Here is a 140703-nt window from a genome sequence, read left to right as displayed (position 1 = left end):
CTGAGATGGGGAGCCAGAGGGGGCTCAGGACAGGGGCCCAAGAAGGAAAAAGAGGAAGAGGAGGAGGAGTCAGGAGGGTGAGATCAGGGAGGAAAACAGTCCTGGAGAGTCGAGCAGTGGAACCCCCTTGACCCCATTTCACGGAGGAGGAAACCAAGGCCCAGAGACAGGAAGTGGCGTGATTGGTGAATGCCTGTGAAGGGTGCTCTATCTGCAGCCTCTCACCCAGTCCTCGTGAGAATCCTGCAAGGCCGGCTGTCCGTGTTTCAGAGGGGAAACTGAGGCTCAGAGCAACCAGCCTGCCTCTCTAGTGTATCAGCCCCAAGTATCTGAGAGCTCTCCTGTGCCCCAGAACCTGAGTCTTCAGCAGGGTCCTTCCTCTCCAGGGCCTGGCATCCCCGTCAGTGAAGTGGATGCCACCATCTGGTGTTCTCCAAACTTTCTTTAGTGGCAGAACCTCGTCTCCAAGCCAACGCTGCTACAGGACCCTCTCGACAAGAAATGGATGAGCGCAGGATCGCTCTGGCCAAGAAGTCAGATAACCCCCTCTTCTACCCCTAGCCAAGAGCCGAGGCCTGGTTCAAAGACTCAAAATCTCTCCTGGACTGTCTAGTAGGATTGAAACGCACTCCAAACCCCATGACCCCAGCTCAAACCTATTTCCTCCCTTCGCTTATCTCCACGGCCACCCCCTAAGCTGCCACCATTAGCTCTCTCCCAGATAACTGTGCCTGCCTCCCCCAGGTCTCCTGGCCCTCTACCCTCACGTGACCCCCAGTAAGCCCCACTCCACAAAGGAGCTGGAGGGTACTTTGGAACACAAGCCTCTCTGGCCCACACAGCACATCCCCACCCTGGGCACCAGCCCCAGCTCTTTGGCCTGGCCTCGCCCTAGGGCCTTTGCACTTGCTGTGCCCTCAGCCATCAGCTCTTCCTCCAGGTCTCTGCACACCTGACACACCTCCTCACAGTTCACTACCGCCCACTTTCCCATTTTGCTTTTCTCAGAGCATAGCTCCAGATCCTTCCATTGGCTTGCTGAGTAACTCACTTGCCTCCTAGCTAGGATGTGGGCTTCTTCAGGGCCAGGGCCTGGCTTCCCAACCACTACACCCCAAGACCCAGCCCAGCACATGTCTGAACAAGTGAACGATTCCCACTGGGGGAGTGGTAGCCCCCAGAGCCCAGAAGCCAGGGTACAAGGATGGCTGGAGATGTGCCAAGATCCCCAGGATTGCTTCCAACCTGGGCAGGAGCCAGGTGCCAGTTTCAAAAAGTCTTCCTGCTTAATGGTGCTTGGAAATGGACCCCAACCTCATAACTGTGCAGACAAGAGAGGTCTGGAAGGGCAATCATCTGTGCAGCATCTCCTGGCCAGAAGAATCTCTTCTCCAAAATGACCCCGAGGCTGGGTAGAGAATGGACACTCATCCTTGGGTTGGGGGGAGAGGTGGTGTCCCTATGTCAGTCCAGGAAGAAAAGACAGGAGACAGCCCATATTCAGGGCTCCTTTTCACTGCCCAGATGTTTAAGTCCTCACTCCCGCTCTGGCCCTCAAAGAGAGTCATCATGGGACCTCTCCCCAATAACTCAGCCTCCTAACTGCTCCAGCAGCTGGTTTCCCGCCCTAGGTGGCTTGACTTCTAGGATCCTGCAAATCAGCCATTGGCCATCAGACATCAGAAGCCTTCTCTTTTCCCTGGCACTTTAACAATATCACAAACTGTTGGGTGCCCTTGCTGTGAGACAGTCACACGTCCTAGCACCTTTCAAACACTCCCCAAACCTAAGAGACAGCACTGTTATTATGTCTGCACTTCTCAGGATAGGAAAATAAGCCTAAGAGGGAGTGCTCCCTCACCCAAAGCCACAGGGCAGGTAAGTGGCAGGGCCAGGAGACAAGCACAACAGCTCAGCTTCTTCCCCACCCCAAGAAGCTCTGAGCGCCCTCCGCCCCTCACTGCAGAGTCTGGGAGTTAGGAACCTGCCCCTCTACCAGCCTGAGACCATCTGCTACCCACGGCCCAGCGCCATGCCCAGAACAAGTGGGGGCCCCAGGACTGTGATCCTGCGGCTTCCCCAAGGGCCCCACCCAGCTGCCCCAGGCCCGGCTGGACAGGTGGCCTTTCAGGGGTGGGGCCGGCGCCCCTCAAGCCCTTCTCACGTCTCTCAAGCTTTCGGTAAGCAGCGGGGGAGGGGGGAGGCGCCCAGAGCGGCCAGTCTCGCCTGTCCGGGAAACTTCCCCAGAGGATGGGGGAAGCGGCACGAATGGCGACTCCGCGCGCACACGCGTTCGCAACCGCCCACACCCAAGGCTTAACCGTCGGGAAGGTCTCGCGACCCTCTAGTCCCGCTCGAATCTCGCGCGCCCCCGCAATCTCGCCCCCCTCGGGTCTCCGGGGTCCCTTCTACTCTCACGACCTCTCGAATCTCGCGCGTCCCCTCAAATCTCGCGACCCCTTAAGCCCCTCACGCCCCTTGGGTCTAGCGAGCTCCCCAGTACCTCGCGACCCTCCAGCCCCTCCGGTCTAGCGCGCCCCTTAAATCTCGCTCCTGCCCCGCACCCACGTGCCCCACGCGGTGCCCGCCGGCGTTAGGGCCACGGAAGCAGCGCGGCCACCGAGCCCCGCCCCCGTAACCACGGTCCCGGACCACCGACTCACTTCTCTCGTGCCTGGCTGTCGGAGGGCACGGCCGAGCCCTTGCCCCCCTTGGCGTACATGCTGCTCCGTGCCGCCGCCGGGGCCCCACACCTGTCAGGCGGCGCCGCGGGCCGCGCTCCCGGTCGCCATAGCTACCCCGCGCCCCGGGCCTCACCGCCCCGAGCCCCGCGCGGGCATCGCGGGCATCGTCCGCGCGGGGGAGCTCCAGACGGCTGAGACGGCGGCGGCGGCAGCTCCAGCTTTGGCTCCGGCCGCGGGTTTTATTTTCTTCCTCTCTTCCCTCAGCGCGGGCTGTTCCGGGAAGCGCGCGCCCCCTCCTCCCGCCGCGCGCGCCCCCGCCCGCCGCCTCCCCGTCGCCCGCGGGCGCCGCTCTTAAAGGGGCGATGGCGTGAGCGCGGGTGGGTCCCGCCGCCGAGACCGTGGGCCGGGCGCGCACGCGCAGTGCCCGCCGCGGGGGAGGGGGCGCGGGGATACACATACTCGGTGCGACTGGGGACAGCCGCACGGGGACACACAGCGGGACACAGCTGATCACGGCTACACACACACTTTCCAGATACACCCAAATTGTACACCCAAGAACACAGCCACACACTTAGTTGCGGCTACATTCTCCGACACAGGACTGCACACGTAAGTCTCTATAGCTACTGGAACAACTACTGATAGCCCCGTAAAGCTACAGGCAGTTATACTGGGTGTATCGCCCCGCAGAGCTACCCACGCCCAGCACGGGTGGGAACCGCCACACACACAGTCTGCCCAGGGATACACTGTCATACACGTAGGTATACACAGCTCAAATAGTGGCTGTTACAGAACATTGAAACACACTCGACGCTCACATACGCACACAGCCGCACAGAGACAAGCATCGGCACCGCTATGCCATAGCTTCCAACAGCTGTGGAAAGAGCCCACGCAGCTACTTGCTGTCACCCTGGGGCACACCGTCGCAGCCTCCCGAGGGCTCCACACAGGGACCTGGGGTCTCACCGAACCACAGATGGCTCAGTCACACGCAACACACAGTCACACAACACAGATACATGCAGCACAAAGACACCACACAGACAAGAAGCTCCTGGGATACCCAGGCCACACCCTGGGAGCTACCCTGCACTGCCCCACAGTCACACTTCCGTGTCAATTGTAGGTGCTGGGTGACTTGACTGACTGGGTCATTCCCGCTGGCTCCGCCTCTCAGCCTGTGCTGCCAGCTGTAAATATTCCAACTTTAATAGCACCTTTGCAGCAGTCAGGGGTGCAGGCAGTGGGCACCCCATTCTCCCTCCTAGGGCCCTTCTTCTCCCCCCAGGAGGTGTGCAGAGGTGGAGGCCGACACCGAGGCAAGGACACCCGCAGGGCAGGGGTGTCTGGGGTGGGGGCGGAGGCCTGTGTGCCAAGGTACCTGTGGGCAGTGTGCGCCGGACGTGCGTGGGCTAGGTGGCGGGAGGCGGTCCAGTTGTGACTCTAGGTCTAGATGCTTCTGTGAACGTTTGCCATAGGTTTTTTTGTTTTTCTTTCTTTTTACGACCACAAGTGTGTGTGTAAACACGCGGTTCCTGTGTGAGTGCACGTGTGCGTCGTTGTGCGTGGGGGGTTGGCAGGCACCCAGTCGCTGTCTGGGCAACTGTCCCTGGCTCTGCGACAGTGGTTGTGTGTCCGCGGCGGCCGTGCGGGGCCGAGTGACGCGGCGTCAGGTTTTGTGCACTAGTGTGTGTGCCTCCCCGAATGGGTGGATTGCTGGCTCCCTGGGACGTGTGTGGTGTGGTTGTGCGCTCACATTTCCTGTGTCGTGTGTTATGTGATGATCGGAGCGCCCCTCCCGCTGCCGGCCGACCCCCCATTATGCCTCCAACGGCCTCCTCCCCACCCAGGTCTTCTGCCGGGCGGTAAGTCTTGAACCGCAGCGGTTCCAGACAGGCGAAGAGGAAGGGAAGGGCCAGGCCGGCCCCAGCCCCGCCTCCATCCCGAGGGGCCACGGCCAGGGGGGGAGGGGGGGACACGCCAACCCTTCCCACTTCCTGTCCAGCAGGTCGTCCCCTCCCCCAACTTCCTCTCCCGCGGACCTCCCGGGCCCCGGGCCGGCGCAGAGGAGGGGCCCGCGCTGCTCACTAATGGGGGCGCGGCAGGCCAGCTTCAGTCGGACGTCGAGATGGGGACTGCCCGATGCCCTGGGGGCCACCGGTGAACGTGGGCGTCAAGGACACCCTCGTCGTAATACCTGTTCCCATTACCGCTCTCCAACAACTACTCCCGGCCAGGCACAGAGAGGGTGTGACTCACCCAAGCCACACAGTGTATTGGTGACAGCTGTGAGTCCCACGGACGCTCCCACCACCACCCCAGGCGCCCCCATCTATCTCCTAATGCTCTGTTGCTCCCCAGAATTCTGTGTGCCCTGGGCGGGTCCATGGCCCTCTCTGAGCTCCGGTTCCTTAAGTCGATGTGAGTCTCCATCCTCCCCACAAATATTTATTGAGTGCCTCCTGTGTGCCGGGCTCTGTGGACCCAGTCGGGACACGTTGCTACTGCTTGTGGAGCAGAGGGTCTGATGGGAAAGGCGGACAGTCAAAAGCTGGCGAACAGTAGGATAATTTCAGGGAGTTCCACGTGATGGGCAGAGGGAGGGGACCCCGGTGAAGAGGACGGGGCGACCGCAGGGGCGGAAGGCGGAGGGAGGGAGGCTGGGAGGCGGAGGCACCCGTGGCGGGGCTAGCTGCGGAGGGGGAAGCGCGGCCGGCGGGAGAGACTAGCGCGGTTCTCATGGCAACAGGGACGGATCTCCAAAACACTGCCTCGGCGCCGGCGGAAAAGTCGGAGAAGAGCAAGCTCTAGCCCCCATGCGGCGTCCGGGGAGCTGAGCCGCGTGTACAACCAACCAGAACGCACGCCTTGCAAAAACATATATATATATATATATATATATATATATATTTATATTTATTTATTTATTTAATAAGGGGAGGGGGTGGATCCGAAAGATCTGGAAGAAGAATGTTCAGATTGTAGTCACGGCAAGTGCAAAGGTCCTGAGGTGGGCACACGGTTAAAGTGTTGGAGGCAGAGCGAGGAGGGCGGGGGGAATGGAGGAAACGGGTCGGGCCATTCCTGGTGGGGACGGGTTGGGCTTTGTTTTAAAAAAGGAATAAGGAGCCACAGGAAGGTGTGTAGCCGCGAGGGGCGGGATCTACGTCAGGATTTTAAGAAGCTCCTTGGGGCTGCCAGGTAGATCGGGATGGCGTGGAGGAGGCAGGGAGGTTGACCCGGTAAGAGGCCCTGGAGGACCTGACAGGCCCGGGAATTGATTTAGGAGCCGGTGTGGGGGCGGGGGACGGTAAGCAAGGGTCGCTAAGGGTTAAGGCTGGGCCAGAGACCTGCGGCTCCTTTGCCGGCTCCCGGTCGCCCCCGTGTGGCTGCCGGGGACTGCAGCCCTGAGCTGGGTCTCTGACTCTTGGGACCACCGACGCCCCCAAACCCCAGGCCCTTAACGTCGGGGTCGGTGCCTGAGAGAGTCCGAAGTCGGCTCTGCTTGTAGGTTAGGGGGATTGCCTGCAGAAGGAGCCATCCCTCCCCTCACTCCCTTCCAACGCTTCCATTCTTCAGACCCACCTCTCGGCCTTTGCACTGGCCGTTCCTGCCTCCTGGAGCGCTCTTTTCTCTGGCTCTTGGCCTGGCCTGTTCTGGCCTCCTTCGACTTTTGGCCGCATTGTTCCTTCTTCTCCCCCACTCGCCCTTCTCTTTCTCCTCCTCTCCCTCTTTTCCCTTCTCCTCCTCCTCCATCTCTCCCTCCCCCAACTCCTTGCCTTCCGTGGCCATCTCCTCCAGATTACTGGTTCTGCACTAGCCTTGGTTGGACTTGTCACTGTTATGATAAAATAATGCCTAAGTCATCTGTTGGCAGCCTCCGCCTCCCTCTGGATCTGCTCTCCCTGCAGACACAGCGGTAGAGGTCCATGAATATGTTGCTTGAGTCGTTGGGAAGGCTAGTTTGGGTTTTCCCGATGATGGTTTTTCCTCTCCACAGCAGGTGGAAGCAGCCCGTTAATGGGGAGGGGGGGACGGGGGAAGGGAGGGATTCGGGGAGGGGCCAGGATCCAGGCTGGAGACCCCTGCAGCCCCTCCTCAGCCGTGCGTGGGAGGCGGCCACAGCTGGGAGCAGGGTCTGCGCCGTGAGACGTTTCCTTTCAGAAGCTGTAATTATGGGTAATTTTCTAACTGCAACACAAAAATTAAAACCCAAACAACACCGGGAGGGAAGAAGCCACAGCAGCTGGTGAGCACCGGCGCAGGCTGGGCTGCGGGTTCCAGCCTAGACCTGGTGGGAGGAGCAAGTAGTGGGGGAGGAGGTTGTGAAGGGACACAGGGCGGAGGGTCATTAAGACAGGCTGGACTCTTTGGACAGCCAGCAAACCCTTGTAGTCTCGGGTTTGCAAAATGGGGGTTATACCCCAAGGCTGATCACTTGGAGGCAGAACTCCCCGCTTGGAAGATCTGGACCTGAGTTTGAACCCTGGCGCTGTCGGTCTGGCTGTGTGGCCTTGAACCTCAGCCCCCAGGCTCTCAGGGTCTTGAGGAACTCAGGCGAGAGAAGGGACGCAGGAGGACTGAGTGGAGGAGCCTCAGTCGAACCTACAGCTCACTCCCCCGTTCATCCTCCGTGAAGCTCAGCCTGAGCCAGTACACTGCCAGGCTTCCAGCACCTTCCATGGCTCCACAGCTCACAAATCAAGACTCCGCCCCTCCGGCCTGCACTTTCCAGAGTCAAACTAATCAGTAGAAATTGGTACGCCCAGCTCTGATCAACCCTTAAAATCCTCCCAGCAGCCTCCTGAGAGAGGCAGCACTTTTTTCTCCCCATGTTACAGAATGGGGAAACTGAGGCCCAGAGAAGCATGAAGGGAGATACATGGGCGACCCAGAGGCAGCACCCCACTCACTGGAGTGCCCCCAGCTCCCTGTCTGGGTCTGGGATACACTGGGAGATTGGAGGCATTTCGTGGAAACCTCAAGAGCAGGGAAGGGAGAAATGGGGGAGGGAGAAAACTATCGCAGCTACAGAGAAGGTTCTGCAGATAAATCTGAGGCTCAAAGCCGGGGAGCCACTCGCCCGGGGACGCACATTCGAGAGTGGAGGCACCGGGTCCCACTTTGGGGTGCTCTGGCAACGCCCCTCCCTCACCACCTCTCTCTGGAGCTCCGCCTCTCTTCCTGTGGTGTATTTTCCATGGCAACCTGAAGTCCTAAGATCCCGGGGCGGTACAGGGGGAGGGGTCTTTTCTTCCCTTTGGGTGGGGGGCTTCCTCTGCTGAATAACAGCACTGGGGAATGGATGCTCACTAAGGACCAGAAACTGGTCAGTTTTGTCCATGATCCTGTTGTCTGCACCCAGCTCATTCCCACCCCAAAGCCTCTGCACAGGCTGTCCTCCCGGCCTTGGACACCCTTCCCCAGCCCTTCCCCATAGCCCGCCTCTCTTTGTCCTTCAGGCCTCAGAGAGGCCCTCCAACCATCTGGATCACATTGCCCTGTTGGGTTTTCCCGCAAATCTTATTTTTGCACGTTGATTGCCAATGTCCCCAGTAACCCATGAGTTCTGTGAGGGCAGGGAATTCTATCATTTTGTTCAGTGCTGTGTCCCTAGCACTTACAAGTCTTGGCACACAGGCGCTTAATAAATACCTGTTGCCGACCGAATGAGTTAAAAATTACCAACGTCCCCTCTGTTCTGGGGTCTGAGGCCTCCAGTACCCTCCTTCAGGGGTCTCAGCCTGAGAGCGACACAGACCATCTTGAACTCCCCCCATCCTCGCCGTGTTGGTCGGGATGGAGTTTGGGAGTCAGAGAAGTGGGAGGGACCAATTCTCTGCCTCTGCCAAAGCCACCAGAACCTGCAATCCCGAGTCTGGCCACACGAGGGCAGCAGAGATTCGCAAGTACAACTCCGGAGGGTCCCATTGGGCCTCGCCTTAGCGCGCCTTTGGAGTGGCTCTTGAGACCCCAAGTTTCAGGCTTGGAATCTGGTACACCTCTGTTGACCTTGCCCATGCCCCCAAGTAGGCTTCCAAATATATATTTACATAGTTATCTACTGAATTATTTCATGGCAAAAAAGAAGAAAAATACAGAAAAAATCACCCAGTTCTCCCATCCCCCCCAAAGTGTTCTCATTTTGAGCTCTTACCTGCACATGTTTTTTTCCTTTTTTGTCTGTTTTCTTTTTTTTTCCCCTCAAGAGGTTTTCTTTGACAAACCCTCTTCAAAACTGCAAACCGCCCTGTCTTTCTCTCCAAATCCCCCAAATTCTTTTTAACTTTTCCTCTCCCCAGCCCTATTATTTCCTAACCTCCTTTAAATTTGCTAATTTACGGTTCATCGTATCTCCCCCAACCTCCCACCCCTCCCCCAATTCACCTTTCTAAGGTGAGAGTTTTGCTGCATCTGGTAGGTGCTCAGTAAATATTTCTGGAAGGAAGGAAATCTTACCAAAAGTAAAAAATAAATTAAATAAAACCTAGCAAATAAGCTAAATAACCTTCTTAGCCCTGCCACCCCCAGGCAGCCACTACCATGAAGTCAAGTCTAAACCTGCGCATCCAGGAGCGGCAGATTGTCATCGTGTGCGTGCAATGGCTCTGCACACGCTTCTACGTAGATGCAGACAAATGAATCTTGTCTGAGCACAGTGTAGCCTAATGGTTAACCACACGGTTTGAGGGCTCACCCTTGGTTGCTGTAGAGCCTTGGGCAAGCTACTCAAACACACTGTGGCTCAGTTTCCCCGTCTGTGAAATGGGGGGATAATGACAGTTCCTACCTCAAGAAGCTATGGTGAAGATGACATCGCTTAATAGCCAGTGCTTGGCTGCTGCTATTTATAATTACTTAAAATGTTTTAAAAATCTGACGGCTTATAATGTTTCTTTATATTCCTCCACCTATCTTAATTTGGGGCCCCCTGGTCCGGGTGAGAAGAGAGACGGGGACCTGCAGGGGGCGCCAACGAGCAGGCTCCACAAGACTGGGTTCCCAGTGGGCCCTCAAGAAGCCCGCCAAGAGCAAGTGCCTCTGACACGTCCTACCCGAGGGAGGAGGGAGGAGGAAGCCGAGGCGTTTCTAATCAACTCTCCTTCCGTCTGTGGTCAGGGTAGCTCCCAGGAGAGCCGTGTGGGCCAACAATGTGGCATCCTGTGACCAGAGCAGCCTCAACAAAGAAATGCCTGTCTGGCAGGTGGAGGGTGCTTGCTGACCGCAGCTGCCCTGGTGCCACATTTTGTTTGCCCACCCCTCTCCTAAAGGCATTCTTTGGCTTCTAAAATGTTACTGTAACCAACGAAGCTATGTGACCTCAAATAAGGTCTTTCCATTACGTTCAAAATCAAGCTTTACCTTCTGAATTCGATTTTTGTGCGTGATGGACCATTTACACCTCCCCCACCCTTAGGACACTCAGCTGTGTATTAGTCACACACGGCCCGGTACCAGGCACATGCTAACGTTCACATCCGTCTCCCAGCCCTTCACGGCCATCTTGCACGGTGGTTTTCACTGCCCTCATTTTACAAAGGAGGAAGCAGAGGGACGTCCCTGGTGGTCCAGTGGTTAAGACTTCGCCTTCCAATGCAGGGGGTGAGGGTTCGATCCCTGGTGGGAGAGCTAAGATCCCACATGCCTCCCAGCCAAAAAACCGAAACATAAAACAGAAGCAATATTGTAGCACATTCAATAAAGACTTTAAAAATTGTCCACATCACAAATAAAATTGGGCCTTCCCTGGTGGCACAGTGGTTACGAATCCATCTGCCAATGCAGGGGACACAGGTTTGAGCCCTGGTCCAGGAAGATCCCACATGCCGCGGAGCAACTAAGCCCGTGCGCCACAACTACTGAGCCTGCGCTCTAGAGTCCGCGAGCCACAACTATGGAGCCTGCGGACCACGATTACTGAAGCCCAGGCACCTAGAGCCCATGCTCGGCCACAAGAGAAGCCACCACAATGAGAAGCACACGCACCACAAGGAAGAGTAGCCCCCGCTCGCCGCAACTAGAGAAAACCCATGTGCAGCAACAAAGAGCAATCGCAGCCAAAAATAAATACATAAATAAATAAATTTATTTAAAAAATTACAAAGGAAGAAGTGGAGGAACAGAGAGTTTGAGGTACTGGCCCCAGGTCACACAGCAATGAAGTGGCTCAGTGCACTGTTTGCTGAATTAACGCATGGAGGTCTGCAGTTGCTGGAGTCTGCTCACATTCCAGGTTTGCCCCTAGGTTGCTTGGCCACCTTAGCCCAGCCCCTGGGCATCATAACTGCCTGTGGTCCTGACCAGCCAGCTCCAGAGCTCCTCAGAGGCCTCAAGATCCCCAGGCCCTGTAAAGGGCTTCTACTGTGGCTTGGGCTGCCTAGCAACCTGCCCTAGACCCTCCCTGGGGTGAGACTGGATTCTAAGAGTAGCTAGACCAGAGCCAGGGGATGGGGGTGTCGGTAGTTCAAAGGCTGTCACAGGGAGAATGGAGACGGCAGGAAGGGGCTGAGGCCGGAGATTTAGAGGCCTCACCCTGGGGAAGCTCGGAGGTGGAGAGGGGTTGATTCCAGATAAGTGTGAGAGCCTCGGGACAGAACTGGAGGTGGATGTGGGGAGGGGAAGCCCTAGGCCCCTCTCCAGCTCCCCAGACTAGGGGCTCCTGGGGACACACCGAGGCCTCACTCAGCACAGGGTGCATACTGGGGATCAGAGGGTGTTGGGCAAATGTGGCAAAACTGTGGGACCACAAGTTGGTGGCCCTGAGGCTGGGTTACCCCAGGGTACTCCCCGCATCTCTGTCTTTGTCTTTGGGAGTGGTCTCTGAATTTCTTCTAGGTATCTCTGGGGTCTTGGGGATGTCTGAGTTTTTCTGGGTTTCTCTGGGGTTTCTGAAGGTCTCTAGGTGTCTCTGAGGCTCTACAGAGGTCTCTGTGCTGACAGGTTGACCCTGCCTGGGATTCATATGGGCAGGAGGGGGAGTATGAAGGTGAGCCCTCTGGAAGTTTCTGGTTCCTCTCAGCCAGGTTGAGGGCCAGGTTAGCCCCTCTTCCCACAGCCTAGCCATGGCCTGCCAGGGCTGCAGCAGGAAGGCCCAGGCCCCAGGCTCCCCCAGACCCACCTTCAGAACCCACTGTCTCAGGCCCCAAGCCGGCCTGTCCCACGCCCACATAGTCCACCCCAAGCCTGAGTGTCTGGCCCTTTAGTTCCTCATTTCCTTCACTTCATTTCCTCATTTCCTCCTATTCTAAGAGGCCTCAGTGTTGGAATCCACCCACACCCAGGCCCGCCAGCTGGCGCCCCTCTGTCCCTCTCATCCTAAAAGCCTGAGTTCTTGTGTGTGCTTGTTGGCTGATTTCAATGTTTGGATTGAACGTGTTGACTGTGATTTGTATTCACATGACATGATAGGATTCTAAAGGAAAAAAAGATAAAAACATGCATGGGGAGCTTCTCCCTCCCATCCATCTGCCACTAAGAGGTAACCCCAGGGTATTTGTTTTTCCTGTTTCATCAAAAGTTTCTATAGGGGGGCTTCCCTGGTGGCGCAGTGGTTAAGAATCCACCTGCCAATGCAGGGGACATGGGTTCGAACCCTGGTCCGGGAAGATCTCACATACCACGGAGTAAGTAAGTCCGTGTGCCACAACTACTGAAGCCCGCGCACCTAGAGCCAGTGCTCTGCAACAAGAGAAGTCTGCACACCGCAATGAGAAGTAGCCCCCGCTCACTGCAAATTGAGAAAGCCAGTACGCAGCAACGAAGACCCAACGCAGTCAAAAATAAATAGATTTAAAAAAAAAGTTTCTGTAGGAAGCTGCTTCCCCCACCCCCCCCACCCCCCACCCCCCCACCCCCCCACCCCCCCCACCCCCACCCCCGCCACCAGTTAACATATTCATTTGAAGACATCTACTCTCACCCACTCTCGCCCCAGGGCCTTTACACAGGCCGTTCTACTCCCTGCATGCCCTTCCCCCACCTCCTTACTCAATAAGCCCCCTTATCCTTTGCGACAAACCCTCCCTTGATCATCCCATTAAAAAGTTGCCACCCTCCCTGCTTGCTTCCCAACTTTACTTTCTCTGCCACCTGTTACATATTTTTTAATTAATTAATTAATTTTTGGCTGCGTTGGGTCTTTGTTGCTGCATGCGGGCTTTCTCTAGTTGCGGCGAGAGGGGGCTACTCTTCATTGCGGTGCATGGGCTTCTCACTGCGGTGGCTTCTCGTTGCAGAGCAGGGGCTCTAGGTGCACAGGCTTCAGTAGCTGTGGCATGCGGGCTCAGTAGTTGCGGCTCGCGGGCTCTTGAGCGCAGGCTCAGTAGTTGTGGTGCATGGGCTTAGTTGCTCCGTGGCATGTGGGATCTTCCCGGACCAGGGATTGAACCTGTGTCCCCTGCATTGGCAGGCGGGTTCTTAACCACTGCATCACCAGGGAAGTCCCATATTTTCTTGATAGATTCCGCATATTTCCAGCCTCCCCGACTACTACAAGAACTCCACGGGGATTGGGAGTTTGTCTGTTTTGTTCATGGCTGTATCTGCAGCTCCTAGACCAGTGCCTGGCACACAGTAGGAGCTTAATAATTGTTTGTGGAGGAAATGAATGAGTCTTTCCTTATTGTTTCATGGAGATCTATAATTTCATTTTCATGACTCTGTAGCACCTCCCAGGATAGATGAGCTGTTATTGATCTAACCAATCCCTTAGGTGGTTTCCAATTTTTGTTTTCATAAAACAAACAATGCTGCAATGAATCATCCTGTAGTTCTGTCATCTTTTTGCCTTAAAAATTTTTCTTTTCATTGAAGTATAGTTGATTTACAATATCTTATAAGTTTCAGGTGACTTTTTAAAAAAATTGTGCAAAGTACACTTAACAAAAAATTTACCACTTTAGCCACTTTAAAGTGAACAATTCAGTGATTTTTAGTACATTCACAGTGTGTGCAACCATCATCCCTATTTAGTTCCAGAACATTTTTATTACCTCAAAAGGAAACCCCATCCCCATTAGCAGTCACTCTCCATATCCCTCTCCCCAGCCCCTGATAATCACTAATCTACTATCTGTCTCTGTGGATTTGCCTGTTCTGGACACTTTATATTAATGAAATCATACACTATGTAGCCTTCTGTGTCTGGCTTTCTTCACTCAGCATAATGTTTTTGAGGTTCATCCACATGTAGTGTGTATCAGAGCTTCATTCCTTTTTATGGCCAAATAATATTCACTGTATGGATGGACCACATTCAGTTTATCCACTCATCAGTTCCTGCCCCTGTCATTTTGTAAACATGAAAATATTCAGGAGTCCCAGGAGTGGGATGCTGGATCAGTGGGCATGTGCATTCATAATTCCTGTGACAGGATGCCTTACATCGGGCTGCACTACAGATGCTCCCCCAGCAATGTGTGGGGTTGCTTGTTTCCCCACAGCCTGGCCAGCACGGGGTGTCAACACACTTTTGAATTTTTGCCCATCTGATAGATGGAATCAAAGAGTATCTCAGAGAGATGGAATCAAACAGTATCTCAGAGTTGCTGTGATCTGCTGTTTTTTACTAGGAGTGAGTATCTTTGGGTTGTTGAAGAACAAATTGTAGCCCTTCCCCAAAGTCTCAGTTCAAGACCTTTGACCATTCGTCTGAGTTTGGAGATGGAAAGGGGGCAGAGTCTGAGGAGAGGGGAAAGCGTGGGGGAGTAGACTCCAGCCTCCCAGAGTCCAGGAAAGACTCTTGACATTTATCCCATTTTACAGATGTGGAAACTGAGGTACCATTTTACAGATGTGGAAACTGAGGTACAGAACAGTTAAGGTCAAGCAGTGAGCCAGGGGCTGGAAAGGATTTGAACCTGGTCTGCCTGAAGCCCGGACCCCAGTGAGGTTGAGACTCTCTGCCAGCCTACCTGTACCCATTCCCTCCTCAATCTCTCTTGTGTCACTATCCCTCAGGTCTGACTCAGCTCCCCCTCTCCCTCTGGGACTCCAGGCTCCTCAAAAGGTTTGCCACCTCCAGACCCCGGACTCACTCCAGAAGAATCTTTTGACACAGTGCCCCTCCCCTGCTCACATACCTGCTTGGCCCTGGGAATAAAGCCCCACTCCTCCGCCTGGCTTTGGAGGCCTGTGCTGCCTCCCCAACCTGCCCATGTCACCAGTTCCTCCATTTAGTCTGTCCCTTCCAGCCACTCCTAACCACGCTGTCCCAGCCGGCCATGCTTTCTCAAGCTGCAGGACCTTTACTCCTGCTGTGCCTTCTGCCTGGAATCTGCAATGCATTCATTTCTGCCTTCCACTGCAACTCATCCTCCAAGCCCCAGACTCAACATCCCCCCCACCCAGGGAGCCCTCCTCACATCCCTCCTGCAGCATGGAGGCACGATTTGTACATGAGGAGAGCTCTGATCTTGTGGGAGAGGCTAGGAGCTTGGAAAGTCAAAGGCCGTTTGCCAAGGAATCCTTGGCAAACTCCTACTCATGTGTTGAAACCCCAATTCTAATGTCTCCTCTCCAGGAAAGCTTCCAGTACCCTGTCCCTCACTCTGGCCTTGACCTGACTCCATCAGACTTGGGGTGCCTGTGTCTGGTTCTGTCTTTCTCTGAGACTGGTTGCTCCTGAAGAAACTGGACAGGACTGAAGTCTCTTGGGGGCTCAGCATGGATGATGTTTGTTGAACGAATAAATGAATGCATGGGTTGGGAGTCAACTGAGCTGAGACCAGGAAGTGAGCTGATGAGGTAGCAGTTAGTTGGGGTGTTACTGGGGGACATGTAGTCATTGGGTTCCAGCAAGAAGGAAGCAGGCTGCCCCTGCCCTTCCCGTAAGAATCCTGGTCCTTGAGGCCTTTCAGCAGGGAGGGGGTGGGGGCGGGTCTCTGTATCTTCTTCATTCTTCCCCTCTGCACTTCAGCCGACACCAGTTCCTCTTCTCCTGAGTCGATGGGTACAGAGCCTGAGAAGCGCCAGGCACCGCAGTGGATCCGGATCCGCGGAGAGTCAGACCCTCTGACCCCCGCGTCCAGGTGAGCCACGACGCAGACCCTCGGCACCGGAGACTTCTAGCACGACCGAGGCCAAGGCTTGGCAGGGGGACCAGAAAGGTAGGACGGAGGCACTAGAACTTGGGTCTGTGCAAACCACAGCTGGTGGGACCCCGTCAGCAGCACCCCCCACCCCCACCTCCAGCCCAAGACTCCCAACAGCCTGCAGTTCTGAAAAGAAAGGCAGAGGGGCGGGGTCGTTTCCGGGGCAACGGCTCATTTGCATGTAGTCCCGACTTGGCCAGAGAGGGCTCCTGAAATGTTGGGGGAAATTGGGCAACTTAGCCCGAAGGGGCTGATCTCAGAGAAGGGGAAGGGGCTGTCTGGGTCAGGTCTCCTCCTCGCCTTCCAAGCCCCTGAGGCATCCCGGTTAGGTACCCATTCCCCGGAAGGGGAGACTGAGGCAGGGGGCCAGAGCCAATCAAAGAGGAGCCACCAGCGGAAGGGCTAAGTTTTAACACTTCAGAAGTGGCCTGAGCTGCTCTTGGCTATTAAATATATATATAACAAACATAGGTGGCAAGGGGGAGGGTAACCCCAGACTGAGATTGGGGCTTGGATTCCGGTGTCTCCACCTAGGTTGCTTGCATGGGGGGCGCCCCGGTATGGGTGCTGTTGGTGCCGCTGCTGTTACTGCTCCATCCAGGCAGCCAGGAATTGTCGTGCCATGTGTCCTCGGGGGGCGTGAACTGGACCAGGGAGTTCACGGACACATGCCTGAACTTCAGCGGTCAAAACCTGAGCCTGCTGCCTCAGAACCAGTCTCTGCAGGCCAGCAGTATGCTTCATCTCGACCTGTCTGGGAATGGCCTTCGACAGCTCCCACTGCTTTTCTTTGCTCACCTGGGAAAGCTGCAGGTCCTGGATGTGACCAACAACCCCCTGGACCTCGTGGACAGGGCACTGGCCGAACACTGTGACCTGGACCTGAGGGCTGACTGCAGCTGTGTCCTGTTACCCTGGCACGAGGTCCGGCGGGACAACTGCTCTGGCCCACAGCCTCTGCTATGCCTGGATGTGTCCACCGGCGCCTGGCACAACGTCTCTGCCTTCTTGGAAGTGAGCTGTGCCCGTCCCCTGACCATGATAACCATAGGAGCGCTGGTGGCCAGTGGAAGCCTGTTCCTCATGCTTGCCATTGCTGGCCCAGTGCTGGCGTGGAGACTCCGTAGACATCGGGTAGGCAGTAGCCGGGGCATGAGAAAAATGTGGGCTGTTCAGAATGGTCCCAGGTGTGGCTCGGGCCAGCAGCCACGGTATAGTAGCCGGGGCCTCAGCCCTAAGCTCCCAGCAGCCACCCTGCCCAGATCTTCCACTTCTGACTATGAGAACATGTTTGTGGGCCAACCAGCTGCCAGGCACAGGTGAGTGACCCACACACATCTGCTTGCAAGACTCTGGAGCCAGATGGCCAGGGTTCAATTCCCAGCTCTGCCTCTTACAGGCTGTGTGATCTTGGGCAAGTCATTTCCACCTCTCTGGGTCACCGTTTCTTCACCGATAAAATGGGGACAATAACAGCCCTCCGCCTCATGGAGTTGGGATAAGAATTGAGTTCTTGTGTAGGAGACAAGTGTCCCTCTCATGACCTGCAAACCCGGCTTCTGGCTGCCAAGGATTGGGAGAGAGGAGGCAGGTGTTCAAGGCAGAGTCGGAGTTCTGCGGTAGCGGTCAGCGGCCTGGGCTCAGATGTCGTGTGACCCAGGGCCGTCTCTGAACTTCTGTTTCGGTCTCTGTAAAATGGGACAGCACTCCGGTCTCCTTCTGACACATAGGAGATGCTAAGAGAGCCATCTGTGTCTCTCTCTACCCCACAAAGCCCTGCCTCCAAAGTTGTCTGGGCTTAGATAGATGGGTTCAACTTTTCCAGGTTGGATGAGGGAGTGGAGGGGATTTCAGGGGGGCAGGCACAAGGAAGGGCAAAAGCCTGGCAGTGGGAGAGAACAGAGAATCTGCTGTGGATGTGTTTTGAGAAGGCAAGACATCAGGGCTGAAGTTGGAGGGGGCTGGGAGGATCCAAGCAGGAAGGGAAGAGGGTCATGGCTGGGTTTTGCAGCAGCAGAATCCAAAAGGTGGGGAGGCCTGTGAGAGACTATTGGTTAGAAATAAGAGAATATACAAAGCAGATGCAAATATGGCTCAAATGCAGAAGTGGGCTGAGGTAAGGAGTTGAAGGCACCACACTCCCTAAGGCAGCTTGTGTTCTGATGCTTGCCTCTGCCTCGCTGTCACCAAGACCTCAGGACCAGTCTCCTCTAAAAACACTGTTAAGAATTGGATGTGTCAATCCCAACCTACATTTTAAAGTTGCAGAGATGGAGGTTCTGGAAATTCCCTGGTGGTCCAGTGGTTAGGACGCTGTGCTTTCACTGGTGAGGGTGCGGGTTCAATCCCTGGTCGGGGAACTAAGGTCCTACGAGTCGTGCGGTGTGGCTGAAAAAAGAAAAAAAGAAAGAAAGAAATGGAGGCTCTGGAAGGCAGGGGAATGACATGCCCAAGGTCAGAAGCAGAAGCAAGAAACAAACCCTGAGTTCCATCCCCATACAACCATTTATGTATTTGGAGTAAATTATACTAAAGTACAGATGACTGATAGACACCATTTACCCAAAGTGGCCTTTTTTACAAGAGGATCGGGGGTGGAGGTGTTAGGATGTTCTGGAAGCAGGAAAGTTCTTCTCTGGGTGTCTTGCCCACCATAGCAAGACATTCCTAAGAAGCTACCTCCTCCCTGATCCATTTTGTGGATGGGGAAACTGAGGCTCAGAGATTTATTTTTGTATCAAGACCACAAATTCAGCTGCTTCTGGGGACCTGGTGAAAACATTTCCCATCTGAAGGGGCACTGGTTCAGCTCCAGCTACTTGTGTTCCTGTGGCTGGTGTGACTAGAGCTTCCAGTTTTTCAAGAGGAAAACAAAATCTAGAATTTCATGTAAAAAATGGGCAACAATTTCAACTTTAAGGAAGAAAAAAAACTCTACTATGACTCAGGGTCCTTGGACCACAGCGTTACAATGCTGAATCCACAGAATCTTCCCTGAATCAGTGCCCCTTACTTGCTTTCCTCACAGAAAGTTGGGCCAGGCTGGGAGAACACTGCCCCATGACTCACTTTTCTCATATGTAAATATTAGGAGTGGACTCAATCGCCCTGAACTACTTTGCCTCTCAAAGCTGATGTGCCTGCTCCCTGAATCCTACCTGCCCTCCCATCTGTCTGTCCCCACAGGCCTCACCCTTCAGAGGACAACGACTTCTACATGAACTATGAGAGCCGCCACCATGATTCCCAGCCTGTCTACTGCAACTTGCAGTCGCTGGGCCAGGCCCCATCGGATGAAGAAGAGTATGTGATCCCTGGGCGCTGAGCCTTCAACATCTCAAACTCCAGCCTACCCCCTTCCAGGTGACTTGGGGCACCCTGGATCTTCCCTGGCCTCAGTCTTCCCATCTGAGGAATGGGGCCAGGGAAGGATCATCCTTGAGGCCCCAGGGAGGCTCTGCAGCCCCCTCCCTAGACCACTCTGCTCCTCAGGCCACTCGGCTGCTAGAAGTGGAGAAGGAGAGACCCCAACACAGGGATGGGAGGGTCAACGTGTGAACTCTGTCGTCACCCTCCCGTTGGTGTGCAAGTATTGCCCAATAAATTCTGCGGGACAGATGAGGCTGCTGGGCTTCCAAGACGAGAGCTCTGGGACTCCCAAATTGCTCCCAACCCCCAGTCTCTCCCCTCTGTCACTCTCAGGCCCCCTTCTCAGGTGCCTGGTATCGTATCCAGACTTGCAGGGCAGCCCACACTAGCCTCAAAGGGATCCTTATAACTCATGAATGGGACTGCGCCCCTCCCCTGCTCACGCACACTCTATGGCTCCCCACTGCCCCCAGATTCTCAGCCTGGTGGTTGAGACCTGCGTGACCGAGCCCTGCCCAACCCACTGCCCTCTCCCATTCCTCTGCCCTTCTGGTCTGAGCCTCCTCTCCCTCAAGCTCACCTCCCTCCTGAAGCTTTCATTTTCTCATGTCATTTACCCATGCCTTTCCTTTTGCCCAGATTGCTACCCCCTTCCACGTTTTCTCACTCTTAAGCATCTAAATACAGATGCAGAACTCTGGTCTGGGCATCAGGAGGCATGGGTCCACTTCCTGACTCTGCCATTAACCCTCTGGGCTTCAGTTCCCCCATCTGTAAAACAAGGTGATTAAAATTGGCCTCTAAGGCTGGTTTAGCTCTAATACGCTGAGATACCTTAACTCATCCTTCAAGGCCCAGGTGCGATGCCAATGCCACTCTGAGAACCCTTCCCTGGTTCCTCCTCAGGCAGAGTTCATCACTCCCAGAGCTCAGTGTATTTCAAGAGTTTGTTCAAGCTCATGCCTCAGCTGGGTTTCCTGTCAGCTGCTCCCAGCCCGACTCCTGCCAAGCCCCCAAACTAGGGGAGACAGAGATGGACACAGACACCCCCAGTCCTGGGAGGTCAAGCCTGGGCCAGAAGGAGAGATGGAACGACGGTCCCCAGAGGGAGATGAATGAAGGAGCTTAAAAAGGGCTGTACGTAAGAGGGGAATCTGAAGTGTGTTTTGAAGGATGCATAGGTGTTCAAGAAGTAGAAAGGACAAGGCACACTGGGCAGGGGGACCAGCCTGGAGGTGTGAAAAGGCACACGGGCAGCAGTGTCCGGCAAAGGCAACATTTGATGTTTGGGGAGAAACTCAGTATGGCAGCTGCTACCTTTGGGTGATCTTGACATTGAGTTTAATTTTGAGGTTCCCTTGGCTTCCCCAACACCTGGGAGTGACCCAGGGTGGGAGAGGCAACCTATGAGCGTCTTCAGCTTCCTTGCACCCCTTGCATCCCTGCCCTAGACACTACTCGAGCCCCCACTCCTGCTGCCAAAAATCTGTCTTCCTCTGCTCACTAATGCATTGCCTGGGTTGACCTCTTTGCACGATTCTTAGTACAGTCAGCCACTTATGATTTATACTCAATTTGTACTCATTTGTCCCTGCACTCAGCTGAGCTTGAATGGAGTGGTAAAATTTTGCCTACGTTGTTCCTTCGTGTCCTCAGTGCCCAGCCATGGCCTGGCACAAAGTGGGTACTCACTGAATACATTCAGGGGCACCTGCAGTCATTCAGATCTGCCTCTGGATGGTGGGGTTCACAGGGGACACATCTCACTCACTGCTGAAGCTGGGTGCTCTGTCCTCCAGACGCCCATGACAGTTCCTCAGGGTGAACAGGCAAGTGGGTGTGGGGAAGGGGCTGGGCTTGGTACATCTCAGCAATTCTAACATCCTAAGGAGGAAAAGATATAACCTGGGAGATGTGGTGTGCATGAAAACGTTCTTCACAACTTACTTCTCCCTGCTCTTTTTTTTTTTAGTTAGTTAATTAATTTATTTTTGGCTGCGTTGGATCTTCGTTGCTGTGCACGGGCTTTTCTCTAGTTGTGGCGAGCGGGGGCTACTCTTCATTGCGGTGCTCAGGCTTCTCATTGCAGTGGATTCCTTTGTTGCAGAGCGTGGGCTCTAGGCCTGCGGGCTTCAGTAGTTGTGGCACACGTGCTTAGTTGCTCCATGGCACGTGGGATCTTCCTGGACCAGGGCTCGAACCCATGTCCCCTGCTTTAGCAGGTGGATTCTTAACCACTGTGCCACCAGGGAAGTCCCTCTCCCCGCTCTTTTTATATGAAAGGATAAAGGCATGATTAACATGAAGGGAGGTGCCACAAACAGGAGAGGTAATGGGACTCTTCCAGGTCGGGGGCAGATTCACACACAATGCACGTGACTCTGGGCTGCCTGTGTTTGGAAAGGTGACCCCCATGGAGGGAGAGAGAGCAGGATGGCGATAGAGACAGGGCCAGATAATTACGGAAACAGGAGTACTGAGAGATCAGAAGAGATGGAGGGAGGCTGAGACCCAAAAGGGTCTCAGAAACAAAAGCAGAGGAATAGGGAGGTAGAGAAGCACAGAAACAGAGAGAGGGATGTCCCCGGCTGTGCTTGAGGAGCATTGGCATCGTGACCACCGTCCAATCTCTTGGCATCCCCAAGAACATCCTGCCACCCATTCCCCAGACTGTTCCAATCATCTCATATCAGCTCCCCTGAGGGAACTGAGGCCAGCGGGGGTGGGCTCTTCCCAAGGTCACCAGCTCCATCCTGGACACCACAGGGGTCAGGTCAGACAGCTTCATTTTTATTACCAGAGTTTTCCATAAACGCACACCCTGTCAGACCACGCCTCCCCAGACCTCCAGTCCCCAGGCAGATCACCCCAATAAATTAATAATAAATACAAACATAAATACATAGGTTTGGGCCAGGAGGGAGCAGACAGCAATGGTTAGGAATCGGGTATTTCAGGTTCCACGAGCCCATCAGACAGACAAGGACAACTGAAGTCATTTCCATTGCATTTGTGCCATAAGTGAAGGACCAGGGCTGCTCACACGCAGTGGCAGTCCTTGGCCACGAGGTCGTCGAAGGGCGTGAGTGACACGCGGCCGTCGCTGTCTTGGTGCATGAGCACCACCGGATCGTAGCTGGCTGGCACGCAGCATGGGGCAGGCGCAGCATCAGGGTTCAGACCATGCAGACGCGCTTGCATCTGCGCGTGCGTGTTAGCCGATCGGAAGTGGCTCGGGCACGCGCCGGTGCACATGCGCACGTCCAGCTCGCGCGGCGCCAACACCCAGTCAGCCCAGCCCAGGTCCTCGAGCGACGCGCGCAGGCTCTGCAGGCGACAGCAGCGCCCCTCCCCTAGCGGGCAACCGTCCCGGGTGCGAGCATGCGCGTGGCGTCGCCCCCTGGTGGCGCTTGTCCGCCAATGCAGCTCAAGCTGGGGCTGTGCAGAAGACAATGCCTCCAGCAACTGGTCCGGTCGCGGCAACGCTCGCAGGCGTATTGCGGGAGCCCGGGAGCTTCCGAGGCTGAGCTGACGCTGTAGTGGCCGCGTCACGTCCCACGAGCTCCGCGCCTTCGGGGACAGCCGGAGAAGGGCCCTTTGCAGGCGGGAGGCTGCAGGGAGCCCCTCAGTTAAGTCGACCCGGGGGATGCGCAGGTGCAGGTGGCCGCCTGGTCCAAGTCGCACTATGGGAGAGAGGGAAACCAGTCATTCACGGGCCTACTGTGTGCCGGGCGCGGGGTGGTGGTGGTGTGTGTGTGCCCATTTCCTCCGACACCCCAAGCTAGATCTTACCTCAGGGCCTTTGCACAAGCTACTTCCTCTACCGGCCACACTCCTCCCTGAATCTCAGCATGGCTGGTTACATACCACTCCAGCCTGCCTAAAATTGGCACCGACCTATTTTATTTGGTTGTCTATTATTTGCCTCCCCCACCAGAATCTCAGCGGGGATTTCTGTCTGCTTGGTCACCACTGTGCCTGACACATAGCAGGTGCTTAGTTAACGAGCTACTGTGTTTTCAACTCTCTGGTTTCCTCCATATCTGAGAAACGAAGGGTGTCTGGCTCCCCAGGATTCTCATACCTCCAGGCTGGTACAGATGTTGGGGATACTGGGGAGACTGAGGTTTGAGGGCTCGCAGCCCAGTCACTAGGCTCAGAGAGAGGGAAGTTTTCCTGGAGTCCCACAGCACAAGTGGGATTAGGGCGGGATAAGAGCTCTTCCTTCTGGCCTGACATCCTCCCCTCAACTCCCAGTTCCTAGCGCAGCCCACATCTCCTTGCACCCCCTCCATCCGCTGGAGGCTCGGTGGAGGGCGTGAAAATACTCCACTCCCTCCCTAAGGTACCAGTCACGTGCAACTTTAGCAGTGCCTTGGCGCGCGATTGCATCAGATTCGGAACCAGCCCAAGCAGGTTCTGCGCATCTCTGTGCACCACTCTGTCCCTTCCCCCGTCCCGCCCTTCTGCCGGACCCCTGGATCCTTCCCACTGGAAATCCCCCTCCAACCCTTTCCTCACATCCAAGAGCAGGGACCACGTCCCCTCGCCCAAACTTGTCTCTGGGTTCTCCGGACTCTTTGAGTCTTCAGTAGAGCCTCTGGATTCTCTGGCCTTAGTTTCCCCATCTGCCACCCGGGGAGGTGTTGTAACATCTCAGGTTGGCTAAGCCTCGCCTGGTCCTGATGCAAACCCAGCCTTTAGTTCCCCCATCAGCCTCGAGGGGTGACTTTCTTGCCGGGTTCACGGATGGGAAAACTGAGGCTCGGCGGCAGGTCTAGGGCTCTATGTCTGAGAACCACTGGTTAAATGATGGGAGCTGCCCAGGGTGGGGTCTCCGAGATTTTACTCACGCTTTGGAGTGACTACCAGGACTTGAGGAAGGGGAATGAGGTCCGGGTTCAAGTCTTCCCGGGTCTGGTTCGCTCGAAGCCGGGTCAGCAAATCTTCGTAGCGTTTCCGCAACTCCCGGAATCTGGAGACATCAGGACTGGAGTGCACGTTTGAGGGTCCCGGGAAAGTGGGGAGGTGCTCCTGGGCCAGAGATAGGGCGCCTTGCGACGGCAGCCAGGAGAACATGAACAGCATCAGCAGCATCGGAGAGCAGTGTGGTGGTGTCGGTCTCTGCCCTGGCATGGCTGTGTTAGTTAAGCTCTAAGCTGGGACTGACCGGACGCTGCTGGACTAGCCTTTATAGTCCCGGGACTTTGTCCGCCCCCGCCTGCCTGGTCCCGCCCACCGTGGGTGCAGAGTAAACACTCCAGGGACCACAACTGGGCGGGGTCTTCGGCTGCTTTTCAGGGGGCAGTGCTTTCTGATGGGTAGGAGCTCCTAGGTATGCTGGGAAATCCCCCTCAGGAGCCTCTCTGAGCCTCAGTATCCTCTTCTGTGAAATGGAGACATCATCCCAGCTTGGTGGACTGGAGGGAAGAATAATTTTCTCAAAAAAGATTTATTACTATGTGCTAAACTCCACAACAGGAGCTTAAGGGATGAAGTGGCTTTCTTCCCTGATGAGATTCCTGCTCTCCCCTCTTTGCTTAGGGTCAAAGGCTGAAGATAGTGAAAAACAAAGGGAGCAGAGGGAAAAAACGGCCAGAAAGTGCAACCTGGGGCAAACCATTCCTCTCCATCACACCTCTATTTCTTCATCTGGAAAATAAGGAAGGATTGAGACTTTCACTGGAGAGAAGGTCAAATGAGGTGTAAAGGACAGGACCAGGCACATAGCAGGTGCTTGATAAACTGGGTGTTTTTGCAGTTACTCATCTTCAGCTGGGGAACTCCTATCCATTCCTCAAAACCCTACTCAGAAAGCCCCTCCTCCAGGAAGACTTCTCTGATGTTTCCTTTCCAGGCTCAGCAGGGTGCTTCCAACCCCATGCCTTCCTCCAGCCCAGCCCTGACCCCACAGCGCTGGGAGTGTGTGTGCTTGCTTGTCTCTGTCTGCCCCAGACTGGGGGTTTCTTGAAGGCTTGGGCAGGGATGAAGCTACTCTGGGCCCCCATCCTTTGGCTGGGCCTGAAGAAGAGGTGGCAGAGAATTGGGGTGCTGGGGCCTGGGGCAGTGAAGGCTGGTATCAAGTCCAGCCACCAGAGGATAGAGGGGTAGAGGGTGCCCCAGGAACATCCTTTCTCCTGGGGTACCCAGCCCTTGCTCTACTGCTCAGGACTCCTGGCCCCAGGCATCCATCCCTGTGCCTACTCCCAGCTTCCTGGCCTCAGGATGGGCCACTGTGCAAAGCAGATCGTGGGGGTGTGTAAAGTGTGACGGGGTGTGTGCAGGCAACAGATACAAGGAGGGGTGTCACACAGCAAGGCTCCTACTGGAGAAATGGAGTCCAGGCCCTCCCCACCTCCAGCTGTGTGAGTCCCACCAAGCCTCTGGCTCCACTGGGTCTCAGCCTCACCTTCTGTCAGTGGGATTATCTCCCAGCTATGGGGGTGGAGGGCTGAGGCTCTCGATGTGATGCCCCGGGCATTCAGCAGATGCTTAGTAGAGACGTCTCTCTGCTCACGTCACCATCATGTCCAACTGACTGCAGCTGGTTGGGAGGCTGGACCAGTCCTCTTCTTTCCATGGGACTCATTTCCTTTCTAGGGATAAGGAAACAAAGACTCTGAGGGGCAAGTAAGGTGGGTAGAGTTGTAGGGGACGATCTCACCATAGGATCTTGCACGTGTCCACACAGGCCACGCAGACCTCATCTGAGTCTTGTCAGAATGCCTGGGTGCCCTGGGAACCCAGAGTTTGGAGGCCTGGGGGGAGTTTCTCGGAAGCCGTTACCACTCACCTCCTTACCTCTCTTGGAAAGCTGTCATGGGACAGCTTCTCATGCCTCCCAGGTATGAGCCTCCCCAGGAAATTAACAGAAAATTCAACTTTTAAAGTGAACAGGACTTCCCTGGTGGCGCAGTGGTTAAGAATCCGCCTGCCAATGCAGGGAACATGGGTTCGAGCCCTGGTCCAGGAAGATCCCACATGCCGCGGAACAACTAAGCCCATGCGCCACAACTACTGAAGCCCGCGCGCCTAGAGCCCATGCTCCGCAACAAGAGAAGCCACCGCAATGAGAAGCCCGCACACCGCAACGAAGAGTAGCCCCTGCTCGCCGCAACTACAGAAAGCCCGCGCGCAGCAACGAAGACCCAATGCGGCCTAAATAAATAAATAAATAAATTTTAAAAATAAATAAATAAAGTGAGCAATTGAGTGGCATTTAGTACATTCACAGTGTTGTGAAACCACCACCTGTGTCTAGTTCCAGAATATTTTCATCACCGCAAAAGGAGACCCCGTCCCCATTAGCAGTCACTCCCCATCCCCCCTCCCCCAGCCCCTGGCAGCCACTAATCTGCCTTCTATCTCTATGGATTTGCCTGTTCTGGACATTTCATATTAAACATTCTTTCCCCACATGAACAATTCTCTGACACCAGCTGGGTGTCCTATAATTCAACTCAGTTATGGCACTGTCTACCCAGAGATAGCATCAGACCCCATGGCTTAAGGGCTCAGTATACCACAAGACTGCCCTCCACCACCCCTCTTTAGATGCCAGTCACAAGTCCAGGTGGTCACCTGTACTTTTGACCAATGGCTATAAATCAGAGGTTTCCATAATCCCTTCCTTGGGTTTGATTAATTTGCTAGAGCCAGTGAGAGAACTCAGGAAACCCATTCACTCACTAGATTACAGGTTTATTACAAAGGATATTAAAGGAAAGGGAGGGACTTCCCTGGTGGCGCGGCGGTTGAGAATCCGCCGGCCAAGGCAGGGGACACGGTTCGACCCCTGGTCCGGGAGGATCCCACATGCCGTGGAGCAACTAAGCCCTGCGCTGCAACTACTGAGCCTGCACTCTAGAGCCCGCGAGCCACAACTGCTGAGCCCGCGTGCCACAACTACTGAAGCCCACGCACCTAGAGTCCATGCTCCACAACAAGAGAAGCCACCGCAATGCAAAGTCCGTGAACCGCAACAAAGAGCAGCCCCCGCTCGCCGCAACTAGAGAAAGCCCGTGTGCAGCAATGAAGACCCAACGCAACCAAAAATAAATAAATTTATATTAAAAAAAAATAAAGGAAACGGATCAACAGCCAGATGGAAGAGATGCATAGGGCAAGGTATGTGAAAAGGGCATGGATTTTCCATGTCCTCTTCCAGCGCACCACCCTCCCAGCACCTCTGCATGTTCATCAACCCAAAAGCTCTCCAAAGCCCATCCTTTGGTGTTTTATGGAAGCTTCATTACATAGGCACAGTTGACTAAGTCATTGGCCATTGGTGATTGAACTCTAGCTCCAACCCCTCTTCCATCCCCGGCATTGGGGGGTATGGGGAGGTTGGGGCTGAATGTTCCAACCCTCTAATTGCATGGTTTGTGCTCCTAGCAACCAGCCTCTATCCTTGAGTTGTTTTTCAAAAGTCACCTCTATAACATAACGAAAGACACCTTTATCTCTCTCTTCACAGGAAATCCCAAGGGTTTTAGGAGCTCTATGCCAGAAATGGGGTGGAAGACCACATGTATATTTCTTATTATAAGTGACAATATCACATATATAAACGGAATCGATCTAAACGGCAGCATGTGGCCTTTTAGATCTGGCTTCTTTCACTCAGCGTGTTTTCAGGGCTCACCTATGTTGGAGTGTGTATCAGTGCTTTTCTCTTTTTTATGACTGAATAGTATTCCAGCATATGAAGGCACCACACTTCATTCATCCATTCATCCGTTGATGGTCATTGGGTTGTTTCCACCTTTTCAACTATTGTGAGTAGTGTTTTCTCGAACACATACATGAAGATTTGAGGACCTGTTTTCAATTCTTGTGAGGTTGTACCCAGAAAGGGAATTGCTGGATCATATGATCATTCTATGTGTAACTTTTTGAGGCATCACAAAAATGTTTTCTACAGCCCTCTGCCTTTTTATTTATTATTTTATTTTATTTTATTATTATTATTTTTTTGCAGTACGTGGGCCTCTCACTGCTGCGGCCTCTCCCGTTGCGGAGCACAGGCTCTGGATGCGCAGGCCCAGCGGCCATGGCTCACGGGCCCAGCTGCTCCACGGCATGTGGGATCTTCCCGGACCGGGGCACGAACCCGTGTCCCCTGCATCGGCAGGCGGACTCTCAACCACTGCACCACCAGGGAAGCCCTGCCTTTTTATTTTTAAATTTTTATCAAGATATGACTTACAGAAAGCAAAAAGGCCTAATCTTAGGTGTTGAGTTCGATGACATTTCACATAACCACCTCCCGAAATGAGGTTCCAGAACACTCTCAGCTCCATCACTCTCCCTACCTTCAGATAACAGCTGTGTCCACCTCTGTTACCATGGATGAGTTTGCCTGTTTCCTAACTTGATGTAGACAGAACCAGCCAGTACATCCTCTTTTCTGTCTGGTGACTTTCACTCAACACCATGGCTGTGAATGGCTGTGTTCTTCCCCTATTGTGTGCCTTGTTCTTTTTCCTTGCTGTATAGTATTCCACTGTGCATGTCCAGTAGTGGAGCTGCTGACTCATGAGTGGGTGTCTGTCACTTTACGAGCAGGACCAGTAATTAGTTCCCTTTATTCCTGGAACTTCACAAGGGGACACAGCCCGTGGGTGGTCCCTAGGGACAGGAAAGGATGACATTAGCTCCATGGTGGTTTCCACTTCACCAAATTCTGGAATGCTGGCAGCCAGGCCGATCTGGCTCCCCTTCACAGCATTGTTAGCCGATGACCTCATGGCCAGTCCCATGGCCAAGCTGGGAGGAACAGTGGGGCAGGCCGCAGGCAGCCAGCCAGTGATGAGCTCAGTCGGCCGGGACCCTGCATTCCTCACTGGCAGCTTCCACGAGTCCCAGAGGCCACGCCACGGCAGAGGTAAACAGAGCACAGAGGCCGGGGGTCAGGCTGTTCCCTCCACTTGGCTTAGCTCCCAACCTCCTAGAATTTTTCCTCACTTCCTTCTGTTGGCCGTAGGCACCCTCATCAGACACACGCAACACGCAAGAAACAACCCAAACCCAGTTGTTGGTTTCTCATTATGTGAGGCAAACACAGTCATGACACAAGATCCAGAAGAGGTGAAAAAGCAGGTTATTAAAAAATCTCTGAGTTCGACGGACAAGGAGAACTGCTGTCCTGTAGCTGTGAACGTCCCTCCAGGCCAAAATGTTGCCTGTGTCATCGATGGGGGTCCACAGGCAGCCTGGGTTCAAATCATGGCTTAGTCCTTGAGATGCCAAGCAGATTTGGGAAGCATTACTAATCTCTCCAAACCTGTTTCTCAGTGCAGCCTGTTTCTCAGTATTACCCTCTTATAGGGCAGCACTGAGTAGATGAAGTTGGATTGGAGCTACACTCCCCAGAACTAATAACTATTGGTATTATGGGTAATTGGCCAATAATGTCTCAGCTTCAGCTGGAGTTGAGCTCAGATAGGTCTGGGCAAGCTTACTTAGAAAGAATGGCCCCCACTGGCAAACTCCTATTTACCTCTTAAACCCCAGTTTGATGCCCCATCTTCCAATAAGACTTCCTTGTTCTCTGCCTGGGTTCCCTCAGGCTGAGGGGCCTCCCTCTGGCCTCATCCTGACCACACAAGGCTGGAGGGTCTGAGTCTGGCTCTGTGCCCTGTCAGACCAGAGCTTTCTGGGACCAAGTCCCAGTATCATTATGTTAGTTTCCTGTGGCTGCCATAGTAAATTGCCACAAACTGGGTAGTTTAAAACAACAGAAATTTATTCTTTCACAGTTCTGGAAGCCAGAACTTTGAAATCATAGGTTGGCAGGGCCTTGCTCCCTCCAAAGGCTCTAGGGGAGGAGGCTTCCTTGCCTCTTCCAGCTTCTGGTGGCCCCAGGTGTTCCTTGGCTTGTGGCTGCATCACTTCAATCTCTGCCTCTGACTTCCCATGGCCTTCTCCTCTTCTCTGTCCATCCCTCCTCTTCTCTAAGGACACCTGTCAGTATGCAGTAAGTCTCCTACGTGCAAACGAGTTCCATTCTGAGAGCACATTCATAAGTCCAATTTGTAAGTCCAACAAAGTTAGCCAACGTACCCAACTAACACAATCGGCTATATAGTACTCTACTGTAATAGGTTTATAATACTTTTCACACAAATAATACATACAAAACAAACAAACACACAAAAATAAAGAAAACATTTAAAATCTTACAGTACAGTCCCTTGAAAAGTACAGCAGTCCAGTACCACAGCTGGTATACAGGGGCTGGCATCAAGTGAACAGGCAAGAAGAGTGACTGACTGGAGGAGGGAGAGGAGGTGGGAGATGGTAGAGCTGAGGGATCATCAGCAATAGGAGACGGAGGGCAAGCTGCAGTTTCACTCACGCCCCACGTTGATGGAATGTATGTTCGCATCTTCGAAAGTTCGCAACTTGAAGGTTCATATGTAGGGGACTTACTGTATTTAGGACCCAGTGTAAATCCAGAACAGTCTCATTTCAAGATCTTTAACTTAATTACTTCTGCAAAGACCCTTTGTCCAAATGAGGTCACATTCACAGGGACTGAGGGACCTGTATCAGCTCATCAAGGGAGGTGTGGTCCAGAGAAGGGCCATGAAAGTCCCTGAGAAGCATCACAGCAGTGAGTGATGGCGATGGTGTGGAGAGACACCTACACCTGCAGCAAAGGGTGGAGCAAAGAATAAATACCAGGGGAAAAATTTTGAGCACCTACTGTTACCAAACTGATCTCGGGTCAGCTCACCCTACACGCAACAAAGCCAATCTACGGACACCAGCTTGTGTTGAAGGAAAGCACAACGTTTATTGCAGGGCACCAAGCAAGGGAGCGGGAGACCAGCCTCCAATCCACTCCACCTTGGCCCCTGAGTTAGGAGGTTTTTTAAAAGGGGAAGAACAAAGAGGCTGAAATTAATCATCTTGTGACATTTCTGTTTTTTGATTTTTTTTTGCGGCACGTGGGCCTCTCACTGTGGCGGCCTCTCCCGTTGCGGAGCACAGGCTCCGGACGTGCAGGCTCAGTGGCCATGGCTCACGGGCCCAGCCGCTCTGCGGCATGTGGGATCTTCCCAGACCGGGGCACGAACCCGTGTCCCCTGCAATGGCAGGCGGACTCTCAACCACTGTGCCAGCCAGGGAAGCCCCTCTGTTTTTTTTTTTAAATCAGAATTGTACCCATTCTTTTCTTCTTCTTTTTTTAAATATTTATTTATTTGGTTGCACTGGGTGTTAGTTGCAGTGCTTGGGCTCCTTAGTTGTGGCATGTGAACTCTTAGTGGCAGCATGCATGTGGGATCTAGTTCCCTAACCAGGGATTGAACCCATGTCCCCTGCATTAGCAGGTAGATTCTTAACCACTGCACCACCAGAGAAGTCCTGGAGTACAAAGAGTCTTAACTACTGTGCCACCAGGGAAGCCCCTGCTGTGATATTTCTTTTTTTTTTTTTTTTTTTTGTGGTACGCGGGCCTCTCACTGTTGTGGCCTCTCCCGTCGCGGAGTACAGGCTCTGGACGCGCAGGCCCAGCAGCCATGGCTCACAGATCCAAACGCTCTGCGGCATGCAGGATCCTCCCGGACCGGGGCACGAACCTGTGTCCCCTGCATCGGCAGGCGGACTCCCAACCACTGCGCCACCAGGGAAGCCCTGTGACATTTCTTAATCGTAGTTTCAGGCATCAGGATATGTCCGGTTTACGATTCTCTGGCCAGGTGGTCCATGGCCCTGGGGTCTGTGAGCCCATCTCGCCCTGGAGAAACAAGCTGAGTTTGTATGTTAGCGATGTTATCTGCAATAGCCATTTTGGTACATTAACGATGTTATCAACATCAGCAATTTTAATCATCTGACTCTGGTTGATTAGTGTTCAGTTAGCACAGGATTGAGGTCAGACGGGACAAGAAAGGGAATGAAGTTTGGGATCGAGGGATTAATCCTAAACTTGGTAAGGGAACTCGGTTTTAGGGGGTCTCAGTTTCACTGCTATGTGTCTGGCACATAAGACATAATCCTTATAAGACCTGATGGGGGTGGATGACGATCTTCACAGGTGACAACCTGAAGCTGGAGAGGCATTGTGCCAAGGCCAGAAACCAGTGAAGCTGGGCTTGAAGCCCAGGCCAGCCCCCTAGCCTGCTCTGTCTCCCCCAGACCCTCTAAAAAGAGGGGATCTGGCCACCCTCAGGGGCCAGCATGAGATGTGGGGCAGCGAGGAGGAAGACGAATTCTCCCTCTACCCTTCTGAGTTCTTGGCTGAGACCCCGTGGAATAAAAGACAGACTAGCAAGAGAAAAACACACAGAAATTTAACATGTATATCTCGTGTATATATGGGAGATACAGAGGGAAACTGAGTAAAACTCCCCAAGGGGGCCCCAGCCACTCCCTTAAATACCATCTTCCGCTAAAGACAAAAGAAGGGTGCTGGGCCTGGGGTGGGTGTTGAGGCCAATTCTAGGAGGTGACCAGGAAAAGCACAGTGAACAAGGGTAAGATTCGTTCTGCAGGTTTTAATTTGTGCTCTCTCCACTGATAAGATTCTCCAGGGATTTAAAGCCAGGCTCTTCCTCCTCGTACAGAGAGGGAGACACACTTAACAAATGGAGACTTCTTTTATAAATGTAAATGCCCCTTACAAAAGCATAACTTCTGCTCTGTTTTCAGAGTTTCTCCTGTACCTGCAGTTTCTCAAAAGAATCTTTATGCCAAAGAGGCAGGCTCTGGAGTGGCACCTTCTGCTACCCTTCAGATGGGACTGATGAAATTGCAATGTGGGGCATATGATGGGCTTGCAATACCTGGGCATTGTGGGAAGAACCCAGGCTCAGGGAAGGGAGATCCAGGTTCGAATCCTGATCATGCCAGTTCCTGGCTGTGTGACCTTGGGCAGGTGGCTTGGCCTCTCTGTGCCACTCTTCCTTCAATGTCCTGAGTCCTGGCAGGCCACAGCTGTGAGGATCCACAGGTCTTTCTCCTTGTGCTCACGTGAGAAGTGCTTTAAAGGAACTCATCTATTCATTTATCCATTCACTCCTTCATCCATTCGCTCCACAGATATTTCTTTAACATCTATTATGTGCCAGACCTCCTTTCAAGTAGCAAAAGAAAAGTCTCTAGGCATGGGAGGAGTAGAGGAAAGGGTGATTCTGGCAGGGGAACACAGCATGTTCAAAGACCCTGAGGTCAGACAGGCAATTCCAGGCACCAGGCTGGCAAAGGAACTTGAAAGCTGACGCAGGCCCATGAGGCCATTCACAGCAGACAAGACTGGTTCAAATCCGAGTTTGGCTTCTCCTTGGCTCTGTGGCCCGGGCAAGCAAGCACTTCACATCCTAGAATCTTTTCCTTGTCAAAGGTAGTTTTCCTCACCTGGAGAGGTTTTTTTGCAGCTCTTCACAGTCAAGGTAAGTTTTAAAAAAAATCTGTGAGCATATGTGAATGCACCCCCAAAGGTGCCCAACTGATGGCCAGGGTTACTTGAGCAAAGTCACTTTTAGTTTATTTTATTATTAAAACAATTAAAAAATTATTTTCCATTATGGTTTACTACAGGATACTGAACGTAGTTCCCCTATGCTATGCAATAGGACCTTGTTTTTAAATAAATTTTTTAATTGTGGTAAAATACATATTACATGAAATGTATCATTTTAACCATTTAAACATGTGCAACTTCGTGGCATTTAGCACATTCTCAGCGTGGTGTAACCATCACCATTATCTATTTCCAGAACTTTCCCATCACCCCAAAAGGAAACCATGTCCCCATCAGCAGTCACTCCCCACGGCCCCTCCTCCAGCCCTTGGCAGCCACGGAAACTGGCCCCAGAGAGTTGACAGAAGCAGAAGCCTAACAGGAATTCTTGAGCTCGTCTTGTAGAGCAACAGATAGGGGAACAGCTTGTTGAAACCCCTCTGCTTGTAAACTGTCTTCACTGATTAAGCTTGAGTTAGTTATTTTTTCTTTCATTCTTTTCTTCCTCTTTTTAATTGCATACCTTCCCAGAGTCACGTAGCCCAGTTGTTTTACAGGAACTTGGAGTCAGCTCTTGTTCAACTAAGGCTGATGGGGACCACTGACCCCAAAACTGGGCCCGTGCAAGCATTGAATGAATGGCCTTTTTTTTTTTTTTTTTTTTTTTTTTTGTGGTATGCGGGCTTCTCACTGTTGTGGCCTCTCCCGTTGCGGAGCACAGGCTCCGGACGTGCAGGCTCAGCGGCCATGGCTTATGGGCCCAGCCGCTCTGCGGCATGTGGGATCCTCCCGGACCGGGGCATGAACCCGTGTCCCCTGCATCGGCAGACGAACTCTCAACCACTGCGCCACCAGGGAAGCCCTGAATGGCCTTTTGACGTCAGAAAACTCCACCCTCAGATCATGCTAAGTGCCTCCATTTTTTTTTTTTTTTTTTTTTTTTTTTTTGCGGTACGCGGGCCTCTCACTGTTGTGTCCTCTCCCGTTGCAGAGCACAGGCTCCGGACGCGCAGGCTCAGCGGCCATGGCTCACGGGCCCAGCCGCTCCGCGGCATGTGGGATCCTCCCAGACCGGGGCACGAACCCGCGTCCCCTGCATCGGCAGGCGGACTCCCAACCACTGCGCCACCAGGGAAGCCCCAGTGCCTCCATTTTTGAAGATGCAGAAACATGTAACCCAGATACGCCTGTGCAGAACACTGATTACCTCACATTTTCCCCTACCTCCAATCACCTTTTCCTATGCCCAAGACCACCCTGCTTCTCCCATAAATATCCCCACCCCCTCGTCTTCGGGGAGGCAGATCTGAGACTTGTTCTCCCATCGCCTCGCTTGGCTGCCTTATGAATAAATTCTTTCTCTGCTGCAAACCTCAGAGTCTCAGTGTTTGGCTTGCTGTGTGTCAGGCAAATGGACCCAGTTCGGTAACACTGGTATCAACATGTGTGTACAAGTTTTTGTTTGAACACCTGCTTTCGGTTCTCTTGGGTATATATCAAGGAGTGGAATTGCTGGGTCATGTGTTAATTTTGTGTTTAACTTGTTGAGAAATCACCAAGCCTTCTCCTGTCAGTTTTATTTTTCATTATGAAATATTCCAGGCATATACACAAAAGTATCAATAATAAAGTAACAAACACCCAAGTACCCAGCACCCTGCTGAAGAAACATTCCCAAGAGAGCTGAAGCAACATTCCCAAGGGAGCTGAAGCCCGTGTACACCTCCACCACCCACCACTCATCAAGCCTTTGTCTAAAATTGGGATTTGATTTGATCATCCCCATGCATGCCATACACACACACACACACACACACACACACACACACACACACATATATAGTAAGTATATTTAAAATTTTATCAACAAAATGGTGCAGTATGCAGCTCCAACCTCTCCTTCCCCTACAGGACCATCAAACAAAAACTATCAGAATTGACTTTGTTAGAACTCTGGAAAACAGAAATTTGTAACAACTAAGTGCATGTTGAAGCAAGAAAAAGGCAACTTGAAAATGGTAGGAAAACTTTGTGGCATTTCCACTTGCCCTTGCCCCACCCACTCTGCAGCTCGGCTGTGGTTTTTTTTTTTAATTTTTATTTATTTTTTATTTTTGGCTGCATTGGGTCTTCATTGTTGCACGCAAGCTTTCTCTAGTTGCAGCGAGTGGGGGCTACTCTTCGCAGTGGTGTGCAGGCTTCTCATTGTGGTGGCTTCTCTTGTGGAGCATGGGCTCTAGGTGTGTGGGCTTCAGTAGTTGTGGCATGCGGTCTCAGTAGTTGTGGCTCATGGGCCCTAGAGCGCAGGCTTAAGTAGTTATGGAGCTTGGACTTAGTTGCTCCGCGGCATGTGAGATCTTCCCAGACCATGGATTGAAGCCACGTCCCCTGCATTGGCAGGCAGAATCTTAACCACTGTGCCACCAGGGAAGTCCCACAGCTGTGGTCTTGTAGCAGAAATAACCCACGTTCCCAGTGCAGGACCCTGGTCCTTGGATCTGGTGGGAGCAGTGCAGATCTTATTCACAAATTATTGTGTAGGTCTATTCTAACCTGTCTGGGGCTTCTTGAAGGACTGACGTGGGTGCTTACCTCTGAACTGCCTAACTTGGAGCTCGGGCTGGAAAAGTGGTGGGTGTTGCTCAAAAGCACTGCAAGCTGAACCAAACACATACAGACACTTAGGGCAAAAGGTTACGGTCAAAACATATTATCAACCACTTAAACCCTGAGAGGAAAATCTGGGGGATGTTATTTGGGAAATGAGGACATTCAAAAGCACCTGTGTATATGGAGGGAATTTAGAAATCCATGTACACACCCAGGGGCAAGACTTATGCTCAGAAAAGAACTGAGAAGACTCTGAGCTTCACCTCAGGCTGATCTGTAGTCTCAGTACAAACCTGGCTAAAAGTTAAAGGAGCATTCCAGCCCAGAACCCATCTACAAACACTGGGAGACGTGGATTTTGTTTGTTTGTTTGGGTTTTTCATTTTTAGCTCCTGGCATTCAAGGAAATCTCTGTCAAGACATTAGCCGAACATGAGCTAAATGGACAGAGACATCAGTGACCACACATGAAAAGGAATACAGTCTTTCCAAAAGTAGTTTGGAAAAGTACCTAAACAAAAGGAATACTACAGCCTTCAACAATTCAAAAACAAAATCAAAACAGCAAAACCCTCAGGAAGGCGTAGAACCTGATTTCCAGAGTTTGCCACATTATAATATTCAAATGCCTATTTTTCAACAAAAAAATCACAAGACATGAAAACATGAAAGAATGGCCCATTCAAAGGAACAAAAGTAATTGACAGAAATCATCCCTAAGGAAGCCCAGACATCAGACCTACTAAACAAAAACTTTAAAACAACTATTTTAAACATGCTCAAAAGCTAAAGGAAAAAAGAAAGAAAAAAAAAGCTAAAGGAAAACATGAAAAAAGAACTGAAGGAAATCAGGAAAATGGTTTATGAACAAAATGAGATTATCAATAAAGAGACACAAATTATAAAAAGAAACCAAACAGAAATTCTGAATCTGAAAAGTACAATAACTGAAATGAAAAATTCACTAGAGGTGTTCGACAGAAGATTTGAGCAGGTAGAAGAAATAATCAGCAAACCTGAAGACAGGACAATTGAAATTATCAAGTCTGAAGAGCAGAAATAAGAATGAAGAAAGGTGAACTGAGTCTAAAGGACCTGTAGGACACCATCAAGAGGACCAACATATATATTATGAGAGTCCCAGAAGGAGGAGAGAGAGAGAGAGGAAGGGCAGAAAGAATATTTGAAGAAATAATGGCCAAAAACTTCCCAAATTTGATGAAAGATACAAACCTACACATCTCAGAGACTCAGTGAACTCCAAGTAGAATATACTCAGACCCACACTGAGACACATTGTAATCAAACTGTTGAAAGCCAGAGACGAAAAAGCGAAACTTGAAAGTATTAGGAGAAAGCTATTTATCAAGTACAAGGGATCCTCTATAAGATCAACAGCCAGTTTTTCATCAGAAACCCTAGACTCCAGAAGGCAATGAAATGACATATTTAAACTGCTGAAAGAGAAACTGTTGACCAAGAATTCTATATCCAGCAAAACCGTTCTTCAAAAATAAGGGAGAGGGAATTCCCTGGTGGTCCGGTGGTTAGGACTTGGTGCTTTCACTGCCAGGGCCCGGGTTCAGTTCCTGGCTGGGGAACTAAGATCCCACAAGCTGTGCTACATGGCCAAAAAAAAAAAAAAAAGAAAAAGAAAAAAAGAAAGAAGGAAAGAAAAAGGGAGAAATCAAGACATTCTCAGGTAAGCAAAAGTTGAGGGAGTTTGTTACCATTATACTTGCCATGCAAGAAATGCTAAAGGGAGTCCTGCTGGTTAAAATGAAAGGACCCTAAACAGTAACTCAAAGCTGTATCTAAGACTTGAAGGGAGAAGTAAATAGTTCTACAATAACAGTTGGAGACTTCAATACCCCGCTTTTAATAATGGATAGAACATCTAGACAGAAGATTAAAGATATGGAGGATTGAGCAGCTCTCTAAACCAACTAGACCAAACAGACATCCATAGAACACTCCAACAGCACAATACACATCTCTATCAAATGCACATGGAACATGCTCCAGTATAGATCAGCTATTAGGCAAAAAAGCAACTCTCAGTACATTTTTTGGTATCATTTATTTAATTTTATTTTTTATTGAAGTATAGTTGACGTACAATATTATATAAGTTACAGGTGTAGTCTCAATACATTTTAAAAGGCTGAAATCATCTCCAGCTACAATGGAATAAAGCTAGAAATCAATAACAGAAGGAAAGCTGTTATGTTCACAAATATGTGGGTATTAAACAACACTCTTTTTTTTCCGCTGCAGAAAGTTTTATTGTTTCCATTTGGTCCAAGGCTTGGGAGAGAGCTCCAGGGTGGTTAAAAAGCTGCCTACTGGCTGCAGAGACGGGCTTCAGGCGAAGCTCTGATGCCAGAGGGGCTCCTCAGAGGCCGCTGGACTTCAGAGACTCCTAATCATGCTCGAGGGTGAGTACTTCCTAGAGATACTCACCCAGCCCAGTCTGGGGACAAGCCAGCCTGTGGAGATTGGTTAGGTGGCACCCATCTTCTTGATAAGTTTCACCCCCTCATCTAGGAAGTGGCTCTCCAGGAAGTCACAGAGGTGGGGGTCTGCATGGGCAGAACCCAGGGCATGCAGGTCCAAAAGGGCCTGGTTCAGGTTCTTCTCAATGAGAATGGCGTCTTCCATAGCGTCCTGGGTTTTACCCCACTCATCCTGAGATGGCTTCTGCACATCCTGGAAGAGGGCACGGCCGCCGCCCTGGTTTTGCATTTTCAAGAGACACTCGGCGCCCTCGCACTTCTCTTCGGCCAATTCGAGGAAAAAGTGGCCCACGTCCTCCAGAGCCACATCGTCGGGATCAAACTAGAAGCCCAGAGAGAGGTAGGTGTAGGAGACCCACAGATGCATGTTGACCAGGCGGTTGGTGGCGGCCTCCACCTCAGTGGAATAATTCTGATGAATCTGGGAGCTCATGGTTGATCGGTAATAAGGAGTTAATCTCGAAAACTGGTGTTGGCTGGTCCCGGTGACCGAGAATAACCGAGTGGCTGATTCTGAAGGTTGTGACTGGAAAAAATGTTGGATGGTGGTCAGAGGCTGGAGCAAAGGGTGTCCCTGGGTCTGTTCCATCCAAACACTGTTGAAGCAAGAGACAGATGCACGGGACCGCTGAGCACACTGCTAACACACTCTTAAAGAAACGATGGATCGAAGAAGAAATCACGAAAGCAATTGGAAAATACTTGGGGATGAATGAAAACAAAAATACAACACGTTAACGAACGAAACTTGGGTCCGCTCGCCCACGTGCAGTAAGGCCAATCTATTGACTCCAGGTTGTAGTGAAGGAAAGTGCAGCATTTATTGCAGGTACCAAGCAAAGTGTCCAGGTAGCTAGTGTTCAGAACACCTGAACTCCCTGGTGGCTTTCAGGGAAAGGTCTTTAAGGACAAGGTGAGGGAGCGGGGTTGTGGGTGTGTGATCAGCCCATGGACATTCTTCTGATTGGCCAGTGGTGAGGTAATCGGGAGTCAACATCATCAACCTTCTGGTTCCAACTGGCCTGAGGTCTATGTGCTTGTGGGCAGCATATGGTTACCCTTTTCCGCCTGGTGGAGGTTTCAAGTATCTGAAAAACAACTCAAAGGATGTGGCTCAGAATATTATCTATAGCCCTTGAGATGGAACTAAAGGTTCTTGACTTTGTTTAATGGCTAAACTAGTATTATTTTGTCTTGATTGACTGTTTTCCCTCCTTTCTGCATTTTCTCACTTCTCTGATTAAATTTATGCTTTGGAACTTGAAGAAGGCCTAGGAGCCTAATGTTCTTCTACAGACAAGAGGCAGGCAGAGGACATGGTGGGGTCATGGTGGGGGGGGTCTGTCCCAGGAAGGCCCCATAGGGTCCTGGTCAATTATAAACATACTAAAAGTTATCAAGAACCTAACTTTATACTTTGAGGGAGTAGGAAAAGAGAAGTAAACTAAAATCAAAGGTAGTAGAAGTTAGGAAATCATAAAGATTAGAGCAGACATAAATTAAATAGAGAATAAAGAAATAATAGAGAGACTTCCCTGGTGGCGCAGTGCTTAAGAATCCGCCTGCCAACGCAGTGGACGCAGGTTCGAGCTCTGGTCTGGGAAGATCCCACAGGCCGTGGAGCAACTAAGCCCGTGCACCACAACTACTGAGCCTGCACTCTAAAGCCCGCAAGCCACAACTACTGAGCCTGTGTGCCACAACTACTGAAGCCCATGCGCCTAGAGCCCGTGCTCTGCAGCAAAAGGAGCCACCGCCATGAGAAGCCTGCACGCTGCAGCAAAGAGTAGCCCTCCCACTCGCCGCAACCAGAGAAAAGCCCGTGAGCAGCCGTGAAGACCCAACTCAGCCCCAAATAAAAATTAATTAATTAATTAAAAACCAAAAAGAACCCAAAAACTTCGGGATTTCCCTGGTGGCCCAGTGGTTAAGACTCTGCGCTTCCAATGCAGCGGACATGAGTTTGATCCTTGGTCAGGGAGCTAGGATCCCATATGCCACGCCGTGTGACCAATAATAATAATAATAATAAACCTTCCAAGAGAGAAGTCCAAGACCAGATGGCTTCACTGGTGAATTCTGAATCATTTATGGAATAATACCAATTCTTATCTAATTCTTCGAAATAATAGAAGGGGAAGTGACAGTTCTAACGAGGCCAGAATTACTCTGATAATAATGACTGGTAAACATGTTGCAAGAAAAGAAAATTACACACTGTGAGATAATAGGAAAAAAAATATATTTATATATATTGGTCTCTGCCCCCGGTTCCTGGCACAGAGCTCCTGAAAACCTTGTAACTTCCTATGTGATAAGAATACTCGGAGCATCTTTTGTTCTAATATTTGGTCTTTGACCCTAGTTCCTGACACAGAGTTCCTAGAGCCTCTGGAATTTCCTGGGTGATAGGAGTGTCTTTTGTTGTAATGATGGGACTGGGTGGGCTCGTGGATGGCTCCTGGATGGGGGCTGGTCACCAGAAGGGCCAAGCCATGATTAGGAGTTTGGAATTTTCAGCCACACTCCCTCCCCCACCATTCTCCAGAGAGGGGGGATGGCCTGAAAATGGAGTTAATGATTGATCATGCCTACGTGATGACGCCTCCATAAAGATCCCAAAAGAACCGGGTTCAGAGAGCTTCCGGGCTGGTGAACACGTGCAGGTGCTGCAAGAGGGCATGGAAGCCTTGCGCCCCTTCCCGGATGCCTTGCCTTCCACATCTCCGTATCTTTTTCATGTTCTTCTTCTCTTTTTTTTGCCGTGGGCGGGGGTGGGCTTAAAACAGTAGCAATTTATTTTCTCACAGCTCTGGAGGAGACAAGTCTGAAATCAAGGTATTGATAGAGCCACGCTCTTTCTGAGACCTATAGGGAAGAATCCTTCCCTGCCTCTTCTAACCTCACATGTTTGCCGGCAATCCTTGGTGTGCCTTGGCTGGTAGATGCATCACTCCAATTTCTTTTTTAATTTAATTGAATTGAATTTATTTATTTTTGGCTGCGTTGGGTCTTCATTGTTGCATGCGGGCTTTCTCTAGTTGCGGCAAATCAAAACTATGGTGAGATACCACTTTATTTATTTTTAAAATTTATTTATCTATTTGTTTGTTTGTTTATGGCTGCATTGGGTCTTCGTTGCTGCACGTGGGGTTTCTTTAGTTCCGGTGAGCGGGGGCTACTCTTCGTAGAGGTGCGCAGGCTTCTCATTGCCGTGGCCCTCGTTGCGGAGCACGGGCTCTAGGCGCCCGGGCTTCAGTAGTTGCAGCGCACGTGCTTAGCTGCTCCGCAGCATGTGGGATCTTCCTGGACCAGGGCTCGAACCCCTGTCCCTGCATTGGCAGGGGGATTCTTCACCACTGCACCATCAAAAGAAGTCCCGAGATACCATTTTATACCCATTAGCATGGCTATTAGCAAAATAAGTGTTGGTGTGGAGAAATCGGAACCCTCTGGGACCTCTGGGGGAAATGTGAAATGGTGCAGCTGCCATGGAAAACAGTTTGGCAGCTCCTCACAGAGCTAAGCACAGAACGACCATATGATCCAGCAACTCCACTTCTGGATATATATTCAAAAGAATTGAAAGCAGGGACTCAAACTGAGCTTGTACACCAATGTACACGGCAGCACTATTCACAATAGCCAAAAGGTGGAAACAATGCAAACGTCCACCAATAACTGAATGGATAAACAAAATTTGGCATATCCACACAATGGACTATTACACAGTCATAAAAATAAATGAGTGATGTTCTAATCCATGCTGCAACGTGGATGAACCTTGAAACATTAGGCTGAGTGAAATAAGCCAGTCACAAAAGGACAAACATTATATGATTCCACTGGTATGAAATGTCTAGAATATGCAAATTCATAGAGACAGGAAGTCAATTTTAGGTTCAGGGCTGGAGGAAGAGGGGGTAGAAATGAGGAATTATTCCTTAACAGTTACAGAGTTTCTGTTTGCGGGTGATGGGAAAGTTTTGGAAGTAGATAGTGGTGTTGTACTATATGTATGCTCAACATTTCAGATGTACTTAATGTCACTAACAGTCCACTTAAAAATGGTTACAATGGCAAATTCTATGTATGTTATATATATTTTACCACAATACAAAAATGCAAATTAAAAAACTCTATAAAAAATGGTATCACACTGTTACAATTATTTTCACTCAAGGGTCTGGATTGGAGATTTTTGCCTGCAAGTCTGGCCCATCCTTTTTCGCTGCTGTATAGTACTCCATCGTAAGAACACACCCGAATATTTCCCAAGTTTCCAGTTCCTTCTTATTGTGAACCGTGCTGCTGGGAAGGCATGCACATGTAGGTTTCTCTAGGGTTCACACTAGGACCAGGAGGGAGGGTCCAGCCATCCTCAGCTGTGTTAGCATGGCCAAATTGTTCTTCTGAGTGGTCAACCCAATTTTGGAAGTAGATAGTGGTGTTGTACTATATGTATGCTCAACATTTCAGATGTACTTAATGTCACTAACAGTCCACTTAAAAATGGTTACAATGGCAAATTCTATGTATGTTATATATATTTTACCACAATACAAAAATGCAAATTAAAAAACTCTATAAAAAATGGTATCACACTGTTACAATTATTTTCACTCAAGGGTCTGGATTGGAGATTTTTGCCTGCAAGTCTGGCCCATCCTTTTTCGCTGCTGTATAGTACTCCATCGTAAGAACACACCCGAATATTTCCCAAGTTTCCAGTTCCTTCTTATTATGAACCGTGCTGCTGGGAAGGCATGCACATGTAGGTTTCTCTAGGGTTCACACTAGGACCAGGAGGGAGGGTCCAGCCATCCTCAGCTGTGTTAGCATGGCCAAATTGTTCTTCTGAGTGGTCAACCCAATTTTGGAAGTAGATAGTGGTGTTGTACTATATGTATGCTCAACATTTCAGATGTACTTAATGTCACTAACAGTCCACTTAAAAATGGTTACAATGGCAAATTCTATGTATGTTATATATATTTTACCACAATACAAAAATGCAAATTAAAAAACTCTATAAAAATGGTATCACACTGTTACAATTATTTTCACTCAAGGGTCTGGATTGGAGATTTTTGCCTGCAAGTCTGGCCCATCCTTTTTCGCTGCTGTATAGTACTCCATCGTAAGAACACACCCGAATATTTCCCAAGTTTCCAGTTCCTTCTTATTATGAACCGTGCTGCTGGGAAGGCATGCACATGTAGGTTTCTCTAGGGTTCACACTAGGACCAGGAGGGAGGGTCCAGCCATCCTCAGCTGTGTTAGCATGGCCAAATTGTTCTTCTGAGTGGTCAACCCAATTCCCACGCCCATCACCAGTGACTCTGTCCCCTGCCTAATAGTGAAATGGGATCTCAGTGAATTTTTTTCCCTGATGACTAGATTGAGCTTCTACTTATTGGTTGTCCTGGGTTCATCTTCCCAGAATTGCCTTTTCATGCCTGTACTGCATTGAATAGTGTGTCCCCAAATTCATGTCCACCAGAACCTCAGATTGTGACCTTGAGGGTCTTTGTAGATGTAATTATTTACATTAAGATGAGGTCATACTGGAGTAGGGTGGGCCCTAAATCCAACGACTGATTATTTTGTAAGAGGCCACATGAAGATGCAAGCAGAGATTGGAGTGATGCAGCCACAAGCCAAGGGACGCCGACCAGTGCCAGAAGCCACCAGAAGCCAGGAGAGCGGCCTGGGACCAATTCTCCCTCACAGCCTCCAGCCCTGCTGACACTTTGATTTGGGACTTCTGGCCACCAGATCTGTGAGAGAATAAATTTCTGCTGTTGTAAGCCAGAAATGTAAGACCCAGTTCGTGGTCATTGTTATGGCAAAAACAATGCCATCTGCCCATTTTTCTGTGTGGTGTTTTTTCTTTCCGTCTAGTGTGTCTGGTGGAGTGGGGGCACTTCATATGTCCTGGAAGCTATTCCTTGGTCAGTTAAGTGCATCGCAGGTATTTCCTCTCTGTCCCTGGCTTATCTTTTCAATTTCTTGATGGATTTTTTTTTTTGGTGGCCAAAAGTTTGAAATTGTGACTGATTCCAAAGGACTGTCCCAAAAGTATTCTTTTTTTTTCCTTGTCAAGAGCAGGTTTTCGTTTTTCAGGCGGTTAAGCCTGGGGTATAATTTTCTCTCTTCCGTGATGCTTTCAGCCGGCCATGACTTCCCTGCCTTCGGGGTTTGGGCCTCTGCCAGCGCCCCTACCTCTAAGAATCAGAGCTCAGTGAAGGAAGAATGGGGACAGCTGAGTGTGAGTCAGCAGGGCCTGGGCTGCAGGGGGAGCGGGGGACGGAAGTGGTCAGCTCAGGCCCTGGGACCAGCTGTGCGGATTCCTGGCTGCGGGTGGTCACCAGCACAGCCCAGGCCGGGCAGGAAGTGGGCCAGCTGAGGCATCAGGCTTGGGGCCCCACATGCTCACTGCCCGGAACCCCTAAACCCCCACCTCCCACCCACACACACCCCCCTCCAGCGCCCTGGTTTGCATGCCTGCTCCTGCAATGGTTTCACTGACCACAGTGTGCATTTATGGAGCACCTGCTGTGCGCTAGGCCCTGGCTGAGTGTGGACCCCCAGCCCTGCCGAGTGGCTGGGGGAATCAGTTCCCTGACACTGGGGGAAACTGAGGCCCAGAACAGGGCAGCCCTGTGCATGACTCACACAACGTGGTGCCCCAGTCACCCGGCATCCCAAATCCTCCTCCTTGGCTGGCTGGGGACCTCTCCACCTCTAGGTGTCCTCACCCTAAACACGGCAACTTAGAAGAAAAAACAGCTAGGAAGTTTCCACATTTTCTCTCTTTGCCTCCCTCAGTCCCTCTCTCTCTCTCCTTTGTTCTCTCTGCATTTCTGTTTTTCTGTTTCTCACCACCACCCCCATCAGTGTGTGTGTGTGTGTGTGTGTGTGTGTGTGTGTGTGTGTGTGTGTGTATGTGTGTGTGTTGGGGGTGGGGGCAGCCTGAACGCACCCCTCCTCTCTTCCAGGGGACCAGGACACGTCCGGGCAGGTCTGGACACTCCTTGTAGAAACTGCTGAATGCCTAGTGGCAAGATGCCAGGGCAGGAAGGAGCCAGTAGGAAGGTTGAAGAGGGTGTGCAGGAAGGCCTAGTTTGGGATTTCTGGTGTGGTGCTTTGCCCTTCTTACCCCCACCCAGGCCTGTCACACTCAGAGTGTCCCAAGATGACCTCAGCATCTTCCCCCAAAACTTTGGGATTTGAGGGATGTATAGGAGTTATCTAGGTGTAGATGGAGGAGGGGGGACTTCCAGGCAGAAAAGACAAGCTGGGGTCAGCAGAGACAAGGGAAAAGGGGTTCAGATGTCCAGCAGAGGAGTCTGGCTTGCTCCTGTGGGCCAAGGGGAGCCACCGAGGGTGTGAGAGGTGGAGAGGGGCCCAGGCAGATCCCTGGAATGGGATGGACTCTTGTCTGAGACCCTCACCTTTAAGACCGAGAACATCCAAGCGAGAGCTGAGGGAAACTCTGTTGAATGGGGCCAAGGTTTACCCTTGAATGAGCCTCCCTGAATATACCTTAGACCCTTCAGCTGCCTGTCTGTCCGCCATCACAGCTGGGACCCCTGCACTGCACTCCCAGCCTGGAAGCTGCTGGTTTCCTGGTGTGTCCCCAGTCCAAAGCCCAGTGCACAGTAGGTAATTTATAAGTTCCTGGAGCAGCCAAGAGGAGATGGGGCTCTAGAGGCAGGGAACAGGCAGGGTGGGGGCCTCGGCTGGAGGAGGCGCCTGGCCTTCAGGGGCGTGTCATCCACCTTCCCCTCCCCGGAGGCTCCTGCGCCTCCCTGCGCCCCCTGTTGGCCTCAGAATGGAACACCCAGCCCCGACCCCTCTCCTCTCTCCCATAGCTTATTGCACACCTATTATGTGCCCAGTGCTGTTCTGGGTGCAACAGACACAGGGGACCCCAGACAGACCTGCCTGTCCTCCGGCACTCCCATAGAACTAGTCAGTTACTACCCAGAGTATGTTGGCACGGGGGTGGGGGGGAACCAGGCAGCTATGGGAGGCAGAGGAGGTACCTGGACAGCCAGGAGGGCTTCCTAGAGGAGGAAGTAATAGTAGTTGTACTTATTAAGTGAGTACTATGTGCCAGAGCTGTAAAAGCAGAATCTCACTGAATTCTCACACAAGGCCCATGAGTGTGGGGAACTGAGGCTCAGGGAAGTGGGCCTCAGATCGTCCCCCACCTCTTAGCTTCTCATAGCCTTTGGAATAACACCCAGACCACTCGCCAGGCCTTGAGACCCTGCGCCATCAGCCCTGCTACCCCTCCCACAACCCCTCCACCTGAATCACCCAATCTCCTCCACACACAGCCATCCCTCTTGGCCTGCAACTTGTAGGGTACAGTTGAGGTCAGGGGGTTTCTCTCTGGGCAGCATGGCCAAGGGTAGGCGGCGGTTCCCGTTGAACCAGGGAGGTGAGGGGAGGTTTCCAGGATTTGGGAAAAGGATCCCCCATGTGAAAAGGACACAGCCCCTTCCAGTGACCACAGGAGCATCTGTATGGTACACCTGGGACCCTGCTCAAAACCCGGGGCCGTGGAAAGAGCCAGCCTTAGAAGCGAAACCACTGTGCTATAGACACCTCATCTTGGGGTGCAAAGACCTTGGGGGCTCAGGGACTTGGAGGGGGTACCCCGTCCCCTGGGACCCATGTTCCCCAAAACAAGCCATTTCCTTACTGCTGAAGCCCCTTCTTCTTTGAAGGCCACTGACTCTGGAGTGTCCCCATTCCTGCTGAGGACAGACACAGGGGGATGATCGAATCCTGTTTCCGGTGTTCAAGCTGCTCAGTCCAGAGTAGCCGGCTTGGGTTCACATTCCCGCCCCTCCTCTCCTTGGGACAAGGGGCTTCAACTGACAGAGCCTCAGTTTCCCCAGCTGTAAAAGGTGGTAATAGCACCTCCCCCACAGGGGAATTCTGCACACACTGGGGGTCAACATGATCACGATTCAAATCCCACCCCCCACCCCCCTTGCTGTGTGACCATAGGCAAGTTACTCAACCTCTCTGTGCATCAGAACCAAGGCAGTGGGTTGTAGGAGGTAGAACACTCAGTACAGAAATCCTCTCATCATTATCCATTCAGCACACTCATTGCAGTGGCCACACACCAAGTACCAGGTCACACACCAAGCACCAAGGACAGAAATACTGGTGATTTGAGGCCCCCTCTGCCAGTTGATGACCCCAGGTTGAGGATGACCCTGGCGGATGACAGCTTCTCACAAAGACACACAAGAAATTGCATATTTCAACTGTTTTATTTGCTTTCTGGGGTGTCAAGTTTGGGGTCTCCCGGGGTCCAGCCCCCAGCAAAGTCTGGCAGACCCTTGCCTGACCTGGGGTCCCAGACATGGCGCTTTCAGACAAGGCACTCATAGGAGTCTCCCTGGGTTCAGGGAAAAGCCACCCCGAAGCTGCAGGGGCTGGACCCTTCTTTGGGGACAGAACACGGGGTCACCTTCAGCGGGAAAGGTTTTTCCTAGAGAGAGATTTACGACAAGATAGAAACCTGAGATGTTAAGGGAGCCCCGGAAACATGCCTGGGTAGGAGGAAGGCCAACTCTGTTTCCCACGATCCAGATGGGTCTCCCGTGGCATCCAGCCAGGCCTTGGGTGCAGAGAGCCCAATTCCAAACCGGCTTTCTCTGGGATTTCCTCAAAGTGTGAAGGACACAAAAGCCACTGGCCCCAGGTCCCACCCCTGCAAATGGCTTGGGTGAGGCCGGTCTGGGCAGCGGGGAACCAGGGCCTGGGGGTGCTTCTCTCTTTCCCATCCTGTCCCCTTTCTCTGTGCCCCATGTGTACTGCAGAGGCAGGCACTTCTGTGGGTCTCTGGGCAGCTGAAGGGAAGCCTTGGGTGAGGAGAGGGAGGAGGAGAAACAGATCTTAAGTGGGGGGAGCAGCTCGGGCTGGACTGGAGCCCTTGGGGGTCTAGGAACCCCTGAAACTCAAGCTGTGACAACTGCCCCTAAACTGGAGGACAGGATCTCGTAGCAGGTATGCCCAGTGTCCGTCCAAGAACTAACTTTCAAGATGTGGATTTTTGGCAAATGTCCTTTCCCCTCAACAGCCATTCTGCCCTGGGTCTGAGGGGGATCCTGGCCTTTAACACACTTCTTCACTGCAAAAATGGGAGATGTTTTTTCTCCCAGTGGCAGCCCTGGTCCCTTTACAAGGCACTTGTTCCATGAGAAGGGAAATTTAATTGGGGTTATAAAAACAAAGCCCTTTTTAGCTCCCCACAAGTCTGTGGAGGCCATGAGACTCTTGGCCACGAGGGATGACCTGACAATAAGGCAGCAGCCTCTGCCTGTATGACCACCATCAGCACCTCACGCTGGCTGCAGGCTTGAGAAGGCTTCCAGTGGCCTCAGGGCAGAGGCTGGGCCCCCAGAGGAGAATGGGGCTTTGTCCCACCATCCCAGAAGGGGACTGCTGGGTTCAGACACTCCAAGAGGTGAAGAGGTCAAAGGTCAACAGTCTAGACAGTGGCAGCAAAAAACAGGCCAGTGTGGTGGGTGGATTTCCACGAGCAGCTCCCTTCCCCCTCCCGGTCACCCCTCGGGGGAACAGGCTTGTGGGTGTACATGCACACCCACTGGCCTGGCTTCCTGGCAGAAACTTCTAAGATAACAAAAAGGCATCAACAACAGTATACTTTTCCAGTCGTCCCCTTGAGCAGGCCCTTTCTGTTCTAGAAGTTTCCACGCCAGCAAAGAGCAGGGTAGCTGAAAACTATTTTTCTTGCTGAAACTATCACAATCTGACCTTTCCCCAAAGACCTGGCACCGACTGGGAAGCCATGACCTCTGCCCACCACCCCCTGCTGCCCCACGGCCCTGTCTCTCTCAGTGGCCAGGAGACCTTGGCTGTTCCTTGATTGGACCAGGTGAGCCAGGTGGCACCAAGCCCAGTCCACCAACTGGAATTGCTGCTTCTTCCCACCTTTCTTTCTATCCACTCCGTCTTATTTCTTTTTCGAGCTATGTACTCACATGCAGACCGCCGACCTCCTTTTTGGTGGGAAGCGGGGCGTCAAAGGGGCTTAGAGAAGAATAAAGTTATAAGGTGCGGAGGCTCTGGCACCTTAAAGGAGACGCCATCACCCGACGCCCAGATCACTGTCTCTGCCCCCATCCCCCACCTCAGTACCCTCCACAGGACTCACCAGAGAGAGGTCCCCTCCACTTTCCTATGAGTCCACCCCCAGCATCACTTCTCATTTTCCCCCCACCAGCCTTCCCGCCACATCCCTCAGCCCATCTTTCCACCATTAACACTCACTGCACCCACCCCTTCTGGCATTGCTCACCTCCGTACATGCCAAGCTGCACCCATTTCACAGGCTCATCCCTTTCCCTATTCTGTGCCCTCGACAACCCAGACTCTGAAATGACAAGGCAGAAGGAATGAGACTTGGCCCCCCCCTCTTCTCACACAAGGACATTTTTTTCCGGGACCCAACAAATGCAGACAGATATACCATGGATTGAATGGCTGAGTTTGCCCCAAAGAAAATGATAAAAAGTAATTAAAACAGGAAAATTTAAAAGCTGGCAGGGAGCGAGTAAAATGTTTAATGGCTATCTGATTAAACAAAAATGAGCTATGCGCTCTGCGTCATGAACAAGGACAGGGTTCTGGTTTAACTTGAGGAAATCTAAAACCATGGCAGGAACACAAAAATGACACACACACACTCGACAATGATCAGACAATAAATTATATCTCTAAGTTGCTAAACCACATGGTGCTTTAAACAGAGAAGAGAAGGGAGGACAAAAGAAAGATGAAAATGCAGAGTTTGGGGATGGTGTGTCTGGGTTCCGTGGGCACCCAGCTAAGCTCAAACCTGGCTCACTTCCAGTCTTCCCTCCCTACTCCAGCTTGCCTAGGTCCATTTCCTCCTCAGAGCCCCACAGATCAGACCTTTAGAGAACAGAGCTAGTTAGAGCCAGATGCCATTCTTAATAAGACCTCTGGGGGACCCCCTGGCCTTGAGCACCCCCCCCCCCGCCTCCTTCAAAAGAGCCACAACCTCTGCTCACAGAAGCCAGCTGAGTGAGCAGATGCCATGACATCCTATGCTCCAGATTTCTCAGGAGACTGCAAACTCGGACCAGGGATGTGGAGGGGGCATTTCTGGCAGAGGGAGGGCTGGCATGGAGAGGGGAGCTAGGTCCTGATCATTTTACCCTGCGGGCCACGGTACACACCCACCATACGCTGACCCCACGTCACCATATGCCATATGCTGACCCCATGTCACCCACCTGTGCCCACTTTTCCCCTCCAGAAAAAGCCCAGGACTCAGAAAATGCATTTCACTCAGAAACCTATCAACCTGGTCTCCAAGCGACACAGTAGCTTAACGGAGGCGGCAACCACCCTGGGCATCGGAACAGGAGGGAAAGAGGGCGAATGTTTAAGAAAACAAAACAAAACAAAACTCTCAGCTGTTTTCAAAAGAGCTGCATGCTGGGAAACACCAACATGATCCAACACAGCATCAGACTACAGCACGCTTCACACTTAGTGAAGCGATAAAACTGCGCGTTCTCCAAAAAAAATTGAAGAATACTTCGAAAACGTGTGTTTTCCTCACGGTTGCTTCTGCCACCCCCTCTCTCTGATGGGTGTCAGGGTCCAGCTGAATTTAGTTGCCTCCTGGGAGATGTCACTCTCAACCCTGCTGGTAAGTTCAAAGTCACCAGGGAGTGAGATAAAAATTTACCAGGGACTGAGATAAAAATTTACCGAGTCCTAGGCACTACACGAAGCCTGCTGGCTGCCCCACCGCTCTCCTGCTCAAATACACCAGCACACATGGAGCTCAGCCCCCAGACTCCATTTTGGCCCTCTCCCCTTAAGGAAAACAAGCACCAAGACTGAAAATCCAGGTCAGATGTGGGGTAGGTTTGCAGCTCCTACGCATTTTTACATTAAAAAAAAAAAAAAAAAAGTCATGTGCGTGTTGAAATGAGAGTCCGCTTTCCCACCGGCAGCCCGGCCCCAGTGGCCCCATGGGTACAGCTCACAGCTCGGTCGTTGAAAGGGTCAGCCAACCCTTTCAGTCTCCTGGGGCACCAGCCACCCCCCACTCCCCGTGGTCTGGCCATGGGCCCAGTGCCACAAGCCCCGAGCAAGGGGACCTCAATGTCACCCCCAAAACAAAGATGTAGGTCCAGTGTTCAGGGCAGGAGGCTGAAGGGGCTGCACCCCAGGAAAAAGAAAAGACACTTCTGTGTTTGGCTAAAGCCCGCGTTTTAACCAAAGGGAATATAAATTACTCTGTGCCCAAACTAGCACTATTGTTTTTAAAAAGAGAATAAGAAAGAAGAAAAAAAGCCATGCCACGTCCCAAGGTGGCCCTTGCTGGGGCTGTCCAGGCTGCTGGGACATGGATCGGGGTAGAGAGTCTCCATGAGCCATTTACATTTGGGAAGAAACAGTCACGGACGGAGGGAACTCTGGAATCCCTCCACCACAGACTTAGAATGGCAGGTAGCCCCAGCCATGGGATCACGGAATAGAGACACCTGATCGGGGTTCTCTGCAGAAATCAGGACCTCCCGGCTTCCTGGCTGTCACAGCTGTATCCCCAGATGCAAAGAGAAATAGAGAAAAAAATCTTCACTGAGGCCTTCAAATCAACCAGTGCTTTTGCAGAGAAAAAGGGAGAGGAGGTGTGTAAGTTGGCATATTTGATCCAAAACAGATCCCCAGCTGATGGGCTCGTCCTTCCCGGTCAGGCCCCGGAGGGCGGACGTCTCTCTCAGGGTCCCTGGCAGAATGAGGTCTTGGGAGGCCTGAGCAGCAATCAGTGTTTGTGGCAACGGTTGAGTTTGCCTTCTGACTGCTCTAGGACGTCCAGCATCTCCTCGATGATGGCCTGAAGTGCCCGGCCCAGCTGGTCTGCATTGTAGGGCTTGCCCAGAGGGGGCACGTGAACAAAGGCTGAGCGGCCGTGACTCTGGTACAGAGAGGTATAGTAGGCGAAGTCGCAGAGGTACCTAAGCCACAGGGCGTGGGGGATGGGAAGGAGACCAAATGGGGTCAGAGAGTGAATGTTCCATTGAAATCCATCATAAGGCACCCCCCCGCCCCAACCTCACCAGTCATCCACAAGACGGAATACTGCTTCTCCCTCCCCAGGCCAGCAAATAAATAAATAAATAACTCCAAGTGCTGGGGTATACGTGGGGAAGGAAGCAGTGTGAGATGCTGCTGGCTGGGATACAAATTGCCCCAGGGGAGGGCAATCTGGCAGGCTAGAAAAATTACAAATGTGCAATATTCAATATTTTGTGATAAGCCTTAATGGAAAAGAACATGAAACAGAATATATATATATCTCTTTCAATCACTTTGCTGTACAGCAGAAATTAACACAACATTGTGAATGAACTATACTTCAGTAAAATTTTTTAAAAATAATTTTTGGGCCTCCCTGGTGGCGCAGTGGTTGAGAGTCCGCCTGCCGATGCAGGGGACGCGGGTTCGTGCCCCGGTCCAGGAAGATCCCATATGCCGCGGAGCGGCTGGGCCCGTGAGCCATGGCCGCTGAGCCTGCGCGTCCGGAGCCTGTGCTCCGCAACGGGAGAGGCCACAACGGTGAGAGGCCCGCGTAACGCAAAAAAAATAAATAATAATAATTTTTTAAAAATTACAAATGCATAGACTTTATGACCTGATGTTTTGAGTGTTTAGACTACGTCAGGAGCCATCTGCACACGAGCACGAGAAAGATGGACAAGGTATCCGCTGCAGCATGGTGTGTAAAAACAGAAAAACAGGAAGCAACCGGCTAGGATCTGAATGTCCCCCAAATCCCCTCCCACCCTGTGAGGACACGGCCAGAGGTCGGCAGTCTGCAACCTATAGGAAGGCCTTTATCAGAACACCACCACGAGGGTGGCTGGATCCTGAACTTCCTTGCCTCCAGAGCCGTGAGCAGTAACTTTCTGTTGTTTATACACTGCCCAGTCTGGGGTTTTTTTTTTGGTTATAGCAGACTAAAACACCACCTAAGTGTCCACTGACAGAGGAGTGGCTTAATAAACTCTGGTTCATCTGCATGGTGGAGTCACATGCCCACAAGTGCAACCAAGGAAGGGAACTCTCATGAAAAGGCACACCACGTAACCCCATCCACGTGAAAGCAAAGGGAAACAGGACAAAATTCGAAAGTAGTACACCAGATGCCCTACACATGTATGGAAACATATGTGTGGGTGAGTAGGAAGGGTCATAATTTAAGTCTCTCATTTAACCGAGGGATCCCTGGGGCGGGGAGGGGCGGGGCGGGGAGGAGAAAGGGCAAGAGAATCTTTCACAACAGGAAAGTATGAGAGTATACTCTAGAATTATCTGAGTAACTTAAAAATTAATTTTAGGGGAGTTCCGTAGTGGCCTAGTGGTTAGGGTTCCGGGCTTTCGCCGACAGGGCCCGGGTTCAATCCCTGGTCAGGGAGCTGAGATCCTGCAAGCTGTGTGGCGCAGCCAAAAACCAAAAAAAATATTAGTTGAAAAAAAAGACAGCCTGCGTGCCACAAATACTGAAGCCCGTGCGCCTGCAGCCCGTGCTCCGCAACAAGAGAAGCCACCACAATGAGAAGCCTGTGCACCGCAGCGAAGAGTAGCCCTCGATCGCTGCAACTGGAGAAAGCCCGCGTGCAGAAACAAAGACACAATGCAGCCAAAAATAAATAAATTAAAAAAAAATGACTGGTGGGAGGGGGAAGGGGCAATATAGGAGGAGGGGATTAAGAGGTACAAACTATTCGGTATAAAATAAGCTACAAGGATATATTGTACAATACAGGGAACATAGCCAATATTTTATAATAACTATAAATGGAGTATAACTTTTTAAAAATAAATTTATTTATTTCTTTTTGGCTGCTTGGGTCTTCGTTGCTGTGTGCAGGCTTTCTCTAGCTGCGGCAAGTGGGGGCTACTCTTCCTCGAGCGGGCTTCTCATTGTGGTGGCTTCTCTTGTTGCAGAGCATGGGCTCTAGGCATGCGGGCTTCAGTAGTTGTGGCACATGGGCTCAGTAGTTGTGGCTCACAGGCTCTAGAGCACAGGCTAGGTAGTTGTGGTACGCGGGCTTAGTTGCTCCACGGCATGTGGGATCTTCCCGGACCAGGGCTCGAACTTGTGTCCCCTGCATTGGCAGGTGGATTCTTAACCACTGCGCCACCAGGGAAGCCCAGGAGTGTAACTTTTAAAAACTGTGAATCAGTGTATTGTACATCTGTAACGTATACTATTGTACATCAACTATACTTTAATTAAAAAAAAATTAAGGGACTTCCCTGGTGGTCCAGTGGTAATGAGTCTGCCTTACAATGAGGGGGACACAGGTTCAATCCCTGGTCAGGGAACTGGGATCCCACATGCCATGGGGCAACTGGGCCTGCACGCCACAACCACTGAGCTCAGAAGCCTCAACTAAAGAGCCCAAGTGCCACAAACTACAGAGCCCACGTGCCCTGGAGCCACGACTAGAAAAGAGAAAAGACCCGCACGCCACAGCTAGAGAGAAGTCCATGCATCACAATGAGAAGAGCCCGCGTGTGGCAACGAAAGATCCCACATGCCACAGGGAAGATCTCGCATGCTGCAATTAAGACCTGACGCAGCCAAAAATAAATTAAATAAAGAAATAATAAATAAATCTTTAAATAATAATTAAAAAAAAAAGACTGATGGTAAATTTAGCCACTTCATTCTGTCAACTGAATTTGCCACCTGCCGCCTTTGGACTGGAGAGGTGTACAAAGTGTTGAGAAATCAAGGTATCTGGTGTTGAGAGGGCACAGAACAGAGAGGTCTGGGAGGCTGGGGAGTCCTTCCCAAGGGGGCAACATTTTGGAGTTAAGACCTGAAAGAGGTATTATCAGAGGGAGGTGAGCTCTGGGCAGAGGTCTTAGCATGTGCAAAGGCCCTGATGCTAGAGTGAGCTTGGTGTGTTTGAGGAACAGGAGGAGGCTGGTTTGTGGGTGTGGAAGGCAGTGGTGAGGCGAGAGTGAAGGCAGAGGAGGGTGGAGAGGTGGGCAGGGGCCAGACCACACAGAACCTGTGCATGGTGGAGAGTTGGGATATCATTCGAGGTGCAGTGGAAGCTGTAGGAAGAATTAAGCAAGTTAGGGACATCATCGGACTTAAATTAATAGACCCTCTAATAGGCTGAATAGTTAGTTTCTGTCCCAAATCTGTGTTCATCTAGAACCTCAAAATGTGACCTGATTTGGAGATAGGGTTTTTGCAGATGTAATTAGTTAAGATGAGATCACAGTGGTTTAGGGTATGTCCTAAATCCAATGATTGGTGTCCTTGTAAGAAGGCCACATGGGGACTTCCCTGGCTGTACCGTGGTTAAGACTTCGTCTTCCAATGCCGGGGGTGTGGGTTCGATCCCAGGTCGAGTAGCTAAGATCCCATGTACCTCGCAGCCAAAAAACTGAAACATAAAACAGAAGCAGGGACTTCCCTGGTGGCGCAGTGGTTAAGAATCCGCCTGCCAATGCAGGGAAAAACGGGTTTGATCCCTGGCCCAGGAAGATCCCACATGCCGCAGAGCAACTAAGCCCATGCACCACAACTACTAAGCCTGCGCTCTAGAGCCTGCGAGCCACAGCTACTGAGCTCACATGCCACAACTACTGATGCCCGCGCTCCTAGAGCCCAAGCTCCGCAGCAAGAGAAGCCACTGCAATGAGAAGCCCGCGCACCGCAACGAAGAGTAGCCCTCACTCGCTGCAACTAGAGAAAGCCTGTGCGCAGCAACGAAGACCCAACGCAGCCAAAAATAAATAAATAAATTTATATATTAAAAAAAACTAGAAGCAGGGCTTCCCTGGTGGCGCAGTGGTTGAGAGTCCGCCTGCCGATGCAGGGGACGCGGGTTCGTGCCCCGGTCTGGGAGGATCCCGCATGCCGCGGAGCGGCTGGGCCCGTGGGCCATGGCCGCTGAGCCTGCGCGTCCGGAGCCTGTCCTCCGCAACGGGAGAGGCCACAGCGGTGAGAGGCCCGCGTAACGCATAAAAAAAAAAAAAAAAAAAAAAAAAAAAAAAAACTAGAAGCAGTATTGTAACAAATTCAATAAAGACTTTAAAAATGGTCCACATCAAAAAAATCTTTAAAAAAATAAAATAAAAGAAGGCCATGTGAAGACACACACAGGGAGGAAGGCCGTGTGGAGGTGAAGGTGGAGATTGGGGTAAAGCATCTCAAGGCGCGGAACACTCAGCGTTGTCAGCAGCCCCCATAAGCCAGAGAGGCATGGAACAGATTCCCCCTCAGCACCTCCAGAAGGAGCCAACCCTGCTGACACCTTGATTTTGGAGTTTTAGTCTCCAGACCTGGGAGAGAATAAATGTTTGTTGTCCTAAGCCACCAACATGGTAATTTGTTATATATAGCAGCCACAGGAAACTAATATAGAAACTGACTGCTTAGGAGAGAAGGACTGTCAGGGTTGGGGTAGAGGTGGCCGAAGGAACAGCAGGGAGACGGCCAGAGCAACGTGCAGGTGGAAGATGCCGGGGTCCACAATCCACACACAATGAGTTCCAGAAGCAGAATCCGTGGAACCTGTTATATATATATATATATATACACACACATACACATATATACTTAACTCTGTGCCTCATGGATGGTGAGGTTTATATACTGTGAAATTCTATGTAAAAATATCATGTATAATACTGTTAAAATATCCCATGCGTAAAAAAAATTATCCCATGCTTTAATCAGGTGGTAAATCAATTATGTTTTCAGAAGTGAAAAAGAGGGTTTCCCTGGTGGCGCAGTGGTTGAGAGTCTGCCTGCCGATGCAGAGGACACAGGTTCGTGCCCCAATCTGGGAAGATCCCACATGCCGCGGAACGGCTAGGCCCGTGAGCCATGGCCACTGAGCCTGCGCATCCGGAGCCTGTGCTCCGCAACGGGAGAGGCCACAACAGTGAGAGGCCCGCTTACCGAAAAAAAAAAAAAAAAAAAAGTGAAAAAGAAAAAGTGAGCACTTGGCCCAAAGAGGCTAAAGTCAAACACACTTGGCTTGTTCAACACCCAGCCTGGGCTGATGTAGGAGGGAAACCCCTACTCACACCTACACCATAGGGCCCCATGGTGCCTTACCTGCCGGCATCTTGTGAGATGGTCACTGACACATCCAGGCCCAGTGTAGTAACCCTCTTACATACAGCGTCCATGTCAATGATGGAGTCAATGCTTTCAGGCCCATCCTCCACACAGCACTGGGAGCCAGGGCAGAATCGGCAGTTGTCCAGCCCCTTGTAGCCCTTGTTGTGCCCGCACTTCTCCAGCGTGACTGTGGTCGCCATGCCTGACACCCCCACATGCACCACCAGCTGCAGACAGATGGGCAAGGCTTAATAGGGTCTGGTCATGGGACTGGGAGTCCCCCCAGGCCAAGGAGAGGGCAGCATCCTCACAGAGCTCTGCTGGGGGTTACGTGCTTTCTGACATCTTGCTGCTGGAATAGACCCTACAGTCACTCTTACAGAAAGGTGTGCCAAGTGAAACATGCAAGAATGTGAAATATGCAAAGATGTTCATTGCAGCTTTGTCATTACAATCAAATATTGGAAACAATCTAATTAGCCATCCATGGTGGGGGGGGGGGTGTTGGATAAGTAAAGTATGAGCTACTTTGTAGCTGTTGACATGCCCAAGGCAATTCTGTGTGAAATAATCTTCAAGACATATTGCCAAACACAAAAGGCAAGGTATAATTTCCAGGAATCTAACCTAAAAACAATCAAAGAGATAATAATTTGCCCATGGTCACTTCGGTGTTATTTATAAAAGTGAGGGAAAAAACCCCAAAACATAGAAATGACCAGCATGCCCAATAATAGGAGAATGGTTGATTAATTACTAAATATTACCCAGCTGTTAAAATAATGTTAAGGGAGAATTTTTCATGACCTGCGTGATTAAATGCTCATGATAACATATTTATAAGAGGCAGGATACCAAATTGAATACAGCTTAACTTCAAATATTAATTATTTGTGTGTATGTTTATATACAGAAAGGGCACTGTAAGAAAATATGTGAACATTTAAAATAAAGACTGATGAGCACACTGTGCCATATGGCAGTCACAGGACACATGTGGCTGTTGAGCATTTGAAATGTGGCTGATACAAACTTTTTTTCTATGCATTTTCTTTATTTGATTATTGGTTATTTCCCTACGGTGATATATGTCACAGTGACTTTTTTTTTTTTTTTGACTTTTTTTTTAAACATCTTTATTGGAGTATAATTGCTTTACAATGTTGTATTAGTTTCTGCTGTATAACAAAGTGAATCAGCGGTATGTATACACACGTCCCCATACCCCCTCCCTCTTGCGCCTCCTTCCCACCCTCCCTAGCCCACCCCTCTAGCTCATCACAAAGCATCGAGCTGACCTCCCTGTGCTATACGGCTGTTTCCCACTAGTATATATATGTCAATGCTACTCTCTCACTTCATCCCAGCTTATCCTTCCTCCTTCCCATGTCCTCAAGTCCATTCTCTATGTCTGCGTCTTTATTCCTGTCCTGCCCCTAGGTTCATCAGAACCATTTTTTGTTTTTTAGATTTCATATATATGTGTTAGCATACGGTATTTGTTTTGCTCTTTCTGACATACTTCACGCTGTATGACAGACTTTAAGTTCATCCACCTCACTACAAATAACTCAATTTCATTTCTTTTTATGGCTGAGTAATATTCCATTGTACATATGTGCCACATCTTCCTTATCCATTCATCTGTCAATGGACACTTAGGTTGCTTCCATGTCCAAAAATAAACACAAAACGGGCTTCCCTGGTGGCGCAGAGGTTGAGGATCTGCCTGCCAATGGAGGGGACACGGGTTCGAGCCCTGGTCTGGGAAGATCCCACATGCCGCGGAGCAACTAGGCCCGTGAGCCACAACTACTGAGCCTGTGCGTCTGGAGCTTGTGCTCAGCAACAAGAGAGGCCGCGATAGTGAGAGGCCCGCGCACCGCGATGAAGAGTGGCCCCAGCTTGCCGCAACTAGAGAAAGCCCTCGCACAGAAACGAAGTCCCAACACAGCCAAAAATAAATATAAATTAATTAATTTTTAAAAAACACACATACAAAATGGATTAAAGACCTAAATGTAAGGCCAGACACTATAAAACTCTTAGAGGAACATATAGGCAGAACACTCTATGACATAAGTCACAGCAAGATCCTTCTTGACCCACCTCCTAGAGAAATGGAAATAAAAACAAAAATAAACAAATGGGACCTATTGAAAATTAAAAGCTTTTGCACAGCAAAGGAAACCATAACCAAGACGAAAATATAACCCTCAGAATAGGAGAAAATATTTGCAAGTGAAGCAACTGACAAAGGATCAATCTCCAAAATACACAAGCAGCTCAATATCAAAAAATCAAACTACCCAATCCAAAAATGGGTGGAAGACCTAAATAGACATTTCCCCAAAGAAGACGTACAGACTGCCGACACATGGCTGATACAGATTGAGATACCAGTGCAGCACACACACCGGTTTCGGAGACTGGGCATGAAAAAAGAATGTAGGGACTTCCCTGGTGGTCCAGCGGTTAAGACCCTGCGTGTTAAGACTCGACTGCAGAGCACGGAGATCTCACATGCCGCGCGGTGCGGCTAAAAAGTAAAAAAAAAAAAAAAAGTAAAATGTCTCATTAATAACTTTTAAAATGTTGATTACACATTGACATAATATTTTAGAAATAAGGGGTGACATTTAAGATATTATTAAAATTAATTTCACTATTTCTTTGTATGCTTTTTTTTTTTCTGGCCATGCAGCTTTTGGGATCTTAGTTCCCAGACCAGGGATTGAACCCGAGCGACGGCAGTGAAAGTGCCGAGTCCCAACCACTGGACCAGGGAATTCCTTCTTTGTATGCTTTTCAATTGTGGCTTCTAGAAAGTTTAAACTGTCCCGTGTAGCTGGCATGGTAACGTCTAGCGGGCCGTGATTCTGAAGAACATAACTAGCCAGGAGCGGGGGCTATGCTACTGGATGCCTTAGCACCCACACTGTGTTATCTGGTGCTCCATAAACCAGCGGAGCATCAGGTAACACTGTAATTCCTGTGAATGCAAAAACAAAATAGCAGCTAGCTGTAGTATAGAGGGTTGAATGGTGACTCCACCAACACCACCAAAAAAAAAAAAAAAAGAAAGAAAAGGAAAGGTATGTCCCTGTCCTAATACCTGGAAACTGTGACTGGGACCTTATTTGGGAAAGGGTCTTTGCAAATGTAATTAAGTAAAGGATCTTGAGATGAGGTCCTCCTGGATTATCTGGATGGGCTCAAAATCCATTGACGAATGCCCTTAAAAGAGACACACAGAGCAGGGACAGAGAGAGAGGAAAGGAGAAGGTCATGTGGAGACAGTGGCAGAGGATAGAGTGATGAGGCCACAAGCCAAGGAATGCCTGGGCCACCAGAAGCTGGAAGAGACAAGGAAGAATCCTCCCCTAGAGCCTTTGGAGGGAGCCACAGTCCTGCTCATGCCTTGATTTTGGACTTCTGGCCTCCAGAACTGTGTGCTTATAAATTTCTGTAGTTTTAAGACACCTAGTTGGCAGTCAATTGTTACGTCAGCCACAGGATGCTAATCCATGCAGTACGATGCTTAAACAGTACTTGCGGGTGAGCACAAATGTACATGAAGATGCATGTGTGTGAAGAAGATGTGAGTGATGACAATAGCCATGGTACCAGTTAACCACTATTAAGAGCTTACTATAGGGACTTTCCTGGTGGTCCAGCGGGTAAGACTCCACGCTCCCAATGCAAGGGGCTTGGGGTTCTATCCCTGGTTGGGGAACTATATCCTGCATGCATGCCGCAACTAAGAAATCTGTGGGCCACAACTAAGAAGTCCGCATGCCACAACTAAGAGTCCACATGCCGCAACGAAGATCCCGTGTGCCAAACTAAGACCTGGCGCAGCCTAAATAAATAAATATTTTTTTTTAAAAAAAGAGCTTACTATAGACCAGGAGTTCTCCACCAGGGGTGAGCCTGCCTCCAGAGGATGTTTGGCAACATCTGGAAACGTTATGGGGTATCAAACTGGAGACACAGTGCTCCTGGCATCTCATGGGTGGTGGTCAGGGATGCCGCTCAGCACCCTACAGTGCACAGCACAGCCCATCACAGAGAAGGCTCTGGCCCCAGTGTAGCTGAGAAACCCTGGAGTGGGCTGAGAATTGTTTATTGCCCTACTGGCCTCATCTCTCTCATCCCCACCACAAACTCATGATGTTAGTGCTTGTGATAGCGAGATCTATAGTAAGAGATATACATTTGTTGGAACTTCCCTGGTGGTGCAGGGGGTGAGACCCCATGCTCCCAATGCAGGGGCCTGGGGTTCGATCCCTGGTTGGGGAACTAGATCCCACACGCATGCTGCAACTAAAAGTTCTCATGCCATAGCTAAAAGCCCGCATGCCGCAACTAAGACCCGGTGCAGCCAAAATAAATAAATAAATATTAAAAAATAAAAAAGAAAGAAATATTTGTTCTTAGTTCACTCTTCCTGGCACAGAGCTCCTAAAACCCTTAGAGTTCCCTAAGTGATGAGAGCAATAAAGGTGTCCTGTTTGGTTAATTTTTTTTTTTTTTCTGCTGCATGGCATGTGGGATCTTAGTTCCCTGACCAGGAATCAAACCCATGCCCTCTGCAATGGAAGCGTGAAGTCCTAACCACTGGACTTCCAGGGAATTCCCCTGTTTTGTTAATGAGGTAACTTTTGGAAAGCACCTTAGAATGGGGGCTGGTTGCCAGGGGAACCAACCACATGATTAGAGGGTTGGAACTTTCAGCCCCACCCCCCTACCTCAGAGGAAGGGAGAGGGCCTGGAGATGGAGTTCAGCTGGGGAGAGTAGGGTGCTCGGGAGGGCGAAGCAGCATATGCTCGGGAGGGCATAGGACAAAGCATACATTGTCCTATGCATCTCTTTCATCTGGCTGGCTGTTCCTGAGTTATATGCTTTTATAATAAACTGGTAATCCAGTGAGTAAATGGGGTTCCTGAGTTCTGTGAGCTGCTCTAGCAAATTAATGGAACCCAAGGAAGGGGTCATGGGAACCCCTGATTTATAGCCAGTTGGACAGAAGCACAGGTAACAACCTAGACTTAAGATTGACATCTGCAAACTATTTTATATAGAATGGATAAACAATAAGGTCCTACTGTAGAGCACAGGGAACTATATTCAATATCCTGTGATAACCATAATGGAAAAGAATAGTAAAAAAAAGAATGTATATATATATGTATAACTGAATCACTTTGCTGTACACAACATTGTAAATCAACTATACTTCAAAAAAAAAAAAAAAAAAGATTGGCATCTGAAGTGGAGGGCAGTCCGGTAGGATGGAGCCCTTACCGTGTGGAATGTGATTCTATCTCTGGGTAGGTAGTGTCAGAATTGAGTTGAATTGTAGGACCCACAGCCGCTCTCCAAGAATTGCTTGGTGTGTGGGGATAACCCCACCCACGCGCTGGAATTGGGTGGTAGAACCTTAGTACTTCAGTCACCCCTCGCTTCGGTATCCACAGGAGATTGGTTCCAGGTTCCCCCCCCCCCCCCCGCTTCAGATAGCAACATCTGGGGACGCTCAAGTCTCTTACCTAAAATGGCACAGTATTTTCATATAACCTACTGCACATCTTCCTGTATACCTCAGATCATCTCTAGATTACTTACGATACCTACTAGAATGCAAATGTTATATAAATAAATAGCTGTCAGCTCAAGGCAAACTCAAGTTTTGCTTTTTGGAACTTTCTGAATTTATTTCTTTATTTTTTTTCTGCACTGCACGGCTTACTGGATGTTAGTTCCCCAACCAGGGATTAAACCCGGGCCCCCAGCAGTGGAAGCATGGGGTTCTAACCACGGGACCACCAGGGAATTCTCTGGAATTCTTTTTCAAATATTTTTGATCTGTGCTTGGTTGATTCCTGACTATTATTATTTCCACCTGTCACAGGAGGAAACTGAGGCACGGGAAGCCCAAGGAGCTTCCCTGAGACCTCACAGCTCATCAGTAGCAGCCTGGACCCAAAATCCTTCTTCTTTATTCCTTTCTATATAGTGAGACATTTTTAAGACATGTTCATGCCTTAGGTTTTCTTTTTAGCTAGAATAAGGCAGCACTATATAGACAGTAGAGGAAAAAGCTCATTCACAGAACCTTCAGTCACATCTCACTGAGCCTCCAGGTCCCCCTCTGTAAAAAGGGACAAATTCTAATTTTTATAAAAAATAAATTTATTTATTTATTTTTGGCTGTGTTGGGTCTTCGTTTCTGTGCGAAGGCTTTCTCTAGTTGCGGCGAGCGGGGTCCACTCTTCATCGCGGTGCGCGGGCTTCTCACTGTCGCGGCCTCTCCCGTTGCGGAGCACAGGCTCCAGACGCGCAGGCTCAGTAGTTGTGGCTCACGGGTCCAGTTGCTCCGCGGCACGTGGGATCTTCCCAGACCAGGGCTCGAACCTGTGTCGCCTGCATTGGCAGGCAGATTCTCAACCACTGCGCCACCAGGGAAGCCCCCAAATTCTAATTTTTAAAAAAAAGTTTTGAGGGAGCTTCAAGGATGGCGGCATCCACGGCACTGACTCTGCAGGAGAGCCCCAGCATGAGAAAAGCAGTGTCGCTGATAAATGAAATAGATATAGGAAGACTTCCACGATTGCTCACCCCAGTTCTTTAAAAACTTCACCTGACGGCTGAGAATAGTTTCAGTGAAGAAGAGGAAGAGAGACTTCAGGCTGCATTTTCTCTCGAGAGACAAGACCTTCACCTAGTTCTTGCAACAGTATCATTCATTTTAGAACAGGCCGTATATCACAACGTGGAGCCAGCTGCTTTGCAGCAGCAGTTAGAGAACATTCATCGTAGACAAGACAAAGCAGAAGCATTTGTCGATGCTTGCTCGTCTACGGGTCAAGAAACAACTGAAAAATTCAGGCACCCCACGAGCTGGAGACGGTCGGATGGCAGCTTAACCTTCAGATAGATGGCTCACTCTGCCCAGGCAAAACTAAAATCTCCTCAAGCTGTGTTACAGCTAGGAGTGAGTAATGAAGAGTGGAAGAGCCTGAAGGAAGTTCTTGTGGAATTCAGTCACAAGGAACTGTTTGATTTCTATAACAAGCTTGCGACCATACAAGCACAGCTGGATTCCCTTACAGGACGTTCTCCAAGACTTGTTTCTCTATACACTCCTGCCACCTTATTATTTTGCACTGAAGATAAACGGCCAGGTTGTGTTTTCTGAAGGATTCATTCGCTTTCTTCTTGTAAATTATATGGCTTATTGCTTCTTATCACAGTAACAGCCAAGGAAGATCGTGGTTCTGAGTACAGATGTTCTAATATACATTCTCTAGTTCTGTGAGCCAACAGCAAGCAATTGTTAAGAACGCTTCTGTTTTAAAGGAAACAAAAGTGAGTATCACATTGTTTTTACTGTCCTATTTTTGCTTTATTGCCTGACCTTTTTGATTTTTACATACTTGATGATACTTTTATGTATCAAGAAGGGTCCATGGATACAAAGTGTAATGTGTACCTTAGGACACAGAACTTCATTAATTACAATAATAAAAATAAGAAAGTAGCCACATTCAAAAAAATTTTTTTTATTGGAGTATAGTTGATTTACAATGTTGTGTTTCAGGTGTACAGCAAAGTGAATCAGTTATACATATATCCACTCATTTTTAGATTACTTTCCCATATAGGCCATTACAGAGTATTGAGTAGAGTTCCCTATGCTATACAGTAGGTCCTTATTAGTTATCTATTTTATATATAGTAGTGTGTGTATGTTAATCCCAACCTCCCACTTTATCCCCCCCACCCACCCACCCCTTACGGGACAAATTCTATTTGAGGTGCAATGAGAGGGCTTCTTAGAAAGGAAGATGCCTCCAGCCAGCCCCGGAGAATCTGAAACAGCAAGCTAGGGTAGGAAGTTGAGTGAGGCCCCCCCCAAAGGGGACTGGGACTGCACTTGTCAGAGATACCAGCCCAGGTAAGTTCCCAGATGGCTCCTGCCCAAGGTCTTGGCTGGGCCAAAACTACCTCTGTGGGAGGGTGTGGTTCCTGCCTGTCTGGCCTCCATTCCATCACATCGGGTTAAAACCACTGCTCCCTCCCACAGCTATTTTCCCTTTGTGGACCACCTCCACTTCTTCTCATTCTAGGAGGTTTGGAGAGAGGCGACACCACCCTCTGGCCACCGGAGTGGGCATGTGCGACTCAGGCTTCACAAATCAGAGCATTCCTTCTTCCCCAACCATAGTGATTGGCTCAGGGACTGGCCTGTGACCCAAGCCAGCCAATGAGAATCAGCCATAGACCTTGGGGAATTATTTGGAGGAGAGGCGTTCTCTTTCTGCTGAGCGGCTGAGTTGGGAGGATATCAGCCAGCAACCACCTATCTTTGCCACAGCAAAAGCAAAGTGGAAAGCAAAGCAAAGCTACGTGGTCAAGAGAGGAGGCTGATGACATTGGGCGACCACCTGAATCAAGCTATACCTAAAGCATCCAACATTTGGGCTCAAGCTGGGTTGAGGTGTGATTCGACTGTGACTTATAACCAAACAGGTCATGACGGATACAGAACTCAAGTGGGACAGAACCAGGCTCTGTGAAGTTCCAGATGTTTGCTTTCCTCCCTCACCTCTAAGGGTAACCCAGGAAAGTGTGGCACTTTAGGAAATAAGGCTGTGGCATCAGCCATGTGATCACAGCAGGAACAAAGTCACACGAGCCATCCATGTGTGGGGCACCCACCAGCAGGTCCTGATGGGGAAGCACCTACCTTTACCCCACTCATCTTTGCCCCATTTACCTGTGGACTGTGCTTCTCCCACAGAGCGGGGATGAGCCTCTGGACTGTCTTGTACTCCACTGGAATCTCATACACGTGCAGGTCCACGCTGTCACCGAGCCCCAGCTTCTCCAGCTCCTGGGAGCAAGAGCAGAGGAAATGTGGCATTAGGTCAGAGCTGCAGGGATAACTAGATCCCTGGGGACAGAGTGACCTATCCTCAGAAGACAGGCGGGGTTCCTGACTCACTGTGCAGAGCGGGAAGGCACATGCGCTGGCCTATCCCAAAGCTCCTCCCTCAGCCCCTTCCCCACCCACTCTCTTAGCATCTCCGTGGGCAGCAGCATGATACCATGGCCTCTGAGGCTGGTCTCCTGGATTTGAACCCTGCCTGTGGGAGGAAGGGCAGTGACTTGGGCAAGTCACTTAACCTCTCTGTGCCTCAGTTTCCTCATCTGTAAAATGGGGATAATAAAGTACTTACTTCACAAGGTAGTTATAACAAAGGAAGGAACTAATTCACGCTAAAGAGTTCCAAGCAATGTTTGGCATACTGTAGGGACTCGAATAATGTTGATTACCATTACTACTATTATTTTTGTTGTCTGTTATTATGCTCTCCCTTTGTTACACCTGTTAAGAATTATTTCTAGACTTGGTGCGTGGTAGATAGCAGGGTCTCAATATACATTTACAGATGGACCCCACTCCTTAGGGAGCCTCTAACCATCTCAGGAATGAAGGGGTTTAAGAACATCATGAATTATAAACAAAAATGGGCTATGATGACCCCAATGTTCATAGCAGCACTGTTTACGATAGCCAAGACATGGAAGCAACCTAAATGTCCATCAACAGATGAATGGATAAAGAAGATGTGGTATATATATAAATGGAATATTACTCAGCCACAAAAGAGAGTGAAATAGGGACTTCCCTGGTGGCACAGTGGTTAAGAATCCGCCAATGCAGGGGACATGGGTTCGAGCCCTGGTCCGGGAAGATCCCACATGCCGCGGAGCAACTAAGTCTGTGCACCACAACTACTGAGCCTGCGCTCTAGAGCCTGCAAGCCACAACTACTGAGCCCACGTGCCACAACTACTGAAGCCCACGTGCCTATAGCCTGTGCCCCGCAACAAGAGAAGACACTGCAGTGAGAAGCCCACACACTGCAACGAAGAGTAGCCCCCGCTCGCTGCAACTAGAGAAAGCCTGCACGCAACAGACCCAATGCAGCCAAAAATAATTTTTTTAAAAAAAGTGAAATAATGCCATTTGCAGCAACATGGATAGACCCAGAAATTATCATACTAAGTGAAGTCAGTCAAGCAGAGAAAGACAAATACCATATGATATCACTTATATGTGGAATCTAAAAAAAAATGATACAAATGAACTTATTTACAAAACAGAGACAGACTCACAGACACAGAAAACAAACTGACGGTTATCAAAGGGGAAAGGGCAGGGAGGGATAAATTAGAAGTTTGGGATTAACAGATACACACTACTATATACAACACAGATAACCAACAAGGACCTACTGTACAGCACAGGGAACTATATTCACTATCTTGTAATAACCTATAATGGAAAAAATCTGAAAAAGAATATGTATACATAAGTACATACATATATATGTATATATAACTATATATCTGGGAAAAAGGGCTATGATGGATCACCACATGCGTACTTTTCTGGGGAAACACGGATGCTTTCCTCAGATTCTCAATGTGGCAGAGCCCATGACTGGACCTCCTTCCCCCAGATGGGCCACAACCCAGAGCACAGCAGACCCAGAACCAGCTTTCCCGGAGGAATGATGATCCTGGCAGCTCTGGAGTCCAGGGGTGAGCAGAGACGCTCAGGGATGAAGGTTTCAGCTCAATATCAAAAACTAAGCATTCTTCATGGTAAAATTAATACCCCAAATAATGATTATCGGTCAGGCTGTTTCATATTATTCTCAGATCTCATGCAGTAATTTGGACATGCTACCACTGGCGGATGTTACAGAGTTCTATGGGCAGGTCCCAGGCGAAGCAGTTTTCGCATCTGGCCTTGCCGAATTCACTAGAGGTGAGCTCTTATCTTTTTTTTTTTTTTTTTTTTGTCACGCTGCGCGGCTTGTGGGATCTTAGTTCCCCGACCAGGAACTGAACCCAGGCCCACGGCAGTGAAAGTGTGGAGTCCTAACCACTGGACCACCAGGGAAGTCCCTAGAGGTGAGTTCTTGCATCTCCTGCAGCGGCTGCAGGATTTCTTTCTCTGGTTGCCTTGACCTTGCTGTACCCACGCTATCCCAGATCTGTGCCCCACTGACTGCAGTTGCTCTGGAGAGTATCTGATGCCTGGAACAGCAGGTCTTTCCTCACTGATAGATAATTCCAAATTGCTCCCCAGAGAGGTCACCTGGAGACAAGGACATCTGGAGGGTAGGTGGGGCGAGGCAGGTGTGTGTGCGGGCGAGAGTCTCAAATGTCAACACCAGGATCTGGGACCCCAGCCCTCTTGCTAAGCCCAGTTACGTGTGAGATCAGGAAGCCCTCCCCGCCGGACAGAAGAGGGCAGAGCGCAAACCTGCTCCCCAAACGTGGTGCACGGTGAGCTGCAGACACTGATGGGTAGAGGGCTGGGGGGGAGGGTGGTTATATTTTGTGTGAAATCTATTTTAAAAGACACTAAAGAGAAAACTTTGTAAAATATTTAATTTCTCCCACAATCATTTTTCTTAGTCACTAATATTTTTATTCTTCATGCTCCTTTGTCTTCTCAACTCCCTGGACTGTGGTGATAGGAATCAGAGGGGACTTTCTTCAAGAGTTTATGGATTCAGAGACGAGGCAGGCCTGGTGCTCGCTGGCACATAACCATGATTCCTACCTGACCGTATTGTTTTTTACACCATTGAACCCCTGAGAAGTGCTGGAGGTTTTAGATCTGTGCTCCCTGTTTCCATTCCCGTGATTTTATCAATATTCACCCTGTTTGTGCACGCTGCACGCCCGGAGTGATTATTTTGAATGGCCACACATTAAAAATAATAGGATGTTATAGACCACTGTTTGCTTGACGCTTGTTGGATACACCCAAGTTTTGTTTTGGCAAATTGATTTGGAGATCAAGCCCCATCTCCTCCCCAGCACTGCCCCGGCCTCCTGTCCCCCAAGGCAGCATATAAAATCACAACGCAGGCTTTCCCTGCTTCCACTCTGCTGTGGCTCCTGCCACGCTCAGAATAAAAATCTTAACTCCCCACCACAGCCCACGATGCCCTGAGGGGTCGGGATGCTGCCCTCCTCTCCCTTTGTCCCCCTTCTGCTCACTTCTCCCAACACAGCCTCCCACATACCAGACTCACTCCTGCCTCAGGGCCTTTGCACTGGCTATTCCCTCCACTTAGAATGCTCTTCCCATCACTTTCCAGTCAGTTGACTCCTTAGCCTTCATGTCTCAGCCTCCCAAGAAGACATTCTGGATGCCCAGCCTGCTCTACATGCTCTCTCGGTCCCACAGGTCAGTGTCCTGGCCACAGCGCAAGATGTGCACACATTAGGTGCTGGTGAATGTCGGCTGAACAAGGGAGCAGTTCAAGCTTGGACTGAGAACAAATACAGACCCAGGTGAGCCTGGGCAAGTACCCGACCCTCCTGAGGGTGCCTTGTTTTTCTTAACTGTAAGTGGGGGTTTGGACTCACTGCTGGCTGTGACCCCTTTCCTTTTCATCCTTTCCTACATTTAAAAGTAGCTCCTCACTATTTGCAACAGCCGAAGTATCCATCACTGGATGAAAGAATATAATTAAATGTGGTCCATCCATACAGTGGAATATTACTCAGCCATGAAAAGGAATGAAGCACTGACACATGCTACAATGTGGGTGAACCTTGAAAACATCATGCATGATGATGAAAAAAGCCAGACACAAAAGGTCACCTATTATATGACTCTGTTTATGTGAAATGTCCAGAACAGGCAAATCCACAGAGACAGACAGCAGATCAATGGTTGCCAGGGGCTTGGGGACTGGGGATGGGGAGTGACTGCTAACGGGGACAGGATTTCCTTTTGGATGATAAAAATGTTCTGGAATTAAGTAGAGGTGGTGGTTGGACAACACTGTGAATGTAATAAATGCCACTGATTCGTACACTTTAAAATAGTTTTATACTATGCAAGTTCATCTCAATTTTTTTAAAAAGGAAAAAAGCAGCTCTTAATTGCATGGATGGTGGAGGGTAGGAATCAGGGGTGGAGCCTCTAGAGCCAGGTGACCAGGTTTGTTCTCCCTCCCCTCCCCTCACTCCCTGGCTGGGTGACCCTGGGTAAGTCACTCAACCTCTCTGTGCTTTAGCTCCCTCATCTGTAAATGGGTGAACAGTAGTACCCATGGCATAGGGAGAAAAAATAAAACAATAGAAGAAACTAGAAAAAATAAAACAATGTTAAATTATATTTTAAAACATTAATGTGTTTCCTTTAAAAAAAATCCAAAAAAATCCCAAAAAAATCTAAAAAAATCCAAAATTTCTGCCTAATATGGCATAAGTGAAAAAAAAATAGACAAAATGTGTAAAATAACAGTTTTCAGACGTGGAGTTGAGGAGTCAAACCTGAGGTTCTAGAAAGTGTAAGAAGGCTACAGTTTGCAGAGTGGAGTCATGGACAGGAGGTACCTGGGGGGAAGAGGAGGTAGGGGGAGGGAGAGGAGGGGGAGGGGAAGGGGAGGAGGGAAGTAGGTAGAAAGGAGAGAGTGTGTAGAGAGGGAGAGAGGAAGAGAGAGGGAGAGAGAGGGAGGAAGAGAGAGAGATCAATCTAGAAGTTGATCCAGAGATCTTTTGAGAGTCCGAGGACTGATGGGTTTACACGCATGCAGAGGCCAGGGATAGAGCCACTTGAAAGGAACAGAGGGAACAAGCCTCCGAGCTCACACCAGGTTGGAAATCCTTGTTCCCACCAGCCAGAGTGGAAAAACTTCACAAGGAAGTGGAGAAAAATTAGCCCCAGAGCGGAGACTGCTCTGGTCCTGCCTAACAAAACTGAACAGCAAGCCTGGAAAGGAACTGTTTCCAGTAGCTTAATTGTATCCCAGAACAAAGCTCAAGAATATTTTGAGGAAATACAAAAGGATACAGCATGCCACAAGGTAAAATTCACAAGGTCTGGCATCAGTTGAAACTTACCAGGCATGCAAAGAAGCCAAAAACTACCACCCATAATGAAGAGAAAAATCAATCAATACAAACAGGACCGGGGGCTTCCCTGGTGGCGCAGTGGTTAAGAATCCGCCTGCCAATGCAGGAGGCACGGGTTCAAGCCCTGGTCCAGGAAGATCCCACATGCAGCGGAGCAACTAGGCCCGTGAGTCACAACGACTGAAGCCCGCATGCCGCAACTACTAAAGCCCGAGCACCTAGAGCCCAAGCTCCGCAACAAGAGAAGCCACTGCAATGAGAAGCCCGCGCACCGCAACAAAGAGTAGTCCCCGCTCGCCACAACTAAAGAAAGACCGCATGCAGCAACGAAGATCCAACGCAACCAAAAATAAAATAAATATTTTTTAAAAAGAAAGGAGAAAACCCTGCTATGTAACCATTGTAAATATAAATTTAAAAAAGAAAAGAAAAGAAAGGACACGGGATTTCCCTGGTGGTCTAGTGATTAGGATTTCACTGCCGATGGCCCGGGTTCAATCCCTGGTCAGGAAACTAAGATCCCTCAAGCCACGTGGCATGGCCAAAAAAAAAAAAGAAAGAAAAAGAAAAGAAACAGGACCAGAAACAACACAGATGGTAGAATTAGTAGATAAGGACATGAAAATAGTTGGTATATATATATTTTTTTTCTTGCGGTACGTGGGCCTCTCACTGTTGTGGCCTCTCCCATTGCGGAGCGCAGGCTCCGGACGTGCAGGCTCAGTGGCCATGGCTCACAGGCCCAGCCACTCCGCAGCACGTGGGATCCTCCCAGACCGGGGCACGAACCCGTGTCCCCTGCATCGGCAGGCGGACTCCCAACCATTGCGCCACCAGGAAAGCCCCAAATATGCTAGACTTTTTTTTTTTTTTAGTTGGAATATTTTTTAAAAGCCAGACAGATCAAGTTTGAAGCCCCCTCACCCCGAGTCTGGGTCCCATTCCCATACCTCAGAAGAAAGTACTGTTAACAGCACACACATCCATGCAGACCTATTTCTACCCCTTCTACACACCTATCTGAGAAAACACATAGTATTTATTTTTACATCAATTGCATCCTTCAGCAACTATGCTTTCTCCACTCAGCAGTTGGTTTTGGAGATCTAGCTACATTATTACATGTAAATCTTGTTCCTTTCCCTTTTCCCTGCTGCATAATATTCTATATCAGAAATTAGCTGGATTTAAACATTCCCCTACACTGGAATATTTAAGTGGCTTCCAATTTTCCTCAGTTTTAAGCCAGACTGCAGCAAGCATCCTTGTGCACATTCCTCGCACCCATGTGTGAAGCATAAATGCTAAAAAGTGACCTAGTTGCACTACAAGATCAGAATATGTATGCTAGTGAGTGATACTATCAAATTGAAGCCTGCTTTTCTTTTCTTTCCTTTTTTTTTTTTTTTTCTTTTGGCCACACCACAAGGCTTGCAGGATCTTAGTTCCCCGACCAGGGACTGAACCCGGGCCTCAGCAGTGAAAGCCCAGAATCCTAACTACCAGGCCACCAGGGAACTCTTGAAGCCTGCCCTTCTGACCTCAGACTCAGTATATACTAGAGGTAGGGGAAAAACTTAAGGGTTTATAAATGAAACTTCCCTTAATCCCCAAAAGGAGACCTAGTGAGCTCTTTTCCATCTTAAAAACAAATTCAGTGGCACCAAAAGTACAGACAATAAAAGAAAAAAATAGAGAAATTAAAGATTTCATAAAAATGAAAAAAAATTGTGAATCAAAGGACGCAATAAATAGAACGAAAAGACAGCACCTGGGGTGAAAGAAAATATTTGCAAACCGTGTATCTGACAAGGGAATTTCTATCTAGAATACAGCTGACCCTTGAACAACACGGATTTGAACAGCATGGGTCCAATTATATGCATATTTATTCTCAACAGAATACTACAGCACCACACAATTGGAGCTTGGTTGAATCTGCAGATGCAGAACTGTGGATATGGAGGAACAAAGCATATGGAAGACTGACTGTAAGTTACAGATGGGTTTTCCACTGTGCAGAAGGTAGGTGCCCCTAACGCCCAAGTTGTTCAAGGGTCAACTGTATATAAAGAATGCTTACAACTCAATAATAATAATAACCTAACAATTTAACTTTAAGATGGGCAAAGGACACGAGTAGACATTTGTTCAAAGAAGCTATACAAGTGGCCAATAAGCACAAGAAAAGATGCTCAACGTTATTAGTCATTAGGGAAATGCACATCAAAACCACAGTGAGATATTATTTCACACCCACCAGCATATCTTAAAAAATTGGAAAGTAACAAGTGTTGGCAAAGATGCAGAGAAACTGGAACACTTGTGCACTGCTGGTGGGAATGTAAAATGGTGCAGCCCCTGTGGAAAAACAGCTTGGTGGTTCCACAAAAAATTAAACATAGAATTACCATATGATCCAGCAACTCCACATCCAGGTATATATCCAAAAGAACTGAAAGCAGGATCTTGAACAGATCTTTGTATATCCTTGTTCATAGCAGCATTATTTACAATAGCCAAAAGATGGAAACAACCCATATGTCCATCAGCTAATGAATGGACTAATTAAATTTGGTATATCCATACAACAGAATACTATTCAGCCTTAAAGAAGAAGGAAATTCTGACAGATGCTACAACGTGGATGAACCTTGAAAACATTATGCTGAATGAAAGAAGCCAGACACAGAAGAACAAAAGCTATATGATTTCACTTATATGAGGTCGCTAGAGCAGTCAGACTCATAAAGACAGAAAGTAGAATGACGGGCACCAGGGACTGGGGGGCGGGGAGAATGGGCAGTTAGTGTTTAATGGGGACAGGATTTCATTTTGGGAAGATGAACAAGCTCTGGAGACGGATGATGGTGATGGGCGTACGACAGTGTGAATGTACTTAATGCCACTCAGCTGTACACTTACAAATTGTTCAAATGGTAAATTTTATGTTATGTATATTTTATCACAATTTGAAAAAAGAGAAAGCAGGAAGCTACAGTCTATATCAGTCTCCTTACCTTTGAATGGCTCCCTGAACACAGACCCTAAAGGCATCTGCTGTGTGCTGACACCAGGGGCTCTCAGAAGCCTGTTAATTTTTTTTTTTTAATGTGAACTTTTTTTGTGTGTGTGGTACACGGGCCTCTCACTGTTGTGGCCTCTCCCGTTGCGGAGCACAGGCTCCGGACGCGCAGGCTTAGCGGCCACGGCTCATGGGCCCAGCCGCTCCGCGGCATGTGGGATCTTCCCGGACCGGGGCACGAACCCATGTCCCCTGCATCGGCAGGCGGACTCTCAACCACTGCGCCACCAGGGAAGCCCTGAACCACTTTTTTAAAAGTCTTTATTGAATTTGTTACAATATTGCTTCTGTTTTATGTTTTTGTGTTTTGGGCCGTGAGGCATGTGGGATCTTAGCTCCCCAACCAGGGAGTGAACCCGCACCCCCTGCATTGGAAGGCAAAGTCTCAACCACTGGATTGCCAGGGAAGTCCGTCAGGAGCCTCTTAACAAGAAGACAAACAGCTTCCCTCGGGCCTCTGCCCCTGAGTCCAGGATCTGAGCACATTACTCCCTGCAGCCCAAGCCGTTCCCTGTGCACCAGACTCTCTCCATTGGAGATTTTGAATTTGGCTCTTTACCAACTGTACTTCATTTGTTGAAAGCTGGGAACTGTCAGATTCCATTTTGTTGTTGTTGTGTTTTTTTGTTTGTTTGTTTTGTTTTTTGTTTTTTTGCGGTACGCGGGCCTCTCACTGTTGTGGCCTCTCCCGTTGCGGTGCACAGGCTCCGGACGCGCAGGCTCAGCGGCCATGGCTCACGGGCCCAGCCGCTCCGCGGCATGTGGGATCTTCCCGGACCGGGGCATGAACCCACGTCCCCTGCATCGGCAGGCAGACTCTCAGCCACTGCACCACCAGGGAAGCCCCAGATTCCAATTTTAAATCCTCCACAACTTTCTGGAATTCCTTTCTGCCTTTTCTCTCAATCTCAATGGAAAACCTAAAATCTACGGAGTATGGGACTTCCCTGGAGGTCCAGTGGTTAAGACTCTGAGCTTCCACTGCAGGGGGCTCAGGTTCAATCCCTGGTTGGGGAACCAAGATCCCACATGCCGTACAGCATGGCCAAAAAAAAAGAAATGAAATGAAGTGAAATAAAATAAAATCTACAGAGTAAATATCCACTTCCAAGCCCTCCACACACACATAATTTGCAGGAATTTCAAATTCCCAACTGCCTGGGCAGGAGGAAGGACCCAGATATGTGAAGGCACCCAATCTGGGGTCCTCCTCGTTTCCCTTAAACGATGAGCTGTGTCCCTTTATCAGGGTCTTGAACATGTAGGGGAAATGGGGATACACAAACTTTTCATTTTTTTTTCAAACTTTTCATTTTTAAGGAAAGTGGGGACTTCCCTGATGGCACAGTGGTTAAGAATCCGCCTGCCAATGCAGGGGACACGGGTTCGAGCCCTGGTCTGGGAAGATCCCACATGCAGCGGAGCAACTAAGCCCGTGCACCACAACTACTGAGCTTGCGCTCTAGAGCCTGCAAGCCACAACTACTGAGCCCACGAGCCACAACTACTGAAGCCCACGTGCCTATAGCCTGTGCCCCGCAACAAGAGAAGACACTGCAATGAGAAGCCCGCACACTGCAACGAAGAGTAGCCCCCGCTCGCTGCAACTAGAGAAAGCCTGCACGCAGCAACAAAGACCCAACACAGCCACGGAAAGGAGTGAAGCATTGATTCATGCTACAACAGGGACGGACCTTGAAAATGTTATGCTGAGTGAAAGGAGACATAAAAGGCCGCATTCAATTATGTTTTCAAGAGTGAAAAAGAAAAAGTGAGCACTTGGCCCAAAGAGGCTAAAGTCAAACACACTTGGCTTGGGCTTCCCCGGTGGCACAGTGGTTGGGGGTCCACCTGCCGATGCGGGGGACGCGGGTTCGTGCCCCGGTCCAAGAGGATCCCACGTGCCGCGGAGCGGCTGCACCCGTGGGCCATGGCCACTGAGCCTGCGCGTCCGGAGCCTGTGCTCCGCAACGGGAGAGGCCACAACAGTGAGAGGCCCGCGTGCCACCAAAAAAAAAAAAAAAAAAAAAAGTTCCTATAAAAGGGTTTCATCTTCAAAGAATTCATGGAAAAGGCTCTGACAAGTACAGGTTTCTGGTAACTGACTACACTGCTGAACTGAATGAATAAGCATTTTCAGAACTCTAATGGAAAACTGATGAACTCATAAAAGTGCTAACAAAAGATCAAGATGAAAAACAATCAATTACATGGGACTGAGTGAACTGATGAGGATGATGATAATTTGTGTGACTTTCTGTTTGAATAAAAAAATAGAGTTAAAAAAAATGCATTTCCAAAAAGTGAGCCTGAAACCAAAAAGGAAAGAAGTGCTCAAGGATGATACAGGAGCCAGCCTGAAGGGGCTGCCATGGGCCAAATCGGGGACAATTTGAACATCAAAATTAAGAGAGAAGGATGTAATAACCTATACAGGAAAAGAATCTGAAAAATAATAGATATATGTATATGTATAACTGAATCACTTTGCTGTAGACCTGAAACTAACACAACACTGTAAACCAACTATACTCCGGTATAAAATAAAAATTTAAAAAAAATTAAGAGATTATCATCTGTTGAAGACGGTACCCATGAGTCCACGCAGATACAAATAAACTCACAGAAGGTCTTAAAAAGTGTCGAAGGTAAGATGGAATCAGAAAACCATCATTTGGCAAGCATCATACTAAAATAATAACTGATTCAGGTGAGACTCACCAGGGGATGCTAATATGGTCTCAAAGTATCTCTTTACAGGGTCTCAAAGTATCTCTCTACGGATACTTTTTCATCACAAAGGGCAAGATAGTAACTTTGCAAAGAAGAAATCCATCAGACCTCACCTTTAGCAAGTGATCAAGGTCAATGATACCAAGAATGAGACCCAGCAATATAACCAGTGCCTCGGGCTTCCCTGGTGGCGCAGTGGTTGAGAGTCCGCCTGCCGATGTAGGGGACGCGGGTTCGTGCCCCGGTCCGGGAAGATCCCACATGCCGCGGAGCGGCTGGGCCCGTGAGCCATGGCCGCTGAGCCTGCGCGTCCGGAGCCTGTGCTCCGCAACGGGAGGGGCCACGGCAGTGAGAGGCCCACGTACCGCAAAAGAAAAAAAAAAATCAGAAAATATAACCAGTGCCTCCTGACATGATGCGCGGAGAAGGACACAACATTACTTCTGTGGGATTCCTGCCCCCAATACACACACAGCCTCCATCTAGTCATGAGGAAACACTGGAGGAGCCACCCTGACGGACACTCTCCAAAGGACTGAGCAGTTCTTAACAAACATGTCATGCCATGAGACACAAAGGAAGACTGAGGAATTTTCCAGACCACAGGGGATTAAAGAAATGGGACAACTGAACCCTACATATAATCTGGAACTTTCTTCTGCTGTGAAGGACATTAACAGGGTGGTTGGCAAAATCTGAATAAGGTCTGTAGATTACAGAATTGTATCAATGTCCAATAAGCCTGATTTTGACCACTGTGCTGAGGCTGTGTTTTAGGAAACACACGGTGACTTATTTAGGGATAGAGGAGTATCATGGCTGCAACTGACCCCTAAATGACACACAGCACAACAGTTCCTCAAAATATTAAACACAGAATTACCATAGGATCCAGTCATTCCACTTCAGGGTCTATACCCACAAGGACTGAAAGCAGGATCTTGAAGAGATATTTGTGGGCCCATGTTCATGGCTGCATTATTCAGAAGAGCTAAGAAGTAGAAGCAACCCGAGTGTCTACTGACCAATTAATGGATAAGCAAAATGTGGTATATACAGCTTGCGACCAGGCAATGGGATCTACATCAACCTTCAAGAGGAAGGAAATCCTGACACATGCTACAACACGAATGAACCTTGAAAACATCGTGCTAAATGAAATAAGCCAGGCGCAAAAGCACAAAACTGTATGCCTGCATTTATATGAGGTCCCTAGCACAGTCAGATCCATAGAGACAGAAAGGAGAATGTGGTAGCTGCCAGGAGCCGGGAGAGTGAGGAATGAGCTGTTAGTGTTTAATGGGGACAGGGTTTCAGTTTAGGAAGATGAAAAAGTTCTGGAAACCAACGATGGTGATGGCTGCAAAACAATGTGAAGGTACTTAATGCCACTCAGCTGTACACTTAATAATAATGGTTAAGGTGGTAAAGCTTATGTTATATATATTTTACCACAGTTTAAAAAATGACTTGGAAGTCAAAAACATTTTTAAACTATATTTAGCTACCTACCTATTTATCTATAGAGAAAGAGCAAATGTAATATAATGTTAACACTTCGGGAATCTGGGTGTGAAAGGACTTCTTTTTCATCCTCTCCTGCCGTGGCTGGGAGGAGAAGTCTCCAGCAAAGACATCTCAGCATAAGGTAAATAATCTCATCTATCTTTACATCCTGTCAACCACGACCCAACTTTTTCTTACCCTCCTGTCCCCCACAGCTTGAAAGTTCCCTGCACCCTCCCATTTCTTTTCCCCATGGCCCTGGCAGTGCTTTCTGGCAACATGATGAAAGTCCAGTAATGAAAAGAATCCATCTCCCAGGTTAAGTGAGGACTTAAAAGGATCATCTTTATTTGTTCAGAGTTTCACTCAGGGAGTTATCCCCAAAGCTGTCCACAGGACAGGCCACCCATATGCCCAGGCAAGTCAATTTGGTGGAAGAATCTCTATGGGCAGGGGGGGTGGGGTACTGAGGATGCTACTAACTCGGTTAGTGACCAAGTCAAGGAACCCTCTATACGGCACAGTAACCCTCCCGGTGGCCACGACATGTGATACGCCAAGGTCGGACCCCCAGCTCAGGGCAGCAGCCCCGCCTTATGGATCCTGTCTCTGCCCCTCTCCCTTCACCCAGCAGAACAGGTGCTACATGCTGAGCACCACTGCCCGCCCAGAGTAACTCAAGGGTCTCTCCCACTGGGTGATGTTTACCAAGCCATTAGTGGGAAGAATCGCCCACATCGACTTTTGACAGTAGGAAATGACCTGGTGCCACCAGGGAGCCATGGAGTGAGTCACCTTCTTGTCCTAACCTTTCCTCCTCATGTCCTCTGGGTCCCCACCTACCATCTCCCTATCTGGGGGAAAAAAATAAACTAAGAAACCCACCATCAAAGAAATATACACACCCCGTGGCCAGCATCCCCACAGACAGGCGTCCACATGCCCGCTAGAGATCCTGAGAGGGGCATCCTTGTTGCTTTACTCTTAGGGAGCAAACCCTGAAGCCCCCAGTGTCAGTGCCAATGGGAGGAGGGGTGGGTCGGGAAAGGAGACAGTTGTCCCCCCGCCACACACACACACACACACACACACACACACACACACACACCAATACAGGCTGAGGAAAAGCGGCCGGTGCCAGAGGAACACAGAGGCTGTGCCATCCCATTCATTTCTTTGCAGCTTGAGACCAGGCAAAACTCATCTGCGGTGACGGAGCTCAGGAAGCAGCGGAGGAGCGATGGGGGGGCGGGGGGTGGGGTAGCAGGAAAGAATGTTCTGGGTTGATGGGAATCAACCACCTTGATGGAAGTACTGGTGACATGGCCATAAATACTTCTCACCAAAGTGATGGGGGCACTGAAGATCTGTACATGTTTTTATACAAATGATTCCCCAATTTTAATAAGGGCAATGGAGGAGGAGGAGCAGCTGTACCATTCATCTGAAGTTAAGAGAAGTAGGTGGCCCGTAATCAAGCGAAATTCTTGGCCTCTGACCACTTTCTGCTCCAAAAGGGCTGGACAGTTCTCCTGGGGGGAGGGTAGCAGCGCACCCCAAGTCCCACGACAATCTGCAGCCAGCACAGCCGCCAAGCACGGACTGTGAAAGTAACGGGGCGTGTGCACCCCAGACAACACATTGTCTACACCCCATCTACCTGACAAGACCCCGCCGCGCGGCTGCGTCTGACCGATTCCCTTGACCCCATAACAAAGACCCGCTTTGTTCCCTGGTTAATATCCTTAGCAGGTCTGTCTAGACTCACTGTGGCAGTAATTGTCCTGTGATGTCACCAGGACCTGTGACCCGACTCCTCCTTGCCCCACTTGGGCAGAGAAGCCTATAGATGGCCCCAAGCCAAGGGGGTCCAAGCCCTCAACACCCACCTGAGCCTCCTAGGGCGAGAAAGACCCGCAGCCAGCATCCCACTCCCACCACCCAAGACCTGCGGGGAGAGAGGAGACTTGAAAAATGCAGTCCCTCCTGTGTGGGGTGCCAGGGGCAGTGGCATTTTTTCCTGGGAAAGAGGAAAGGAGGGGTGCCCCTCTGTCCCCAGAACTCCAACCTCCAGAATGTGGCTGGTGGGAAACAGTTCACTCTCTGGTGGGGCGCCAGTTCACCCAGGGCATGAAGGAAGGTCAGATAAGAGAGGAGAGAGACAGAAAGAAAGAGAGAGCAAGAGCGAGAGCGAGAGCGAGAGCGAGAGCGAGAGAGAGAGAGAGAGAGAGAGAGAGAGAGAGAGAGAAGGAGGTGGGAGAGGGAGAGAGAGACACACCCAAAGAGAGACAGAGAGACACACCCAGAGAGAGACTGAGAGTGACAGAGAAACAGAGAGAAGGGGAGAGACAGACAGAGAAGTGAGTTGGTCCCTGGCAGAGGAGAAGGAGTTCCTTCCACAGGTGGCAACTCGAGCTTCAGAAAAATCAGTTGGGACAGGAAGTAACAGCTGCTCACTCTGCCTCACCAAACACCCGTCTTCAGCTTGAGGTGACAGACATCAATGGTTGCCCACAACTCATGTCTGGATCACACCAAGAACACTCTGAGGCATATTTTCTTGAGGGACGGATTTGACCCATCCGATGACTACACCCTTTCCATGGGCAAATCTGTTTTACCCAGAGTAACTGAAAAGCACCACCAGCGGCTCCTAGCCACCCCATGGGTGGATCTGGCAGATGCTCTGCTGTGCAGAAGGCATGGGACCCAAGTGCAATTCCATTGACACCAAGTTCTAGAACAGGTAAAATGCACCTGTGGAGGCCATAAAGTCAGCAGAGAGGTTTACACCCGGGAGTGGGGTTGGCAGGTGGAGTGGGAGTAGCTGGGAAAGGACACAAGGGGCTTCTGCAATGGGGAAGAACAGAGAAGGGGCTGAGAATGTTCTAGGTCTTGATCTGGACTCAGGTGCTGCGGAGGTACACGTGTCAAATTTCATGGGCTAACACTGCTGTGCGCACTCGGTATGTATGGGCAACTCCAGTTTTTTTGTTGTTGTTGCTTTTTTAAGGGAAACAATTGGATCTGGGAAGGTTGGCATTTTTTAGCTGGGGAATGGTGGAGAATTCTCTCTTCTTGTCTCATAAAGTTGAGGAAGAAAACTGAGAGTCTTCTAGAGGTGAGGTCTGGAGAGATGGGTGACTGAAATATAAGGGGTATGTCCCCACCGGCAGCAGGATGAAAAGCTGCCATCTTCCACCATCTGAGTCCCAAAGCTCAGAGGGATTTCCAAAGATTGTTTAATTGATTTTTCTCCTATTTAGATGCAGATCATAGTGTCTGGGGCCCAGGAATTCAGACACACGGCTTTGTGTCCACTCAGCCCCGTGAAGACTCCTGTCTGAAACTTGCACAAAGCCAGACACACAGGTCTTCAGAAACACGCTGTTTCCTTTTTGTCTGGGGCTCCAGGGAGCGGGTGCGACGAGCAGGGCCTCAGACATGCTCCCATCTGCGGAATCCCGGGGATCCTGTCCCTCTGTTCTGCTAGCAAAGCGGGGTGAAAATTTTTAAAAAGGGAGAGGAATGTGGCCAAGATTTTGAGGTCTGGAAGAAGGGTAACAAAAAAGGTGGGGCAGGGCTTCCCTGGTGGCGCAGTGGTTGAGAGTCCGCCTGCCGATGCAGGGGACAAGGGTTCGTGCCCCGGTCTGGGAGGATCCCACATGACGCGGAGCGGCTGGGCCCGTGAGTCATGCATGGCCACTGAGCCTGCGCGTCCGGGGCCTGTGCTCCGCAACGGGAGAGGCCACAACAGTGAGAGGCCCGCGTACCGCAAAAAAAAAAAAAAAAAAAAAAAAAAAAAAAAAAAAAAAAAAAAAAAAAAAAAAAAAGGTGGGGCACTCCAACTGGGAATAGACACACTGAGGTTTCAGCTTGGATTTTTCTCCGAATTCAGGGCTCTGGAGTGGAAAGCAGGGGATGCTTTAAATCAAGAAGCTAATGGGCTAGGATTAACACGAGCTTGGCTCTGGTCCGTGCAGATCTGATTTATATAAGGAGGAAACTTTTCTCTCTTTCTCTCTGCCCATTGTTCCCCAGTCTGTCCCTCCAAATGCCCCAGCTGACAAAGAAACTGGAAGGCTCAGGACAGCGGGAGAGACCTCCTCCCTCGCAATATGCAGCCTTTGCTTCCTCCAGCTGCCAGGAAGCAACACTGAGGGTCACTGCACCCCCTCTACAAGGTTAATACATCCCCCAATATCCCTGCCTGGTCCCCCAAAACCTGGCTGTGGCATGGAATACTTCCGAAGAAATGCCACTCTGGTTTCTGAACTGGATGACCTCAGATAACTCTCTCTGTGCCTCAGTTTCCTCATCCATAAAGTGGGCACAAGAATAACTGCACCTAAGGGTTGTTGGGAGAATTCAGCATGCTGGGCAGCAAAAAACGCTTGGCGCAGAGCAAGCACTCAACAAACGCAAGCTACAGTGGTAACTATCTGAGAGGAAGTGTATATCAGACTTAAATATCTCTCAGGAAGCTTCACAGGAGACGTTCTCTTCGTAGGTTACTTCCTTTCTTTGGTGTCAAGTATTTCCAGGGGAAGCCCAGCCCCAAGCCTGATTCCTCCCCTCTGGATCCAGTTACCTGGACTGCAATCCAGCTGGCATTCACAGTGTGTTCCCCAAAGGGGCCGAACCCTGAAAAAAATAAGAAAAGCAGCATGTCACCACCCAGCAGCCCTTCCTGGCCTGCACAGACACAGGCTGCTGCTTTCATCCAGGAGAATGGAGCAGGGAGCTTTGGGAGCAGCTGCCACCTGGGACAATGTCGGGGGCCTGGTCCCAAGTTTGGGATGCACCCAGTGGCCCTTCAGAGCCCTCCATCACACAAACTTGTCTGCTCTTAACAGAAGCTGTGAGTCCTTTCTCGTCCTCACTTTCACCTGACCTTCATGCCCAGCAAGAGGCCAGTGCCCTCCTTTTGCCCCAGAAAAGGCTGGCCTTGTTCCCTTCCCGATTTCTTCCCCTATCCCTGACCCCCAAATATAATATAATTTTATCATTGTCTTTGTGCCTCCTCCCTGGACTCTGGAACTGCAGGGCCACAGGCGGTCTGTGAATCATCACCTGATAAGGAATGGCCCTTAAGGGATGCATGTGTATATCTCCCAGGTCAGGCTGTCCAGACATCATCCCACCACCGTCCTCCCTACTCACTCAAACTCCAGGCCCCATTTACAAACCAGATTCTCACCTGAGGATGTGCTAAGTGCTCTGCATGCCCTGTGGCATTCAGCCTCCCTGTGCCTCTCTTTCAGGCACGGGTGTTTCCTGGGCCCATTTTAGAGGAGCTGGGACTGAGGTACAGAGAGGTGAAGCCAGCTGCCCAAGGTCTCACAGCAAGAAGACAGAAGAGCACAGATTCAAACACAGACCCACGAAAGTCTGTGGCCTCCCTCTTCTAATCACCCCCAACACACCTAAAAAATAAACCTCTCTAAAAAATAAACCTCTCTAAGAAAGGCTGTCATTGAACCATGGGTCACTCCAGTTGGGCCAAGTGTCCCAAGTGGTATCATGGCCCTGGGAGGGTACTGTTCCCTGGATCAGCAGGGGGCCCCCAAGTAGGGTCAGAACCTCTCCACCCCTTTCCTCCTCCTGCATGGACCAAGTACGAGTCCCAGCTCAGCCACTTACAAACAAGGTGACCTCTGTGAGCCTCAGTTTCCCCCTCTGCAAAATGGAGGCAGTAAAGATTTAACGAGCTCATGCAAGAAAAATGCCCAGTCCCGTGGCTGCCTGCTGAGTCAGGACTAAAGTAATAAATAAGCAGATATAGGAGGGCTGCAGGGGAAAGTGACCCTCTGGCAACTTGACACACCTGTTTGTCAGATAAGTGGCTTCTTCCATATTCCTGGGAATTCCAGGACCAGCCCAAACCTCCCTGGACCACAATATACCTGTTCGAACCTTAGCTGGATTTCTCACTCTAACCCTCCTGACAGGGTCAAAGTACCGCACCACCCCCCACCCCGACCAGAGGCTTGGCAGAAATTGACCGCACACGAGGCTCCGAGGTGGAGTCTCCTAGAGGAGAAGCAGTTAGTTTTGCGGAGTCGGTGACAGTGGGGCAGGGGTCCAGGCTCACCCACAAACAGCCCAGGCAGGAAAGATTTTGACCAAGACAGTCCTTGGGACAAGCGGAAGAACGGCCGGGCACCCGAGGTTCCCCAAACTTCACCTGCCCGTGCCTGAGGGGAGCAGCCCCCCCGTTAGCGCAGGGCTCGGGGAGCAGTGGCTGGCAAGAGATTAACTTATCACGGGGCACTTCCTGCCCGCAAATCGACCTTTGTCCCCTGGGACCGGGGGTGGTGACAAACCCGACCTCGGGAGGGGCAGGGAAGAGTCCAGTCCAGCCTGCCGGCCGGGCAGACACAACAAACAAGTGCCCGGAGGGTCCCTGTCCCCAACCGGGGAAGGAAGGAGGCCAGAGGGGCCTGCTCCGTGTGGGGCACTTGGCAGGACACCCACGTCCTTGCCTGCCCCGACTCCTGACAGTGGGACCACAGGGGCGCCCCCTTCTCCACTTTCTCTGTCGCGCGGACTGAGCTGGGCTCCCGCGGGCGATGACATCTTCCAAACCTGGGAAGACTTCTAGCACCTGCCCCACCCGGGCCACCGCGCTTCTTCCGGCCCCGCTGCCTCCGGAGCCGCCCGACCCGCCCCCGCCACGGGCCGCGGCTGCCGCGGCCGCCATCAGAGCACTACCCGCGTACCCGTCACCACCACCGCCTTCCTTGGGTGTTCCATGCCGGGCTCAGGCTGCGCCTTTGACCCACTCCTGTCCGGCCCGGCGAGCCCGTCGCTGCCGCTGCCACCGCTCGGCCACCGCGCCGCCCCGCCCCCAAGCCCGGCCCCGCCCCGCCCTGGCCCCGCCCCCGGCCGGGCCGCTGGGCGTGCGCGTCCCCGCGACCAAGACGCAGAGTGCACGCCCCATCCCTAAATCTCCCCACAGTAGTGCGTGGTTGCCCCCACTCCCCAACCTCAGTTTACCCACCCGTACGATGGGGACAGTTCGTCCTGCAGGCTGTGGCCGCTTGAACTCGAGTCACACGCTGGGGACGAGCCTGTTATGCATTCCACAAAGTTCACCGATCGCTTGCTGTGAGTTATATCGGTGCCCCCCACCTCCCTGTGAGCAAGGCTCCATTATTCGGCCCCTTTTACAGATGAGGAAACTGAGGCATAGTTCGGAAGGCCATTCACCTAAATCCTCCTGGGGTCACAGATGCGGCATTCAAGCCAGGAGTTTGAGGGAGGGATGAAATAAGGTGAAAACCGGGCACCCACAGCTGGGTGGTGCCCAAAGCAGGCTCCTGTGTTGCTAAGGAGGCTGACGTAGCCCCAGATACCTGGGCCTGCCCTCCCTCCTTCTCCCCAAACACAGCTGCTCTAGACCCAGCAGTCCTCCAAGGGCCCACCCAACACAGTCTCACTTTAGGGCCTTTGCACCACTTGCTGTTTCTTCTGCCTGGAACATACCCTACAGGTTCCTGCAAAACTAGTTGCTTCTTCAGGGCTTAGCTGGAACATCACCTCCTCCTAGGGGTCCTCCTCACCCTGGCTGAAATCCCCCACCCCAACTCACCACCACCCCAGTAGATCCATCTCATTTCCTTGTTTCTCAGAGCAGCAATCACATTCAGAAATCATTCCTTTATAGGCACTGCTTTTCTTTTTTTAATTTTTATTTATTTATTTATTTAGGGCTGCGCGTCGTGGGCTTTTCTCTAGTTGCGGTGAGTGGGGGCTACTCTTCATTGTGGTGTGCGGGCTTCTCATTGCGGGGGCTTCTCTTGTTGCGGAGCACAGGCTCTAGGCACGCGGGCTCAGTAGTTGTGGCTCGCGGGCTTAGTTGCTCCCCGGCATGTGGGATCTTCCCAGACCAGGGCTCGAACCCGTGTCCCCTGCATTGGCAGGCAGATTCTTAACCACTGGGCCACCCGGGAAGCCCGACACTGCTTTTCTGGTTTATTTCCCTTTTCCTGCCCTGACTTCCAGAAAAGGGTTATGTCTCCATTAGAGCCTTGTGCCTGGCACACAGTAGGTCCCCAACCCACATTCAGCAGAGGCTAGCATTCTTCCAAATATAGCCAAAAAATACGGCTGAGTTTCTGGCCACATCCTTAGAAACAGGACTGGACCTTGGACGTGGGTCACTGACATCTCATTCCAAGCAGCTTTGGCCCAGATTAGTCAGGGTGCTGACCAAGGACTGTCTGCCTCTGGCCTCAGAATATCCAAAGCAATGTTCTCTGAACTGCCCAGCAGCCTTGTTTGCAAGCTCAGACCAGAGGTCACACACTCAGTGGCTATTTTGGTCTCTGGCAGTTTCAGGTAGAATTCAGAAAGTCTGAAATCCAGCCTGGGCCAGCCGTGGGAGCGAGACCTCAGCCAAGTAGAAGAAAAGAACAGAAGAAAAATCTCACCAGGAATCTGGTTTTATAACTCAAACATGTAATAAGTGTCTGGTACAAAGTGCATGTATTGCTAGAAGCTGGGGATGTGAAGAGAGGGAAACCACAGAGGGTTTCATTTCCGCCCCCCCATCGCAATGGGGAAAAAAAAAAAAAAAGGAAATTGATGACACCGAGTTAGCCGTGATCAGAAAAACTGAGTCCCATGCTACTGCCGAGAGTGACGGGGGTAAAAGTTAGTATTCACTGGATGCAGGCCCTGTTTAAGCACATCACTGATGTTCTCTTTTTTAATATCACAAATCTTCGGAGAGAAGAACTATTCTTCTCCCATTTTGCAAGTAAGGAAAAGGGACCCAGAGCAGCTAAGCCGCTCGTCCCAAGTCACACATGGAAGGGGCTGGGATTTGGATCAGAAATAAGTGGGTGAGTCCTTAGGGAAGGAAAAGCAGGACCAAAGTCCAAGGAAGCACAAGAAGGGCCAAAGAAAGCTGGCTAGATGGGGCTAAGTTGTGTGTTCACAGAGAGAGACACAGTCTGGCTTTGCAACAGTGTAAGAAGTAGCTCAGTGCCTGTGAGGGGTGAGGTGAAGGGAGGGTGAGGGATGGAGAGCTCTTTATTTAAAAAACCAAGATGGTTACATTGGAAAGCCAAGTGCAGAAAAGTGGTGCAGCTACTGTGGAAAAGTTTGGCAGTTCCTCAAGAAGTTAAACATGGTTACCATAGGCCCCAGCAATTCCACTCCTAGGGATAAAGCCAAAATAATTAAATAGGTCTCCAAATATTATAGGTGAAAGTTCATGACAGCACTATTCACAATCGCCAGAAGAAAAGAAAACAAATGTTCATCAACAGTTAAAGAAACAAACTGTGGTCCATTCATACAATGGAATATTACTCAACAGTGAAGAGGAATGAAGCACTGACACATGCTACTGCATGGATGAACCTTAAAACATCAGGCTGAGTGAAAGAAGCCAGACTCATAAGGCCACATACTGTATGATCCCATTGATATGAAATGTCCAGAACAGGAAAATTCAGAGACAGAAAGCAGATTAGTGGTCGCCAGGGGCTGCAGGAGGGGAGGTGGGAAGTGACTGCTAATGCGGACAGGGTTTCTTTTGGGGGTGATGGAAGTGTTCTGGAACTATATAAGAGGCAATGGTTGCACAGCATGGTGAATGTATTTAATGCCACTGGATCGTATACTTTATTTTTTTAATTGTATTTTTATTAATTTATTGGCTGCGTTGGGTCTTCATTGCTGCATGTGGACTTTAGTTGTGGCGAACGGGGGGCTACTCTTCATTGCGGTGCGCGGGCTTCTCATTGTGATGGCTTCTCTTGTTGCGGAGCACGGACTCTAGGAGTACGGGCTTCAGAAGTTGTGGCTTGCGGGCTGTAAAGCGCAGCCTCAGTAGTTGTGGCACACAGGCTTAGTTGCTCCGCGGCATGTGGGATCTTCCCAGACTAGGGCTCGAACCCGTGTCCCCTGCATTGGCAGGCAGACTCTTAACCGCTGCGCCACCGGGAAGTCCCTGGATCATACACTTTAAAATGGTTGAAGTGGTAAGTGTTATGTGTATTTTATCACAATGATTAAAAAAAAAACAGCGTGGAAGCACTGATGGAATGAAAAACAAATGTCAGAGTAAGAAAAATGTGTTTGCAAATGCAGAAAATATCTGAGGAAGGAAGAGTAATAAATTGATAACAGTGGGGGCTTTGGGGAGGGAACCAGAATATGGGGGAGGTGAAAGTGGGGGTGGAGGGGAGACACCCTCAGCATTTCTTCCACTGTGTACATACATGGACTACTCAGAAATAAAAGACGAGGGCTTCCCTGGTGGCTCAGTGGTTAAGAATCCACCTGCCAAGGCAGGGTACACGGGTTCCGGGAAGATCCCACATGCCACGGAGCAACTAAGCCCGTGAGCCACAAGTACTGAGCCTGCGCTCTAGAGCTCACGAGCCACAACTACTGAAGCCCACATGCCTAGAGCCCATGCTCCGCAACAAGAGAAGCCACTGCAACGAGAAGCCCAGGCAACAAAACAAAGAGTAGCCCCTGCTCTCCGCAAATAGAGAAAGCCTGCACAAAGCAACAAAGAACCAACACAGCCAAAAATAAATAATAAATAAATCTTTTAAAAAAGGAAATAAAGATGATACACTCTCTTTTTTAAAAAACACCACTCGATTTTTTTAAATTGTGGTAAAACCATAAAATTGACCATTTTCAAGTGTACAGTTCAGCAATGTTAAAAGTACATTCTTCACATTGCTGTGCAACCAACCTTCAGAACTCTTTTCGTCTTGCAAAACTGAAACTGTACCCACGAAACAACTCTCCATTCCCCCCCCAACCCCAGCCCCCGGCACCCACCATTCTACTTTCTTTCACTGTGAATTTCAATACTTCTAGGGATTTCATATGAGCAAAATCATACAGTATTTCTCCTTTTGTGACTGGCTCATTTCACTTAGTATAATGTCCTCAAGGTTCATCCATGTAGTAGCATGTGTCAGAATGTCCTTCCTTTTTAAGGCTGAATAATATTCCACTGTATGAATGGGCCACATTTTGTTTATCCATCTATCCATCAGTGGACACTTGGGTTGCTTCCACTTTTTGGCCATCCTGAGTAATGCTGCTGTGAACATGGATACACAAGTATCTTTTTGAGATCCTGCTTTCAATTCTTTAGACCATTCAACTTTTCTAACTTCCTATTTGGAAATATTTTAAGACTGACAAAGTTGCAAAAATAATTCCTTCTCCATGGACACTTAACTAAACCATTGTCAAAACCAGGATATTGGGGCTTCCCTGGTGGCACAGTGGTTAAGAATATTCCTGCCAATGCAGGCGACACAGGTTCAAGCCCTGGTCCAGGAAGATCCCACACACGGCGGAGCAACTAAGCCCGTGCGCTGCAACTACTGAGCCTGCACTCTAGAGCCCGGGAGCCACAACTACTGAGCCCGCGTGCCACAACTACTGAAGCCCACACGCCTAGAGTCCATGCTCCGCAACAAGAGAAGCCAACGCAGCGAGAAGCCAGTGCACTGCAACGAAGAGTAGCCCCTGCTCGCCGCAACTAGAGAAAGCCCGGGTGCAGCAACGAAGACCCCACGCAGCCAATAAATAAATAAATAATTAATTAATTAAAAAAAAAAAACAGGAAATTGACGGTACGATGTAATGGACTCAGGTACCACACCTTATTTCCCGGAGTTGTAAAAACAAAGAAACAAAACAAACAAAAACATTTCATTTGTGAAGAATTTTTCCTTTTAAATTTCTATGCAATATTCTTAGGGAGAGAATGGAGGGCAACAAGTGTGGTGGTTAGAGCCAGATCGCCTGAGTTCAAATTCTGCCTGGTTCCTCACGTGGTGCCTGCTCTCAGATGAGTTATTTTCCCATTCCAAACCTCAGTTTCCTCATCTGTAAAATGGGAATCAAAGAGTACTGGGGCCCCAGTGAGTCCTGGGAAGGAAGGTAAAGTATATAATAGGAGTATTAACATAGATAACAATGTGGTCACACAGAGTGTCTTCATGGAGCATCTTTATTTTTTTTATTGTTGTATAGTTGATTGACAATGATGTGTTAATTTCTACCGTACAGCAAAGTGATTCAGTTATACATATATATATACATTCTTTTTCATATTCTTTTCCGTTATGGTTTATCACAGGATATTGAATTTATTACCTGCACTATACAGTATTTTTTTAAATAGAATGCGCTGTTTGCATATGGAAAGATGAGTGTGATGTATTGCTTAGTCAATCAACAAACCCACAGTCTATCCAGTTTCTTCCACATGCTCTCTCTCCATGCCAACCCCAATCTCTCCTAACACGTGTCACTGCTGTAATTTCACTTTTATTCATACACTTGTGCAGCTGCCGACTGTCTCCCTCTGGACTGTGAGTCTGGGAGGGCAAGGACCTGATCTGACTTGGTCACCGCTGTGCACAGGGCCCAGCACGAATCGGTGCTCAATAAATATGCTAAGTAGAGCAGAACCCACCATGCTGGCTTGGGAAAGAAGCTGCATTTCTCTGTGGGCTCCCACCCTGACAGCCCTGGGAGATTAGCCACAGACAGCCAGGTGGGGGAGGCTAGGACTGGAGCTGGATTCAGATCCCACCCCTAGGATCTCCAAGACTCTTCGCATTGCCAGCTCCTGCTGGGTGTGGCCTTGGGGGAGGTGGGAGAGAGTGGAAGCCCATGGGACCCCATGGTGCCTTCTTGGGGCTCCTTCCTTTTGGCTCTGCCAGTTCAGGGACTGGATGGGCCTTTTGGACGAGCCAGGCAGAGTGACATCTGGGTAGACATGTGTGTTTCAAAGGGTGAATGCCCCTTTTTCTCCAGGTGGTCTTGAGATGTGTGAGTCCTTTCGGGGGCTCAGACTAGAAGATGGAGTGGGTGCTTTTGTTACTGAACCAAACTTGGGTCTGCTCACCCACGTGTAGTAAAGCCAATCTACTGACACCAGGTTGTGGTGAAGGAAAGTGCAGGGTTTATTGTAAGGTGCCATACAAGGAGAAGGGTGGCTCCCGTGGCTTGTGCTCAAAAACCCCAAACACCCAGAAAGGTTTCAGCAAAGCATTTTTCAAGGCCAAGTGAGGGAGGTGGGTCGCAGGGTATGTGATCAGCTTGTGCTGATCCCTGGCGGTCCAGTAGTTAGGATTCTGTGCCTTTCACTGCTGAGGGCGCAGGTCTGATCAGGGAACTAAGATCCTTCAAGCCACGTGGCTAAAATTTAAAAAAGAAAGAAACAGAGAAACAAAGAATAAGAAATAAAAAGATGCATATAATTTTCTAGCAATTTTCTTTTTTTTCCCATACTCCTTTTGCGAAGTGGGTTCTGGTAATCCTCAGAAGCTGTGAACGTCGTGGCAGGAGGGGGAGGTGGGGGAAGCAGTTTCCACGTGCAACTTAAAACAGAAGAAAACAAAATTAAGGAAGATAAATCTTTTTTTTTTAAGAACTTACATTTAAAAAAAATATTTGTTTATTTATTTGGCTGCATTGGATCTTCGTTGCGGCACACGGGGTCTCTAGTTGTGGTGCGTGCGGGCTTAGTTGCCCCGAAGCATATGGGATCCTAGTTCCCCAACCAAGGATGGAACCTGCGTCCCCTGCATTGGAAGGCAGATTATTATTTTTTTTTTTTTGCGGTACGCGGGCCTCTCACTGCTGTGGCCTCTCCCGTTGCGGAGCACAGGCTCCGGATGCGCAGGCTCAGCGGCCATGGCTCACGGGCCCAGCCGCTCCGTGGCATGTGGGATCCTCGCGGACCGGGGCACGAACCCGTGTCCCCTGCATCGGCAGGCGGACTCTCAACCACTGCGCCACCAGGGAAGCCCCCCGCCTTTTCTCTCTGTTTTAGAATCTAACCACTAAGCTCAGCCCACTGCCTGCTCCCCGGGGTTGGGGGTGGGGGAGGATTTACATATAATTTTTTAATGAATGGAAAATATTCTGTCTAGTGGAGGAAACATAGCTTACTCAACCAGTCCACTGCTGTTAGACATTTATATTCTTTCTGCTGTTTTAGAATTGGCAACATTGTTGCAAGGTCTTGGTATGGAGCAGTTCCCTTCACTTGCAAGACCTCCTTAGTATAAAATTTCAGAAGTGAATTACTGAGTTGCACGGTGTGACACTTTTACGGATTTTGAAACATAATGCAATTTCTCCCCCACTTAAAAGAAAATATATGTCTACCAGTTTCACGACAACCTTGCCAGCACCGAGTTTTATGATACCCCTCCCCCGCCTTTTTTTAAGTGGAGGATAGTGTATCTTTTTTTTTTTTTTTTTTTTTTTATGCGTTACGCGGGCCTCTCACTGTCGTGGCCTCTCCCGTTGCGGAGGACAGGCTCCGGACGCGCAGGCTCAGCGGCCATGGCTCACGGGCCCAGCCGCTCCGCGGCACGTGGGATCTTCCCAGACCGGGGCACGAACCCGTGTCCCCTGCATCGGCAGGCGGACTCTCAACCACTGCGCCACCAGGGAAGCCCAGTGTATCTTTTTTAATTTGATAGGTACCTTGGTTCACACTCTTCAGGTTTCCGCTGTCAGAAATACAATTTAAACTGGACTGGAAAAAAATAGAGGAGTATTTTCAAGGGATAGGAAAGGATGACGATTTTCTGAAGCATCAGGTACAGCTGGATCCAGGATTAAACATGGCCAAGACTCTAAAGTGAAAATATGGCCATGTCTGTACCGGACTCACATTACTCCAGCTCTGCAATTCCAGGAGACTTCCAGGGAAGACCTCTGATTGGTTGAGCCCGGGTCATGTGTCCATGATGGGGGGAAGGAAAAACTGTGCTGACAGCCTAAAATAGCGGCCCATGCAAACTCTCACGTTGCTCCTACAAGTCAGGGTCAAGAAGGCTTAAGTGTGCAAATGAGCAATTACAGCGTGGTACAATTACAAACCAGGTAATGATGAAAATCAATGCAAGGTACTGAAGTTCAAAGTATAAGAGAAGGAAAGATTAGATTTGGGGGGGGCAGTCATTGAAGAATTCACAGAGCAGCTATGCATTAGTGAAGGGCCTGCCAACTGCTAGGGACAGAGTCCACACTCCAAGTGAACTAAGCAATAAAAGACAACTTCTTGGGGCTTCCCTGGTGGCGCAGTGGTTGAGAGTACGCCTGCCGATGCAGGGGACACGGGGTCGTGCCCCGGTCCAGGAAGATCCCACATGCCGCAGAGCGGCTGGGCCGGTGAGCCATGGCCGCTGAACCTGCGTGTCCGGAGCCTGTGCTCCACAACGGGAGAGGCCACAGCAGTGAGAGGCCCGCGTACTGCAAAAAAAAAAAAAAAAAAAAAAGACAACTTGTTGGGCTCATATAAGTGGAAAGTCGCACCTTATGACTTCAGATATAGCTAGATCCAGGGGCTAAAACTGTGCCTCTTTTCCACAGAGGAATTCTATGTTAGATTCAACCTGCAGAGAGCTTCTTCCAGAAGATCAGTCGGGATGGCACTGGGCTTTCACTATTGCACTTTAAAAAACCTCTATGAAAAGCACTTTTCTCCCTTCTGGCCCTCAGTATCTGTCCCAAGGGTGAGTCTAATTGGCCTTGGTTGGTCACTTGCTCCTCTTTAGCCAACGACTATGCCCCGGTGGACGGAGAACTCCGATTGGCCACCCCTGTGTTGAAAGAGCTGACCAAATCTGCAGTAACCATAGTCCGCCACACGGGGTCACCCAAGCAGAATTTTCAAGGATGCACAGGAGTTTGTCAGTTGTGCAAAAGGAGGACTGAACATAGAAAAGTCAGAACGAGGTGAACCAGCATGCAATTTTCTTCCTACTTCCACCACCATGTTGACGCTGGAGCACTTCATGTAGCCCAGTTTATGTTGTTTACATCAAAGCGGCCTTTACCCTCGGCAAATAAGGCTCTGCTGGTCACACTGATCCCTCTAGCCCAATCGGCATATCACTGTTGGCCACTTACTAGCATCCTGCACACTTCCCTGACCTCACCAGCAACCCTGGGAGCAACCCCAAGCCAATGATAGAGGGGAAAATGAACTCTGCCCTGACCCTGGGTGGGACCACTTTGAGACACAAGCTCTTATGCTGTCTCCCTAAGGTCCACAGCTGGACTAACCCTCAGGTGCCCACTTTGTCACCTGCTCATTGGCATCCACTGCAGGGATCCTTCCCTCCCTGTCTCAGGTCTCCATCCCCAGTGGGGACTTCCTGGGGTCACCCCCTGAATACTCCATGCGTCCTTGAGTCCTCATCTCAGGGTCAGCTTCTGGGGGAGGGCAGACCCCAAACTAAGACATGAAGGACAACTGTGGGTCCAGGGCTACCAGGTGCTTGGCACTCTATATGGGTTTCACATGTGATCACTCCACACAGTAACCCTGATTAGCAGAGATGATCACAGACTGTCCCCGACTTATGATGGTTTGACTTCAGATTTTTCAACTTCATGACGTGCAAAAGCAATCATTCAGCAGAAACTGAACTTTGAATTTTGATCTTTTCCGGGGCTAGACATACACTCTCGTGATCCTGGGCAGTTGGCAGTGAGCCTCAGCTCCCGGTCAGTCATATGGTTACAATGGTAGATAACTGATACACTTAAAACTATTCTGTTTTTTACTTTCAGTACAGTGTTCAACACGTTACATAAGATATTCAACATTTTATCAAATAGGTTTGTGTTTGATGATTTTGCTCCACTATAGGCTAATGTGAGTGTTCTGAGTGCGTTTAAGGTACGATGTTTAGTAGGCTAAATGTATTAAATGTCTTTTCAATTTACAATATTTTCAACGTATGATGGGTTTATTGGGACGTAACCCCATCGTAAGTCCAGGAAGATCTGTATTTCTGGTTTTTTGGGTTTTTTTTTGCGGTACGCGGGCCTCTCACTGTTGTGGCCTCTCCCGTTGCGGAGCACAGGCTCCGGACGCGCAGGCTCAGTGGCCATGGCTCACGGGCCCAGCCGCTCCGCGGCATGTGGGATCTTCCCGGACCGGGGCACGAACCCATGTCCCCTGCAACGGCAGGTGGACTCTCAACCACTGCGCCACCAGGGAAGCCCCTGTATTCCTGTTTTTAACGAGAAGGGGGAGGGAGAAACATGCCTGAGTCACTCAGTCCCTTCATAGCAAAGCCGGTCCCCAGACCCCTTTCCCCTCACCAGGTCCTGGAGGGTAGATCAGGGTAGACCTGATGCAGGGGAATCTTTTATTGAGAAGCTGAGCATCAGGGGCTCCCTGAGCTGGCTCTGAGAGGAATAGGGACTTTACAGCTGGAAGAGCTTGGCTCTGGGCTTAGTAAGAAAAAGCTTTCGGGAATTCCCTGGCCGTCCAGTGGTTAGGACTTGTCAGTGTCACTGCCGGGGTGGGTTCAATCCCTGGTCGTGGAACTAAGATTCCACGAGCCACGTGGTGCAAAAAATTAAAAAGAAAAGAAAAAGCTCTCGGGCCAGCGCTGACACTAAGGAGGCCTGGAAAAGGGTAGTCACTGGAGGAGAACACCTATGTCTCATTTACAGACCTGAAGGTCAAGTCATCTGTGAAGTCAAGGCAGAGGAAGGAACCCTCGATGGTCATCCAGCTGGACCTTTCCTGGAAATTTAGGCTGCAGATATGCTCGTGAGTGTGTGAAAGTACATGCATGGTCACCTAGGAGACATGAACTATTCAAATAAATGTCTATGTTCAAAGGAATCATAGCTAATACTTGATGTAGTGGGTTGAGTATTGTCCCTAAAAAGAAATGTTCTAGCATATCTTGGATAACATAGATAAGTTCTAACCCCCATATCTGTGAATATGACCTTATTTGAAATAAAGTCTTTTTGCAGATATAATTAAGGATCTCAAGATGAAATTTATCCTAGATTTAGGGTGGGCCTAATAAGAGAAAAAGGAGTGTCCTCATAGAAAAGAAGAGGAAGATCTGAGACAGAGAAAAGCCATGTGATGTCAGAGGCAGAGACTGGAGTAATGAGTTTATAAACCAAGGCCTACAGGACTTCCTTGGTGGCACAGTGGTTAAGAATTTGCCTGCCAATGCAGGCGACACGGGTTCGAGCCCTGGTCTGGGAAGATCCCACATGCCGCAGAACAACTAAGCCCGTACGCCACAACTACTGAGCCTACATGCCTAGAGCCCGTGCTCTGGAACAAGAGAAGCCACCGCAGTGAGAGGCCCACACACCACAGTGAAGAGTGGCTCCTGCTCGCTACAACTAGAGAAAGCCCGCACGCAGCAACGAAGACCCAACACAGCCAAAAAGAAATATAAATACATTTATAAAAAGATAAAAAGAAATAAACCAAAGACTACAAGGATTGCTGGGAGAGAGGCATAGGATGAATTGTGCCTCAGATCCTTCAGAAGGAACCAACCCTGCCAACACCTTGATTTCAACTTCTGGGTCAAGTTTTATGGTTTAAAGTCACCCAGTTTGATCACTCTGTTACGGTAGCCCAAGGAAACGAATACCTTTTCCTAATTATTTTGTTTACCGGCCGTCTCCTCAGTGGGCTCCTAAGCCTCAGGAGGGCCTGGAGTTTTGTCTGGTTTATTCACTTATGTGTTTCTAGGAGCAGGTCCATAGTAGGTGCTCAATGTTGCACACCCGTGTATCAAGTGCTCAGTATGTGCCAGATTCTGTTCTACGTGCTTTTCCGTGGCTTAACTCGTTCTGTCCTCACTGCAACCTTATAGCGCATACACTATTATTACGGCCATTTCAAAGGGAGGCAAACTGAGGCTCAAAGGGCACAGCCGGGATTCCAACCTACCAAAAGACGTGCCTTGGATAATGGTCAACTACAATAATGAGACTCAGGAGAGGAGGGGCCCGAAGGGAGACATAAGCACATCCCAATAACAACCAAACAGCTTCCATTTCTCTCTCTCTCGAAACTGGAGGTAATAACCGCCTTCGCCCACAGCGTGGAGCCGAGATCCGCGAGGGTTTCGCCTGCGCATGCGCTCTTGCCCACAAGGCCTCCCGCGCCTGCGCACATTGCTCCGCCCCCTTTTGCAGCACTCACGGCGGCACTTTACGAGTCTGTCCCTCATTTCTCCTGTGAGAACACGGCCCGCCCCGCCCTCGTGCTTAGTAGGCCTCGCCTTACTCTGCGTGGATTGGTTGTCCTTCCCACGAGCCCCTCTCTGACTGGCTCGCGTCGCTGCCACTCCATTTCAGCCTAGTGGCGCGCAGCGGGGCTGCTACCGGCGGGAACGTGAGCGGCGGCGGCGGTGGCGGAAGTGGCCGGCGACCCCGGTCCCCGCCGACACCATGGTGAGGGCAAGACGACGGGGGAGCCGGCCGCCAAGGGCCCTCGGGGCGGGTGCTGGGGCAGGGGTGATGCGGAGCGAGCGTGCCATCCGGGCCTCGAGTCCTCCCACCCCCGGCCCGAGGGGGTGGTAACAGACCGGGGACGGCAGGGGCTTCTTTCAGGACACCCAGCAAGTCGGTCTCAGGGGAACTTGGGACTGACCGAACGTGTAATCATAGTATAGCGGTCTAGCCGCAGTCTTCCCATTTTTCAGGTGGGGAAACAGGCCGGAGAGGAAGGGGACCCACCGAAGGGCCCGGTGAATGCCGCAGAGTGACTCTTCGGGCAGGGAGGTGACTCCGAGTGCATCCGACCCAGTCTAACCTCATAGATTGTAAAGCTAGAGGGCCAAGAAGTAGGGGGCCGGTGTGCGTTCTCAAATTAAACCAATTTAGGGAATTTCAGGGCTTGTAAGGCCCTTAGAATGCTAGCCGCACAACCTCCTGTGCCTCTCTTTTTCAGGCTGACACACAGACCCAGAGAAGGGTTTGCTTCTTCCTGTGTCACACAGTATGTTGTTCAGAGGGAGAGGGGATATTTTGAGCTAAGGATGGACTAACTGCATCCTCCCAGTTCACAAAAAGAAAAATTGAGGCCCTGACAGGAAGCCTCCCCAGGGCCATGGCGCTCACAAGTTGTGGAAGTTGTAGATCTAACCCAGGGAGTGTCTGTGCCCCCAGCGGGGAAACGGAGGTCCACACAGAGGAATTGAGAGCTGGGAGCTTCTTGGGAGAGTACCTGGTCCATCAGCACCCGAGTTGATCTGAGATGGTTGCTGCACATTTTTCAGAGCTGACCATGAGGGCTTACTAAATTCTCCTGGTCAGTGTGAAGATGGAGAGAAGGAAGCAGGTTCCTCTCTGCTGGAGGGTAGAGTTGGTCTGAGGGACTGGGCATGGAGACAAGATCTTTGTCTTTTATCCTCATATAGTCCCAGAGCCTAGAACAGTGTCTGTGTGAAGTACAGATTCATTCATTCAGCCTGTTCGCGCCTTCTGAGGAGTGTTCAGGAGTGGACAAGGCATGACACACTGCCTGTTCCCTGTGGTCAGGGCAGGGCCGGAAGCAGAGGTGTGGGCGAGGGAGTGGGTGGTCTGCAACCGCTTCCTGAGTTGGGAGCCTCAGGATACTATTAGGTCTAGCCCTGGATTGGTCCAGGCCTGAGGGTCAGACCCCAAGCGTTCTGAGAAAGGCCAGAAAAAGGAGTTCTCATGCCTGAAACTCTTTTATGACTTTCCCGACTCCGGATGACCCTGTCTGCCCCTGAACTGGGTGTTTGGCCCTTTCCTGTCTCCCTGGCATCTTCAAGTGTCTTCCATCCCCCCACTCCTGCCGCCGCCCCTTCCCCTTGGCTTTTAAGTTCACCGGGATCCTCCCTTTCCCTTCGCCTCTGTCTCCAGCACAGTTTGGGGACAAGGACGTAGAAGATGGCAAGATGTGACCACTGCTTGGCATTGCTGCCCCAAGTGCCTCCCTTGGTGGTGTGTGCTGTATTTGTTCAGAAAATATTTACTGAGTCCTTCACGTGTGCCTGGCCCTGGTGTTCAGTGCTGGACAAAGTCCACACCCTCTGAATTTTCCAGTCTAGCAGGAGGCTTGTGGCACTTCCAGTCTAGCCAGGGAGACATAATAAATAAACAAGTTAATTAGAGACTGGCTACGTCCTATAATAGAAACAGCAGAGGGTGGCCCAGGTGGAAACCTTGTTCCCTCCATGGGGTTATAATGAGGGCCTGGCCGAGGGAGCAGCCACCAGCCTGGGGATGGGCACCCCAGGCAGAGGGAACCGAGGAACAAAGCTTGGCCAGCAGCACCGGGCATGGTGTGTGAGGCGCAGAGTGGGCCAGTTTGCTGGACCGTGTCAGGCCTGGCTCTGGCCTGCCTAGGGGGCGGCTGCGCAGGCGAGGGTTGTGAGCAGGTGCTGGACCCATCTGTGTCGCAGCCGTATTCTGAGGGCACACTGCCAGCAACAGCTAAGGAGGCTGTGGGTCCTTCAGGGCTGTGCTGCCAGTAGCTGGGACAGGGTGGCAACCTGAGAGGGACTGGCATAGAGGCTCTGTATGCCACTGAAGGACGTCTGTGGGTCCCCTGCCGACAGGCATCAGCCTACTTTCCCCGGCTTTAGCAGGATCTTGCTCCGTGTCCCTGGGCAGGTCCCAACTGCTCTACCGCTGGTGCCTCATCTAGAGGGGCCTTGACTGTACTGCTGTGACCCTCCCTCCATCTCTCAGCACTGAGTCCATCTTCATTCTCGCCTTCCAGGGCTAAGCTGGTCCTGTCCCCTCTCTGCTGATCTGGGAGGAGGACCTAGGTGTGTCATCGCCCTGGTCCAGATTCCCATTGTGGGCACAGAGAACAGGCTTGCCCAGCAAAGTGTGAGGCTTCTCCGTTGTAAAATACCCCCTGGGTGTGTGGCTCGCGCACGCGCGGCTGAGCCTCCAGCTCTCCGCACCCGGCAGCATCACACAGATGCGTTCCAGAGGAAAAGGCAGGAGCTGCAGGTTGGCCACATTGGGACCCCAGCCTGCCTGCCCACCCTCCTCGGAGCAGCCACCTCCTCTCCACGTGGCTCCTTCTTCCTCCTTATCGTGCCCTTCCAGGAAGCCAGTGCAGGAAGTGGGCTTGGGCCTGGCTTCCTGCCGCCCCTGGATCTTCCCCGGGTGGCTCTTAGGGAAGGCCCGTGGGATGTGAGATATCCCCCCCACCAAGCCCTTCCATAGGGAGCCATCCTCTGGGGGTTGAGGGCCCCTTGTGGCCTCCTGAGAGAGGCCTCACAATCCCCACCACCTGGAGAAGCAGCTGCCCTCTGTTGGAGGGTGAGGGTGGGCTGGGACTCCCCTGCCAAGAAGTCCTGGGGCTCAGGCCAACTTAGGATTCCAAAGTTGCTCGGGCAAGGTGTGGTCCTTGCTGAGGCAGTTTCCCATCTTGTGGGGCCCTTGGTCTAGAACTTTCACCTGGCTATACTGGATAGGCTGTCACTGGACCCTGGACCCAAGCACTGCCACCTGAGTCACCGTTCTGGAGACCCAGAGACAGGCCCCAGTGTACGGGTTGTGATTTGTGTACCCTAAATGAAAAGAACTGACTTTTTTTCCCCAGTTACACTATATGTTGTTTATAAAAAAGAAATTCAGCAATAATGGGAAAAGAACTATCTTGAAAGTTCATCTTATCAGGGGGCGTTTTTAAATCCCATCCTTTATCTGCTCTCACTTGCAGTGACCACAGGCTTCTTCTGAAATGTTTCTTCCTCTCACCTGGTGAATTCCTCTATGAACAGCCAGCTCAGATGTGGCCTCTGATTAGGAGGCCAGTGGCGCCTGCCCAAATCACTCTTGGTTCAATCAGGGCTGCCCCCTGAGCCCCCTGTGGGCTCAGCGTAAACTGGCTTCTGACAGATGGGGTCAAGTCAAGCTCCGTCTCTCACTAGCTCACTGGTGCCGGGCAAGTTCCTCAGTCTCTAAGCCGCAGTATCTCCGTCCACAAAGTGGGTGTGATGATAACCACCTACCATGCCGACAATGAAAGGCCTAGCTAGAGCTGCATGTGTTAGCCTGGATGTATCTCAGAAACATCAGTGGAGCAAAAAATTCAAGCAGCAGCAGAACCCGTGTGCGTGTGCTGTGATGCTGTTGATAAGCGTGGAGGGCTACACCTGGTCCTGTCAGGGGTGGGACTGTGTGCAGCCTGAGCTACAAAGAAATGCCCGGAATGGTCAGCGCCAAGACCAGAGGGCAGCTGCCTTTGCAATTGCAGGGGTGGGGGTGTTCCTGAGACTTTTCTGTCCTAAGCTAGGAGGCAGGTATGTGTCCTGGGCTTGGGCAGAGTTCAGAAGCTGCATTTCTGTCGGGGAATGTGTGCTCCTGGAGTCTCAGCCCTGCCCAGAGGCCAGGGCTCCACAGCGCTGGCTGATGAAACAAGTCATGTGCTTTTGTTTGCCTTTCAGCTTCCTTTGTCACTGCTGAAAACGGCTCAGAATCACCCAATGGTGAGTACATGCTGGTCTGGGATGGCACATTTCAGCGGGGACCAGCCTCAGCACAGGGACAGGGACACTGGGCAAAGGGTGAGGTGCCTCCAGCCAAAGCCGCTTCCTGCCTGTCCTTTTTTCCCTCCCACATGCGTCAGGACCTGTGTCATTTCTGCTCCTGATCAAAGTAACGCATGCTTATTAAAAGTGTCAAATACTAGAGATTCAGAGAAAGTGGAAGCCCCTCTTTGTTCATCTTCCCAACAATTTAACTATTCTTTGATATATACACATCTGGACTTTTAACGTGTGCGTGAGCGTGAATGATTTTTTAAAATATGGATAGGTTCATGCGATGCTCATTCCCTAAGCTGCTTTGTCCTTTCGTGATAAAGTGTAGTATCTGTCAATATGTTCTGTTGTCTTTTCTTTTTTTTTAAATTCAGACGTTATTCACATACCATACAATTCAACCTTTTGAAGTACAGTTTAGGGACGTTCAGTACATTCACAGTTTTGTGCAACCACCACCTCTATGTAGTTCCAGAGCAATCCTGTCACCCCAAAAGGTGACCCAGTCTCCATTAGCAGCTGCTCCCCTCCCCCTCCACCCGCCCCCCGCCCCAGCCCCGGGCAACCACGAATCTGCTTTCTGTCTCTGTGGATTTGTCTATTCTGGACATTTCCTGTAAGTGGGATCACACAACATGCGGCTTTTCGTGTCTGGCTTCCTTCACTCAGCATGATGTTCTTGGGGTTTGTCCACATTGTAGCATGTGTCAAAGCTTCATTCCTTACGGCCAGGTGATATTCCATTGTGTGGATACATCACATTTTATTTATCCATTTGTCCACTGATGATGGACATTTGGGTTGTTACCACTTTTTGGCTATTCGTGAAGATTTTAGCTGCTGGGAACATCCGTGAACACATTTTTCCATGGATGTATGTCTTCGTTTCTCTTGGGCCGATAGCTGAGTTGATTCCTTTTATTTCTTTTTTTTTTTTTCCAAACTTGAAAGTGATGACTTTACAAATCATATTTTAAATCTTAAAGTGGTTGCCAGGGGAAACGGGCAGAGTAGCTGGAAAATGTCTGCAGCACTGCAGAAGGCAGCAGGAGAGCGCATGATGTCTGCCAGGTGGCCGTACGGGGACTCGGCTGTATCGTCCTGCAGGCTCGCCAAGATCTCACCCTCGCCCGTCACTGTCACCCACCAGCAGGAACTTCAGCAGGAAGTCATAGGCACGGACCAGGCTGCCGCTGGCGCTCATTATGCCAGCGCCTGCACCCATGCCTGGCCCATGGAACAGTGCAGAGGTGGCGGCTGTGAGCCCAGTGCCTCTCCAGCCCTGAGAGTTGATTTTTTTTTTTTAACTTTTTATTTTATGTTGGAGTATAGTTGATTAACAATGTTGTTAGTTTCAGGTGTACAGCAAAGTGATTCGGTTATACATATACACGTGTCTATTCTTTTTCAAATTCTTTTCCCATTTAGGTTGTTACATAATATTGAGCGGAGTTCCCTGTGCTGTACAGTAGGTCCTTGTTAGTTATCCATTTTAAATATAGTCCTGTGTACATGTCAATCCCAAATTCCCTAACTATCCCTTCCCCCCACCAATCCCCTCTGGTAACCATAAGTTCATTCTCTAAGTTGATTCTTTTTTAAGTCTCAGCCTTTTCCTAGCAAAAGCCTGTCTTCTGCATGACGCGCTTTTCCCGAAACACATCAAAATAAGCAAGTAGTTATTGCAATGAAAAACAGTTTTTCCAGACCACCAAGGATCACATGTGCGCCATCACTGGGCACCTGCCTGGCCCCTGGCCACCCTTACTCATTCCTTTAAAGACGTGGGGCGGGGGGGGGGGGGGGGGGTTTGTCTGTTTGTTTCTTCCGCACACAAAAAAATGGTTTCATCGTAGAAAGTCTACAATGCCCAGCAAAGCGTAGTGAGAAAGCAGAGCGTGTCTCCTGTAAGGTGGGCCCCTGGGGGCCTGGACACCGTGTGCTGTGGCCAGTGGGTGCCAAGAAGAGCCGAGGATGTGTCTGAATGAGGCCCGGTGGTGGTGGCCTGCTCTTCGGGGTCAGTCTGCACCCCTCTTAGGGCCTGAGACTGACGTGGGACCCGTTTTCTCTCCAGTTGGTGGAGCTCAAAAACGGGGAGACGTACAATGGGCACCTGGTGAGCTGCGACAACTGGATGAACATCAACTTGCGTGAGGTGATCTGCACGTCCAGGGTGAGTGCCCTCCACCCCGAGTCTGCACTCGCTGCCTGGGGGCCTTGGGGCAGCTCCGGTCTGGGGGGCAGAGCGAGTGGGGGTCGTGTGGCCAGGAATGCGCACTGGGACCTGGGGCTTTACAGAGCCTCAGTGTCCTCGCCTCCAAGTGGGGTAAAAGCCCTTCCCTGGACATGTGGGAGGAGTGGGAGGGTGCCTACCGCAGCCTATACCACCAGTCATCCTGCCAGGGGTGGGGCCTCTTGCAGGGGCGGGGCTCGAGGGACTAGTCAGGATGTTGGGGGGAACAGCCGGACAAGGCTCCAAGTCTCTCTAGTGCCCTGGACTCTGCACCTGCAGGGATGCTGCCCGGCAGGCACTGAGCTGCTCCTGCATCCCCGTGTGCCACCCCTGACCAAGAAGGACTTGGGCCTGGGGGGTGCTTCTGGCCATAAATCCCTGCTCTACAGGGAGGGGGTGGCCTCCAGGGCAGGCCCCACCCTCCTTGTTAGCCTCTGCTGCCTTTGGTCCTGGCTGTGGGCATTGCCCACCATGTGGGCCGTGGTGGCGTGACTGTGGGATGTGCAGGCCACCAGGGGGCTTGTTTCCCCTGAGGCCTGAAACCAGGAAGTGCAGGGCCGGGGTGGGGGAGAATGTTCCCCAGGGTCATCCCTGCCTTGGGATGATCCACAGAGTGATGAGGACGGTGATGAAGGCAGGACTCCCTCCCCTTAATCTGCACTGGGTTCTGCTAGAGCTTTCCTTTCACCTTGATTCCAGTCTCCATCCCCCTGCCCAAGATAGCCCCTCATGTTACAAGGAGGAAGCTCCTGGAGGGCCCAGGCAGGGCCCGGCTGTCTGGCAGCGTGCCCCCAGGGCTCGCCACGCCAGCATACAGCAGAGCACAAGGCAGCCACTCTCACCCCGGTCTGTGCTCCTGGACAGTTCACACCCCAAAAGGCAGACAGAGGGCTGTGACCCCCTACCCTCACCTGCTCGGCTCTGTGACCTGCTTCTTGGGACCGACCTCCTGGTGGCAGGCGTTTCCAGTGTGCCTGTGGCAGACGATGCCACAGAGCACAGCTGAGCGCTTGTCCTTCTGCACGCCGCCGTTACATCTGTGTCCACTTCTGGGACCTAGAACCAATCGCTGGGTCTCAGGGCAAGGTCCGTCCGGCCTCCATGGCCAGCCGAGAGTGGACACGTGGCTCCCCCTTGGGGAGTCCCCCTCTGTGACCCAGCGGTTGGGAGGAGAGGCTGGTGGGAGGTACCATCTCACGCAGGCCACCCGGAGTCCTCATCTGTAAACAGGTGATGGCAGCCCCTCCTTCCCTTGGGTAGCAGGTGGCTGAACACAGAGATCCCAGGGGCTGAGAAAGCACAGGAGAGCAAGGGTCGGGAGGCATTTAGCTGCCCCCATGGAAAGCACAGTAAACCCTGTTCCTACAGGGAGCGCGCTGGGCTCGGCCTGCCCTTGGCTGAGGGAAAGCCTTGCGCTGATCCACCGGTCCCAGCCCCAGCCCCGGCCCTGAGCTTCCACACAATCATTGTTTCTGTCTGGCTGTACTTTGCATCCCCACGGACTTGGCCCCTCGCCTACCATTTCTGGGAAAGGAATGCTCTGAGACCTCTTGGGGTTCCTGTATGGGTCGGGGGCTCTCGTGTGTGCTCCTGGGAAGAGTTGGCCCGCAAACATTCCATTTGTCCCTGCCGAGTACCTCCACTGGGCTGGGCCAGATCGGCCCGGGCACCGCCGATGAGTGTCATGCAGGAGGACTGGGGCTTGCAGGGAGGCTGGAAGCAAGGCCTGTTGAGGGCTGGAGTTAGCCAGACATGAAAAGGTGGGAACAGCGTGTGCAAAGTGCTGGGGCCCGGAAGCCCACTGTGTGTGTTCCAGAAAGTTCCATCTGGAAGGCACATCGAGTGCCGAGAGAGGGCAGCCAGGGTGGGGCTGGATCTCAGGCCCTCTGGAACCACACTGAGGAGTTTGGACCTCGTCCTTGGGCCAACGGGGCGCTGATTGGGATCTAAGCAGGGAGGTGTCTTGGTCTGATTTCTAGGCGTGGCGGGGGAGGGTTACCAGGCTTCTGGCCTGGGCAACAGGGGTGGGGCCGGAGAATTCATCTGATGGATGAGGCCCCGGGCTCCCGCCCAAGAGCAGCAGGAGGTAGCGTGGAGGGAAGGCCTTTTGCTGGTCGCAGGGTATTTGGTGGTGGTGGGGAAACAGTCAGCATCCTAAGAACTGCAGGGTTGGCGTTGCTCAGGAGTCTGCAACTTTACAAGCCCCTTGTCTCTCTAGCTTCCATTAGCTCTCCTGGAAACGGGCATCACTGGGAGCTGCCCCTGGCTGGCCCCAGTCCTGGCTCCCTACCCCCGTCCTGGCGCTCTTCACCCATCACACAGGGTTTCTGTCCTGCTCACTTGTGTCCCATGCCCAGCTCAGACCCTGCCATGAGATACTTGTGTGAATGAATGAGTCAGGGTGCATAGAGAGGGTTCCAGAAGGTGAGTTCTGGAAGGCTGGGGGCAGGAGGGGGAGGAGCTGGGCTGTGGCAGCACCTGGCACGTGGGACAGCCTCACCCCTCTCCAGGCTTCGGGCTGTATCCCCCACTGGAGGACAGGCTGAGGACACGGAGGCTTCTCACGAGGCCCTGCCCCACCCTCTGTCATGTGTGAAGGGCTGCCAAGGATCTGGAGAGATCCTGCTGGAGGGCGGCCCCTCCAGTGTCCCATCCAGGACGAAGAACTTTGCAGCCTGCGGGGGCGATGCCAGGTGCAGGCGGCCTGAGGGGACAGATGCTGCCCCGGCCATCTGCACCTGCTCTGCAGGGACCCTACCACCCCCCCAAAGATCTGACACACACACCCTCTCTCACAGGACGGGGACAAATTCTGGCGGATGCCTGAGTGCTACATCCGCGGCAGCACCATCAAGTACCTGCGCATCCCTGATGAGATCATCGACATGGTCAAGGAGGAGGTGGTGGCCAAGGGCCGCGGCCGTGGTGGCCTGCAGCAGCAGAAGCAGCAGAAGGGCCGCGGAATGGGGGGCGCCGGGCGAGGTATGCCCTTCTCTCCCTGCTTCCTCCCTAGCAGGCTGCTGGGGCCTCCCCATTGGCGGGGGTGACTCTAGCACGTGGCATCTGTCCCGGCCCAGTGTTGACATTCTTGGCTGGTGCCGTCATGGTGCCGAGGGCCTGGCTCAGAGCCCCTCCTACGTGGAGCTGGGGGGCTGTGACTCATGGGGCTCCTCTGCAGAACAGCTGACGCTGCTGGTTGCCACCTGTCCCCACCGCAGGAGCCCAACCCGGGGAGCCCAGCTGAGTCCTGGTGGTCAGTGCTGACCCTCACCCACCTGGGCCCTCCTGCCCCGCAGTGGCTCTCAGTGCTCCCTTAGGTCTGGGTCCAGGCCCACATAGACCTGGGACTTGAGCCCTGCCTGTGTTTCCTGGCAGGTGCTCTGGGCACCTCGCCAAGGCTCAGTTTCCCCTCTGCAGAGAGGGTCCTGCAGTGCCCACCTCACTAGACTGCGGGTGAGTACCCCAGCGCGGGGCCCCGGCATGGGACCCTTCCCTGCTATGACTCCTTTATACAAAGCCAAGGTCACGCCTTTTGGATAGATCCCAGCACACCACCCTGAGATTATAAATCTGGCATAAAATTAAACTTGTGCAGTCAGCTGGGGCCTGAGCCCAGAGGCCATCTGCAGACCCTGCCCTTCCCCGCCTCCCCCGCCCGGCTCCTGTTCTTGGAGGGACCTGGCTTTGTCTCTTGCATCTGGAGGGGCCTCCTGTGTGCCAGGCCCGGGGCCCACCTTGGAGGCTCGTGGGCAGGGCTGGGAAGGACACAGGAGCCAGCCATGAGCTGAGGCTCACGTGACAGTCAGAAAGGAGCCAGGTGGAAGAGGGCAGGAGGGCACCCCAGGTGGAGAGTAGCCTAGGATGGGGGTGAGCAGGGTCCCAGGGGTCCCAGGACCTGTCCCCAGGGCTAGACCCTTCACTGGGGGCCACCACTGTCAAGTAAACTGCCTGAAGGAGCAGGGAGGACGGGGAGAGCGGCTTGCTCGGGCGGCTCCAAACGGAGGCCACGGGGCCTTCCACAGCCAGTGGGAATTTCACAGGGGTCCCCGCATAGCCAGGCTCCCCTTGGCAAAGCTGGTCTTGCCCCATGAGACGTGAGGTTAGGCAGACCCTGCCAGCATTGGCTTCTGTCCCCAGAGGGCCCCCTGCATGTCTGTGGAGGAAGGGGGCCTGTGTGTACATTTCTATGTCCCCATGCTGCCCTGATCCTTCTGGGACCTCCCTGGGCCGGGGGCATGCCCTCCCTCCGACTACTCACCTCCCCCAACAGCAGTGCCATTGTTCCACGTAAAATGTATTTTGGAAACAGCCCCACCACTGACTGCAGAGGTCAGGGCTCAGGAGGCTCCCCTGCCCCTTCTCCAGGCTGGACACGCACAAACCACCCAGTCGTTTCTCTCCTGGGCCAGATGCGGGTGGTGCCAGAGCAAGGAAGGCCCAGGTCCCCTGGTGCAGCTCCCAGCCTCACAGCTGGGGGTCATTGCCCCATCCCTGGACTGAGTCCAGGCCTTGTCTTAGTTCGTGCCCCCCCCCACCCTCCTCCTCCTGGAAGCCCTTCTGGCTTTGTCCTTCTGGTGACTGCCCTCCACCTTGGCCCCCAGCCCTCTCTTCCAGGAAGCCCGCCCCAAGCCCCAGTGTGACTTGGTGCCAACCTCTGTCCTCCCTGGCATCCTTCACACCCCTGGGGGGCCTGGTCTGGTCCCTTGTCACACTGAGAGTGTTCTGGAGCACTACCCATGCCCAGCCCTGGTCGACACTCCATCTCAGATTCTCAGCCTGCCCTTCCCGCCAGAGGTAGGATCACTGCCCTCACTTTACAGAAGTGGAAGCTGAGACCCAGAGGGATTAAACAACTTGGCCACAGTCTAAGGATTCCAGTTCCTGGTCCCAGTCCACAGTGGGCCTCCCAGCCCGGCTCTGCTAAAGCCCCTTTCCCCTGTCTCACAGGTGTGTTTGGTGGCCGGGGCCGAGGTGGAATCCCAGGCACCGGCAGAGGTCAACCAGAAAAGAAGCCAGGCAGACAGGCGGGCAAACAGTGAGCCGCCCCTCTGTTCCCCAGAGATTGAGCCACCGCCACTGGGCATCTGCTTCCACCCGCAAGGCCGCGTTTCTACTCTCCAGTTGATGAGTCTGTTCAGAACAAAAAGAAGAGGCAGGTGTTGGGGGAGGACCCCCCTGCCTGTCATCTTGTGATCCTCCTCTTTTTTTGTCAGCCAGCAGTTCTACAGTTGGAAACGTTATTCTGTGCTTTTGGTTTTGTGAAGTCGCAGCCAACTTGATTCCTGGAAGATTCTGTGTTTAATGAATCTTTAAAGCCCTCACTCTTGTTTTAAGGGCAGGCATTTTCCAAACAGGTTTGTTTTGCATTTTGTGTTAGATCCCTGTGTGGCGAACAGATGGGAGGTTTTTATTTTAAGCTGCTTGCGCTGAGATTGACAGCCTGGAGAGTTTCCTAAAACACGGACCCCAAAATTGCCTTTTCAAAACGAATCCAGGCGAACGTATGCCTCAGAAGCTGTTCTGGGGGACGACGCTGGGCCCTGTCCCTTCACTTCCTCTCTCCCTCTTTGTGTTACAAAAATAAAAACAAATACAACTACAAACTGTAAATCCATAATTCCTTTTGAACCACTGGGTGCATCTAGTAGGTAGTGTCCTCAGGAAATCACAGCCCCATGCAAGCAGTTTCCTTTTGTACCCTGTGGCCTCTCACTGAGGGGAAGCATTTCGTTGGGACACTGGTTCCCATGTCCCTCAGCAGCCTCTTAAAAAAGGTGGAAGGCAAGACTGGGCTCTGGGCAGTAGGCGACCCCCGCCTCTCTTTGTGGGGAGGTGGGGGGAGGAAAGTCCCAGGTGGGAGCCAGCGGGACACCCACACCGCCTGGCGTTGCCACCAGTGTTCTGCCCTCCGTCCCTGTTTTGCAAGCACCATTCACACCAGAGTTCACCGAGAGAGAAGCCATGACAGGCGGCTGCTTCGAGGAACACATGAGGAAGGTTTTCGTGAACCTTTTACCTCTTCTTCAAGTCGGGGCACTGCCTCTCCACAACCCAGTAATTTGCTTGAGACGCTGAGCCAGCACTTGTGAAAATGTTTCCGGTGACATGGTCTGCTGACCGATATTCCTGGGAACCGCAGAGACAGGCTGGTGTTAGGAGGCCGGTTCCTGTGGGTGCGGGTTCTACCTGTCACGGGGTTGAGAACGGTTCTGAGGGGTGATGGGAAGAAAAGGTGGTGGTACCTGTAGAACTGCCACTTATCAGGTCTGCAAAGTGCTGGCCTAGCTAGCTCGAAGACCTCTGACTAAGATTTCTCAGCCCCATCCTATCTGGAGAGTGCCATTCCCTGCCGCCACTCTCACCCCCATCATTGCTTCTTCCCCGGGCCCCCCCTCCAGGGACCTGCTGCTGCCTGAATCCCTGCCTGGTGACAAAGCAACACTTTGGCGTAGGTTGAGGACAGGGGTGTGGGGTCTGAGTGTGACCTGGGCCCTGAGAACCCACCTTCCTCATCACAGACGTGGGCTGTGCAGGGGCCCGGCTGACATGAAGGCGCAAGAAGAGAAGGACGGTTGGGGAGGGAGGGGCCCGTGTTCACAACTCCCCTCCCCCATGGCCCTGGACGCAGAGTCCCATTATGGCCTCCGGGGCCTTGGTCTGGGGGGCTAGGTCTCCCCCCTGCCGGGTGCGGGTCGTCTCCAGTCAGGCTTTGATGAAATCCGTGGGGCTCTGGTGTCCTGCGCGGCTGTGAATGGGAAGCCCTTTAGGAGCCCCGCCCCTTCCTGCTCTCCGCAGTTTGGTTTTTCTTCCCTTACCCAGCTCTGGACCAGGAACGTGTTCAGACGTTCCCAAGGGCCCATTCGCAGCTCAGGGTCGTGGGTCTCGGACGCGCCCCGTCTCCGCGCGGGGGCGCATCCTCGGCGTGCGTAAGCGCGGCTTCCCGCCCGCGCCACCAGCCGAGCCAGGCAACCCTGACCTTTCCAGCCGGGCAGTCCGGGCTCCCATTTCTCTCCTTGCCCGCTGGTGATATGAGCCGCTTCCCCGGCCCTGGCCGCTTAGGTGCCGTGGGCTTCCGGAAGGCGTCGTCCTCCTGAGCTGGGTGTCGGGACAGGCCCGTTTTCCAGTCTTCTTCCTGGTTGGTTTCAAGAAAACAGCCTCAACCCCTTCAACAAGAAGAGAAACCAAAAGTGTTGGCCTGGTTCCCACAACTCGGCCTCCTTTCTGCCCTTCTGATGGTCTGTCCCCAGGGGTTTTCACCCCCATCAGCTGACTGCTGCATGGCCTGCAGCCTGCGGGCTACCTTAAGTGTAGGTGGTTAAGTGTAGGTGGTTCCTGTAGGCCCCGACCTCCTCCCCTTGGAGTTTGCTCCAGCTGCTACAGGTCAGGGAGAGCCACACACCCAGGGTGTGACTCAGCCTGGGGCCAGCGCCAGCCTGGATGGCCCCGCTGCCTCACCCTGGGGCCATGAGTCCATTTCAGAGACCTGGATTCAGTGGGCAGCCTCAAGCAGCAGCCCCCGCAAGCTGGTGGTGGGTGGGAGGGTGTCTCTGGCTTTCCCGCCTGCACACACTTCTGCATGGATTCCTCCTCTCCTGGGCCTCACCTGCTGCTCCAAGAGCACCTCCCCCGGGAAGCCCTGCCCCCAGACTGCTGCCTCCCACGTCCTCCAGGCAGGCTTGAGGGCCGCTGTCCTCCCCACCCATTCAACTGGACCCTGGGGTCCCCGTGTCCTGGCATCAGCAGCATGTGTGCCCCTACCGGCTCAGCATGTGCTTTGGTGTCCTCTGACATCTCTCTGTGGAGAAAGGGCCGCTTGGCCTGTGGGAAATGGTCTGATGTCCACTTAAACGATCTCAGTGGGGGAAGCTGCCCGCCACAACGGGAGAGGAGGGCTGGCCGGGGGCGGAGGAACTGGGGCCACAGCTCCATCCCAGGCACTGGAGACTCAGCTGTGAATTAGGCAGAGAGTCCCCACCATGGTGGCCCTTACCTTCCACAGGGGTGAGCTGGCAACAAACAAGCCGAATGCATAAATTCAGAGCAGAAAGCAAGGGTGGGGGAGAGAGGTGGTCTGGCCAGGCCAGGGGGTGGCATTCGAGAAAAGGGTTTGAGGGAGGCAAAGGAGCCAGCCATCTGGGGGAAGAGCGTTCCTGACAGGGAGACAGCCTGTGCAAAGGTCCTGTGCCAAGTGGTGACCGGAGCAAAGTGAGAGGACAGGAAATGGGGCGGGTGCAGGCCCTGAGCAAAATGGGAAGCCGCAGAACGTTCTGGAACAGACTGAGGCAAGGGTGAAAGCCAAGAGACCAAGAGGAGGCAGTGCTGGGGGCTCAGCCCAAGGTAGAGGCTGTAGAGGTGACGGGAGAAGGGGCAGGGGTGCCGTGAGGGCCCAGGCAGACAGGCTTGTTGTTCTGCGGGAAGCTCAGGATGCTGGGGTGGGTCCTTTCCAAAGAGTCGAAGGGGGACGTGGTCAAACCAATTCCCGAACAACGAGAAGCCTCTGGCCTCGGAAAGAGAGCAGGGAACAACAGGTAGAGGGAACAGCAAGTGCAAATCCCTTGAGCTTCCATGGCCTGCTTGGGAAGGGCAGAGAGGATGAAGAGACCCAGGGCCGTGAACTAACAACAGTCTAACATGTGCCAGGCAGTGCCTAGGCGCAGACACAGAGAGGGTGAGCGACCCTCCCCAGGGCACACAGCCCCCAGGACACACCGCTCCAGAGCCTCCTCTGAGCTCCTCCCTCTGTCCCCTCCTTGAACTTGGAGGATCCATTTACCTTCTCTCAGGTCAGTTGTGTCAGGTGTAGAATTAGGAATGGGGGCAGGTGAAGTCGGCACCTGTTTTTTTTTTTTTTAATATTTATTTATTTATTTAGTTTTGGCTGCACTGGGTCTTAGTTGCAGCACACGGGATCTTCACTGAAGTGTGCGGGGTCTTTACTTGCGGCATGTGGACTTCTTAGTTGCGGCATGCGTGTGGGATCTAGTTCCCCAACCAGGGATAGAACCTGGGCCCCCTGCACTGGGAGCATGGAGTCTTACCCACTGGACCACCAGGGAAGTCCCTCGGCACCTGCTTTAAAATTCACTCCCCTGGCTATAGCCTCAGTTGAGGGACAGAGTTTGAAACACACAGAGGGCCAGCAAGTGTAACCCCACTGTGCTTCAGTTTCCTCACTGGTCAGCAGGGATAGTAGGGGACTCCACCTCACAGGGATTGTTGGGAGGATTACATGAAGGGAGGGTGGTTGGTAGACATACAGCTAGTGCTCCATATGTGCTTTTCCCCACCCCCCACCAGGGATCAAATCCGTACCCCCTGTAGTGGAAGCGCAGAGTCTTAACCACTGGCCCTCCAGGGAAGTCCCTCATACGTGCCTGAAAACATAGGAGAGGCGCTTCACCGAGCACCTGTGGAGTGTCTGAAACCTCACCCGGGACCCTCTTTACCTCCATAAGCCGTGGGGTCAATGTGATTGGCTTGCTGTCCAGGGGGGACCTGGGCAGTGGTGCCATGCTACAGGGAGTGGCCAGGCCACTGTCCTCTGTACCCTGGAGCCCAGCACCAGACACCTAGCCCCGGGCCAGGGAGCCGTCACCTTACAGGCCCAACGTCCTGCCCTGAGAGCCCCTTCCTGGTCTTTGCCCAGCCACCCAGCAGTGACTCACCCCCACTCTGCCCCCGCTGGAACCAGGCACCGAAATAGTCACCCAGCTCATTCTCCGGGAGTGGCCATGGAAATATTTCAGGGCTGCATTCAGTGCCTAAAAATACTTGGCGAGTCCTCATGCATCTTCCCCTCCCTCATTCCCTTCTCTGTTCCTTTGAAGGCTGTCCCTGTAAGCACCCCCAGGACCTGTCCCTCCACGCTGCACCCCTCCAGCACATTAAGCGTCCAAGGCCAGCAGGGCTGTGGGATGTCCCCAAGTGCCCAAGTCCGTGTGAAGGGTGGCAACGTGGCCTCCCTCCCTCCCTGTTGCCATGGAGAGACTCGACAAGGTTCCCCAGAACTCTCTGGAAGGGCGAAGCCTTTTCCACAAACCCCAGAAGTCTCAGTTCCTGGATGGGGAGGCCCCGGGCGCAGCAACACTGTCCAGGGAGATCTTCATTACTCAGCAGTTTTCCTTAAAAATTAGAAAATGGATCTTGCTGTTTGTGTTCATGAGGCTGCTAGAAGCAGGCCCCTAGGACAGGGCCCCCAGCTGGACTGAATTCCATTGCCTTCCCTGCCCACTTGCTTTGGGACCCCACATAGGTTACAGATCCTTCTCCCTCCCCCAGAGGAACAGACCGTCCCCTCCAAGGGACCCAAATATCTTTGATGTCATCCCAACCACTCAGCCTCCCGGGCACACTCCATCCTAACCACCGAGCCCCTTGACCTTTCTTGTGGCCACAGGAAGGCGAGGGAAGCAATTGGAGTCAGACTGTGCCTTGGCCCCCTGAGGTCTGATCCAGCTTCTCTGTCACTTGAAACCCCCAGCTAGAAGGAACTGCAGGCACAAAGGCCCTGGGGAAGGTGCGTGCTGGGTGTCTTGGAGACACAGGAGGTTGACCATTATTGCCTAAAGTCCACCCTTTATTCAGATTTCCTTAGTTTTTACCTAATGTCCTTTAAAAAAAAAATGGAGGTAACATTCACTAACATAAAATCAACCATTTTAAAGTGAGCAATTCAGTGGCATTTAGTACATTCAGGATGTTGTGCAACCACCACCTGTATCTAGTTCCAGAACATTTTCATCACCCCAGAAAGAAACCCCACACCCACTCCCTCCTCCTCAGCCCCTGGCAACCACTACTCTGCTTTCTGTCTCTCTGTGGATTTGCCTGTTCTGGACATTTCACATAAATGGAATCACATACTATACAGCCTTTTGTGTCTGGCTTCTTTCACTCAGCGTAATAGTTTCAGGGTTCATACGTGTTGTAGTGTGTATCCGTGCTTCATTCCTTTCTTTGGCTGAATAATAATATTCCGTTGTATGAATGGATCACATTTTTTGATTATCCTTCAACAGCTCCTGGACATCTGAGCTGTTTGTTGAGTTTTTACTCTGCAGTCGGGCACAGTTCTAAGCACATAATCCCCACCCCTCACTGTAAAGTCATACTGTGCTCACCATGCCAATTTCACAGTTGGAGAAGTGAAGGCATACCCTGGGGGGGTAGAGAGATAATTGGGAAACCAAGAATTAAACAAGATAAAAACACAGGTGAAGACCCTAAGGGTCTTCCAGGCAGGGAGAGCAGCATGTGCAAAGGCCCTGAGGTGGGAATGAGCCGGTGTGCTGGAGGAAAAGTGCAGTGGCTGGTGTGGCTGGAGTGGAATAAGTAAAGAGGGTGGAGGGAGGTGGGCAGCAGCTGTGGGGCCTGAGGAGTGTAGGGAAGGGTCTGGGCTGTACCTTGAGATGAAGAGGCAGAGAGACTGAAAGACGCAGGAAGAGGGGGAGAGACTGAGAGCAGGAGGGAGAGAAGGGGGCCTCAGCATCTTGAGGCCTGGACCCAAGTGGCCTGGGGGTCTTCACCCACATCCTCCCAGCCCAGACCCCTCTCTGATACCTTGACTGCACGGGCATGAGGTAACTGCCCTGTGCTGTGAACGATGTGGGCACACAGGAGGTGGTCCATAAATGTTAGGCGGATGTATGAACGAGGGATGGACAGACAGACAGACAGATGGGCAGGATGACAGGTGAATGGAGGGAGGAAGACCTGGTACCCAAGTCAGTGCAGTGAGAACATTGTCCCCCACCTTCCAGCAGGTGATTGGATGGGGGTTGTGGAGGAACTTATCCAGCTGCCACAGGGCCTCACCCACCCCTCTCTAGTCTCAGAAAATGAGTGGAGTGGAGTGGAGGCTACAGGGTGGGGGTTGGGGAGGGTGCTGTGAGTGCAGAGGCGGGCCGGCTGGGTACCAGATGCCGCTACCTGCCTCTGCCTCTGAGTCAGTATCACCATGGCAACACGGGCCCTGCCGGATGCTCCTCTGGGCACATCCCCCATCACTGCAGCCACCAACACTACCGCCTCCTCAAAGGGGGCAGGGGCAGAGGGGACAGCTATTTTTACCCAGGCTCAAGGACCCTGATGCCCACCTTCTCCCATTTCCATCAGCCTCTCTGTCTCCTAAGCCACCCCCTCCCTACAGAGCTTGCAGCCAAACTGGGGGTGAGGAGGCTGAGTGAGGGGCCCAGGGGCGTTGGGGAGCCAGCCAAGGGAGAGTCTCTGGGCTCTGCTCTGTAGGGGAGCTGCAGGGTGTCTCCTGAGGTGGGCACTGGTGAGGGAACACCATGGGCAAGGGTTGGGTGGCTCGATGGCAGCAGTGGGCAGAGAGCTAAGGGGTGGCAGGGAGGTGGGCAGGGAGCCACAGAGAGTGTGAGGAGGCCAGGGTGGCACTCACAGAGGGCAGAAGATGGATCCCTGTGACCCTTCGCAGTCCCTATGCCCCCTGTGCCTCCCCTGCATCCTCTGGAACATGGAGACTGGTGGGGAAACAGAGGCAGGGAGGGTAGTCACGGGCTCTACCTGGGCTGGCAAGGACTCCAACTATCCCCCACTCCAGCTGCTGACAACATGGATGCCCCTGCGATTCCCCCCCCACCCCTTACCTTCTCCCACCTCCCCTTTCCTCACCCCACTCCAGGCCTCTTCCTTGAGTCTCTTCCAACACACCTTGCAGCCCTACCTCAGGGCCTTTGCACTCGCTGATCCAGCTTTCAGGCACATCCTTCCCAGGTGCCTCCTCATGGAGCCCCCTTTGTCTGCAGGTGTCAAGGACCCTCTGTATTCACCACTCCCTTCCTCCCAGTGAGATTTCTTCATAGCTCTTGTCACTGCCAGATATTATTTTACCTATGTTTTCACTTATTTCCACCCCAAGAATGGGGGCCCCTCTCAGAACCTCAGTTTACCCAGCTTGACAATGGCAGTAGCCAGTGTGCGGAGGGAAGGGGAAGCCAGGCAGTGAAATACCAGTGTCTGGGTCCTCTCCACCTGACCCAGAGCTGCAGGGGCATGGTGGGGACTTGGAGTGACCTACAGCTCCCTGGGCATTTCAGGCCACAAAGCCCTGTCAGAGGTCAGTGGGCAGTGGGTGAGCCAGGCTGGGGCCGCAGCCAGCATCAGGGATCCTGCCCTGTGAGCCTCCAGGACGGTTGGGGCCTCCAGCTCCCGGGGTGGCCTGTGAGTCCCTTATCACCACACATACTGATCATCCCTAGGAGACAGTCACTGTATTTTCCTTGTACAGATTTATAATGTCACCTTCTCTTCATGCCAACGAGACAGAAGACTGGGTCCAGTCCCCAGCCACGGGCCCTGCATCCCAGTGAAAAAATGTGGCTTGATTTAAAAACAGTCATTTGTCTCTTCCTGTGTCTCCTGCCTTCTCAAGCTGGTCTCTCTTCCCACCTCCTTTCTCTCTGGTCTCTGTCTCTGTGCTTCTCCACCAGACTTTGCTTCCCTCCCTCTCCCGCTCTCTCTCCCTCCATCTCTGCCTTTCTCCCTTTGTTTATTTCTCACTCACTATAATTCCCTTTTCCCTTCCACTATGTGCCCGCTCCAACCCCCCTGTTAGGAGGCCCTGATAAATCCGGCCTTGCCCAGAACCTTGGGGTCGGCCCCTTAGCCTCTATCTACCCATTCATCAAATGGGCTTGTCCTAGGACCTGAAGTCCTGGGCGGAGGGGAGTTTGGCAGCGGACATGTCCCTCCCTCTCCGGCTGCAACAGCACTTCACGGCCCGGCAGGGAGGGGTTAACCGCGTGCCGTCCCCCTTCCCCCAGCCCTGCATTTAATTAGCAGCCCCGCGGGGCTGCCGAACGGGGCGTGGGGCGAAGGGGGCCGGGCCGGGAAGGGATGGAGGGAGGAGAGGAGGCGGGGGAGAAGTGGAGGGGAGTAGAAACGGAGGGAGAGGGACGAAAGGGGGCTGGAGGTAAGGAGGGGGTGCCGGGAGCCAACCGGGGATTCGAATCCTGCCTGGCTAGTGTCCCCAGCTCGTACCTCAGGGCTCTCGGTTCCCTTCCCCGCCCCTCGGGGTGGGCATCCCCTCCCACCCCCCTCCCGAAGGCCGAGCCCGGCGCCCGCAGTAAATGTCAGCTGTCTTCCCATTGTCCGGTGGAGGAAACTGAGGCCCACGTAGATGTGGCGACTAAACTAGGACACAGCTCGGGGCCGCCCAGCGTTTATCCGCGCTTGTCTGCGTGCTGGACAACAAAACCAAAACACCAGGTCGTCCCAGCCAGGCGACCCCGGGGGCGGTCTCGGCTTGGGAGACAGTGACCCGGTGGGATAGGGGCGGGCTGGGGCAGAGGGGCAGGAACCTGGAGCCCAGAGGCCCAGGGTTTTCCCACCTAGGCCACGCCTCTCGTGCCTCAGTTTCCCAGTCTATTTGCGCAACGTCGGGGAAATTGGAGGGCCGGACCCTACCCACCACCACACCCACGGTCTCCTGCGCTACAGGGGCGCGGGCCGGGCGGCCAGACCATCCGAGTCTACGCCGCTCCGCCTCGCCTTGACGTCGGTGCTGACGCCACCCGCACCCCTCGCAGCCACAAAGTCCGGTCGCAGCGCGGGGTTAACTCTTGCGCTGCCACCCGCCGCGCCGAGACCCCCCCCCCCCCGGCCACCCAGTAACCTTTCTCTCCCCCAACCCCGGCAGAGGAGGGGCCAGGCTGCCGGGACCGACGTGGGACAAGTCCTAGGCAGCCCAGCCTTCAGGAGAGGCGAGAGGCCCCGATCGGCATCCAGGTCTTTGCCTGCGCCTGGAATGTGCCTCCTCCCCAACCCAAGTCCTTGTTTACTGCGACATCCCTCCCTCCGGCCCGGCCCTGACCCCTCCAGGGCTGGGCGTGTCCTTGTCCGGCTGTGTCTCTCCGCCCCGGGTGGGTGGGGGGCTCCTCAGTCCCGGGGCGGGGACCTGTCACCCAGCGATTCGCTGTTTCAAGGTCGAGTTTCTTATCCCCATTTTTAACATGAGAACCGTCGAAGCCTAGAGAACTTGTAAGTCACCCAGAGGTGGGCCGTGTAACCCTGGCCGAGCCCCAGCTCGTGCGGCGCCCCTGCCCCACTCCTGAGGGGGCGGGGGCTCGATTCCCTCGACGGGGGAGGGAACCCTGCAGGCCCCGCCCTGCCCCAGGGGAAGTGAGAATGGGGTGCCCTCCCCCACATCCTCACCACTTCCTCCCGGGGAGAGGCGCTGGCGGAGGGGGCATGGGGGAAGGGTGGGAGGCGACGGGCGAGGGAGTTCAGAGGAACGGCCTCAGGTTCAGAGTTGGGGGGGGGGTCTCCCTGGCCCCACGCCCAGGAAGGGCACGACTGGCGTTAATATATACCTCGCAGGCAGCCATCCCCCGCAATCTGCTCCTTCCTGGGGGGCCCCTTCCCAAGCGACCCGGACTCTGCCTGCTCCTCCCCACCCTGGGGGCCCCCGCCGCCTCCTCCCTGCTCCCTCGGCCGCTTGCTTCACCCCCATTCGCTCTACTCCCCTACGGGAGCCTGATCCTGTAGGGCTGCCGACCGGCTGCCGGCCCACAGGTCCTCCCCCGCCCCGCCTCCCGCAGGCCCGAGGTCCAGCCCCATCTTCTCTCTGCATCAGCCCAACTCCCTGAGCCTTGTCTGCCTGTAGACATTCACCTGGATTCCAATCTTCCCTCCAAAGATTGGACCCATGCTTTGCTCAGAGCCTCAGTTTGTTCCCGTGAAAAATGGGGACAGGTGTCACTCTTCGCGGTGCTGCTGTGGGATTTTAAAGGAACAACGTCGAGAGTGAGTTTCCCATCTTGGCAGCATGGAAGCATCTGCTCATTACTTCACTCACTCATCCACTTATTCATTTAATTATTTATTAATGTATCCATTGATTCACACACACCCCCTCCCCAATCCCAGGCAGCTTGGGAGCGACCTCAGGGGCCCACAGGACTGTGGGTGGGGACAGCCCCAGGGTCTTGAGGCAGAAATGGGAGCTTCCACTAAACCAACCTGAAGCCTCCTCAGAGAGGCCTCTGCCTGCCACTGCAGCCTCCACCTGTCCCCCCAGACAGGTCGGTACCTCTCAGGACCTTGGGAGGATTCCGGCCGATGCAGGCAAACCCCACGTCATAGGTGCTCATCACCAAGGCTGGGCACATTATTGAGCTCCTACTGTGTGCTGGGGTCCTTCCCTTGGGGACAGGAATGCTGGGTGGGTCCCTGTGGCTCCTCCTGCCCTGTGGATGCACATGCCCCACTCTTGTTGGTTTGGGGCTTCCCTGCTTTTAATGCTTTCTGGATACTGGAACATTCGGGGTCCAGGACTGGCCCAGAGTGTCCCTGAGGAGTGAATGCCTGAGTTTTGCTCTCATTTCATCGTTTTTCGGTTTCTTTCTATTTATGGCAAGAGAAACTGGTTTTCCATTCCTGGTGGTGACTTGAAGCTTCCCTCTTGAAATTTATTTACTGAAGTAGAAACAGAAAAGGGGTCGACTTAAAGGAAAAAATTGTGACATTGACCTAAAGCGGGCTTCTATGTTATGGTGGTGGTTTCCCATCCCGGGTGAGAGTCTGGTCAGCTCAGAGGTGATGAGGGATGGCCCCAAACCCTCCCCCAGCACACAGGCCTGGGCATACAGCAGGTGTTCAGTAGAGGGTGGTAGAATGGATGAATGATGGTGCTTGCAATTGACCAAAAGCAAAAAACAAAACCAAATCAACTTCTGAAGCTGGTCTTGTGAAATCGAGCTCACCACCCTCTGACCCCCAAATCTTCTGGTTCCCCAACGTCGGCCTGTGAAAAGACCTAACCTGGGTCTGGGTATACAGCAAGTGTACATAAAATGTGCACTGGATGAGTGCAGGAGTCCTGCCTGTCCTGGAGGGTGGAGGTCAGGAGAGCATAAGACGTTATTTTCTTGTCCCACAGCCCTTCTGGACTCATTCAGTCAATCAAGTATTGGACGTAGTGACTTTTCTGAGCCTGCGGGAGCCTCGGGACACCACAACCTCGGGAAAGAGTCAACAGGGCCACCGGTCATAAAGCAGGCTCTACCCGGTGTCCATCTGGTGCTGAAGGTGGCTGCCGGCGAATCAGCTTCCTCGTCTGTAAAATGGTCTCGTGAGACTGGAAAGAGCCAGAGGGCAGGGGCTGAGTCCTCACCCAGCGGCCTGACGAACACCTGCACTGGACGAGGGAGGAGGGCGGTTCCTGCTCCAGGCGAGGGCGGAGGCGGGATAGGAGGGGAGGGGCCGCCGCCTGCGCCAGTAACCCGATCCTCAGGAATGCGCCGGGGCCAGAAGCGCCCCCAGCCCGAGCCCGGCGCCCTTCCCCCGGCCCACCCGCGGGGTTCTGCCACCCGGGGACGGTCTCCACAAGTTCCACCCCCACCAGCCCTTGGGTCCTAAGCGCCGGGGGACTGTCCGCAGAAGCCCCATCCAACCCCGCGGTGTTCTGAGCACCCCGGGACCATCCTTGGCAAGAACCGCTGCCCCAGGACCCCTCCGCTTCACTCCCTTCGGCTTCCTGCTTAGCTCTTTTTCTTTGGGGCTTTCCGTTTTATTAAGTAGATTTTAGGTCTCGGAGCTTCAAATAAAGACTAAACATTAAATCGAATTGCAGGTTGCTTTAAACAAGAAAGCAAATCTCTTCGCGCTAGGGAGAGGGCAGGGCTGCGGAGATTTGAACGCCGGCGAGGGGGCGTTATGTTCAGCCTCCATTTGGAAGGCTGGGGTGGGAATGGGGCTGAGGCCTTGGCTGTGTGACCCAGGGCAGGTCGCGCACCCTCTCTGGACGCTGCTCTGGGAAGTGAGATAATGTCCCAAGACTTAAGAAGCTGCAGGGAGAGTAAAGGCGAAAATAAAGAGTCCCGACCTAGCCCTGTTACCCTCTGGTCCCTCAATCCTATCTGCCACTTATGCTGCCCTTGAGACAAATACCACCTAGGTTTCAGGGGAGGTACCTCCACTGCCCCCCTTGCCTTCCTTCTCTCGCTCTGGCTCCCCTTGGCTCAGTGAATCCAGCCTCACTTGCTTCTCTACCCTCCATCAGTGTGGCCAGCAGGTTCTACCCCAGGGCTTTTGCACTTGCTGTTCTCACTGGGACACTGCCCTCAAATGAATTATCTCATGATTTGCTCCAGCTCCTCCTATATTCAACATCACCTCCTGGGGTGACCCTCCCAGAGTACCACACTCTAAAACACTACCCCTTGGGCCTCCCTGGTGGCGCAGCGGTTGAGAGTCCGCCTGCCGATGCAGGGGACACGGGTTCGTGCCCCGGTCCGGGAAGATCCCACATGCCATGGAGCGGCTAGGCCCGTGAGCCATGGCCGCTGAGCCTGTGCGTCCAGAGCCTGTGGTCCGCAATGGGAGAGGCCACAACAGTGAGAGGCCCACTTACCGCAAAAAAAAAAAAAAGTAAAACACTACCCCCTTCATCCTCCATGAAGAAGGTACCATTTATTTTCCTTGAAGCTGTGCTTGTCAGGTTCCTCCTTCACACTGTGTGTCTGAGAGGTTGCCGGTGTTTGTGTCACCCACGTGAGTCCCCATCACTGGGCTCACAGTAGGTGCTCAATCATTGTATGTGGAATGAATGAATGAATGGGAGTTTTCCCTAGTTCACTGCATGGGACTGTTGATGGATTTCAGGCCCCGCCTTGACCTGCCTGAGAAGCCCCCAGTCTGGGAGGACTAAAGCTGGACACAGCTGCCCCCCAGCTCTATGGGGTCAGCGCTGGTCCAAATGGAGGAGCAGGGCTGGAGTGTCCCAGAGGGAGGAATGAGAGGACGGGGAAAGGCACTGGGTCACAGGGAACAGCAAGTGTACAGCAGAGGAGCCTGAGGGGGGTAGATATTGGAGAGTAGGGATGGCAGAGGCTGCCAAGGGCAACTCCCCACACTTAAGAGGCCAAGACAGGTCTTCCCCACCTAGCTTCAAGGACCCTCCTGGGAAAGAGAGAATCAGAAACACAGAGTGGACAGGGCTCAGTCAGATGGAAGGTTTAGGGGAGTCCCTGGAGGCATGGTTAACGAAGACTTCTTGGAGGAGGGAATACTGGAGGTGGTTTTTGAAGGATGAGTAGGAGTTTGCCAGGAGGCTAAGGAAGGGCACTCCAGGCTGAGGGTACTCCAAAGAACTGCAGTTAAGTTTGGCCAAATGATAATAAAGTAAAACAATTATAGAGAACATTTATTGAGCCCTTACTATTTGTTCAAATACTTTCAATAAAAGTCACAATACTCCATGAAGTAGGTGAATTATTTGCTCCATTTTCATAAGCACACTCAGAGATGTAACATGCCTTGGCCTTCCTGTGCCTCCATTTCCCAAAGCCTGTCTGTTGGGTGACCGCTCAGCTCAAGCTGGCCCTGTCCACAGTTTACCAGACCATCCCTACCTATCAAAGTCAAGGCCCAAGGTCAGGGTGGAGCCTCCCTAGGCCGCCCACTCACCCTCCTGCCTTGGGGAGAAGCATGATCCCATCTCCTTCAGTCTAGCCCCACTGCACAGGCCCAGAGAAGGGTCCTAGGGCAGGGCTGGTTACAGGCTGGGGGCTGCATCCACTCCATTTAGGGGTCCCTTTGCTCAGGCTGGTACCCAAGAGGACAGGTCTGGAGGGCACAGAGACCCACATTCCTGGAAACACAGACACATACACCTATACACACACATGGGTACATAGATCCATATACACGGATCCACACGGGCACAGACACCCACTCCCATGTGTGAACACATTTGGGTACACTGACCCACGCATGAACACACACAGGCACATGTGGGCACAAACAGACATTTGTGTGTATGTAGACACAAACCCATACCCCCAACCCTCTGCCAGCCAGGCCAGGCTTCTTGCTTGTGATGACAACCTCCCTCATGGCCTTCTTGCTCCACAGCCCAGTTAGGGGCAAGGCCAGGTGAGGAAGGGAAATAGAAGAACGGGTGCTCATGTCCATAGGCCACTCAGACAAACTGAGGCCAGAAACTGCCACAGCCACCCCACCAGCCTGTGTTCTCCTTTAACACTGGCTGTTGGTTGCTAGGCCCTATGCAGGAAGCTGGGGATCCAGCAGGCTCAAGATAGACAAGGTCCCTGCCCTCCTGGGCCTTATGGTCCATCCCATCATTCTGGATGGTTCTGAGAATATAACGGAAACAAGGTGAGTGGGAGGGGCCTCTCTGAGGACAAGTGTAAGCATGGTGGGGAGAGGAAAGGAGCACCAGGCTGAGGGCATAGCACCTATCGCTGAGGCAGCAATGAGTTGGGAAGACAAAGCTCAGAGAGGTTGAGCGTGAAAGGTTAGAGGGGGTCACCCGAAAGAGCAAAGGAGCGTATGGGGCCTCCACCAACTGCTTATGGATTGGGCGCCATCCCGAGTGTGGTGAGAGCCATGGAGGGGTTCTGTGCAGGGGCTGTAGGTCAGATCCAAATGTCCCCAGGATCTCTTGGGAGCGTGGGGAAGGGCCCCTCTCACCTCCCTCAGATCCCATCGCCAGCCAGCCTTTATGGAGTCCCATTAAGCCTGACCTGACACTCATGATAATAGTAATAAACAGGTAATAATTACCAGCTTGGATTCCTGCCTTAACAACCCAGTCCGGGAGTCACCGGGGTACCCATAGGAGGCCCTGGCAGATGCAGAGATACAACGTAGTGGGCTGCCCAGGGGCACGGACGCCCGGGTTCTACCAGATGGATAAGAGCTCAGGCCTGGTCACAGCTCTGGCCCCGAGGGCAGGTCACTCCACCTCGCAGAGCCTTAATTTCCCGTCTGTAAAGTCAGGAAGTCGGACTCCCGCGCTTTAGACCCCACCCAGTGAAGAATAGCAGGATCAAAGCATTTCCAGCAACTTCTGGCTGAAACCTCCTCTCCCCTCCCCCGTCTTCCTGGGGCAAACACACCACCGGGGACTGGGGTGGGGGTGGCGGTGACGTGGAGACAGACCTGGCGCACGCCCCCGGCGAGCCACCCGGCACAGCTCCCTCAGGCCCGCACAAAGCCTAGATAGAGGTGCACTAAGGAAGGTACAGTCGGCGCAGTGGAGCGGGAGGCGACAGGGAGTTATTTATCCTTCCGGAGCCCCATCCCCCTCCGGGCTCCGGAGGTCGGCACCGCCCCCGCCCGGCCGGGGCCCCACTCGCGGACGCGGGGCGGGGCCGGGCCTCGGGGCGGGCGGGCGCCGGGTGGCCGGGCCCATCACGCCACCCGGAACGTGCCTTGGCGGGAGGCGGCACTGGGGGCATTGGTCGTACACAGCACTCCTGGGGCGGAGTGACCGGGCCGGGCGCTCTGCTCGCCCCCATGACGTCAACCCATAAGGCAACGCGCTGTTGTGCCGTTTACCGCGCGTCACCCGGACAACGGCAGTCGGTGGGGGTTGAGGGGGGCGTTGGTGACTTGGCCCCGCCCCGCCATGCAAATGAGCAACGTCACTCGTGCCCAATGGCGAGCAGGGACAGTGAGCTCATCGCGCCCGGCCGAGGCTATAAGGGGGCGCGCTGGACGCGCGGCTCAGGAGCCGCCGCCAGCGGAGGGCCGGGCGCAGCGGCCGCGGCGGGAGCAGGGCCGAGCGGACGGGGGGGCGCGGGCCCCCCGGGCGGCCGCGGCCACTCCTCCCCCCCGGACCGGCGCGGCGGGGGAGGCGGAGGATGGAAACACCCTTCTACGGCGATGAGGCGCTGAGCGGCCTGGGCGGCGGCGGCAGTGGTAGTGACGGCAGCTTCGCGTCCCCGGGTCGTCTGTTTCCCGGGGCGCCCCCGACGGCTGCGGCCGGCAGCATGATGAAGAAGGACGCGCTGACGCTGAGCTTGAGCGAGCAGGTGGCGGCAGCGCTCAAGCCCGCGGCCGCGCCGCCCCCGGCCCCCCTGCGCACCGACGGCGCCCCTGGCGCGGCGCCCCAAGACGGTCTGCTTGCCTCGCCCGACCTGGGGCTGCTCAAGCTCGCTTCGCCTGAGCTCGAGCGCCTTATCATCCAGTCCAACGGGCTGGTCACCACCACGCCGACAAGCACGCAGTTCCTCTACCCCAAGGTGGCGGCCAGCGAGGAGCAGGAGTTCGCCGAAGGCTTCGTCAAAGCCCTAGAGGACTTACACAAGCAAAACCAGCTGGGCGCGGGCGCGGCCTCCGCTGCCGCCGCCGCCGGGGGACCCTCTGGCATGGCTGCGGGCGCTGCGCCTCCCGGCGAGCTGGCCCCGGCAGCGGCCACGCCCGAGGCGCCCGTCTACGCGAACCTGAGCAGCTACGCGGGCGGTACCGGGGGTGCGGGGGGTGCTGCGACGGTCGCCTTCGCCGCGGAGCCCGTGCCCTTCCCGCCGCCGCCACCCCCAGGCGCGCTGGGGCCTCCGCGCCTGGCCGCGCTCAAGGATGAGCCGCAGACGGTGCCCGACGTGCCGAGCTTCGGCGAGAGCCCGCCGCTGTCGCCCATCGACATGGACACGCAGGAGCGCATTAAGGCGGAGCGCAAGCGGCTGCGCAACCGCATCGCTGCCTCCAAGTGCCGCAAGCGCAAGCTGGAGCGCATCTCGCGCCTCGAGGAGAAAGTGAAGACGCTTAAGAGTCAGAACACGGAGCTGGCGTCCACGGCGAGCCTGCTGCGCGAGCAGGTGGCGCAGCTCAAGCAGAAGGTCCTCAGCCACGTCAACAGCGGCTGCCAGCTGCTGCCCCAGCACCAGGTGCCCGCGTACTGAGCTCGCGCGCGGGGCGCATGCGCGGCCTCCTCCCAGAGAGGCGGGCTCGCGTGGTTGGGGGGGGGCGTGGGCGCCCCGGACTCGCAGAGGGCGCGGCCCCGGGATCCCCCCCTTGAGGGTGCCAGGAGTCGGAGAGGGCGCCTCAGACTCGACAAGCTGGACCCCCTGCCGCCGGGGGGCGAGCGCATGACCCCCACCTCCCCCGCCCTCGCGCTGCCTCTGTCCCGGGCGCGCGGCCACCCAGTGTTGCACAAACCCGCGCGTTCTGGCCGCCCCTTTGTACACACCGCCGCCGAAGGAGGCTCCGAGGGGGCGCAGGCTCAAGCCCTGCGTTTTCTCTTCTTTTACTTTTTTTTTGACTTTGGAAGAGAGAAGAACAGAGTGTTCGATTCTGCCCTATTTATGTTTCTACTCGGGAACAAACGTTGGTTGTGTGTGTGTGTGTTTTCTTGTGTGGGTTTTTTAAAGAAATGGGAAGAAGAAAAAAAAAACTCCCTCCTTCCCTTTCCTCGCTCTCGCTTCCCTTCCCCTTCCATCCCTCCGACGCCCCCTCGTCCCGCCGTTTTTCTTCTGTTTTTTTGTTTCGTTTTGCTACGAGTCCACATTCCTGTTTGTAATCCTTGGTTCGCCCGGTGTTCTGTTTTCAGTAAAGTCTCGTTACGCCAGCTCGGCTCTTCGCCTCCTTCTTCTCCTGCCGGGGCCTGACGGGGTGGGCGGGGCCTGGCCCGGTCCCCGTCCCCTCCTGCCTCCTTCGCCTCCTCCCTCCGCCCCTGCTCAGAGGAGGAGGGAGTCGGCGTCCGGGAAGAACCTGCACATCTGGCGCTCAGAGAGCGCCATCTAGGAGCGCCTGGGCGCTGGGCCGACTCCTGTCCGGGTTGGGCGGGGGACATTGGGGTTTCCAACCTGAGTTTGGAACTAGCCAGCCCGAAGGTGTCCCCTTTGTCTCCCCTTTGCGGAGGAGGGACTGCGGGAGGGAAGGGGGACAACTTCAGCCCGAGGCAGGGAGGAAAAGGTAGGAACTAACTTTCCGGGCTTCCGTTTGCCTGTCTGTAAAATAGGCAGAGCCATGGTAAACTTGTCCCATAAAGTTGTGAGGATTAAGACAATTCGTTTACAGAGCAGTTCTTGGCTTACAGGTGGTGCTCAGTGTAAGCTTGTATTATCGTTTGTCGGATGGGGAGTGTGAGTTTCCGGAACAGAAGGAAGGTTGGCACAGGTAGCATCTGACCCAGGCAGTCTGCCTCCAGGACTGGAGGTGTGGTTAGGTTCTGTGGGACCACTGACTTGGAATCCAGGATTTTTCAAGTACTGTCTGAAACACCCCTCCCCCAACATCCTATTCTCCCATTTTGAAGAAACTAAGGTTCAGAGAGGTTGAGTGACAGGCTTCAGGTCACACAGCCTTTTTTAGGAGACCGTGCAGGGACATTTTGCACCTTGGGTTTCTCACTTCCAGCTCCTTGACTGCCAGGTTACCCTCGTCCCCTGCCTGCTTTGGCTTTTGCTACTGTGGGGGCAGAAGACCCTGGACCTTGGGCTTCTGCCTCACTTGGGGCCTGAGGGACATGAGCATTGGTGGCCAAGGACACAGGGCAAGAGGGCAAGTGAGCTTTGAACTCCAGTTGTGTACCCAACCCAGATAGGGAAGGTGGGCAAATCATGCCTGTTTTACAGATGAGGAAACTGAGGTGCAGAGAGGTGCAGAGAAGAAACGCCTTGTGCCCACAGTCCCTCAGCCATCGAAAGAGTGGGGCTTCACCACATACAAGTTCCCTCTTCCTCCGGATCACCCTGGCTGCCCACCTTTCAAGGCTTTAAGAGCTGCTTTGGGGTTTGTTTTTTTAAACTATGTGACCTCTCTTTGGTACCACCTTCAGGCAGATGTTTCAGGAGAGGGGTTTGAAGTGAAAAGAGGGCTGATGCTGAGGTTGGGGTGTCCACACAGAGGAGACCAAGAACCATGCTTGGGGGTCAGAGCTTCACTCTTCAGGAGGCTTGAGTCCCAACTTGGGTGCCAATTTGCCGCTGTAACCTCAGCCAAGTTCCCTCCCGGTTCTGGCTTTTACCTACTGTGCTGTGAAAAGGATGTGTTTCCCGTGTCCAGGTAACGTCTCAGGTCAGAAGTTGGAAGTGCTTGGGAGATGAACAGCAGTGGAATAGTATTCAGGCGAGGCGTACACTGTGCAGCCCCCAACCTATAGAGAAGGGGAAGCCCAGGGAGGTTACGAGATCTACCGGATACCCCCTGAAAGGTTTTTACTCACAGTACTTCCGACACCAAACGAGTGGGTTTTTTTTTTCCCCCACACTAACCAGTTTTCCAACTGCAGACACCAACTGGGTATCCTACAATTCAATTCTGACACTCTACCTGGAGTTAGCACGGACCACACAGGTGAAGAGTTCAAAACTGCCCCACTTCAGATGCCGATCACAGGTCCCAGGTTGCCACCTGTGCTTCTTTTTATTAAAAAAAATTATTTAATTTATTTTTGGCCCTGGGCAGCATGGGCATGCAGGGATTAGTTCCCCCACCAGGGATCGAACCCTTGACCCCTGCAGTGAAAGCGCTGAGTCTTAACCACTCCGCGGGAATTCCGCCCCACCCCCACCCCGATACTTCTTAAAGACTGGCTATAAACCCGAGGGTTCCCACCAACCCCTCCTTAGGTTCAATAATTTGCTATAACAGCTCACAGAGCCCAGGAAAGCACTTGACTCACTCTTTCTAGTTTATTTTAAAGAATACAACTTAGGGGCAACCAAATGGAAGAGATGCATAGGGCAAGGTATGGGGGAAGGGCAAATGGGGGAAGGGCGAGGAACTTCCATGCCCTCTCTGGGCACCTCATCTTCCCAGCACCCCATGAGTTCACCAATGCTTGGGCAGGATTGATGAAATCCCTGGCGTTTGGTGATTAACTCAATATCCAGCCTGTCTCCCTTCCCAGGAGGTCTAGGAGGTGCGGCAGAAAGTTACAACCCTCTAATCATGCCTTGATCTTTTTGGAGACGAGCCCCCATCCTGAAGCTATCTAAGGGCCCTGGCCACACCACTCCGGAGTTTACAGAAGTTTTAGGAGCTGTGTGCTAGGAACCAGGGACAAAGATCCTGCTAAATGATTGCAGCACGGGGGCTCAAACCCAAGCCTTTTACCTGCCTAAAAGGAGCCTTGGGGCTAGGTGGAGGCCCTGTCTTTTCACTAGCATGTGACCTGAAGGGCTTTTTGGAAACCATAGATCTGGCCCCTACTTGCCACGTTTCTGGAAAAAAGGCCTTGACCGCACCTGGCCCTGGGCAGGTCAGTGTCTCTTTCCAGGCAGCTCCCCACCGGAACTATTTCCCGTCCTTCTGGCCTCGGGACCTTGGCACAGCTGCAAGCCTGACACCCCTCTTCCCTCAGCCACCCAGCTGAGCTTCACCTCTCAAGCTCTGCTGCAGATGCCCTTATTGGGCTCCATCAGTGCTCTGTGCTTCCACTATTATTGCCCTGATCACCCTGGATTTGTCTTTGGCTCTCTCAGGTCATGGATGGGAACTGTCCTGGTCACTGCTGAAACAAAGGACATAAGTCTTGTCCAACTCCCATATCCCTAGTTTTGCCCAAAGCCACACCCACAGTGTGGAGAAGACAGAGGATCTTTGCAGAGGGAGGCTGGGCGTCCCTGTTGGCCTCTTGCTCTCATGCCCCCCAGTGGCTCCCCAGGGAGGCCAGGCAGAGGCCTCTGGGCCAGGCTGTGTGGCTTTGGCAGGACACTGCTCAGCTGAGGCCAAAGAGTGTCAGCCGTGGCCCAGCCGGCAGTGATTCACACGAGGCCTTGGCCCAGCCCCAGGAGGTGACCGGGGATGGTGGCCTCACTTCCCCTTCCAGGACTGTGGCTCAGGGTCAGTGCCCATTTTTGCCAGGCAGTGGGAGGATCCCAAGGGGCCTTGGGCCTGGCATTACCCTAAGGAGCCCCCATCCTCAAAGCCAGACACTCTAAACCCTTTAGGATGTAAGTCAGAGCACAAGAGCCATGGCTTACCCCTCACCTTCTCAACAAAACCCAAACTCCTATATAGTCCTCTCTGAAGCCTTACCTATACAGTCACCCTCCCTGCCCTCTTCTCCCTCCCTGCAACGACTTTAGCCTCCTCCATATTCCCTAAACATGCCCAGCTTTTTCCCACCGCAGGGCCTTTGCACATGCTTTGCTGTCCATCTGGGATGCCCTTCCCACAGCACACCCCCAGCCAACTCTTTTTCTCTCTCTGTGGGGCTCAGCCCATCCCACCCCCACTTTGGTTCCGTGGTAACAGTTTCACACCCCTAGATTATCTGAGTTGTTTGTGTCCCCAGGTCCAGATCAGGTCCCAGCACAAAGTAAGTGCTCAGCAAAGACCCAAGGGATGAGACTGAGGCCACCTCCAGACACATGGAGGGGGAGATTTTGGGGTCCCCTCTGTGCTCAGAGCTCTAACTTTCTACTCAGGATGGGCAGGCAAGATGTAGCAATCACCATGCCCTCAACCCTGACCCTGACCTGGGTCCTGTCCCCTCCCCCACCCTACTGAGTCAGCCTTCTAATACCCCCTCCCCCCAGGAGATGGGATTGGCCAGGAACCTGGCTGTGAGTCACAAAGCCACTGTGGCACCAGTGCCCCAAGGCCCACCGGCCGCCTGGTGGGTTCAGCTTCAAAGGCAGGTGAGTGAGGCTGGTGGCACGTTTGGTGGGGGGCAGTACATGGAGACCTGGTCATTCTCCCCTGGCCCCCAGTGCCTTCAGAGTCCTCCTGGGCCCTCCAGACTGCTTTGAGAGGTGGAACAGCTCCACAGCCTCTCACAGCAGGGGTGCTAGGGGCCCCCAGAGGCCAGATGGTGGGTTTGTCTGCCTTGGGGGCCCAGCCTGGAGAGCCTATCATGTCTTCTTGGGAAGCTGGGAAAGTGGTCTTAGCTCATGTGACACATGTGGAAGGCTCAGAGGGGTTTACTCAAAATTGCCTAGCTGGCCACTGAGCTTATGTGTCCGTGGCTCCTATTCCTTCTTTTCATTTCCTGCCATCCTGTTTCTCTCACTCTGTCCTTCCTTTGTCTCCTTATTCTGATTGAGTTTATCGAAAGGGCTGAGCCATGTGGTTGAGAAAACCTCAGAACCTGGGATGGACCAATTTGGATCCTGAAGCGGCCGTCACCAAGTTCTGAATCCTGGGCCACATTCATCCATCCATCCATCGGTCCATCCATTTATTTATCCTTCCTTTCATCCTTCCATTTATCCATAAATATCTCTTGAGCACATACTCTGTGTACTGTTCTAGACACTGGGACAAGGGCAAACAAAGGGTCCTCCCTGGTGGGCAGCTCACAGTCTAACGGGGGAGGCAAATAGGAAACGATATAAAGAATTAAGACACAGTATGTTGGTACTTCCCTGGTGGTCCAGTGGTTAAGACTCCGCGCTCTCAATGCAGGGGGCCTGGGTTCGATCCCTGGTCAGGGAGCTAGATCCTGCATGCCGCAAGTTAAGAGCCCCGCATGCCACAACTAAGACCTGGCGCAGCCAAATAACTAAATAGATTTAAAAAAAAAGAAGAAAGACACACTGTGTTGCCTCCTCTGACATGGGGACAGTGACCGTGCCCACCTCCAGGGAGCCAGCTTCAGGCCAGTTTGCTGTTACGATTCAGTTCCCATTGATGCCCGTTGTGCCTGGGGCCTGGCCCATCTTGGGGCCAGATATTCTTGAAAACAAATCGACCGTGATCATCTCTGTCTTGAGATGTTTAGTCCATTATCATATCAATGATTAATATGATTGAGTTTAAATCTACCATTTTACTACTTCTTCTTTCTGTGGTCTCCGAATTTTATTCCTCTGTTCCCCCTCTTCTGCCTTCTTTTGGATTATTTGAATCTTTTTCAGAATTCTATTTGAAATTAACTACTGCGTTTTTTTTTTTCCTTTTTAGGGGCTGCTCAAGGAGCCGTAATCCTTAACATATATCCTTAAGTCACAACTGACTTGGACTTACTATTGTTCTACCTCACCTAAAATGTAAAAATCTTCCAACTGTATAGGTCTTTTTACCCTCACCATTGTCCTTTATTCTCTTTGTCATATGAATGACATCTATCTAGATTATAAATGCCGCAAGACAATGTTTTAATTTTTGCTAATACAGTTATATGTGTTCTTTAAAAGAGGAAAATAATAGTCTTTCCTATTTATGCAGGTATTTAATCATCTCTTATGTGTTCTTCATTTCTCCCCAAAGATCTGTTTCCCTCAAGTGTAAATCTCCTTCAGCTTGAAGAACTTTCTTAGTAGCATTGATTGTAATGCAGGTGTGTAGGTGACAAACTCTTTTAGTTTTTTTTTTACCTGAAAGTGTCTTTATTTATTTATTTTTTTTCAAAAATCATTTTTTTATTGAAGTATAGTTGATGTACAGTATTAAATAAGTTGTAGGTATACAGTATAGTGATTCACAATTTTTAAAAGTTATGCTGCATGTATAGTTATTATAAAATATTGGCTATGTTCCCTGTGCTATATAATACATCCTTGTAGATTATTTTATACATAATAATTTGTACCTCTTAATCCCCTACGCCTAGATTCTTAGAAAGCTAAAGGGACACACCTGAGAAGGTATGGTGGCATCAGACCCTCTAACTGATTAATAACAAGACACATCCACAAGCACTTACCTAACAAGCAATCTGTGTTGGTTGCCAGGCTGGCAACAGAGCTGGGGACACAGCAGTACAGCCCTTGCTCTCCAGTTAGCATGGTAATCTTGGAGGTAGTCACCCATGACTGCTGTCCGGGCACAAAGCATCTCTCAGGGCGTAGGAGCTACACAAGCCACATAAACCAGGTTCTTTGCACATTTTGGACCAAGCAGAGATGACCAGTCACGTGTCATCTTGCTTCTCTTTCTTTCTTTCTCTTTCTCTCTCTCTTTCTCTCTCCCTTTCTTTCTTTCTTATCAAAGTATAGTTGATTTATAATGTGTTAATTTCAGCAAAGTGATTCAGATATATATATATATATATATATATATTCTTTTCCAGTTTCTTTCCCATTAGAGTTTATTACAAGATACTGATCATCTTGCTTCTTTTACTTCCTCTCTGAGGCAGAATTGATTCTCATTCTTTGCATACTACTTAGAGAACCACTTTTGTTTCTGAGGAGTTTAAAACCTTTTTATGCAGCTTGAAATCTCTGAGTATCTCCATTGGCAGCTACTACTTCATAGAGTCTACAGAGGAAGGTGTGCGTGAGATTTCTTTGAGCGCCTAGCCCACCAACCCCACATTGAGCGGGGGAATTCCACAAAGCCTATCCATTTTGAAAAATGTCAGTGATGCTTTGTGTCATACAGTCATCTCTATTCTGGCTTGAAGGACCTCCCCGGGGTAAGTTGACCAAAAATAGGCGGCAATTCAAGATGCAACTCAAGGATTTCCCCGGTGGTGCAGTGGTTAAGAATCCGCCTGCCTATGCAGGGGACGCGGGTTCAAGCCCTGGTCCGGGAAGATCCCACATGCCACGGAGCAATTAAGCCCGTGTGCCACAACTACTGAGTCTGAGCTCCAGAGCCCACGAGCCATGACTGCTGAGCCCGCATGCCACAGCTACTGAAGCCTGTGCGCCTAGAGCCTGTGCTCAGCCACAAGAGAAGCCACCGCAATGAGAAGCCTGTGCACCGCAACGAAGAGTAGCCCCTGCTCGCCGCAACTAGGGAAAGCCCACTCGCAGCAATGAAGACCCAATGCAGCCAAAAATAAATAAATTAATTAAAAAAAAAAAAGATGCAACTCAAGGAGGACCAGCTTCTGTTTTCTGTAAAATGTCTTTAACTTTACTCTCAAAGGACATTTTCGCTATGTATAGAATTATCAGTTGGCAGGTTTTTTTGTTCTTTCATCACTTAAGGTGCATGTCAGTTCTCAATTTATTACATCTTGCCTCCAAATATACCTTTCAATATGTCCATTACTCTGTAATATACCAAGGAGTTCCTTTCATTGTCTTCTTTCAAGTGAGTAGAGGGTACTGGTGAAACATTGCAGGAAGTGTTGGCGGTAGAGGTGTGAAGATTCCTGGTGAACCTGCCCCACTCATGGGTCTAGAACGTCATCCCTTTGCGACTTTGCAGACATGACCTGGTGAAAATCTTTCTGTAGCCTTCTTGTCCCAAAACCCAAAGGCCCCACGGTGGCCCCCACACACTGCAGGCCTTCTGCCCCCACCAGCAACTGGACTCCTGATGTGTGCTCATATCACCAGTTACTGATCACCTGTTCCTCCACGTGCACTTCAGGGGGTGGCCTTTTTCTTGCCTGGCAACTCCAGCTCTGCTTCGGTCTGGCCAAACCAGCAAATAGCTCTGCCATCTGGTGGGTCAAACCACATCTTCTCCAAGGGGGCTTAACCTCTTCCAAATTTGCCCTTCCTTGGGGATACTCCCTCAACCCTAGGAAATCACATTAGAGTTTCCTTTTGGCTGCACTGGGTCTTCGTTGCTGCGCGCGGGCTTTCTCTAGTTGCGGTGAGCAGGGGCTACTCTTCGTTGCGGTTCGCGGGCTTCTCATTGCGGGGACCTCTCTTGCTGCGGAGCATGGGCTCTAGGCGTGCGGGCTTCAGTAGTTGTGGCACGCTGGCTCAGTAGCTGTGGCTCGCAGGCTCTAGAGAGCAGGATCAGTAGTCGTGGCACACAGGCTTAGTTGCTCCGCTGCATGTGGGATCTGCCCGGACCAGGGCTCGAACCTGTGTCCCCTGCATTGGCAGGCGGATTCTTAACCACTGCACCACCAGGGAAGTCCATAGTTACTGTTTTATCATCATAAACAGTTCTTTGTATTAAGCTTCCCTCATTTAATCTGTGGTGTGGTTTCCATCTCCTGATTGAGCCCAGACTGCTGCAGTGTCTTCTGGATGAGAAGCTGGCCGAATCATGGCTCCACTGTATGTTATGTATTATTTTTCTCTGACTGATTTCAAGCTTTAATCTTGGCTTTTCAGGATGTTGACTGTGTTGAGCCAGGTGTGTGTTTCTTTGTGCTTATCTTGCATAGGGTTTTCTGAGCTTTTTAAACCTATACATTTTTTTCCAACAGACTTTTGGCTGTTATTTCTTTACATACTTTTTATACCCTCCTCTTTTTTTCTGGGACCCCAATTACATCTATGTTAGACCTTTTGATCTTGTCCCACAGGTCCCTAACGCTTGCTCTGTGGCCCATTCTTTATCCCCTCTGTGTTCTTCAGATTGGATAGTTTCTATTTACATTCAAACTCACTGACTCTTCTGTCATCTACGCTCTGCTGTTTAGCCCATCCAGAGAATTTTTGAATTCCAGACATTGTATATTTTCAGTTTTAGAATTTCCACCTGGTTCTTTTCTTTTTTTTCATCTTTATTTTTCTATTTCCCTACTGAGATGTCCCACCTCTTCACTCATGAGTATATTTTCCTATTTAGCATGATTATAATAGCTGCTCTAAAATCTTTGACTGATAATTCCAACATTTGGGGCATTTATCCATTGATAAATTTTTCTCAGGAGAGCGAGTTACATTTTTTTGAGTTTATTCATATTTCTAGTCAATTTGGATTATACCTAGACATTGTGAATGTTAAGATGCAGAGACTGGATGCTGTCATAATCTTCCAAAAAGTATGGGTATTTTTATTTTAGCAGGCAATTAACTTGGACTCTTTATCACATTCACTGCAAACATTTCCCCCAGTCTTTTGTACTCTGGCCTTATTCATGGCATCACTGGCCATACAATTTTTTTGGTCTTTATGATGTCAAACATGTTTACCTTTTTCAAAGCTTCTGGGTTTCCTGTTTGGTTTTATAAGAGCTCAGTGATTTACAGGTTATACTCACATACTGATAAATGTTCTTATAATTTTTCAATCCATCTGGAATTTTTTAGAATATGGTATGAGATAGAGGTCCAAACTTATGTTCTTCCAAATAGATTGCCTTGTACCACTTGTTTAAACACAGAATTTTCCCCTCCTGAATTGAAATACAATGTATCCTTGGTACATTGGTGTTAATTCCTGGTTTCACTCTTCTGTCACACTGGTCTCTCTGTCTAGTCCTGGATGGGAACCATACTGTGATTATGATGGCTTTTGAGTATGTCTATAATCTGGCAAGTCAAAGTCCTCTTTGCTACTCTTCTTTTTTTTAATATATACATTTATTTATTTATTGTTGGCTGCGTTGGGTCTTCGTTGCTGCGCGTGGCCTTTCTCTAGTTGTGGCGAGCGGGGGCTACTCTTCGTTGTGGTGCGCAGGCTTCTCATTGCGGTGGCTTCTCTTGTAGAGCACGGCCTCTAGTGTGAGGGCCTCAGCAGTTGCGGCTTGCGGGCTGTAGAGCACAGGCTCAGTAGTTGTAGTGCACGGGCTTAGTTGCTCCGCGGCATGTGGGATCTTCCCGGACCAGGGCTCGAACCCGTGTCCCCTGCATTGGCAGGCAGATTCTTAACCTCTGCGCCACCAGGGAAGTCCCGACTACTCTTCTTCGTGATCTTCTTGGCTACTCTCATTTACTCTTCCTTCTGAACACTGAAATCATTCCATGTTCAAAAAACGCCCCATTGTGATTCTAATTGGGCATGAATTACACTCTATGAATTGTGATACTGTGTAATAATTTATAGGAATTCTTTCTTCCTAAGCACATGGTACACCTTTCAGATGGTTTTTGTCTCTTTTCCTGGCCTTCATATAACCCCTTTGGCTTTTGTGTAATATTTGTTCCTATGAATTGTGTATATATATATATATATTTTGGTTGTACCACACAGCGTGTGGGATCTTAGTTCCCCGACCAGGGATTGAACCTGGGCCCTCAGCAGTGAGAGCATGGAGTCCGAACTACTGGACCGCCAGGGAATTCCCTGAATCGTATAGTTTTGGACATCACTATGAATGAATGGTATTTTTTTCTCATTTCCATTTCCAGCTGGTTTTACCTCAAATACGGAAGAGCTATGGGTTTTTGTATGCAGCCATGTGCCTTCGGAAATTAGAAAATTAGAATCTCTTGGGTCTTCTAGGTTGACAATTCCTGCTGAGCTCTTCTTTTCAAACATTTACACTGATTATTCAAGTCCTTGTCATCTTGTTTTTGCTGTAACCACCAAAAATAATGATACCCGCGGCAAGGGTGGGGCAACATCTTTCTCCTTCCTTTAACAAAAATGACTTCAGTATTCACCATTTAAAATGACATTTGCTGTGGTTTTGTAGTTAGACTTACCAATTTTAGATACTATCCTATCTATTTTTAAAAATGTTTATTAGAAATAGCTATTGGAATTGATAAAATGCTTTGGCCCTTTTTGAAAAATCATATGGCTATCTTCTAGATTTCTAGATGTAATGAATTACCTTGGGAATATTTAGAAATTGAACTATTTTTACATCTTTGGAATAAATAGCACTTGGGTATAGTATTATTCTTCTGATAAGTGGTCACGTTTTTAGTATGTTTGCATCTTATCTGTTGGTGAGAGCTAGATTGTGGTAACATTTTCCTTTTTTCCTTCCTTTTTTTCTTTTTTAAAAAGGAAATTCCAAGGGTTTTATTCTTACTTTTTCTATGAGTTTGTTTTTGAAGTTTCATTCTTTTCTTTTTTCAAAAACGTTTCTCCCCAGTTGTATTGAGATATAATTGACGTACAGCACTGTATAAGTTTAAGGTGTATGTACAGCATGACTTAACTTAGGTATATCATAAAATGATACTGCAGTAAGTTTAGTGAACATTCATCATGTCATATAGATACAGAATTTAAGAAAAAGAAAACAATTGTTTCCTTGTGATGATAACTCAGAATTTACTCTCTTAACAAACATATGGCATAGATAACATACAGCAGTTTGAATTATTATTATTATTTTTTATTTTATTTTATCATTTTTTTGCAGTATGCGGGCCTCTCACTGTTGTGGCCTCTCCCGTTGCGGAGCACAGGCTCTGGAGTGCAGGCTCAGCGGCCATGGCTCACGGGCCCAGCCGCTCCGCGGCATGTGGGATCTTCCCGGACCGGGGCACAAACCCGTGTCCCCTGCATCGGCAGGCGGACTCTCAACCACTGCGCCACCAGGGAAGCCCCAGTTTGAATTATTTTAATCATGTTGTACATTATATCCCTAGTACTTATTTATCTTATAACTGGAAGCGTGTACCTTTTGACTGCCTTCATGCAATTCCCCTGCCCCCATCCCTACCCCTTCTGGTGACCACAAATCTGATCTCTTTTTCTATGGGTTTGTTTGTTTTTGCAGTATAATTGACCTACATTAGTTGCTGGCGTACAATGTAGTGATCTGATATTTCTATACATTAAAAAAGGATCACCATGTGGTAACATTGTTTTAAAATATTCTATCTGTTGTTTCTATGTTGGAGTGAAGGGGGTCAGGTTCCCACATCACATCATTCTGCCACCTTGACTAAAAGGCCAAACTCCCTCCTTTTTTCTATATCCTTTTTTTGGGCTGCGTTGGGTCTTCATTGCTGCATGCAGGCTTTCTCTAGTTGCTGTGAGCAGGGGCTACTCTTCGTTGCAGTGCCCAGGCTTCTCATTGAGGCGGCTTCTCTTGTTGCGGAGCATTGTCTCTAGGCACACGGGCTTCAGTCGTTGTGGCAAATGGGCTTAGTTGCTCCACGGCGTGTGAGATCTTCCTGGACCAGGGATTGAACCAATGTCCCCTGCATTAGCAGGCGAATTCTTAACCACTGCGCCACCAGGGAAGTCCTGGGCTATTTTTTATGATTATTTTTAAAATTAATTAATTAATTTAGGCTGTGTTGGGTCTTTGTTGCCGTGCGTGGGCTTTCTCTAGTTGTGGTGAGCGGGGGCTACTCTTTTTTTTTTTTTCTTTTTTGCGGTACTTGGGCCTCTCACTGTTGTGGCCTCTCCCGTTGCAGAGCACAGGCTCCGGACGCACGGGCTCAGCGGCCATGGCTCACGGGCCCAGCCGCTCTGCGGCATGTGGGATCTTCCCGGACCGGGGCACGAACCCGTGTCCCCTGCATCGGCAGGCGGACTCTCAACCACTGCGCCACCAGGGAAGCCCTGTCCAGACTTTTAATAGCAGACCTTAATTTCTTCTGTTCCCTTTTAAATGTCCTATAATTGGAATAACCAATCTGTCCTCTTTTATGTTCAGCTTCTTTCACTCAAAACAATGTATGTGAGATTTCTCTATAGTGCTG

General features: G+C 51.5%; 6 protein-coding genes and 2 pseudogenes across 29 annotated transcripts in view; 4 read left to right on the top strand and 4 right to left on the bottom strand.

Moving 5' to 3' along the window:
- SSBP4 (single stranded DNA binding protein 4) overlaps positions 1-2957 on the bottom strand; it is a 16167-nt gene extending 13210 nt beyond the window's left edge. For 20 of the 23 annotated variants that reach the window (XM_065873163.1, XM_065873161.1, XM_065873166.1 and 17 more), the window contains exon 1: positions 2664-2722. In XM_065873163.1, the coding sequence (XP_065729235.1) occupies positions 2664-2722 (59 nt within the window). Of the gene's footprint in view, positions 1-2663 lie in introns of all 23 variants that reach the window. The other 3 variants (XM_065873167.1, XM_065873169.1, XM_065873164.1) reach the window with 3 other exon arrangements.
- A 13370-nt stretch (positions 2958-16327) lies between these two features.
- LRRC25 (leucine rich repeat containing 25) lies at positions 16328-19109 on the top strand. The gene is made up of 2 exons (XM_065873791.1): positions 16328-17103; positions 18971-19109. Exons 1-2 carry the CDS (start codon positions 16328-16330, stop codon positions 19107-19109), a joined length of 915 nt encoding a protein of 304 aa, XP_065729863.1.
- Positions 19110-22064: 2955 nt separating this feature from the next.
- Positions 22065-24318, bottom strand: GDF15 (growth differentiation factor 15). Its single transcript, XM_065875004.1, has 2 exons — positions 24007-24318; positions 22065-22836 (listed from the first exon to the last, which is right to left on the bottom strand). The coding sequence occupies exons 1-2, from the start codon at positions 24287-24289 to the stop codon at positions 22193-22195; spliced, it is 927 nt and encodes a 308-aa protein (XP_065731076.1). The 5' UTR covers positions 24290-24318; the 3' UTR covers positions 22065-22192.
- A 14337-nt stretch (positions 24319-38655) lies between these two features.
- Positions 38656-39182, bottom strand: LOC136121108 (ferritin light chain pseudogene; annotated as a pseudogene).
- A 12855-nt stretch (positions 39183-52037) lies between these two features.
- Positions 52038-86015, bottom strand: PGPEP1 (pyroglutamyl-peptidase I). Of its 2 annotated transcripts, XM_065875036.1 has the most exons (6): positions 85954-86015; positions 84875-84976; positions 83823-83875; positions 66728-66844; positions 57939-58171; positions 52038-52803 (listed from the first exon to the last, which is right to left on the bottom strand). In XM_065875036.1, exons 1-6 carry the CDS (start codon positions 85985-85987, stop codon positions 52611-52613), a joined length of 732 nt encoding a protein of 243 aa, XP_065731108.1. In that variant the 5' UTR covers positions 85988-86015; the 3' UTR covers positions 52038-52610. The 2 variants fall into 2 exon arrangements, with proteins under 2 accessions (XP_065731108.1, XP_065731109.1); XM_065875037.1 differs by lacking the exon at positions 84875-84976 and having other exon boundaries at positions 52611-52803; positions 85954-85987.
- On the top strand, positions 64463-65146 carry LOC136121665 (COMM domain-containing protein 10 pseudogene; annotated as a pseudogene).
- Positions 86016-98409: 12394 nt separating the features above from the next.
- Positions 98410-110397, top strand: LSM4 (LSM4 homolog, U6 small nuclear RNA and mRNA degradation associated). Its single transcript, XM_065875223.1, has 5 exons — positions 98410-98482; positions 102466-102507; positions 104636-104734; positions 107593-107776; positions 109742-110397. Exons 1-5 carry the CDS (start codon positions 98480-98482, stop codon positions 109831-109833), a joined length of 420 nt encoding a protein of 139 aa, XP_065731295.1. The 5' UTR covers positions 98410-98479; the 3' UTR covers positions 109834-110397.
- A 15899-nt stretch (positions 110398-126296) lies between these two features.
- JUND (JunD proto-oncogene, AP-1 transcription factor subunit) lies at positions 126297-128126 on the top strand. Its single transcript, XM_065874615.1, has one exon. The coding sequence runs from the start codon at positions 126424-126426 to the stop codon at positions 127459-127461; it is 1038 nt and encodes a 345-aa protein (XP_065730687.1). The 5' UTR covers positions 126297-126423; the 3' UTR covers positions 127462-128126.
- The last annotated feature ends 12577 nt before the right edge of the window (positions 128127-140703 follow it).

Source organism: Phocoena phocoena, chromosome 3 (genome assembly GCF_963924675.1).
Source record: "Phocoena phocoena chromosome 3, mPhoPho1.1, whole genome shotgun sequence".
NCBI lineage: Eukaryota > Metazoa > Chordata > Mammalia > Artiodactyla > Phocoenidae > Phocoena > Phocoena phocoena.
Note: the sequence above shows the minus strand (reverse complement) of the source record. Positions and strands in the feature narration are given on the sequence as shown.

Coding starts and splice junctions, on each gene's coding strand:
- LRRC25 (XM_065873791.1), top strand. CDS start 16,328: ATGGGGGGCGCCCCGGTATGGGTGCTGTTGGTGCCGCTGCTGTTACTG. Junction 17,104..18,970: donor CAACCAGCTGCCAGGCACAG/GTGAGTGACCCA, acceptor CTGTCCCCACAG/GCCTCACCCTTCAGAGGACA.
- GDF15 (XM_065875004.1), bottom strand. CDS start 24,289: ATGCCAGGGCAGAGACCGACACCACCACACTGCTCTCCGATGCTGCTG. Junction 22,837..24,006: donor CCTGGTAGTCACTCCAAAGC/GTGAGTAAAATC, acceptor TCTCTCCCATAG/TGCGACTTGGACCAGGCGGC.
- PGPEP1 (XM_065875036.1), bottom strand. CDS start 85,987: ATGGAACACCCAAGGAAGGCGGTGGTGGTGACGG. Junction 58,172..66,727: donor GGGAGAAGCACAGTCCACAG/GTAAATGGGGCA, acceptor ATCTGTCTGCAG/CTGGTGGTGCATGTGGGGGT. Junction 52,804..57,938: donor ATCTCACAAGATGCCGGCAG/GTAAGGCACCAT, acceptor CCTGTGGCTTAG/GTACCTCTGCGACTTCGCCT.
- LSM4 (XM_065875223.1), top strand. Junction 104,735..107,592: donor AGGTGATCTGCACGTCCAGG/GTGAGTGCCCTC, acceptor CCTCTCTCACAG/GACGGGGACAAATTCTGGCG. Junction 107,777..109,741: donor AATGGGGGGCGCCGGGCGAG/GTATGCCCTTCT, acceptor CCTGTCTCACAG/GTGTGTTTGGTGGCCGGGGC.
- JUND (XM_065874615.1), top strand. CDS start 126,424: ATGGAAACACCCTTCTACGGCGATGAGGCGCTGAGCGGCCTGGGCGGC.